The 144,179-nt window shown below is 38.6% G+C and overlaps 1 protein-coding gene across 1 annotated transcript; it reads right to left on the bottom strand.

The window, feature by feature from the left end:
• Positions 1-42,506: 42,506 nt before the first annotated feature.
• On the bottom strand, positions 42,507-105,522 carry SDHAF3 (succinate dehydrogenase complex assembly factor 3). The gene is made up of 2 exons (XM_047695793.1): positions 105,272-105,522; positions 42,507-42,761 (listed from the first exon to the last, which is right to left on the bottom strand). The coding sequence occupies exons 1-2, from the start codon at positions 105,443-105,445 to the stop codon at positions 42,558-42,560; spliced, it is 378 nt and encodes a 125-aa protein (XP_047551749.1). The 5' UTR covers positions 105,446-105,522; the 3' UTR covers positions 42,507-42,557.
• Between the last annotated feature and the right edge of the window lie 38,657 nt (positions 105,523-144,179).

The raw sequence follows: 144,179 nt of genomic DNA, 5'->3' as shown, positions 1-144,179 counted from the left end.
AGGGTTTTCTATGTATAATATTATGTCATCAGTGAACAGTGACAGTTCAAATTCTCTCCTAGCAATTTGGATGCCCTTTATTTCTTAACTGATGGCTGTGGCTGAGACTTCCAGTATTATATTGAATAAAAGTGGTAAGAATGGATATCCTTGTCTTGTGCTTGATCTTAGAGGAAAATCTCTTAGTTTTTCCCCATTGAGTGTGAGGTAACTGTGGCTTTTTCATAGATGGTGTATATCATGTTGAGGTGTATTTCCTACAAACCCATTTTGTAGAAAGTTTTTATCATGAGTGGAGGTTGAATTTTGTCAAATGCTTTTTCTACATCTATTGAGATAATCAAATGATTTTTATCCTCCCTTCCTTTTGTGTATCACAATGATTGATTTGGGAATATTGAACCATCTTTGCATCCCTGAATAAATCCTGCTTGATTGTGGTGAATGATCCTCTTAATGTATTGTCAAAACTTGTTTGCTAATATTTTGTTGAGAAATTTTACATCTATGTTCATCAGGGATATTAGTCTGTAATTTTCTCTTTTCATAGAGTCTTTATTTGGTTTTGATATTATGGTTATACTGGTCTCAAAGAATATTTTCGGAAGCTTTCCTTCCTCTCCTATTTTCTGGAATAGTTTGAGGAGAATAGGTATAAGTTCTTTTTTAAATCTTTGGCAGAATTCACCTCTGAAACCTCTGGTCCTGGACCTTTGTTTGTTGGGAGTTTTTGATTACTGGTTAGTATTGTTACTACTAATAGGTCCATTTAGATTTTCTATGTCTTGATCAGTTTTGGGAGAAAATGTATGCTTTTAGAAATGTATCCCTTTCTTCCAAGTTGTCCATTTTGATGGTATATCGTTTTTCATAGTAGTGTCTTATAATCCTTTATTTTTCTATGGTATTGGTTGTTACTTCTTTTTTCTTGTAGAGTCTGGCTAAAGGTTAATCAGTTTTCAAAGAACCAACTCTTGGTTTCACTGTTTTGTTTCTTTCTTTCTTTCTTTCTTTCTTTCTTTCTTTCTTTCTTTTTTTGTCTCTATTTCTGTTCTAACCTTTATTACTTCTTTTTATTAACCTTGGGCTTTGTTTGTTTTTTTTTCTGGCTCCTTTAGTTGTAATGTTAAATTGTTTGACATTTTTCTTATTTCTTAAGATAAGGATGTATTGTATAAATTCCCTCTCAGAACTGCTTTTGCTGTGTTCCAAAGATTTTGGACTATTATATTTTCATTTTCATTTGTTTCCATGTGTCTTCTATTTTTTCTTTGATTTCTTGGTTAACACATTCATTATTTTGTAGCATGTTGTTTAGTTTCTACATGTGGGGGTGGGGTGGTTTCCACTTTTTTCTTATATTTGATTTCTAATCTCATGCCATTGTGGTCAGAAAAGTTGCACAATATGTTTTCAATATAAGAATATTTGTTGAGGGTGCCTAGGTGGCTCAGTGGGTTAAAGCCTCTGCCTTCAGCTCAGGTCATGATCTCAGGGTCCTGGGATCGAGCCCCATGTCGGGCTCTCTGCTCAGCGGGGAGCCTGCTTCCTCCTCTCTCTCTGCCTGCCTCTCTGCCTACTTGTGATCTCTGTCAATTAAATAAATAAAATCTTTAAAAAAGAAAAAGAATATTTGTTGAGCACTTTGTGGCTCAGTTGATTAAGCATTGGACTCTGGGTTTTGGCTCAGGTCATTATCTTGGGGTTCTGGGGCCAAGCCCCTTATTGGGCTCTGTGCTCAGCATGGAGTCTTCTTGTCCCTCTCCCTGTGCCCCTACACCCGCTTGCTCTCTCTCACTCTCTCTGTCTCTGTCTCTTTCTCAAGTAAATAAATAAAGTATTTTAAAAAGTAAATAAAAACATTTGTTGAGACTTGTTTTGTGGCCTAACACGCGATCACTTCTGGAGAATGTTCTATGCACACTGAAAACAAATGTGTTCTCTTGCTTTTGGATGAAGGGTTCCATGTATAAGTCCATCTGACGTAAATCATCATTCATTCAGAATCAATGTTTCCTTCTTTGTCTCTTGTTACAGTCTTTGTTTTAAAGTTTATCTGGCTGATATAATTATTGCTATATAGATTTTTTTTTTTTGCTTCCATTTGAATATCCTTTTTTTCATCCTTTCACTTTCAGTCTGTATGTATCTTTAGGTCTGAAGTGAATCTCTTATAGGCAACATATAGATGGGCCTTGGTTTTCCTTATCCATTCAGTCACCATGGTAGGACAGCTGAAGGGGACATAAGCCAGTGTGTCCTGGGGTGTTCCACAGAGCGGGTACCTTGGTAAGGTGGTTGGAACTGAGGTAGGCATGGGCCAGGTGCTCTGGGGTTCTTCACACAGGGGACACCCTACTGGGGTGGCTAGAGTCAGAATTGGTATGAGCTCGGAGTTCTGGAGTACTTTGCATGGGAGGTGCCCTAGCAATCTGTCTAAAGCTGAAGCTGGACCTGGAGCTTCTGGGGCTGCTTTGGCCAGTGTCAGCATGGTGTGGTAGTTGGAAGTGTAGTGAGTGCTGACCAAGGGTGTCCCAGTATGCACCACACTGGGGCTGCATTGGTAGGATGGCCGAGGTTGGTGTGGGCTAGGAGCCGAGGGCTCACTGAAGAGGTGGGCCAGCTAGGGTATCCAGACCCTGCTCCCACCCACCCTGTCAAGATAGAGATGGAATGTAAACCATGGTGTTCACCAACCCCTCTAACCTGGAGAGAATTCTGGTAGCTTTCCTGACATTTGGTGCAATTCTAGGACTGGATCTTTTATATACTAACTGTTTTTTACAGGCATCCAGAGCTGGTATGGGCTTAGGGCTTCCCAAAACTCTGCTCCTGTCTATGTTAGGAAGGTGGAGGGGAATATAAACTGTGGCACTCACGGTGCTTCCAACCCAGGAAGTTCCAACCCTTGCAGTTTGCCAGGGTTCTAGGGCTAGTTCCTTCATACTCCAGGGCTTCCTTAAGCCATGACTTTCTGTGTGCCCTAGGGCAGGTGATTCTACCCCCAGTCCCTCAGTGCTTCAGTGCTATCCCTTTTCTCCTGCCCTCACCCTACCCCACTGCAGGGTACAACATCGGGAGTGGGGGTTCTCTTCATTACCATGTCTTCATCTCTCTTGCCATTCTCTATGTACTTCTCCATTTGTTGTGCAGCAGCTGCTCAGTCAGCCCTCAGTTTTTCTTCTGGACAAATTGCTCCATAGATAAGTACAGATTTGTCGTGTCCCTGGAGGAGGTGAGTTCAAGGTCTCCTACGTTGCCATTTTGGACCAGTCCTCTGATTTTTACCTTTTCTAATGGATACTTCCATAGCAATAAATTACGTGTTCAAGACCCCCTGCCTTTTTGGTGTTTTTTTTTTTTTTTTTTTTTTTTGCTTTTATAGTTATAGGCATTATTTATTGTCTCCTAACTATGAAAGATGGGAATTTATATTGCTTACATTATCCCCAAAGCCTCCCCATGCCTCTCCCAATTTTTGATAGTTATTATCTTCATTTCTTCTGATTGATGACATTTATTATTGTGCAATTTTTGGGGGATAAAAATCGATTACTCTCCCCCCACTTAGGATTTTGTAAAAATTTTTGAAAAACATTTTTTTTAATTTTTTAGAAGATTTATTTAATTAGAGAGAGATCATATACAAACAGAGAGAGGGAGGCAGAGGGAAAGAGAGAGAGAGACGCAGACTCCCCACTGAGGGAACCTAACACGGGGCTCAATCTCAGGACCTGAGCTGGAATCAAGACTCAGCCACCCAGGCGCCCCTGGAAAAACATTTTAAAAGGCGAAAGAAAGGGGAAAAGGAAGAAAAAAGAGAGGAGGGAAAGGAAGAAAGAACCTTAAATATATCACTCTAGACACTAACAAATTAATTTGGTGGGGGTGACATCCACATGATGGCAGAAGAGGCCACCCTCCCAGCAACAATGACGTGGTAGCCATCCACAGAAAAAACATGTTTTTGTGGAAGCTGTGGCATCCGGGTACCAGGTTGCAAAACCACATTGGAACCCAACAAGGAGGAAGACCCATGCAAATGGTAACCATAGAAAGCAGGAGTAGCTATACTTACATCAGACAAAATAGGCGTGTAGTCAGAATCAGTCGCCAGAGACAGAGAAGCTTACGATTATAATGATAAATAGTTCAGATCATCAAGAAGATATAATAATAGTAAATACATATGCACCCAACATTGAAATACCTAAGCGTGTAAAGCAAATATTATGAGACATAGATAACAATACAATAATAGTGGAGGACATCAATACCTAACTTTCAACAATAGATAGATCATCGGTAAGGAAACAGCAGGTTTGAATAGCACTATAGACCAAATCGACCTAACAGACATACACAGAACATTCCATCTGACAGCAGCAGCATACGCTTTCTTCCCATACACAAAATGTTCTCCAGTACAGATCATATGCTATGCCGCGACTCCTAATATGTTTACAAAAATTAAAATTACACCAAGTACCTTTACTGAACACAGTGATACGAAACTGGAAATCAAGAACAGATGAAAAACTGGAAAATTCATAAATATATGGAAACAAAACAACACACTCCTGAACAACCAATGAATTAAAGTAAAGGGGGAATCAAAAAGTATTTTGAGGCAAATAAAAACATAACATACCGAAACTTAAGGGAAGCAGGAATACCAGTTCTAAGAGAGAAGTTTATATTGATAAAACCCTATGCAAAGAAAAAAAAAAATCTTAAATTAGCAACCTAACTTTACACCTCAAGGAACTAATAAAAGAAAACCTGTGCCTGAAATTATCAGAATTAAGGCAATGATGAAGATCAGTGCAGCAAGAAATGAAATAGAAAGACCATAGAGAATATCAACGATACTAAGAGCTGGTTTTTTTTTTTTAAGATTTTATTTATTTATTTGACGGAGAGAGATCACAAGTAGGCAGAGAGGCAGGCGGGGGGGGGGGGGGAGCAGGTGCCCCACCAAGCAGAGAGCCCAATGTGGGGCTCGATCCCAGGACCCTGGGATCATGACCTGAGCTTGAAGGCAGAGGCTTTAACCCACTGAGCCCCCCAGGCGCCCAAGAGCTGGTTTTTTAAGAAGATAAAATTGACAAAGCTTTAGCTAAACTAACCAAGATATAAAGAGAATACTCAAAACCAGAAATGAAAGACGAAACGTAACTGATACCACAGAAGCACCCAGGATCCCAAGAACCTATGAACAATTATGTACCAACAAACTGGGTAGCCTGGAAGGAATGGGTAAATTCCTAGAAGCACATAGCTAAGACTGAATCATAAAGAAATAGAAACCTGAACAGACCAATAACAGGTAAGGAGTTTGAATCAATAATAAAAACCTCTCAAAAAGAAAAGTCCAGGACCAGATGGCTTCATGAGTGAATTTTACCAAACACTTAAAGAATTAACACCAATCCCTCTAATTCTCTTAAAAAAAAAAATTTGAAGAGAAGGAAACTCTTCCAAACTTACTGTAGGAGGCCAGCATGACTCTCATGCCAATGGCAGATAAGGACACTTTGAAAAAAGAAAGTTACAAACCTTTATTGTAATTTGGTCTGGGGGTTTTTGTGTGTGTGTGTGAATATAGATGCAAAAATTCTCAACAAAATACCAGCAAACTGAATTCAACAGCACATTAAAAGTATCATAAAGTATTCATAAAGTAATCAAGTGGAATTTATTCTTGAAATGGAAAAATGGTTCAATACTTGTAATCAATAAACATGATATACCACATTAACAGAATGAAAGATAAAAAATAATCATCTCAATAGATGCAGAAAAAGCATTTGACAAAACTGTTGCTTTTAGGAGCGCCTGGGTGGCTCAGTGGGTTAAGTCTCTGCCTTTGGCTCAGGTCACGATCCCAGGGTCCTGGGATCGAGCCCCGCATCGGGCTTTCTGCTCAGCAGGGAGCCTGCTTCCCCTCCTTCTCTCTCTGACTGCCTCTCTGCCACTTGTGATCTCTGTCTGTCAAGTAAATAAATAAATAAAAATCTTTAAAAAAAAAAGGTTGCTATTAATAATGAAGTAATTTCCATTTCTATCTCTGAATGATGTTTCCATAGAGAAGTTATGGATTTTTGTATATTCACCTTATGTTCAGTCACTTTAATATATATCCTTTGGTTTATGTAGTTCTTTGGTACAGTCTCTAGAACTTCACAGGAAAATAGTTTCAGTTAACAAAACAAAGCACTTATCTCTTCTTTTTCAAAAGTTAGACAAATTATTTCATCTTGTCAGCTTACTGTAGTCTCTATATCCTCCAGTGAAATGATAAATTATAATGGTGATAGTGTTTTCTTATTTTTGTGAGAATCCTGATTCGTCTTAAGAGTGTTTGGTATCTGTTGAAATATAATTTTCTGCTTTATTCATGTTGATAGATATTTTAACTTTAGTTCAATTCTACTTAGTAATGTTTTGTGGGGTTTTGCACTTATGAATGAAATTGGTCTACAATTTGCTTTTCTGAACTATTTTCATCAGTTTTTGCTCTTAAATGCTAACCTCACGAAATTGTTGAGGTTTTCATGTTTTGTCTGGAATGATCTCATTGAAATTGACTATGAAACCATATGGTTCTGGCACATTTTATAGTGAAAAATTTTTTTCTCTTTTCAATTTCTTTTATAATGATTGATCCATTCAGATTTTTTACTTATTCTTGGACCAAGTTATGCTAATATATGCTTTTTAGCAAATCATCATTTTTCTCAGGTTTTCACATTTGTTGCCACAGAGTTTCAGGTGGTACAATGGTATTTTAGTCTCATTCATTCCTGTGCTTATTTCCTTATTTTCATATTTATAAACTTGTATAGTTTTGTTTTCTCTGTGCCATTTTTTTCCTATTAGGTTCTTGAGAATATTATCTATTTAAATTTTTTTTAAAAAACAGTTTTTATATTTATTTTCCATTCTTTGTGTTCTATTCTTGAGATTGTCAGTTTTTTTTCTTGTAACCATTTTTTACATCCTTAGAATTATTTTACTGCCATTTTTTATTTTTCTAAGATGGATACAAAATTCCTTTATTTTGGTATTTTGTTTTTTAATACTAAAGGTATTTCAAGCTGCAGATTTTTTTCTCTAAACTGCTTTAGGTGAGTCCCATTGCTTTGAGTATGAGATGTTCTCCTTTTCATTGAATACCTTGTAATTTCAGTTTTAAGGTCATTTTTCATTCAAGAATTATTTAAAGGATTTTCCTTTAATTTTAAGTAAGTTCTTATTATTTTATCCTTTTTAAATTTCTAATCTCATCCTATAAGGATCAAAGTATACAGTCTGCAGAACTCTCAATTTTATGAAAAAATGTCATTAAGGACTTCTTTGTGGTCAAATGCAAATTTTATCATTGTACAAAAAAAACTGTGCTCTATCAAATTAAAAATTCTATGCCTATATATTAAACAAAACTTTTAGAATTTTCTACATCCCTGCTTATTTTTATCTGGTAGAGCTATTTTATTCTGGGGAAAAAAAAAAGTACAATAAAATCTCTCACTATTGTGCTTTCCTCAGCTTGTTCTTGCATATGTAATAATGTTTGCTTTATATGTTCCGCTTCTTTATTATTGAGTGTATACAATCCATCATTGTTAAATCATTTTCATAACTGTACTTGTCATGATGCCACAGTGTCTCACTTTTGCTGATATTAATATAACCAATCTTGTGTGGGGAGCCCATTAAATTGAGGAAGTTTGATGAAACTATGGTATATTAAAACACAAACTCTAAGACTTTGCCTTTTCCCGGAAGATTTATTTAATTCCTTGAGTAAACTTCTCATTTTTGCCCTGGCGATATATTTCTTTTATATTTCAGGAGGTTTGGAATTAGGTTATATAGGAAGATATCTTTGTTGGGAAATGTTTCTTTTGTCAATCTCACTTTTCATTTCTACTTTGTTACACCTGTTAAACCTGAACCAGAATCAATATGAAATTCTAAAGGATGGAGAGGAAGGGAGAGGAGGAGGAGGAAAATCAGTCTGAGGGCATTTATTTGCTCAGGAAAGTTCAAGATCTGTTGCATTTTGATATTCCTGAGTACACCAGATTGACAGAAGACAAGTAGTGGAAGATGGAAGGTTTATCTGAAGGGTCAGAAAAATAGACTTTCTCAGCATAGGTCCCTCATAAGAAGACATCCGTGGAGATTACTAATTGTCCTGATTCTGTTTTCTACAACATAGCTGTTCCTATGCAATATTAAGGCAATCATTAATGAGACACAAAGGCATATTAATTTCTATCAAGTTGTAACAGTGGAATGTTGGCTTCTTCTTATGATTCCATTATTGGCTATGGATTCCTATTTAGAAATAGAAACTAGGGTTTTAAAAACATGAGTTTGGACATAGACTTCTTAACTTCCAGTCCTCTTCCCATCACACAGCTGTTGTGTCCACTTAGGCAAGTTACTTAAACTTTATAAACTTCATTTCTCTATTTACAGAGAAAGATTATAATCATTCCTATCTCAGAGTTATCATGAGTAGTAAATGATATAATGTTCTCTGTTTCATACAGCACCTACCATCTAGAACCTGCTTAATAAATAGTGGCTATTATTGCTGTGTTATTAATATTGCTACCTAACATCATCACACTCCTGTTTTCTCATCTGAAAATACAATGGGTAGGAGTTAATTTAATTGCTATCTCCTTGGAAGTGTGCACATGTAGACTTTCTCCTTGGAAATGTCAGCCTTCCTGGCTTAGGTTTATTTAACTTTCTTTTAATTGTTAAGACACTATAGTTCTTGTTGTCTGACCTGGTATTAGTTTCATCCTACTACCAGCTCCTGTGGTGAGCCATGCTTAACACTTACTAATTAACCCACCTAATCCTGGAGCCCTACTTCCTCACCAGTAAGAGTATGCTACACCTTTGAGGGAAGAGTTCAGATTGAGCTTCTGGTTCTGGTTCTAATTTTTTAGAATTAAAAGTAAACTCTGAACTTTTACAGATCCCAAGCAAGCACATTAAGAAGGTGAAAAATTTAATTATTTGCAAGAGATGAACATGAAATGTTTTTTGAATACTAACAGTGAGCACTTAACAAGTTTATGAAGAAAGAATGAGATTCAAATAAGCTTAAGAAAATTATAGCAGAGGCAGCTGGGTGGCTCGTCAGTTAAACGTCTGCCTTCAGCTCAGGTCATGATCCCAGGGTCCTGAGATTGAACCCCATGTTGGGGGACCAGCTTCTCCCTTTCCGTCTGCTGCTCCCCCTGCTTGCGCATGCTCTCTCTCTCTCTTTCTCTCTCAAAAATAAATAAAATCCTTTTAAAGTATATATTTTTTAAAATTTGTAGCAAAAATTACAGAGATAAGAACTTTGCAATATACGCATGCTCTTTGTATTAACATTCAACTACCATTTATTTTTCAAAAAATAATTCATATGCATGTGAGAAATACAAATATAAAGACTGATCCAGAAAAGGTATATGTCTAATCAGAGTTTGTTGGAGTGGGCAGTAGTCCATCAGTCTTATCTATACTTGGCAGAGCCTAGGGCAAATGTTTCCATCACATGGTAAATACCAGCACCTTGTGGGAGTCCATGTGAGCGAATACAGAGAAGATTGACTTTGGCATCAGGGCTGGTTCTGAAATGTAATTCTGTGATAACTATCCTGGTGACTTTGGGCATATTTATACTTCTTCTCTCCCAGTATTCTCCTCTATAAAATATCGTAGTGCCTGAACAAATATCACTGTAGTGATTGGAAATAATGTTTGTAAATGGCCCGGAATATGTAAGATCCTTAACTGGTAGCTACGACGCCCAAAGAGTGGCTTCATGTCAAAACTGATGTGAGACAGATCTACATTTGTATTTAGATTAATGTGTTGTGGGGAATTTGACCTAGGCCAAAGAGGCCTGGAGAACGTCCTACCTAACAAGTGTCTTTGTCTACCTGTGGGCTTTGGTGCACAAAGATAGTCTAACAATGTGATTTAGATAGGGACTTCCATGGAAAGAGCTCAGATGTCCATCAACAGATGAATAGATAAAGAAAAAGTGGTGTATGTACACAATGGAATAGTACTCAGCCATCAGATAAATGAAATCTTACCGCTTGCAAAGATTTGAGTGGAACTAATACTCAGTGAAATCACTTATGCTAAGTGAAATAAGTCAGTCAGGGAAAGACAATTATCAAATGGCTTCACTCATATGTGGAATTTAAGAAACAAAGTAGAGGATCATAGGGGAAGGGAAGGAAAAATAAGAAGAAATCAGAGAGACAAACCATAAGAGACTACGAAACAGAGGGTTGCTGGAAGGGAGGTGGGTGGGGGGATGGGGTAACTGGGTGATGGACATTAAGGAGGGCACGTGATGTAAGGAGCACCAGGTATTATATGCAACTCTGATGAATAACTGAGCTCTACATCTGAAACTAATGATATACTATGTGTTAATTAATTGAATTTAAATAAAATAAGACAAAAGAATAGGGACCTTTGGCCACACAGTATTAGCTCAGCCTTCCAATGAGCTGAAGAATAAGATTAGCCATGTGGACAGCCACCAGGTCTGTGTGTTCAGTAAAACTTCTGGATACCCCAGCTCGGGTGAGCTTCCCTGGTGAGCAATTCATACACTGTTGCCCGGAGAGTTAATGCGGTTGGAGAGTTGAGGAGAGGACCAAGGGAAGCTCCTTTTTGTTTTTTGTTTTGTTTTGTTTTAAAAGATTTTATTTATTTATTTGACAGAGAGAGATCACAAGAAGGCAGAGAGGCAGGCAGAGAGAGAGGAAGGGAAGCAGGCTCCCTGCTGAGCAGAGAGCCCGACGTGGGACTCGATCCCAGGACCCTGAGATCATGACCTGAGCCGAAGGCAGCGGCTTAACCCACTGAGCCACCCAGGTGCCCGGAAGCTCCTTTTTGAACTTTGCTGGACTCTGCTCTATGAGTCTCTTCCCTCGGCTGATTTTAATCTGTTTCCTTCTTCTGAAATGAACTCTAGCTGAGAGTATGACAGATTTCAGTGAGTTTTATGTGTCCTTCTAGTGAATCATCGAAATTGACAGCGGTCTTGGGGAACCTCCGAACTTGCCGCTGGTGTAAGAAGTGAGGGTGATTTTGTTTATTGTTTCCTAACTTTGCAGCTTGTTTTGCAAATTCTCTGTAAGTCTAAAATTACTCCAAATACAGTTTATTTGAGAACAAATAACCCCAGAATCATAGAACCGACTCTGGCTAGATAAAGCAGAAAGGGTAACATCCTCTATTACCTTAGTACAGGATAGTGGGTGAGGGATTCTTAAGGCTAAGGAACAAAGCCCCAGGTCACCTCATGAAATTTTACTGACTTGATTTTACTGCAACCACCAGTAGCTCTCACTGGGGCTGCTTCTGCCTCAGAAACTCAACCTTCAAAACACTAGGAATCACCACCCCAGCTGTTCTGGGGCGTTTTGTTCTCGCAAAATAAATAAGTTAATTAATTTTTTAGAATTTTAAAAATGGAGATCCCATTTCCAGCATCCCAATCTGATATAAGTTAGCTGCAAAGGAAGCTTGGAAATTGAGTTCTGACCTCTCCTTTGGGGAGGGATGACTTCTTTTGTGAGAAAAGACAAGATGCATCACCACGGAGATGACAGAATAAAAATATCGAAGAGAAAAAAGAGACTGCAACTCTTATTTCTTCATAGTTAGAAAGTTGTGAATCCCATGGAAAGGTAGAATCAGTAGAAGTAATAAAAGTATAAAAGTAATAAATACTATTATTAGTTTAGTAGCTATTACGTGCCAGGCACAGTATATACACCAACTCTAAACTTTCTCCCAGCCCTTATATGGTAGGTATTATTATCCTCATGTTATAAATGACAAGAGTGGAGTCAGAGATGTCAGGGATGACCAATATTACAATCTGACTGACTCCTAATCCTCTCCATCTGTTGCTTTCAGAATGCCACCAGGGCACCTGAAGTTAACGGGACATTTCTACATGAATCATGTAGTAAAGTATATTTAAAGTTGAACTGTGTTCAGTGTTCCTTGAAAAATGGTTATCGTTCTGAAATCCCAGTCCATGCCGTGGTTCCAGGCATTGCAATAGAAATGTCTAAGCCCAGGTAAATGCTAGTGAACAAGGGGTCAAGAGAGATGTCCTCTCAGAGATAGTCACAGAGCAGGGAATATAAGACAGGTGACTTTAGGCATGGAAGACCCAAAGGTTCTGACTGGCTTCAGAAACACCGTAGAGGTTCCCCTTCCCGGGGATGGGATGCCTGGATCAGGCAGCCGGTCTGCTGGTAGACCCAGCCAGAGGGCCTGATGATCACACACACACACACACACAGAGCCTGCCCATTTTTTAGACTTCCCATTTTTTAAACTTCCCCCAAGATTATCATTAGGACACTGTATACTTTTTACCTTGGGAACTGCCATCGGGTTTTCTGCCAGAGGCTTAAAAGACCTACTTCTATGTTCTAGCTGAGATATTTCTGTAGGAAGGTTAGAATTTCCAATAGAAAATTCATATATAGGAGACTTGGAAGGTGGCAGGATAATTTCTTTGTCTGACTTGCCACATTCACATTTCTCTTTCTAATCATCCTTGACGATTTCAACGTTGTGGACTTATTTTTGCATAATGCGTGTGGCAGAAATGGTTCAGTACCCATGAACAATGCTTTCTTTAGTATCCAAATGAAAGCATACCCAAGTGATAGATTTAACATGCAAATTGGATCACGTAACTCGTTGTTTCAATCCCTTCAGTGGATTTTCTTTTAGAATAAAATTCCAACTCTTTACCACAACGGCAAAGAAAAATGAGCTTGCCTTTGGTATTTCTTTTGACCTTAGTCTTTGAAGCCTGAATGAATGTACCCACTCCCAGCTCTGCAGCCATGGAGCTCCTTACAGGGATTTGGGAAATACAGTTCGATTTAGTTAAACAAGAATCAGTAAGTTTCTATTCTGGGTCAACCTTGTTGGAGACGATGGAGATTTACGTTTATATAAAACATGGACAATGATGCAGTCTGGCGGGGGACACATATGTCAATTAATAGTGAGAGAAGAAGGAGATACATGCAGAAAGACGAGCATGCAAGGCAGAGGGGTGGAACCAAGCAGGAAAGGAATGTTGGGAGGTGGACAGCCAGGGAAGCCTGCCCAGAAGACAAGATGAATGGGGCTTTGAAGGATGCAGTCCATAACACTGCAGGGAGAGGAACCGCATGTTGAAAGGCCTTGGAGCATGAAACGACACAGGATTTTGTCATGCTTGTCCGTAAGGCACATGACGCCCCAGAGATAGAGGTGCCTAGATCATTAGGGACTGGAATGTCATGCTAGCGGCTTGGTTGCCAGTCTTTAAACCAATGGTTTTCTATCATTTTTGAGTCTCCAGTAGAGAACTGAATGGAAAATAACATGCTATCACATCAGGTTAAGGTATACAAAAATATCCAATACTGTGCGTATGTGTGTCTGTGTATCTACATGCCACCTACTACTAAATGAAGTACCATAGTTATTCAAAACCCATAATTGTAAAGTAAGCTACATTTTAAAGTGATCAATCTTGAGCTGTTTATAGCCAACTGGTTGGCCCCTGTCCCCTCAGGTGATTCAGGAAGTCACCATCGGATATCTCCCTCAAACCCCAACATCTTTTTTGTCATCTGAGGGCTCTTCCTGGTGGTAAAAAAATCTATATATATACATATATATATACATATACATATATATATATATATATATATATATATATATATATATATATATATATATTTATTTATTCTTCAGGTTGCACAAGGGAGAAGGCAAAAGTGCCTAAGGGAGCCAGGATACCCCTCAAACAATGAAGGAAGAGTATAGAAGATAGTCCTGCTTCTTCAATCCCCAGAGAGACAATTTTCAGGGTTTTGTTTTTGTTATTTTTTTGTTTGTTTGCTTGTTTGTTTTTATACCTTCTTCCAGAAGCCCCTGGCAGACGGAGCCCCATTGCTCACAGCAATAACCCCATAGCAACACACCTGTTCATGGCTCTCTTTCCTTCCCCATCTTCCTGCGCCGCCCCTCACCATGCTTCCTCCAATCGTCCCCCAAATAATCCTCAGGTCTAGGTCCAGGATGTTAATCTATTCTATGTATTTTAGCAAAGTTAGGAGGAAAAAATTATAAGTCTCATTTCACATTCCAGAAAACTCATTTTTCCCTTTTTCATACATCTTAAAATTACAGAAGATTGTGAGAATTGAGAACTCTAATTTGTAGAGATTTGGACAGAAAACCATAATAGAACAACCAGACCCTAACTCTGGCCATCCATCAGCATTGTGTGGTCTTGGGATAGAATTGTCTTCTGTCCTCACTCCGGAGATTTCTTCCAGGCTTCTGAGACGAGGGTACCGCAGCTCTGGGAAACAAGGACTGTTCTTTCGTCCTGGGTTGTTGTTAGTGTCAGAGGAAGATTCACTCCGGTCTGTGTGGGATCGCATAATGCTCTCAACTCCCATTCTCTCTGATCACGTTGTCTCAGTTGAGCAAAACCAGATTTTATTCACTGAAGCTTTACACTGTGATCTATGAAGGATTAGTGGTCACGGGGTCTGACCACATACTAGCTATAAGCTGCTGGGGTGTCCTTGAATGGCTTTATGCAAGGGAATGGCACCTGAGTTTATTTTACAACGGTCACTCTGGAAGCCAGAGCGGAACATGGAATGAAGGAGGGTATGAATCAGGACAATAAGCAAGGAGGCCACATGTAATGAATCAGGTTAGAAATTATTAAGGCCTGAATGCAGGGAATGAAGCTGGAGACCAGGAAATAGACTTGAGCAAAAGTATAGTACAGGATTCTCAGAACAGTCGTGGCTGGCAAACGCAGATGCTTCTGGGTACCATAGACATTCAGTTATGTCAAGGTTTTGTTTTGCACTTGACCCTGAATTCTACAAAAGAGGAAATAATCACAATACACAACACACAAGAGTCTACAACTCCTTCAAATTGTCTGTGGAGCTGGGCAAGGAAGGAGTTTTACAGAATCTGGGAACTACTAAAAACATTGATGTAATTGTATGCACTTTCATGGAGAGACCGTTGACAGTTTTACAAATATTCAAATGTTTCAAGACTCAAAAGAGAAAGCTTTAGCCTAAGAAAGGCCAAGAGAAAGGCTTCATGCCATTCCCTCTCAGAGAAGCTTGTGCACGAACTGGGAGTGAGTGTTACCAAGAGCTTGTTGAGAAGGACGAACGACTGAGCCCCAAATTGGCATGTTGCCGCGAAGGTTCTGGTCCATGCAGAAAGCAAGGCCTGGATATGAAGGCGAGGAAAGTGTTGAGCAGTAACAGACAGAGCTCAAGCGGAGGTGCAGCATAAAGCTTTCTCAGGTTCGTGTTGATGACTTCTGTCAGAGCTGATGGGGAAAACTAACACAGGCCCCAGACTTTACAGAATGAACAATTATTTCCAAACAGGAGGTAAACGGAAGATAATACATTAGAGGCCCAGGAGTCAGAAATGACCAAAGAAGGTGCTATTTGTCAGGACACCAGTCCACACGGTGCTTTGTAAATTTTACAAAGCTTTCCTGCTTTATCCAAAGGGGGTGCTATCTTGAGGTGGGACCCACAGCTTGGTGGAGTCTAAACCCCACACACACCCCAGCCAGCTTCCCTTAGAAGTGCCCCACCTGAACAACTGTACACAACAGCTTCGCCTCTGACATATTAGGACATTTAGGACAGCATGTCATCGGCCCTCCTGACACATCGTTGCAACCTTCCGTAGGCATCTCATCACCACACACCAGCTGCCTCCATAACTCTTACCCCTTTCCCACCATTCTACCCTCTCAAATCCACCTAAATATTCCCCACTCCCTTCCCATCTTCTGGGGAAAAAAGTTTATTCACCCATCTTTCCCTCTGTTTGACATGCTTCTTAGAAAGTCTCCAGACGTCTTCCGAGCCTCATCCTTTCTCCAGACCATCCCTGGGACTCTCTACCCTGTTGTTCAGATCATCCCTGATGAATCAGGAGGACATCGTGATCTCACTGGGGGCTTCTCCTTCTGTTTCTCAGTCCGTCTTCCTCCCTTATATCACCTCTGTCTCTTGCCCTCACAAGGTTCACTTTCTTGCTCCCTCAGACCTTCTGGCTGATCTTTATCCCTTTGTAGAATCAGGCGCGTAAAGTCGGGCAAGACTGCAGGTAAAGAAATGTCGCTGTGAATATCACCACTGAAGAGCTGTCCAGCTCTGCCTCACAGTATTCTGCCAGAACTACAGAATGGCTGCTCTAATTCTTCCCCAAGGATCCTGGGACCTGGAGGGAGCTTCTGCTGTGTGTCACGTCAAGGCCTCTTTGTTACCTATCGGAACCTGCCATTTTCTTCCTCAGCCGTCCAAACTTAGCATGGTGTTGTTTTCTACCACTGCTGGGACCCCTGCGGCAGGGTCTGCACGATGCCCCCACCACCCACATTGCTCCTACCCAGGGCAAGGCTGCCAATGGCTAAATGTCAAAGGTAGTTAAGGCCCCCCCAGGGGATGCCATCTGCCATCAGTGCCAATACCAACGCTGCTGACATCTTACACTTTCAAAGTCTTACCACCCTTTCCATTATATTCCCAAAGTGTCCTCAAGAATTAATTATCCCACTTTTCTCTTGTTATTTACTGAAGTTATTAGAATGCAAGCTGCCAACATTTTAGTAATTCATCCAGCAAATTTTAGTTAACATGAAATAACAGTGACTATTTATTATTCTAATATCTGGATCAGACTTGTGTAAAGAGTAAATGGTATTTCATTCCACTGGCAAATATAAAGACATCTGTTCATTAATTTTCATTCATTTAGTGAATGTTAGAGAGTTCTAGGTCAGAGGTATTTTTATATCATTTGAGAGAATGAATTTCCAGCTATAGTTTTTTCACTTTGTTTCTCTAACGTTCAATTTCTAGCTATTTATTAAAGTCCTATGTGATCTTAATTCTCTGCCCGAATTCTCCTATAAAAAGATGGCATGGAAGGACAGACCACACCTTCTGTGGGACTTCCTGTAAGATCCTTACTATTTGTTAGGGGTTGAATTGTGTCCCCCACAAAAGATGCGTTGAAGTCCTCACCCCTGGTCCTCAGAATGTGACCTTATTTAGGAATGGGCTTGCTGCAGATGTAATTACTTCAGATGTGGTCATACTGAAGTAGGGTGGCTGCTTAATCCAGCATGACTGGTGTCCTTCTATCAAGAGAGAAATTTGGACACAGACACAGAAGGACATTGGCCATGTGGACACTGACACAGGGATGGAGTTTCGCTATCACAGACAAGGAATGCTTGGGGCTACCAGAAGCTGCAAGAGGCAAGAATGGCTTTTTCCCTAGAGGTTTTGGAGCAAGTGGGGAACTAGTGACACCTTGATGTCAGACTTCTAGCCTCCAGAGCAGAGATACATCTCTGCCATTGGAAGGACTTCCTGACAGCAGCCCTAGCACACCAGTACACTGAGACTAGCTCTCCTGCTCACTGCTGCAGTCAAAAACCATGACTTAGGAGTTGGCTACCGTCTCTCTCCGCTGAGTGCCAGGAATACGGAGATGAATGGCATGACCCCCACTTTCCAGGAACTCCTAATTCCAGGGGAGCAGGGCCAGGGGAGGCAGACCCACCAACAACCAGCACGAACCAGGGAGATACATGGAATGCGATAGAAGGACCAAACAGAGAGTGAACTATGGCTATGGTAACTACAGTGGGAAGGTGGTTTTGAGTCTGGATCTGAGGCACAAGTAGGAATTCGATAGAAATGGGAAAAACAAACTTTTGAAATGGAACAAACAGCTTTAGGAAAGGATCACATCATCCTATTTTAACTGGCATGGAGAGTTGAATAATTTTCTGTACTCAGATCCGCAGGAATCTATCCATGACAACAAACTGTATATCCTTTCACTTTTGATACTATGGGCACTTACCCTAAGGTGTCCATTTGTATGCTCCAAACCGACTGCTCTGTTGTCAAATAGAGTCCTCTGTAAAACACATTTCAAAACGCTGTTTTAAAATGTAGGCGTTGGGGTGCCTGGGTGGCTCAGTGGGTTAAAGCCTCTGCCTTCGGCTCGGGTCATGTTCCCAGGGTCCTGGGGTCGAGCCCCACACTGGGCTCTCTGCTTGGCAGGGAGCCTGCTTCCCCCTCTCTCTCTCTCTGCCTGCCTCTCTGCCTATTTGTGATCTCTGTCTGTCAAATAAATAAATAAAATCTTTAAAAATAAATAAATAAAATCTTTAAAAATAAATAAATAAAACATAGGCATTATTATGCAGGTCTGGTGAAGCCCACAGATCAGGAGGTGGATGCCACCAGATACAGAGTGTCTTACACATCTCGAGAGCGGGGGCCACACTATGCCACATGGGCCACCTGCTGAACAACCAACGTTCGTCAAGAGGCTGAGGGAGCAGGAGAGAAACATGGGCAAGGGCCTTTGTGGTGCTGTCTAGGGGAAGAAACAAGCAAAGCCAGGGAAGCAGACTTAGGATTGGTGGTTTTAGTAATTTCAGTGGGCTCCAGGTGTAGGGACAGCCCCTGGTCCTCTGGTACCTGGCCCTGGGATGAGGCGGGCAGGTGGCCAAGGGTCCAGAGAGAGGAGACAGGGTAAGGGCAGGCTCTGGGTTGGTCAGCTGGCATGTGACAGGTATGCTCCTGGGTTTACTTCCTCTACTGTCTATAGGAACTGGCCAGCCCTAAAAGGGACAGACTCTCCAGGTCAACAAGGCCGCAAGACATCAAAGCATCAGAAACACAGGAAATGAAAAGGAATGATTAATACAAAGACCTTTCTTTAGGAAGACTTGTTTAGGAAGAATAAGTCTTCCTAAACTGCCTACCTTAAGGAAACCATTTTAGCCTTACCTATCTTCCAGAAAAAATAGGATATCAAAGAGACACCAGTGCCAGGTTACCGGATCCAGTGCTGAGACACAATGGGACTTCGGCTGCTAATAGGACTGAAGGGGACTCTTGTGTTTCCTTCCATGGAGCAGGGAAGTCAGGATGAGTAGCTAACGAGTCACTTGGACTAAATGAGAACTAAATGAGTTCATTTATGTCGTGTCAGTCTAGCAGATTGATTCATTTGGGTTTCATGCAGAGTTCCAAGAGAACAGTGCCAATTATTTCCACAAATAGAACGGAACAATCCTGCTCTCTGAGGACTGACTTTAGCATGCATAGTCCTTTAAGGAATGAGACATTTCTTCCTTCTTTATTCCTCTCCCTTCCCTCCTTCCTTCAATAGAAAAAAAGGCATCTTGGAAGTTAAGAAGACAAAACTCTAAGAAGTTCGAATTCTTCCTGGGTGTTGGCTACCATTCCAACCATTGTTAGGAATAAGCAACCCTTAACCTTTACTGATTACTTTTTATTTGCCAAGCACCATGCCAGGAGCTTTCTAAGCACGACCTCATTTCTTCCTCTTAATAACTCTTTGAGCTAGGTATTCTCACTGCCCTGTGTCAGAAATTTAAAAACAAAACAAAACAAAACAAAACACCATGAGGTTTGAAGATGTTCAGTAACTTGCCCACAGGGGCCTCATTAGAAAAAAAGATAGGATAGATGGAAGTGAAAAACCAGTCCATCAGACATGGTAACCCGAGTTTCTGATGGCTGTGCTAGTTAGTGCTTCTTCAACTGAACAGGCATGGAGACCCCACAAAGAGCTTCCTAAAATGCAGATGCCAATTCAGGATGCTTCCATAGGCTGTGATTCTGCATTTCCAAGAAACTCCAGGTGATCTCCAGCATAATAATCAATTTTTGAAATTAATATACTCCACATTTTAGAACAGTTTTTCAGTTAACAGAGAAATTTCACAAAAAAGTACAGAGTCCCATATATACCCTCTCCTCACACACCTGGTTTTCCCCCTATTATTAATATTTTGCATTAGTGTGGTACATTTGTTACAACTGAGAAGCCAATATTGACTATTGTTAAGTAAAAGTCGGTAGTCTGCATTAGGCTTACTCTTTGGATGGTACATTCTACGTATTTTGATATGGTCACCTTCAGACGAGACTTATTAGCTGGAGATCGCCATTGCCCTCACCAGATCCTTCTCTCTCCCCAGCATCTGCCATTTATCATCACGTGAGCTCTGTTGTGCTTCATGTTTCCAGAAAAGTGGATGAGAGTAATAATTTAGTTTGATAATGTATTTTTTGACTGGCCGGTCCCAATTACTATTTTAGTTTGAGATGCTTCATATAGATCTCCTTTCTCCTGAAGCTTTGTCCTTTATGCCTCCAGCCAGGTGGGACAGCTACCATAAAGGAGGACAGGACACCTCAGGATTGCAGGAAACCCAGTGTTTTCCAAAGGCACCCAATTCTGGTTTCTCCTCTTACCTCCCTCTAGCTGCCGCTCCCCTCCTTGTCAAAAATAGTACCAGTGTCCAGGTCTTCCTATAACCATCCAGTTCTGCCTCCACACTCTCCTAGGAGCTATCCTGGCTTTCTCTGATGTCAAATACAGCATACCCAGTAAAATTCAAATTATATGTATTCGTTGGATTCATTTAGTATGTTCTTTGGGGTTAACTAAAAATACGACAACACACAGAACTTTCCTTCTTCCATGAAAATTAAATTTAATGGTCCCGTGTTTGTTATTGTACTATATGTTGTTTTGTTACTAAATCTGGCAACCCTACCTCTAAGATATCTTTCTCCCTGTTCAAATATCACCCCAGAGACCAAGTGTTTCATCTTTTGATAGGACCTGTCTAGTGTTTCTTCCCAAATGGACCCACTCTCTTGAGTTACTATCACTATTTTCACTGTAATTCCGTAGTGGACACATGAAAGATTCTGTCATTTTTCTTTCTGATATAATAGAAAAATAAGTCTCTCTACTAATTTTTACCCCTGTCTTTCTCCTATCACCAAGGTAAACTTCAGGACAGTCCTTAAACATGAATTACTTAATGAAGGAAGGCTATTCTTGTGAATCCTTCCTCAACACCATCATCTTCTGGGGCACAACCTTGTCTTTTTTACTGCTGTGCTTGGAAGTCTTTCCCCAACTTTGTTTTGCTGCTTTTATTTGCTGCAACTCACCGCACTCTTTTATGTGATTCAATCCTCAAGCATCCTTTTTCAGTCCTTCTCTTCATTCATTAGAAGCAAGACACTACATGACAACACGCTCGCCATCTTTTCTGCATTCGAATTTTTGTGACCACATTTTTAAAGCCAAAATCATAAAATAAATATTTGCTCGGCCCCGGGCTTGATGAGGCCATTGCATCCAACCTCTGGGCTCTCTCTGAGTGTAATAGGAATAGACCTGTGGACCTCTGGAAGGTTTGGTGATTTGTTTTTATGTCACAGAGGTTGACACATTAAGGGACGATTTTTGTAATTGTTTTCCCCAGAGGTTGCTAAGGTTTCACGTGGCTCTTCCAGCCTCCCATCTCCCTGCCAATAACGGCTCTCAGACTTTTTCAGGTAAAAGCATGTGCTGACCTCTTCTATCATCACATTGTTATAAAACCAAAAGAGCTGGTGGGGTCATATTGAGAAGTAAATAATTCAAGGCCTATAACCTGTATTGGTATCAAAACTGAGAGGGCTGGGAATTAGGGTGGCACGTGAAGAGCTGTGAAAGCAAGAACTGGAACAAAAACTCTCAACATGCTTTGTCAACCGTGTGTCCGGCTCCTCGACAGAACTGGGTCTCAGCCACACGGAAATCTGTCAATTTACCGTTGTCTCTTTGTAGAGTCCGTGCATACCGTCAGACTAGGCGTCCCCAGGATTTGCTGCATCTGCCTCTTTCCCAAAATCAATCCCGCCCTTAGAGGCAGGAGATAAACTGCCCCTGAGAAACATGCTAAAGAAATGGCCAAATTAGTTTGATGTTTTTAATCTCTTCTTAGTTATCCTCTAATCGGGACTAAATGACTTGACCCAATAAGACCGCAATTCATTAAGGTTGTAAAAATACACTTCAACTTGGGGGGTGTTTTGGTGACGACAGCAGTGAGGTGAATATCATTTGTCAGAGGATTTTTCGTTTCTAAATTAATTTGATCATAGAACCTCTATCAATTCTGCTTCTGTAAACCATTATGCCCGTTCAATGTCTTTCTGAAGTTCAGATCATTCAAAAGAGGTAATGAAGTGCATAGAGCTTTTACCATTTCTCTGGGAAGGATTTAAACAAATCTGAGAGGAAAGCCAAGTCAGATAGAGAGGTCCCCAGGTAATATTTCCTTTAGGGGTTTTGACTTAGCAGGTAATAAACTGACACTTCTCTGTACTCGGATGTTAGGTCCCACTGAGGTGGTTTTATTTTCACCTCACAAGCTGATGAATACCACCCGACACAATATTTTATGTGTGTAAAATCCATACACAATAGCACGCAGTGCTACTTTCTTTACAAAAATGGTTTTTCCCAGAAATCAAATGTGTCCAAAATAATTAAAAACATCCTTACAGATGCTAACCTTATAAAATTGAATATTATGAATGTGAATTGAAGCCAATTGACTTTTAAACAAGTCCCATTAGCATAAGAGCAGGAAAAATACTTTAAAAATCTAAAAATAGCACGATGATGCATAAGAGCAAAGGTTCTGACGCAGGATAGATTTTTCATTTGAAGGCATTAACGCAGAGCCTATCTATTTATGTGTCCTCTGTGATGCTAAAGCTCAGTGAATCCAGAATAGACTTGGCCCAGATTATGGGATTGTATAATGCTACAGCAAGACTAATTGCTAAAGCAATATGGTCTGAAAGTCTCTTGTGGCAATAAAGAAGATGAAAACCCAAGTGAGTATGTGATTTTTTTAAATTTATTTTCAGCATAACAGTATTCATTGTTTTTGCACCACACCCAGTGCTCCATGCAATCCGTGCCCTCTCTAATACCCACCACCTGGTGCCCCCAACCTCCCACCCCCTGCCCCTTCAAAACCCTCAGATTGTTTTTCAGAGTCCATAGTCTCTCATGGTTCACCTCCCCTTCCGATTTCCCTCAACTCCCTTCTCCTAACTCCCCTTGTCCTCCATGCTATTTGTTATGCTCCACAAATAAGTGAAACCATATGATAATTGACTCTCTCTGCTTGACTTATTTCACTCAGCATAATCTCTTCCAGTCCCGTCCATGTTGCTACAAAAGTTGGGTATTCATCCTTTCTGATGGAGGCATGATACTCCATAGTGTATATGGACCACATCTTCCTTATCCATTCGTCCGTTGAAGGGCATCTTGGTTCTTTCCACAGTTTGGCGACCGTGGCCATTAGCAAGACAGGAAACAAAATGTGTTGGAGGGGAAGTGGAGAAAGGGGAACCCTCTTACACTGTTGGTGGGAATGCAAGTTGGTGCAGCCACTTTGGAGAAGAGTGTGGAGATTCCTCGAGAAATTAAAAATAGAGCTTCCCTATGACCCTGCAATTGCACTACTGGGTATTTACCCTAAAGATACAGATGTAGTGAAACGAAGGGCCATCTGTACCCCAATGTTTATGTGATTTTTTTTTTTTTAAAGATTCACTTAAGAGAGCTAAGGAGCACGTGCACGAGAGCAGGGGGAAGGGCAGAGGAAGAGGGAGAAGAGCAGACTCCCTGCTCAGTGGGGAGCCTGACGTGGACCTGGATCCCAGGACAGCTCCTGAGATCACGACCTGAGCCAAAATCCAGAAGCAGATAGTTAACGAGGGGAGCTACCCAGGTGCCCCAGTGATTATGTGATTTGTCCAAAGTCACAGCTTAGGGCAGATGGCTTAGAGGCCTATCAGGCCATTAGCCAGTTAGGCAGCAGGCCCTACTGTGCTCTGGTCAATATGTCTGCCCCAACATTCTTCTCGTTTGGCTCCCTAGGCCACAGATGATAGGAGAGCTATTTCCCACAGTCCCTTTCATCAGGATTCCATACATGACCTGGTGAAAAGAAAGAATTAACAGCTGGACTCTAAATCTTCCTCCAGCCTCAGACATGTTCGGGCACAGCTAGGTCTAAGGTCAAATTTGTTGACATATCCGTTGTGGTCCATCGAGAGCACCAAAAGTACTCCTAAGCATGTTGTAGGTCACTATCCGAGATTGTTTGCTGTATAACTTGTCATTTATGGACGGACTGTGGCTCTAAGAAAGGGTGGGAGCTCGGCACATGACCTCTGGGGTGCCAGGTGATTAGCAAAGTGTCTCAGTTCAGGGATTCTGAACTCAGCAGATTCCCTGTGCCGATGCGATCCATGTTCATGCAGCATATTTTCCTTTCCTGTGGCCGGAACATAAGCAGTGCGTGAGACTGGCAACGTGAAGAGCTGCAGCCAAGCTCTCTCTGATGCTCTTGCTCTGGATGCCCTCTCTTCTGGCTCCTTTCTTAAAGATAAGTAGACATTGTCCTGGGGAAGCCTGTTGCACCTTGAAGGTCTGAATGTTCATCCAGAGTGGAAACCCACCTGGTGATCTTGCACTGAGGTTGCACCAAGTGGAACCACCAACGTGCTTGCTGTAGGCAGACGTGAGCACCAGGTGATGTGGACACGTGCAAGGCCATCGAAGCTTCTAGGAGGCACAGTGGCAGATGTATTTGGCTTTTCTGAGGCAATGTCCCCGTCTTTCTACAGCCCAGACTGCAAGAGGGTGCTAGCTATGGCCCCAGGGATTTTTCCAAAATAAGTAAGAGACGGTGGGATGCATTTTCAGATATTGCTCCTGAATGGGTCGGTTATATGGCCTAACCGAACCATTTCAATAAGCATCTTTTCACCACGTAGAATGGATTCTTTTTCTGCTCTCAAGAATCTTGATCAGTGGAATTAGGGGTTTCTTGTCTTTCACATTGAAGGGATTGTTCTGAGCATTTTACTTCAGTTGGCTTCTCTGTAAAACCCAGATCAGAGATAGACCAATCCTACCTATGGGCTCTGAGGGGCAAGATTTGTTTTTGTAGCCTTTTGCCTAAAATTCAGAAGCCCCACAAAGCTGCCTATGATGTGTTTAGAAAACCTTGACCACCAACCCAAGTCTTTCAGTCAGTGAGATACCATCACTCAGAGAGGAAGGGAAACTGGGCCTGTGGTTAACTCTGCTTGGGTCCCTGTTACCACGAAAGTTTGGGATAATTAGGCCTGTCTGGCCTTAGGAATATGAAACAGCCAAGGGAAAGGAAGCTTTGGAACAAAAAGCTTCAGTAAGAGGAGGCAGGAGACCCAGTGCAACAGGAGATCTCATCCACCTTGCCAAGGTGACGATATCTCCCTCTGACCCTCATCAACCTTCACCCATCACAGCAGCAAGGCCCAGGCTTCACCATGGTCAATGGCGCAATTGACCAAAATATGTTTATGAACCATCTAATGGATATTGGGACATTGTAAAAGCTGCAAAGGGAAAAAAAAAAAAACGAGAAAGACACAATTCTTGCTCACAGGAAGCTAACATACAGGAAGAAAAATCAAGCCTGTTATAATGCATTTCGGCAGTGTTAGAGGAATCCAGGGAGGAAGTTAGAGATCAGGGCGGAAGGTGGATAGCAAGAGATGGAGGAATGGTTGGTCCAGGGAAGGTAGGGACCCTGAAGCTGAAAGTCTCTAAAAATGAAGAGGCATCATTTGGGGCGGGTGGATAGGGAGGGAGACAACTTTCTAAGTGGGGAGGGAACCAGGTGAACAAAGCAGAGAGGAAGTAGGGAATGGCGAGGGAACTGCCAGTGGGTGGCCTTACTTGCTGAAAGAGAGATGGTTACATGAACAAGGCAGAAAGAAGGTGCTCCTTGAGAACATACAGGAAGGAGGCTTAAACAGCGTCCTAAACTTTGAGTGCTGCTGTTGCTCCGGTGTCCTCAAATGGAGAAAGGCAAAAAGAGCAAAAGGTTTAAGGCTGTTGCCTCCTGTATGTCTCAGAACTTAGGGTTCACATTGGGTGACTATAGATAAACAGGCACAGGCTATGTGCTGTGAAATGAGGAGAATAAATACGGGGTAGGTGTCATTCTTCCTCTTGTGGATATGGGAATTTTTCCATCCGTACGTTCATTCAATAAGCATTAAGTACCCAATAATAACTAATTACTAAGTACACCTGAGTGCTTACATGTATCCGACTGAAATCATTCACATGTGGGGCAGAGACACATAATTGCCTCCCATTTTTCTCACTAATAGAACCCCTCTGCTCCTGGGGGCTACAAGGCTATGTGTCCCTGCCTCCTTTGCAGATGTGGATGTGGACCAGTTCTGGCCCGGAGTATCTGGGAAAACTGTGAGTGAGTGAGTGGACCTGCTTGCTCGAAGGGAGAAGAATAACATGGCAGAAGGAGGGAAAAATCTGAACATAAGGAAAAGGGCTGGCGTAGAATCCAGAAATGCTGAAAGTACAGGGATCGGCCTGAAAGGAAGAAGTCAGCCCTTATGAGTCAGTTTGAGGATAAAATACTCCAAGATAAAGTCTTTGCATTCTAAGAATAACCCCCTTTTCATATAATCTACTGCATTATTTGGCTAACAGAATAGTTGTCCTTCTCTCTGTATTAACAAAGGCACCTCTATTACCTTCATCTGGCATGGGCCAGAGACCCAGAGGGGGTATGAGTGTACACTCCACCTTAGAAAGGAGATGTTCACTCCTTTGAGGTAGTTAATGTTACTAATCTCATTTATCATACGATAAAATGGAGACCTAGGAAGTCAAATAATTAGCCAAAGATGACAGCCAGTCAGAGGCAAAGGGAGAACTCACACACATGGATATGCTTCTGCTGTTTCCTTTAATGTCTGATAGCATGTGAGGGGCAGGCAACACAAGATGGAGGAAAAAAATAGTCCTTGGTGAGGGGAATTTCCAGGTGATCTGGGAGACTGACATATAGAAAAACACAGAAAAGAAAAGCGAAGGGAGTACAGAGGAAGAAGAAATTGAATATGCAGCAGTTTGTAGAAAATTCTCTCATGGTCCTGGAATCCGTTTAGGGAAGTCACCCCCCACCCTCTTTCTTGACCCATTCCTGAGGGCTTAACTGAAAGCAACTGTTGCTTTCAGACAGGACTTAAGTTTCTTAGTTTATTTCCAACACTTGAATAACTAGTCATTGACTATCTTCTTGTGCAAAACACCATGCACCATCTTTCTAGAAAGAGTCAATGAATGGATAAGGAATGGTCCTGGCCTTCAAGAAAATTACAATTTGGAAAGAAAAATATTAAAAAATTATAATCAAGGAGAAAAAAACATAGCCCAGCAAATTCTGTAAGAGTAAATCAAAGGGGAAAGACAGTAGGAATACCACTCTGCTTTGATCTCAGATCTTTGATGTCCTTTGTAGGTTGTATCGGTCATCGTTACAAAATACTGAGTCTTCACTACATACCAAGTACCATGCCAGGCTCTGGTAATTCAGAAAAGAACAAGACGGCTTTTGCCTTGGTGAGGGCTGGTGCCATAGACCAGGCATTCTCTAGAAGGAGGATGGGGGAGGGGAGAGGTAATATCGCCTAGAAGTGAGGTGAAAATTGGCTCTTGTGAGGGTGAACAACTATTTTAAAGTGTATAAGGCACAGCTATACGTGCAGCAGATGAACAGATATGACTATGTATGTGGTGTTAAAATTTTATGGGGGGTATAGGAATTAGATAAAGATATCTAGAATGGTTATTTTGAGGTGACGATATTAAAAATGGGTTCAGAAACACTGATACAGATGATTTAACAAGCAGTTCCAACACAATGTGATAAGCCAAGTGGACGGTGAGAACACAAAATAGAGACACCTAACCTGGGCTTGAGGGGACAGGAAGACTGCCCTGCAGTCTCTCAGCATTGCCCCCCTGCAACTGAGGCCAAAATGGCAAGGAAGGGCCAGGAAAGGTGTAGGAAGGCTTGCCCGAGCAATGGAGCATTGCGTGTAAAGTCGTAGCGTTGAGAAAGCCAGCCTGCCACACTAATGAGACTGCACGACGTTCACAGCTTTCACCAGAAAGTCCAAGCTGGAAGGGGGAAAGGCTGAGATGAGGTTTCCACCCTTACCAGGTAACCCATACAATTGCCACTTCTGAGTGAGGTCCAAAGCGACAGACGTTTCTTTAGCAAGTCAGTACTGCAATGCACCTGCTCTTGGGCCTTCTGACTCTGCAGATCTGATGAGACACAAAATGTCTGTGACAAGCTGGGGTGAGGTGGCAGGCTCTGGGAAGCCATGAAAAAAGAAACAGCATTGAACTAGGGGGTTTTGAAGCAGACTCATGCCCTCTTCCACAGAAAGGTCTCCTTTTGAGAAATGGGTTTTGGCTTGCTACAAGGTAATGATAAAGATTGAATGCCTAACTATGAGGTATCAGGGGACCATGCGATCTGAGCTACCAGTGAAACCTGGGTGCTGAGTGTATCTGATAGCAACCTGTCAGCAGCTTCCATGAGTAGATGGTTCAGACTTCTTTGGCGCCCACTTGGGTTGCGTCACCCCTTTCCTCCTCCATACTTAAGTCTGCATGGGAATTCCTATGATGGTTGATTGAAGTGAGAAAAACTCAGGCCTGGTTTACCTGTGTCTCCACGCGATATTCTAGCAGCAACCAGAGGTGGATGGTGGCAGCATTAAAATCTTTCTCAGGGCTGGCGGCGAAGGGTAGCCGTAAAGGAAACAGTGGTGGTTTATTTGATTGTTCACTTTGCACCAAAAGACCTGTGTATCTACATGGATTTATGAGCAGTTGTTAACAGTTGATCTCAATGATCAAGGACTTGGAAAGAACAATATTGGAAAATACCCTCCAGTGAGGTCTGGGGAAGAAGTATAAGGATGAAACTTTCAGGAAGGGCACAGGGTGTGAAAATATTTGTATGCTATGTTATTGGTCATCAAAAAGCATCTATTGCAGAGAAGGTTCTCAGTAATCAGGTGTGGTGATGAGTTGTGTAGATGCCAATCTCTCCCCAGTCATCCCAGTGCTTACTCAATGGGCCCCTGTACAAAGTGGCCGAGGTGACAGGAATGGAGGCTGTCGGTGGGCTCCCTACACACTGACTTCTCACCAAATCTGACCTGACTCCCACTGTTGTTGGGTGCCTAACCTGCCAGCATCCGAGATTGAGCCCTGGTATACCCGTATTCCTCAGGGATGAATCCCATGGGTTACATGGGGGAGGCAGGAATTTATCTTCATCAAATAGACCCGATTCTTGCTGTGAATGGACTACCCCTATTTATAACGCCCTGCCAGCGCCACAATTTGTGAACCTCTGAAATGCTTCATTCATCATCATAGCATTATGCAACTACCATGTCTAATCAGGGAACTCATTCCAGAACAAAGAAGGCATACATACGTTGGGCTCATGCCAAGGGGGTTCCCTAGTTTTCCAATAGCCATCACCTAGCAGCAGTTTGCCCAGGAGAGTGGGGAAGCAGCTTCCTGAAGACAGTTAGGGTGCCAATTAGAAAATGATATCCTGAAAGGACAGGATTCTATTTTACAGGATCCAGTTCATATTTTGAATCAGCGACCAGTCAGTAAAACAGCCTCTCCCACAGTTAGAATACATGGGTCCAGGAATCAACATAAGGAATTGCATGTGGTTCCCGCATCATTCATACTCCACATGCAGAATTCCTGCTTTCTCTCCCTACACCTCTGAGCTTTGCTGGTTTAGAAGGCGGAAATGTTTCCATCAAGAGTCTCAAGGATGGTTCTATTGAATTAGAAACAGAGACTACCACCTGACCATCGAGAGTCCCTCAGGCTACTGATTCAGTAAGTGAAGGGGGACTTGATCTGCTGGTTGAGAGGATAATCCCTGGTTACTAGAAGGAAATTGGTTTGAAACAGGGAGGATGACCTGTGGAATCTAGGGATTTCTCTGCCCAAAAAATGGCAGGTCCGCTGAAGAATCAGACCCCTTACGAATGAAGATTTAGAACCTTCACCAATTAAAATACCTTGACCTGCTGAAGTTATGGCTGTCAGTAAAGGAAACATGGGATGGGCAGAGGAAGAAGGAGGTATAAATATAAACAGTGGCCCTGTGACTAGTTGTAGAAACAATGACTAATGGCTATCAGTTTTTTCTTCTTTGCTGATTAGATGAATGGGTATATGTTTGCGTATTTGTAAGTACAAATTTATTTTCCTCTTACATCCTATCCTTTATTATTTTATGCAAGTTGTTTTAGCAGGTTATGATTTAGCCTTTAGGCAATTAAATACTCAAATGGAACTGTGACCGAATTTCAGGAACAGGTACTATAGCCCAGAGATAAATGGTAGGGTTACTAATGAAGGTAGACGTGTTTATTGAGTCTCTGGGTTCCTCATTTTGAAAAAAGGATGAGAACGTCTTTGTGCAAAGGATGGTTACCTTGCTCAATGAAAACACAGACTTGTTTCTGTCGTTGTTTGGAAAACCCGTAGGCACAGAAAGGATGTGTGTGCGCGCTGACCAGCTGAAGGGACAGATCCAGCCTGTTATTAAGTCATTCTTGGTTAGCTTCGAACCCAGCCCTCTCTACCTGGTTTGAGATGTTGGGGCCAGGACTCTACAAATCACATGTCTGCTCTGCCAAAAGGCTTTGTTCGGCTCTGCTAATAGGGGATGCCGGGTAAACCAGACCAGAGCGGGGAGGGGTAGCTCCGTCCCGATACGTATCGTTTGCTCCTTACTTGCTCTCGTTCTGTAAGTGTCACCCTGGCCTCACTTCTCCCCTCAGGAAGCAGCAGCCCCTTCTCCCCCAGCTGCAAATAACTAACCTCCTCAGGCTTCGTCTCAGAGCCACCAGCACCCGCTGCTCACTGCCCTGTCTGCATGGGGTGTTGGGGAGCTTGAGCAGCTCAGGGCAGCACCTCTAACCTTTTCAAGTTGAGTCACTTCCCCTTCTTCCCTCATTCCTCCAGCCCTCCCGCAGAGTAAGAGCCCTTTCTTGCAATCCCTGCTTCTGCACCCTCTCAGCGTTCTCTTTTGGCCTTGTCAGTTCTTCAGTAATGAGGATTTTTTTTTTTAAGATTTTATTTATTTAACAGAGAGAGAGAGAGATCACAAGTAGGCCGAGAGGCAGGCAGAGGGGGAGGGGGAAGCACGCTCCCTGCTGAGCAGAGAGCCCGATGTGGGGCTCGATCCCAGGACCCTGAGATCATGACCTGAGCCGAAGGCAGAGGCTTAACCCACTGAGCCACCCAGGTGCCCTTCAGTAACGAGTTAATAGTTCTTTATATTCGGTTCTCCCAGTGGCAGTGACTGTGGTGTGGTTTCTGTGCCTGACTAACCCCCAACTGATACCAAAAAAATCCACACAGGCTGGATCATAAAGCGTCTTAGAACAACCGTTAAGAAGTTTGGACTTAGGGGGCACCTGGGTGGCTCAGTGGGTTAAAGCCTCTGCCTTCGGCTCAGGTCATGATCCCAGTGTTCTTGAGATCGAGCCCCGCATTGGGGTCTCTGCTCAGCAGGGAGCCTGCTTCCCCCCTCTCTCTGCCTCCTTCTCTGCCTACTTGTGATCTCTGTCTATTAAATAAATACATAAAAATCTTAAAAAAAAAAAAAAAAAGAAGTTTGGACTTAGTCTCAATAAAATGGCACTGCAGGGTTTTTAAATCAAGAAAGTAACAATGAGATTTCGAATGAGGAAAAAGTACCCCAGCTGCATTCTAGAGAATACATTCCAGGAGGCAGTCCTGGAGGCATTTAAGAAGGGAAATCCAGATGAGAGAATGCCTTGAGCTGAAGAAATGAAAGTGCTGATTTAAAAAACAAAACAAAACAAAAAAACGAAGTTGGAGCTACAGAGTAGTTAGGACCATCAGGACCTGGGGCTGGATTGGATAAAGTAGGGAAGGAGGGAAGGAAATGAATTCTTTTGGAAGTGACGAAGAGGAAACTATCAAGGTTGACAGTCTCTGGTGATGACAGCTGGGTAAGCAATTCAATTCATAGAAAAGAAGCCCAAACACTGAGGGGTAAGCAAGTTTCAGGCGATGAAATGAATTTGGTTTTGAACTGTGGGCTTTGGCTTTTAGGACATCTGGGGGTGGTTGAATTCGGAGATCTGGAGACCAAGAGGAAGAGATGTGATCTGGAGACAGAGATTTGGGGATTATCAAAATACAAGGTACCGAGAGCCAAAGGAGTTGACAGACTACCCAGGGAGAGAGTAGAGTGAAGAGATCTAAGGCTAAAATCCTAAGAACAAAAATGGGAGGGTGTTTCGTGTGGTTCTGAGTGAACAGGTGTATTTCTTTCCATTCCTGAATGTTAAAGATACTAAGGGCTCTGTTGTGTTTTAGAGGCCATTTGTGTGACATCAGAACTTTGTGAAACTTACTACACAGTCTCCTACTTTTGAGAGAGGTGTCATGTAGTGTTTCCTGCCACGCCATCAGTGTCTCCCTGCATAGGGGACTCCAGTGAGGACTGTCCTGTGTGTTGGCCTGACCACTAGGTGCCCAGCACAGGGCACTCATCTAGGAGGAATTGATGCAGGGGTGCACGCTGAGAACCTGGGACTCTCTGGGAGGGTAAGGCCACCGGAAAGCAAGTGTCTGATGTGTCACTTGATGAGGACATGACCCATAAGTGCTGACCCAACAGCAGGCCCGTCTATCACCTTTACCAATTCAGTCTCATTTTCCTTTGGGAGGAAGTGTGACAGTGCAGCGGTGAAGGGCACAGGCACTAGCAAACTCCTAAACGTTGATCCCAGCTCTTGTGCTTACCAGCTCTCTCAGCTCTAGCTGGTTATTTCACTCCTGTAAATTCCAGATTATTCATCTATAGAACAGAAAATAACAGCAACCCAAACCATGAGAGAGCTGATGTTTACGTGAGAGGCTCCATCTGAAGCCCGGCTGGCATGAAATGAGCATCTCTGTTAGCTGGATGTGCCGGATGCCAGTTTACTGCCTCTCCTTTCCGAAGTCGTCCTGCGTCACCAGTTCTGTGCTAATACGGACTTAAATCCTCGCTTGCAGTGAGCACAGTACTGAGCTTTGTCGATGGAGGGTTACTGCAGGGAGGGGGACTTTTCTCCCTGATGACGGTGTACTGCCATCTTTGCTTCTGGCTCCCGCAGCATGGGGGTCAGTGGCACAGGTCTGGGATATCCAGGGGTGCTCTGCCCCGGGTGCACACCCAGGATTTAGTCTCTTGTCAAGCTTGTAGCCTGGCCTGGCGAACACTTCACATGGCCCTCCCAGGCCTCCCAGCACCTAATTCTCTCTGTGCCTGCTGCCCGCCTCAGCCTGCCCGCACTCCCAAAGTTCTTACACCAGGTCCTCCAGAAATGTACACCGCGTACCCCGGGCTGCACACTGCCCTGCGATGAGCAGGATCCAACCACCCCAGCTCCCTCTGCAAACCCACCTGCCGGCTTCCTGTTTGCCCAGAAAGACCACCTCTAACCTGGGAAAAACAGCCATCATCTCTGCTGGCCCGCGGGCTGCAACAGCATCTTTTCCAGCAAGCTCTGGAGGGAACCCCATCCCAACTCAGTCCCTCCTTGGATAGTGCATCCTTTAGAGTTCTCCCTAGATCTTCTTAGTTGCTTCTCTATTATAGTTAATACTTTTTTATAGCAAACCTTCTATATTCAAATTAATGGTGATTTCTGTTTCCAGAATGATCTTGACCAATGCGCTATTTTTGATATCATTATTTTATTGAACAAATATTTATTGAGTGCTTGCGGTGTGGTTGGCACTGTTGTGCATACTGACAAAACTGCAACAAACAAGACAAAATTCCTGCCCTTATGGAACTTGCGTTCTCTAGGAAGACAGATGGGGACACCAGTTAAACAACGTGAGATGCCTGTCTCTAGAAGGCAGAACATTTCATAAAGCTTTGAGATCCAATTCACATCTCCTTAACATTAGAATAGTTGGTGTAAAAGGTCAACTAATTCAAATCTAGTTCATTCAAATGTTTTTACCATAATGTTTTCTTTTAATCATTGAAAAATCACATTGCTGGGGGTGCCGGGATGGCTCAGTTGGTTGAGCGTCTGCCTACAGCTCAGGTCACAATGGCAGGGTCCTGGGGAGGAGCCTCACATTGGGCTCCCTGCTAGGTTGGGAGCCTGCTTCTCCCTCTTCCTCCCACTCCCCCAGCTTTTCTCTCTCTCTCTCTCTCTGCCAAATAAATAAACAAAATCTTTACGAAAATAAAAATAAAAATCACATTGCTTTTGAGTGAGCTTGTCTTACAAGTTCGTTGTGATACACATTTTAAATTTACAATTTTACTCTTCTTATCCTGGTGCTTGATTCTCTTTCCAGTCATCTCATGTGAGTGGCGGCATTCACCAGATAGGCCGCTCCTCTGCAGATAGTTATTATTTTAAAGTTGCTTAGCAACAATTATTTAACATTCAGCTTCTATCAGCTTCTGCACTGAGATGTGTTGAAACCCTGAAAAGGGTGTACTATGTCAGGTATTTAGCATTGAACTCCATTATTTCTTTGCTAACATAGCACAGAGTCTTAGAGCTTGTCTAGAAATCACCCATTTGTTGAAGCCCATAATAATTGCTGCTTGAGCCCAGCATTTCTACGTTTCTATCACAGTTAGAGATATTCAGACCACAAAACTAGTTGAAACAAGCAAATGTGTGTTTCAAATTCGCTCATCTTTGAAAGTGAAGATGCATTTCTTGACCAAATAAATTCTAAAAATGAAAAGGTGAAAAATGTGGTTAGACCAGATAAACTTACCCGCCTCTTCAGATTAAACAGCTTTATATGAATCTAATTGACATTATAAAGGTCCTAGAGTCTTTTGTCTGTCGGGTCTCATACAAACCTCACCTGCCATTCACTGCAAAACCAAGTTCACCTGAAACACATCAACATAAAATCGTGCCAAGGGCTAGAAAGCAAAGAGCTTTATTAAAAAAACAAAAAAACAAAAAAACAAAAAACATGAGTAAACAGAAAACTAACCCTTATCTTTATTTTCCTTCTCAAGCCAGTGCATTCCTGCAGTACATACTGAACACATTCATGAAATGCTATGAATAAATCAAAACTGTAGACAGTTGGATTACAGTAAAAAAGGGGGAACTAATTATATTAAAGAAAATCTGTAGTTGATTCTTAATAAAATAATTATTTTCCTACTTTATTGAATATTGAGTATGGGTACCTGGGGTTTTTTTGTTTGTTTTTAATCCAACATCATACTCAATACTGCAATGCTCCTTTTTTTAAACAAGGTCCAGTCTGCCATATGTTGGGAGAGGAGAGGCCAAGAATAATGGTAAACATTCATGGAAACCTTTAAAATATGAAACACCATCACCCAGGAACCCTAAAAAGCTCCATGTATCATTCTCAGCCCTAGCTTTGTTTGCTCCCTTAGAGGTAACCATCCTCCTAATTTTTGTGACTGTTATTTTCTTGCTTTTCTTTATAGTTTTACAACTAATATCTGCATCCCTTACACTATCGTTTCACTTTGCCTGGTTTTGAACTTTGTACCAATGGATTCATATGTGTGTGCTTAGATAGGACTTCTTTCTTTCCATCAGTATTGTAGTTAGGAGAGGCTATAGTGCATTCTGTTTCATTGCTCTCTGACTATGTACCATAACTTTTTATCCAGTCTGTTTGAGGGACATTAGGATCGGTTCTGGCTTGGAGCTGCTAAAAATCATTCTTCTATGAGCATTCTTGTATAGTATCCTAATCTTCTACAAATGCACAAGATTATCTCGTGTACATGTCAGAGTGATTTTGTGGGTTGTAAAGTAATATTGATAATAATGATAGCAATAACAATGATAGAAAGCTCTTTATAGTATTTATGATGTTCTGGATACTGTTATGAGCATTTCACATAGATGAACTCATTTAATCTTCACCAAAAAATCCCATGAGGGCAAAACTTAGTTCCTAGGACAGTAATTGGGAGTAAGAGAGAAAAATATCTTCCTCTTATATATGAAGTCACATACTCAAGGTCATAGAAGTAAAAAGATGGGATTCAAATCCATGGAGTTGGCAACAGAGTCTGTACTCAACCACATCATAATGCAGTAGTGTTTAGACAGTTTAACATCTTCAAATTTGTTAGAGAATGTCAAACTGTTTTCTAAAAGAAGTTATGCTAATTAACACTCATTAGCAAGACAGGAGAGTTTCCATTATTTTCTATCATTCTCAATGAGATGTTATTGTCAGTTTCCTTATTTTAGGCAATTTGAGTTGTGTAATACAATCTCATTGTGATTTATACTTGGCATTTCTCTGTTACAAATGAAACAAAGGCTTTTGTTTTGTTTACTGACCATCTGAATTTGTGAATCTCTTGTTCAAGGTTTTCCTCCATTTTGTTTTGGATCTTACATCTTTCTTATTGATCTATAGTTCTTTAGATGTTGTATTATTTCTTTGAGCGTTATTGATGTGATACAACTACCTCTTCATAATCTGAGGCATGCATTTGCACTGCTTATTGCTCTTGATGGAAAAAATAACTTGCTAATTGTTTAGATATGTTCACTTTTTTCCTTTACAGCTAGAGCTGATTGTGTCTTTAAAAAATCCTCTCCCAGGGCACATGGGTGGCTCAGTTGGTTAAGCATCTGACTCTTGATTTCAGCTCAGGTCAGGATCTCAGAATGGTGGGATCAAGTCTGCATTGGGCTCCACGATGGATGTGGAGCCTGCTTGAGATTCTCTCTCTCCTTCTCCCTTTGCCCCTCCACTCCCACCCCTACTTGTTCTCTCTCTCACTCACTTTTGCGCTAAAAACACATAAAACAAAAAACCCTCCTGGGGGACCTGGGTGGCTCAGTGGATTAAGCATCTGACTCTTGATCTTGGCTCAGGTCTTGATCTCAGGGATGTGAGTTCAAGCCCTGCATAGGGCTCCATGATGGATGTGGAGCCTATTTTTAAAAAATCCATTCCTATCTCAGTATTTTGAAGATACTCTTTACATTGTATTCTTAAAGTGTCATAATTTTGCCTTCTACCTTTTGATCTTTAAGAAATCTACAACCAACTCTAGGTACCCAAGAATTTTTTTCCAGAAGAATACCTAAATTTCCCAGAACCATTTGTTGAAAAGCAGTCCCTTCTGCCCTGTAGGATGGTACCACCATTGCCATAAGCTACGCCTCCATATAATAAAACGTTGCACTCTCTTCATAACTAGTTATAATGTGTTTCAATATCTGACAGGCAGAGAAAATTCTATTACATTCTTCTTCTTAGTCTATTGGCTGTTTTTGGTCCTTTCCACTTTGATATAAATCTTAAAGTGTGCTTTTTAATTAAAAAACCATTTGGAATTTTGATGAAGATTACTTAGAAACTATAAAGCGTTCGGGAATAATTTTATTTACAATTCTAAATCTCCCACTCCTTGAGCATGGAGTAACACTTTAATGTTTCTTTTTTTAATGGTTTTAATTTTTTAATGTTTCTTTATTCATAAACTTGATACAAGTTAACAAAATTTACTGGACGTTGACAAATCTGCAATGAGAAACTAAATCCAAAAAAATGAAGCATGCCAAATGTGCAGATGCCGATCTGCTAGCCCTCAGGATATGAATGGATTCAATAATATATTCAAGGTGTAGCCTTAGGTATAAGGACCTTTAACGCTTTAAAGAATTTTGCTTTGTCCCATGTTACCTGAGCACCTGGCAATCAGAACTGTATACAAATATAACAAAGTGAACAAAAGAATAGCACATTTTCAGTTTTCTTTCGTGTCTTTAAGTAGAATTTCAAATTTTTCTCCAGTTGAATACCCTTTGTGAAATTGCTTTCTGTTTATTATTTTAATATTTTTATAAATTTTCACATTGGTGCTGTTTATATAAAAATGCAATTGATATTTAGGGATGCCTGGGTGGCTCAGTTGGTTAAGCTGCTGCCTTCGGTTCAGGTCATGATCCCAGGGTCCTGTGACCCAGTCCCGCATTGGGCACCTTGCTCGGCAGGTAGCCTGCTTCTCTCTCTGCCTGCTGCTCTACTTGCTTGTGCGAACTCTCTCTGACAAATAAATAAAATCTTTAAAAAAAACCTTAAAAGAAAAAAATGCAATTGATTTTTATACAGCAATTTTTGCATCTAACAAACTTGTTAAATTTCTTATTCTAATAATTTGTAGATTCTTGGGGATGTTCAACATATAGATTAAAATTATTTCAGACTTACAGTTTTGATTTGAAAGGCAGCGATGACAGACATTCTTGTCTTTTCCCCAATCTCAAAGAGAAAGCTTTCAAGGATTCATTATGTTTGTTGCAGATGTTTGATAGAAACCCTTTAATTAGACTGATGAAGTGCCCTTTATATCTAGTTTGCTAGGAGGATTTTTATCATGAATAGATGTTGAATGCTTAGCAAATATAAAAAGCAAATTAGCTTTTTATAGCTCTAATGAGATCACAATTAAATCTTTAATTTGATTATGTGGTGGATCATAGTAACTGATTTTCTAATGTGAAAACAACCTTGGATTTCTAACATAAACGTGACCAAGTCATGATGAGTCATCTTTTACTGTATTTGTTTTACTAATATTTAGAATTATGCATCTATATCATAAGTGAAATTGGCCTGTAATTTTCCTTACCGATACCATTATTTGGTATCAGATATTTGACTGTCTCACAAAATGAGTTAGGAAGAAGTATACCTCTTTTTCTATTCTCTGGAAAAACTTGTTTAAGTTCTTAAATATTTAGCTGTACTCACCAAAGAAGTTGTTTAAGCCTTAAATTTTCTTTCTATTAATATTGATAAAATTAATGGAAGAGCTATGGAACCTTTTTTGGGGGGGGTCTACTTTGCTAAGCTATATAATTTCTAAAAATTAGCTCTTATATGCTGCAAATTTTCTGGCTTTGAGTTGTTCATAGTATATCTATTAAATGTCAGAAAAGAAATGGTTATGTCCTCTTTTCCCTCCTGATACCTTTTTTTCTTATCCAACTTTACCAGAGATTTGTCACTGAAAAAAAGTCTTTTTCTAAGAATAAACTTCATTTTTTTATTACTTTCTGCTCTAATTTTTATTTCCTTTGGGATTATTTTGTGCTGTTTTTCTAATTTATTAAGATAGATACTTCTCATTAATATTCAGTCTTTCCTTTTGCTAGATACATTCAAAGCTATGAATTTCCTCCAGCTACTGTTTTAAGCTACAGCCCATAAATTTTACAGAGTATTTCACCAGTGTTCATTTCCACTTATATTTTAGGATCCATTAGTATTTCTTGATTGATTCGTTGGTGATTTACGACTGTGTTAACTCCCTAAAATATGGGGCTGCTTAATCATTTACTTCTAGGTAAACCAATTTAAAAATTACCCTCTCAGTGAATTAAACCTTTCATTATATGAAGTTTGCTTTCTTTAATGGTATTTCTGGCTTTACAGTTGTTTTCAGATATAAATATATCTATATCAGATTACTTTTCACTGGTATAACTTTCACCAAAATTTTACTTTCAAACTTTATTTTATGCTGTAGGTGTGTATATAAGCACATATAAATGGTTTTATTTGTCAATCAATTTATTCTGCCTCCAGCTGGATAACTTAGTCCACATATTTGATGTGTTACTAACAAATTTTATTTATAATCTCAAATTTTTTCTGTTCATCATTCTGTTTTTTTTTTTTACTTTCCTTATTTTATAAAATTTTTTTCTACCTAATTTTTCCTCAATTACTAGCTTGAAAGTTACACAATCATTTCTATAAAACAATAATTTTAGTGGTTGGTTTTACATTCAAAAATTCTATATAACATGTAACCACTAAAGTGGTTGTTATATAAAAATGAGTTAAACATTAGAAATCACATTTATACTTAAAATACCTTTATTCTCTTCTTATATAACTTATGCTTTACCTTTTCTATTTTTAATTGAAGTATATAGTCGATGTATACTATTACACTGGTTTCAAGTGAACAACATAGTAATTCAACAATTACATACATTACACAGTGTTCACAACAGTAAGTGTAGTTACCCTCTGTCACTACACAAAGTTATTACAATAATATAGACTATTTTAGAATACTGTCATATTCTCTATACTGTATTTTTCAGTGAAAATATGAAAAATATTTTTCAGTATGACTTATTTACTTATTTGACAGAGATCACAAGTAGGCAGAGAGGCAGGCAGAGAGAGAGAGGAGAAAGCAGGCTCCCCGCAGAGCAGAGAGCCCGATGCGGGGCTTGATCCCAGGACCCTGGGATCATGACCCGAGCCGAAGGCAGAGGCTTTAACCCACTGAGCCACCCAGGCGCCCCAAGTATGACTTATTTTATAATCGAAAGTTTATGCCTCTCAATTCCCTTCATTTATTTTGCATTCCCCATCCTGCTCCCCTTTGGCAACTAACAGTTCTCAGTATTTATGAGGCTGTTTCGATTTTTGCTTGTTTGTTCATTTATGTTTTAGTTCCACATATAAGTGAAATCATATGCCATTGGTCCTTCTCTGTCTGACTTACTTTACTTAGAATAATACCCTCTAAATCCATCCATTTTGTTGCAAATTACAAGATCTCATTCTTTTTTTTATGGCCGAGTAATATTTCATTTTATATATACACATACACACACTGTGTCTTCTTTATTCATTCACCTATCAATGGACACTTAGGACCATATCTTGACTATTGTAAATAATGCTGCAGTACACATAGGGGTGCATACATCTTTTTGAATTAGTGTTTTTGAATTCTTGGGTAAATACCCAGTAGTGCAATTACTAGATCATATGGTATTTCTATTTTTTATTTTCTGAGGAACCTCCATACTCTTTTCCACAGTGGTTGTATCAATTTACATTAAGGGCTGTAGACTCAATGAGGACTGCTAAATGGAGTGAGGAGTCTGGCAGCTGTTCACAGAGAAGAAGCCCAATATGGCAAGAGAGTAAATATGGATCAATTTTTAAAGATCTGAATAAATGCAATAGCATCTGAAAAATGATCACTTCAGAATCTCAAAGTAGACATACATAATTAAAGTTACAAGTCGTTTTAGTAATTTTTAAAAATTAAACATTTTAGGATGTGCATGGGATTACCACTTAACTCTTTTGTTTATAATCAACAAAAAATTTTATGAAAGTGTTTTATATCTCTATATAATTTAATGGGTCATCTGTTATTGATAAACACTGTAAATACATTACACTATCATTTATATGATGGGTTATACAATGTATGATACCGAATCTTAAAGCTTCTTTTTAATCTTTCATTGTATCTGAATAATCAGGGAGAAGGGCTGTTTACAAAAATAATCATACATTATTAAAGTAGAAATGATGAAACTTTCAGGTTGACAATGCATGTAAATAACAACCTTGTTAGAATTCCACATCTGTTATTATCACAATATACTTACCTGTTGAAGCTAAAACCATGAGGCAAATAATGCTTGAACAGGAACAGCATTAAATTTATATATAAAAAAACTTCTGGGGGGCGCCTGGGTGGATCAGTGGTTTGGGCCGCTGCCTTCGGCTCGGGTCGTGATCTCGGGGTCCTGGGATCGAGTTCCACATTGGGCTCTCTGCTCAGCGGGGAGCCTGCTTCCCTCTCTCTCTGCCTAACTCTCTACTTGTGATCTCTCTCTGTCAAATAAATAAATAGAATCTTTAAAAAAAAAAAAAAAAACTTCTGGCAAAATTCCACAACTTTTCCAAGAAAGAGTCACTTTCTTGTTTAGTCCAAAAATCAAATCCTATCCAGCAAGTAGTATTACTTCAATAATATGAAGTCTTGTCTACTACTCATATTAATCTATATATTACAGACAGCATTAATAACGTCCCCAAATAAAATATTTCATTAATACCAGGCATTCTTAAAGCCTAAAAGCTTAAGAAATAAAGTGTAAAAAAAACCAGGGGAGTTAAAATAAGGGCTTCTGAACTTAAAATAGTTATTTTTTCTTTAATTTTTTTTTCAGTGTTCCAAGATTCATTGTTTATGCACCACACCCAGTGTTCCATGCAATACCTGCTCTCTTTAATACCCCCACAAGGCTCACCCATCCCCCCATTCCCTTCCTTTCCAAAACCCTCAGTTTGTTTCTCAGAGTCCACAGTCTCTCATGGTTTGTCTCCCCCTCCGATTTTCCCCAACTCACTTCTCTCCATCTCCCAATACTCTCCACATTATTCCTTATGCTCCACAAGTAAGTGAAACCATCTGATAATTGACTCTCTCTGCTTGACTTATTTCACTCAGCATAATCTCTTCCAGTCCCGTCCATGTTGCTACAAAAGTTGGGGATTCATCCTTTCTGATGGAGGCATGATACTCCATAGTGTACATGGACCACATCTTCCTTATCCATTCGTCCGGTGAAGGGCATCTTGGTTCTTTCCACAGTTTGGTGACCGTGGCCACTGCCGCTATGAACACTGGGGTACAGATGGCCCTTCTTTTCACTCCATCTGTATCTTTGGGGTAATTAACCAGTAGTGCAACTTAAAATACTCGTTGAGCTCTGTTGTATAGTCTAACATTTTGGTTTCCTGGGTTCAGTCATACTGAATTGTCTACCGGGTTTAGTGGCTTCTTGCATCAGCTCCTGCAACTGTCCGATCTGTTCATCACGAAAGTCATTAAGTCTTTCTTCTGGGAGGGCAGCTCCAAAACATACTTTTTCTGTTGAATTTTGTCTGTTTTCATTAGTTTGTTGCCATAACACTGCTGCATACACCTAATAAAAAGACCCCCCAAAAAAAAGGTTTTTATATATATATATATAATTATATATGTATGTATATATATACACACGCATATATGTGTACGTTTATATATATATATAATTAAGTACTCATCCATTTAATGTTAGAGGACTTGAAAAATTCTAATTCCAAGTCACCTATTTCTCTCCATCACTGAAGATACAAACAGTATAGTTGTGTCTTTACTACTCACTGACAATTTCAAATATACCTTTTTAGCAAAGTTTTTAACCTAGAAATCTGTGGGCTGGGTGTGACCCATGAACAGACTCAAAGAACATGCATAAACCACCCAACAGTCATGTGCTAAATTGTATGCACACAAGCATTGCCGATAGTTCTGGGGCTGTAGCTTTCCTTGGGTTTTTATGGGGATGGAGGGGTCTTAAAGACTTAAAAGTGGGTTGCAAAATTCATGATTAATTCCCTTGCTTACAATTAAAGCATTAATTTAAATCACACTAGAGAGAATGTTTTCAAACCTTTAACCCTTCTATATTTAATAATAATTTCTGTCAGGAAAAAATTCGACATTTTTCATGCTGTCACTTTTTTCTTATTTAATCATCATCTTCAGCCTAATATTCCAACTACTATTGTCTTATACAAGGGATACTTTTTTGAAGCAGACTCTCCTGTGCAGTCAATCTTTCTTTCATCAGACAGGAGGCAACCATGTGTTTTAGTTCATGAAGTTAAAAGATTATATGCACCCTCTATGTAAGTAAATTTATCAGTTAACTCTATGTAATGCCACTAACTCCATCTGGTTTAATTAAATTGCTTATAACTGCTGGGTTGCCATTATCACCAAAGAAACTTTAATTCAAGACATTCCGAACCTTTACCTGTATTGAAAATATTTGTTTTACAGAAATCTGTTTCATAAAATAACTGGAAAAGAGTTGCACATACCCCAAGCTTTAGCAATCCCACCTCAAAGTATATGCCCCACAGCAGGGTTTCTCAACCTTCGAACTATTAACAAATTGGATAATTTGGATACTTTGTGGTGGGGTGGATGGGAGTCTGTTCTTACACGGTAGGATGTTTTAGCAGTATCTCTTGTCTCTATCCATTAGATGCCAGGAGCATACCTCCCTGAGGTATGCCTGACAATCTTGATAATCCAAAATGTCTGCAAACATTGCCAAATGTTCCCTGGCAGGCAAAACTGACCCAGGTTGAGAACTATGGCCCTAAAGAGACTTTCAAACATGTGAATGAGTAGCACAAGAAGCTTGGTATTACTTGTCAAAGCAAAAATGGAAGCGATCTCATGGTAGTTTTCAGTAGGAGGAAAGACAAATACACTAAGGTTTATTCAGATACTTCATCTCTTCAAAGAGCCAGCTTTTGGTTTCATTGATCTTTTCCCATTGTTGTTTTCATCTCCATTTCATTTATTTCTGTTGTGATCTTTATTATTTCCTAACTTCTACTGGATTTGGGCTTTGTGTGTTCTTTTTCTAGCTAGCTCCTGCAGGTGTAAGCTTAGGTTGTTGGAGATTTATCTCATTTCTTGAGGTAGGCCTGTACCACTGTAAGTTTCTCCTGAAATGGCTTTCACTGCATCACAAAGATTTTGGGCTGTCATGTTTCATTTTCATTTGTCTCCATGTTTTGTTCATTTCCACTTGATTTCTTTGTTGACTCACTGCTTGTTCAGTAGCACGTTGTTTAGCCTCCATGGGTTTTCTCCACCTTTTCCTTGTGACTGGTTTCTGGTTTCATTCCCTTGTGGCCACAAAAGATGGATGATAGGATTTCAATCTTAAATTTACTGACACTTGTTTTGTGGCCTAACATGTGATCTATCCTGGAGAATTGCCAAGTGCACTTGAAGAGAATGTATATTCTGTTGTTTCAGATGGAATGTTATATATGTAAGTCCATCTGGTCTTAAAAAAATGTAAAGCTGCTGTTGCCTTATTAATTTTCTGCCTGAATAATCTACCCATTGATGTAAGTGGGATGTTAAAGTCCCTTACTATTACTGTATTACTCCCAATGTCTCCCTTTCTATCTGTTGGGTGTATAGATATTTGGATATTGGATGATCCCTCTATCATTATGTGGTGCCCTTCTTTGTCTCATTACTGTCTTTATTTTAAAGTCTATTTTGTCTGATGTGAGTATTGCTTCTCCGTTTTTTTTTTTTCCTCACTTTTAAATGGAGTATCTTTTCCCATTCTTTCACTTTCAGTCTATATGTGTCTTCAGCTCTAAAGTGAGTCTCTTGTAGATAGCATATAGATGGGTCTTTGTTTTTTTTTTTTTTTTTTATCCATTCAGTAATCCAATATCTTTGGAGCATATAAACCATTTACATTTGAAGTAATGACTGACAGGTATGTTTTTGTCATTTTGTTAAACTGTTTTCCAGTTGCTTTTGTAGTTCTCTGCTCATTTCTTCCTTTCTTACTCTTTTCCCTTGTGATTAGTGACTCTGTGATGTTATGCTTGGCTTCTCTTTATTTTTTGGTGTACCTACTATAAGTTTTCAGTTTGTGATTAACATGAGATTTATATGTAACATTCCAAGTTATATTAAAATGGTGGCCACTTAGGTTTGAAAACATTCTAAAGGAACTTTTTAACTCCCACTTCCACAGTTCATATAAATGTTGGCATATTATACATCTTTTTTTCATATTTCCCTACTTCCAGTTAGGGCCTTTTCCACTTAAAGATGTCCCTTTAACTAATTTCTTGTAAGCTTGGTTTAGTTTAACTTTTCTTTGGAAAACTCTATCACTCTTTGCCAAATAGGGAAAAAACAAAAAACAAAAAACAAAAAACCCTACAACCAAGAATATTCTTTCAGCTCTTTACAGGCCAAAAGGGAGTAATAAGATACATTCAAAGTTGCTGCTGTTTCCCTCTATTGCTGCTTTAAAATTTTCTATTTATCTCTAATGTTTGAGATTTCAATTACTATGTGTTGAGTGATGTGGACCTCCTTGGGTTCATCTTGTTTAGAATTCTGTGTGATTCCTTGACCAAGACGCCTATTTCCTTCTGCTCTCTCTTCACCTTCTGGGACCTCTATAATGTGAATGTGCATTTGATATTGTTCAAGACATCTTTTAGCCTCTCGTTTTTTAAACTCTTTTTGCTGTCCAGCTTGGGTGCTTTCCATGACCTTGTCTTCTAGATCACTGATCAGTTCCCCTGCATCCACTAATCTACTGTTGATTCCCTCTAGTGTATTTCTTGTTTCAGTTATTGTATTCTTCAACTCTGACTGGTTCTGTTTTGTATTTTCTGAGTTCTCTCCAGTCCAGTGAGCACCTTCATGATCATTACTTTAAATTCTATCACACATATTGCTTATCTCCATTTCATTTGGAGTATATTCCTCTGTCTCACTTTGACATCTGGTGTTTCTTTCTATGAATTAGAATTCTCCTAAACTTGAAGGAATGGTCTTTTATATGGTCATCCCCAGTGGAAGCTATGTGTGCCAGGTTGGCTGCCTGGAGCTATGGCTGGCATGGGCTGAGGGTCCCAAATCTCTCTGTGCAGAAGGCACCCTGGCAGGACAGCCAAAGTGAAAGAAAAGTGGGGTGTTCTCGGGCACTCAATGCAGAAGGTGCCCTGGTGGGGGAGGTGCTGAGAGTCCCAGGGTGCTCAGTACACTTAAGATAGGAGGTTCCAGAGCACTCTGAGGTTAAGAGGGCCCTAGCAAAGCCATCTGGAGCCAGAGTGGTATGGGTCTAGAGTGTTCCAGGGTGGTTGGTACCTATGTCACCTTTGATGATGGCTGGAACTGCAGTAAGTGCTGACCATGAGAGTCCTGGTTTATGTTGCTCTGAGGCTGCCTTGGTGGGATGGCTGGGGCTGGTGTGGCCTAGGGTCCCGGGGCTCACTGGGGTGATAGGTCAGCTAGCACACCCATATCCTTCTCCTGTCCATGCTATCGAGGTGAAGGGGAAATGTAAAGCAAGGCTCTTACCAGCCCCTTTCTGTTAATTCCCAGAAAGAATTTCAACAGCTCCCTTCTTGTTTGGCAGATTTTCCCTTCTTGTTCAGATCCTTTATACTGTAGTTGTTCTTTGGTTTTTGTTTTATTTAGATCATGACAGGTGCACTCCTTAATCCTCATCACCTATTTCACCCATTCTCCCACCCACCTCCCCTCTGGTAACCATCAGTTTGTTCTCGTAGTCTGTTTCTTGGTGTCTCTCTTCTCCCTCACCCCCCATGAGTAAAATCATATGGTATTTGTCTTTCTCTGACTTATTTCACATAGTATTATTTTCTCTAGCTCTACCCATGTTGTTGTAAATAGCAAGATTCCATTTTTTATGGCTCAGCTATAGTCCACTGTATATACATACCATACTTTCTTTATCCATTTGTACATCAGTGGACACTTGGCCTCCTTCCATAGTTTATTACAGCATTACTGGATTATAGAATCTATTTTGAACTTTTTGAGGATACTCCATACTGTTTTCCACAGTAGCTGCACCAGCTTGCATTCCTACCAACAGTGCATGGAAGTTCCTTTTTCTCCACATCCTTGACAACACTTGTTTCTTGCGGTTTGGTTTTAGCCATTCTGATGGGTATGAAGTGATATCTCCTTGTAGTTTTGATTTGCATTTCCCTGATGGTGAGTGATACTGGGCATCTTTTCATGTGTCAGCCACTTGCATGGCTTCTTTGGAAAAATGTCTGTTCATGTCTTCTGCACATTTTTTAACTGGATTGTTTTTTGGGGTGTTGAGTTTGTTAAGTCCTTTATATATTTTAGATACTAGCCCTTTATCTGATAGGTCATTTGCAAATATCTTCTTTCATTCAGTACGTTGTCTTTTCATGTGGTTGGTTGTATCCTTCACTGTGCAGAAGCTTCTTATTTAGCTGTAGTCCCAATAGTTTATTTTTGCTTTTATTTCCTTTGCCTCAGGAGACATACCTAAGAAGATGTTGGTATGGCCAATGTCAGAGAAATTACTGCCTGTCCTCTCCTCTAGGATATTTATGGTTTCAAGTCTTACATTTAGGCCCTTAAGAGTTTATTTTTGCATATAGCAAAAAAAAAAAAAAAAGGTCTAATTTTCATTTTTTTGCATATGGCTGTCCAGTTTTCCCAGCAGCATTTGTTGAAGAGACGGTCTTTTTCCCACTGTATATTCTTTCCTCCTTTCTTACAGATTGACTATATAATCATGTTTATTTCTGGGTTTTCTGTTTTGTCACATTGATCTATAGGTCTATTTTTATGCCAATATTATACAATTTTAATTATTCCCACTTTGTAATAAAATTTGAAGTCTGGAATTGTGATGCCTCCAGTTTTTCTTGTAGTTGCTCTTTTTAAATGGCAGCCTTTTTTACTGTGCCCCAAGGCATCTGGTGTTGGTATGCACTAGATGGCCTAGGGCTCCCTGAGGCAGCAGGCCTGTCAAGGCACCCAGCCTCTTCTCCCAGCTGTACTTCCAAGATGGAGGAGGAACACAAAGCCTAGTGCTTACCAACAGCTCTCCTGCTGTTTGGCAGGGCTCTAGAGCTGGTTCCTTTACATTCTAGTTGCCATTTTAAACCACAGTTTTTTTTTCTTTTGTCTAGAGCAAACATATCTGCTTAGCATCCCTCAGTACTATCGTCCCTCCCCACTATAGTCTGCAATGGTTCGGGTTTCATATGTTATCACGTAGAGAACAACAAAAGAAACAAATATAGTATATCTATCTTTTGTTGTGAAGAAGCTATTCAGTCACCTGTCAGCTTTTTTCAGGAGGACCTGCTCTAACAATAGTTATGGATTTGGTGTGTGAATGTTGGAGGTAAGGTCTTCTATGTTGCCATCTTGGACTAGAATTTCAGATACTACTTTATAATCCATTAACAGGTAAATTAAGTAAATCCCTATTAGCATGGACAAATGTCCAAAACAGAATCGAAAAGTGAATTTTAAAAAAATTATTCATTTGTAGAAAATGGGAAAATTCATTCTCAAATTCACATGGAAAGGTAAGAGGCTCTGAATAGCCAAAACATCCTTGAAAAGGCAGAACAAATTTGGAGCACTCACAGCATACAACTTAAAAACTGGCAAAGTTACATTAAATAATCAAAATATAAACATACAGACCAACAGAATAAAACTAAGAGTCCAGAAATAAACCCTCCACATATCACCAATTGTTTTTCCACGAGGGTGTCAAGTTCACTCAGTGGGGGAAAGAATAGTCTCTTCAAGAGATACTTCTGGGAAAACGGGATCCCTAACTCCCATAATAAACAAAACTTAACACAAAAATCCATGAAATTTCAGACCTAAATATAAGAGATAAAATCATAAAACTCCTAGAAGAAAACAGATAAATCCGCATGACCCTGAATTTGGCAACACATTCTGAAATATGACCCCAAAACATGACCAACAAAAGAATAAACTGGGCTTCATCAAAAGCTTCTATGTAGCAGAAAACATTATTAAGAAAGTGAAAAAACAAACTACAGAATGGGAAAAAATATTCACAATCTATTTATTTGATGAAAAAACTCAGACTCACATAAAAAGAACTACATTTCAACAAAAAGACAACTCTATTTAAAAATGGACAAAGAGGGACGCCTGGGTGGCTCAGCTGGTTAAGCAGCTGCCTTCGGCTCAGGTCGTGATCCCAGCCTCCTGGGATCGAGTCCCACATCGGGCTCCTTGCTCAGCAGGGAGCCTGCTTCTCCCTCTCCCTCTGCCTCTGCCTGCCACTCTATCTGCCTCTGCTCACTCTCTCTGTCAAATAAATAAATAGAAAATTAAAAAAAAAAAAAAATGGACAAAGACTTAAGTAGACATTTCTCTAATGAGGATATACATATGATCAACAAACACATTAGAAGATATTCAACATCATTAGGGAAATGCAAATCAAAGCCCTGTTGTGTTGGCAAGAATCTGAAGAAAATGGAACCCTTGGGGAATGCTGATAAGAATATGAAATGGTATTGCCACTGTGGAAAACAATTTGGCAGTTCCTCACAAGGTGAGAGAATTACCTTATGACCCAGCAATTCCACTCATAGGTATATACCCAAAATAAATAAAAGCAGGAACTCAGCTGCTTTCACACCACTGTTCATAACAGCCTACTCACAACAGCTAATATACTCACTCTTTGCAGATGATATGATACTTGTGGAAAACCCAAAAGACTCCACCCCAAAACTGCTAGAACTCATACATGAACTCAGTAAAGTGTAGGGATATAAAATCAGTACACAGAAATCAGTTACATTTCTATACACCAACAATGAGACAGAAGAAAGAGAAATTAGGAATCAATCCCATTTAAAACTTCACCCAAAACCATAAGATATCTAGGAATAAATCTAACCAAAGAGGCAAAGAATCTGTACTCAGAAAACTATAAAGTACTCATGAAAAAAACTGAGGAAGACAAAAAGAAATGGAAAAACATTCCATGTGCATGGATTGGAAGAACAAATATTGCAAAAATGTCTATGCTACCTATAGCAATCTACACATTTAATGCAATCCCTATCAAAATACCATCAACTTTTTCAAAGAAATGGAACAAATAATCCTAAAATTTGCATGGGACCAGAAAAGACCCCAAATAGCCAGAGGAATGTTGAAAAAGAAAACCAAAGCTGGTGGCATCACAATTCCAGACTTCAAGCTCTATTACAAAGCTGTCATCATCAAGACAGTATGGTACTGACACAAAAACAGACACATAGATCAATGGAACAGAATAGAGAACCCAGAAATGGGCCTCAACTGTGTGGTCAACTAATCTTCAACAAAGCAGGAAAGAATATCCAACAGAAAAAATGTCTCTTCAACAAATGGTATTGGGAAAATTGGACAGCCACATGCAGAAGAATGAAACTAGACCACTTTCTTACACCACACACAAAAATAAACTCAAAATGAAGACCTCAATGTGAGACAGGAATCCATTAAAATCCTTGAGAATACAGGCAGCAACCTCTTCGACCTCAACTGCAGCAAGTTCTTCCTAGAAACATCATCAAAGCCAAGGGAAGCAAGGACAAAATGAACTACTGGGACTTCATCAAGATCAAAAGCTTTTGCACAGCAAAGGAAACAGTCAACAAAACCAAAGACAACAGAATGGGAGAAGATATTTGCAACTGACCTATCAGATAAAGGGCTCGTATCCAAAATCTATAAAGAACTTACCAAAGTCAACACCCAAAGAACAAATAATCCAATCAAGAAATGGGCAGAAGACATCCAAATGGCCAACAGACACATGAAAAAGTGCTCAACATCACTTCGCATGGGGGAAATACAAATCAAAACCATGGTGAGATACCACCTCACACCAGTCAGAATGGCTAAAATTTACAAGTCAGGAAATGACAGATGCTGGCGAGGATATGGAGAAAGGGGAACCCTCCTACACTGTTGGTGGGAATGCAAGCTGGTGCAGCCACTCTGGAAAACAGAATGGACATTCCTCAAAGAGTTGAAAATAGAGCTACCCTACAACCCAGCAACTGCACTATGGGGTATTTACCCTAAAGATATAAATGTAGTGATCTGAAGGGGCACATGCTCCCCAATGTTTATAGCAGCAATGTTCACAATAGCCAAACTATGGAAAGAGCCTAGGTGTCCATCAACAGATGAATGGATAAAGAAAATGTCATATATATATACATGTGACATATATATGACATCATATATATATATGATACACACATATACACACATGTATACAATGGAATACTATGCAGTCATCAAAAACCAGAAATTTTGCCATTTGCAACAACAAATGGTGGATGGAACTGGAGGGTATTATGCTAACTGAAATAAGTCAATCAGAGAAAGACAATTATCACATGTCTTCATATCATACCTCACTGATATGAGGAATTTGAGAAACAAAACAGGATCATAGGGGAAGGGAGGGAAAAATGAAACAAGAAGAAACTAGAGAGGGAGACAAACCATAAGAGACTCTTAATCTCAGGAAACAAACTAAGGGTTGCTGGAGGGAAGGGGGATGGGAGGGATAGGGTAGCCTGGTGATGGACACTGGGGAGGTTATGTGCTATGGTGAGTGCTGTGAATTGTGTAAGACTGATGGATCACAGACCTGTACCCCTGAAACAAACAATATACTGTATGTTAATAAATAAATAATCCCCCCCCCCCAAAAAAAAAGTGAACTATAGATTTTTTTATTTTTGGCCAGCTTTGGAAATTAATAAAACTAAAAAGGATAACCTAACAAGAGAAACAACCAGACAGGAGTACCCCCCGATACTTATCACCTATACCAAAAATCAACCTATACCTAAGAACCCTATACATCTAACCCAGTTTACATAATCACATGTTAAACATCACTATGGGAATGTAATCAGCAAAATCCAGGCTACAAAAAAAAACTACAAAAACAACCTTAATCTAAGAACAAATAAAGGAAAAATAACCTTACAGTGAGAAACCACTAAGACACCACCTTAACGTGATCAAGGTTAACATCACCAGTAATAAGTGATACTGACAGCATGCAACCCCTGATAATGCTGCACTGAGAAGGGTATGTCATCTCCATAATATTTCTCTAATGTACAACCTCAATGCAATCATAAGAAAACATCAAACTGCAACTAAGGGACTCTTCATCAAATAACTACCAGTAGTTTTCAAATGTTTTAATGTCATGAAAGCAAAGACTAAAGAACTGTCACAGATCAGAGGATACAATGGCAACATGACAACCACATGCAATGTAGAACATTGGATTAGACCCTGGAACAGAAAAAGAACATTAACATAAGAACTGGTGAGACTGAATATACTAAGTAGTTAATAATATTATACTCATGTTAATTTCTTAGTTCTGATCATTGTACTATAATTATGCCAGATGTTAACAAGTAGGGGAGCTATACTATTTTTGCCACTGTAGATCTAAAGTTAATTCAAATTAAGAAGCTAAAATATTTTTAAATTTCAAGAAAAGGGAGATTTAACAGACATCAATTATGATATATCAATTTATTTTGATTCTTATTCAAACAAAAATGCTAATTTAAAAAACTGGATGTTTGATTATACTAAGAATTACCGTTAATTTTGGAGATATGGTAATGGTATTATCAAAATTTTAGAGTTCCTTTTAGAGATAAATATTAAAGTATTTGTGAATAAAATTAGGCTTGTGATTTGCTTTAAAATAATCTGAGGATGAGGGAACAAAGTAGATGAAGGTACAAATGAAACAAGATTGGCCATAGTTGAAAAATACTAAAGCCAAGTGATAGGGACATGGTGGTTTGTTATATTCTCTCTACATTTGTGTATGCTTGAAATTTTTTCTATTCACTGAAAAATGTACACACACACACATAATACAATTTAAACAGAATTAGCCATGTACAAATACCATTCAACTAAAACTATTATTTCAATCAGTCCTTTAAATATACCTACAAAGTTTCCCAAAGCACTGGAAAGCTCCCTTGGCCTAATCTAAGCACAGGCCTGTGACTCTAGACTAGTCTGCTCTCATACTAAATTCTCTAACCAAAAACCATAGCTCTCAATTCTTTTTGTTTCAACGAATGAAGGATAGTAAGTGTTTTTACTGCTAAATTTATTTTTTGTTAAGTCAAAAAAAAACTTTTTCAGATTAAGTATTAACTGTTCTTTGCCATGTCAACTTCTAAAATAACTTTTTTTTACTTACAGAGTCATCAGGATTCAAAGAAGAAAACCAGTTTGCTCTGAGGCTATCCTCAAAAAATTTTTTTAAAGACTTAATTTTCTGGGCTTAAGGCTTTATTTGTTGTTGCAAGACTCTAGTACTTTTCCTGCCTCAGTCATGGAAGCCCACACAGAAAAAGGGGCCCGAAACTCAAAGTAGTTTGGAATGCTGAGCCCCCTACATGGAGAGCGCAGCTGTAGAGTCCACAGTCCTATGGGAAAGAGACTTTATGGGAATGAGAAATAAACTTCTGTTAAACTATACACACACACACACACACGCTATTGAGTAATCTCTATACCCAACATGGGGCTCGAACTCACATCCCCAAGATCAAGAGTGCATGCTCCACCTACTAAGCCAGCCAGGTACCGCCCCCCACCCCACATGGAGATCTTTATTTCTAATTAGGTCCTAACGATTACCCGGGTAACAAAGTTTTGTTTCTTTTATTTCCTGCTAATTACTATTGTTTGATCCTCACTCTCCTGCCAATTAGCCACTTCTTTAAGTTTCTCCTTCCTCTGTAGTAAATGTTCATTAGAGAACACACTTAGGTTCTTTAATGAAAAAAACCCTACTGTTACTAGCAGTTTTTCTTCTTTCTGTTTCTGGAACTATTTCTTAAATACCTTATCACTGCCATAATTTTTAAGCCATACATATTTTTTTAAATCTAAGTAAGACGTAACAAACTTTTTAAATAGGTTTCACAGCAGTTTCCTTACCAAAAGAATAAATAGGATTTCAACTTGATACTGTAGCATATGCTTGTGAACCCTGATTAAATTCACTTTATATACCATTAAATTACCACTTGGATTTATAATCTGAATCACTGGATTTGCACCATCTGCCCCACAAGCCAGCATCAAAGTAGAGTAAGACTCCATATAAACCTGGCATAGAAAAAACGGAGACAAATGTGGGCCACAATTTTTTAAGATGCCAATAATGAACACTGTTGGTAAGAGAAAAACATTTGAACATGGGACAGTGATAGAGTCACAAAAAGCCAGGAGTCAAGTAAATAAATCTATGGACTTCAGGCAGTTCAGACTATAATTGTGAATAATAGGGCTATCAGAGCAGAAAAGGTACTAGACCCATTCGTATCTTTAAAAAAAAGTCTTATGGGGCGCCTGGGTGGCTCAGTGGGTTAAGCCGCTGCCTTCGGCTCAGGTCATGATCTCAGGGTCCTGGGATCGAGTCCCGCATCGGGCTCTCTGCTCAGCAGGGAGCCTGCTTCCCTTCCTCTCTCTCTGCCTGCCTCTCTACCTACTTGTGATCTCTGTCTGTCAAATAAATAAATAAAATCTTTAAAAAAAAAAAAGTCTTATATGTATATAGAAACAGATATAAGGTTTGGTCAAATTAAATATAGTACACATAAACTATGCAACAGTTAAAAAGAGGCCCCTAAGTGAAAAAAGCAGCTTGCAGATTGTTTTTTAAAAAAAATTTTTGAAAAAAAAAGTCATTTTATATGTTTTTAAAATTCATACACATTTATATAGGTAATAGAATACTTATATATTTATACATGTAAATGAAGAAGCTGAAAGGATGCCCACAAAAGTTTGGGGGGGTGGTCTTTCATATTTTGTTCATATTTTGATGTTCAAATTTTCATATTTTGAACATCAAGTGATGTTCAAAACATCACTTTTTTTTTTTTTAAAGATTTTATTTATTTATTTGACAGAGAGAAATCACAAGTAAGCAGAGAGGCAGGCAGAGAGAGAGGAGGAAGCAGGCTCCCTGCTGAGCAGAAAGCCCGATGCGGGGCTCGAACCCAGGACCTGGGATCATGACCTGAGCCGAAGGCAGCGGCTTAACCCACTGAGCCACCCAGGCGCCCCCCCCCTTTTTTTTTTTTTTTTTTATTCGACAGAGAGAGAGAGATCACAAGTAGGCAGAGAGGCAGGCAGAGAGAGGAGGAAGCAGGCTCACCGCTGAGCTGAGAGCCCGATGCGGGGCTCGATCCCAGGACCCTGAGATCATGACCTGATCCGAAGGCAGAGGCTTAACCCACTGAGCCACCCAGGTGCCCCCAAAACATCACTTCTGTAATGTTTTGATCTTTTATAATATTAAATATTATTTAAGTAATTAAATGGAAGGAAAACAAAGCAAAAAGCTTTTTTTGACAAATTTTGGAATGGAGGAAGTTAGAGCTCTGGTTTTCATGATTTGCCCCAAGAGCAGAGACCAAATCAATTTGCCATAAAGACGAACAAAAGAAAACTCAAATTCTCATTTTGTTTAATCACATATCTGTTACTTGCCCTTTGTTCTTTTTTTTTTTTTAAGATTTTATTTATTTGACAGACAAAGATCACAAGTAGGCAGAGAGGCAGGCAGAGAGAGAGAGAGGGAAGCAGGCTCCCCGCTGAGCAGAGAGCCCTATGCAGCTCAATCCCAGGACCCTGGGATCATGACCTGAGCTGAAGGCAGAGGCTTTAACCCACTGAGCCACCCAGGCGCCCCTGCCCTTTGTTCTTTAAAACAAAATTACAACTGAACAGCCCCAAATTCATGACATGATAATGCAAATTGTCAAACCCTAAATCGCTTCACAAAAGGATATTCATATTTAGAAAAGCATTTATCATAGGCCCCTTTGAAAAGTGAAAACAAATGGTTTAAGAAGCTTAATCTTTCTTTTGAACTATGTATTATATGTATTATTATTAATCATATCAATACCCCTTGTAGGCATATATGGTGCTGCCATGCCCACAATCTCCTGGAAAGCTAAAATAAGAGTACTCTTTCAGAGTTCTGCTAAATTAAATTATTTGTACTCCTTCAATGTAAACTCCCAAAGAGAAAGACAACTAGTAGATCCAGAAGGAAAGTTACCTTTCTCCCCAAAATTAATTACTGGAAGATTTTATTTAGCAACATTGAACCAACAAAGTTTGGAACATTCAGTCAAGCTTTCCCTGGAGAACGGATTAAAAATGCCATGCCTTCTGGAGGAACAAAAACAACAAGACACCCACCTCCATAAGAAACCTGAAAGTTACCTGAATTACAATAACTAAATTCAAAGACACCTTAGGGATTTGAAGCACAGCTGCCCAAGTTGTTAATACAGAATATGTTATATTATAGAAAAAAAGGAATCTATGTTAATAATCTGATTTTTTTTTTTTTTTTGCTGACAGGTTTTATAATTTTCACGTCAGTGAGAGGAGATCTATTGTTATAGCACAAAACATCAAATGCCTCTTACACTATTTCTCAGCACCCGAATAGTTATAAAACATCACACTGATTCACAGAACACAAACAACAAGAATAGAAAGTAGTTTTTCTTTCTATTTCTCAGGTGGCCATGAGCTGGGCCTCTCTGGAATCAAGTTCCCCAGGTTCCTCTGCCCAGGGAAGGGAGGCAGACTCAGGACTCACCTGTGACTCCAGGGATAAGCAAAAAAGGTGTTAGCTGCTACTCAAAGCAGAGCAAAAAAAGAGACTAAAAGCATGAACATGGAAGGTTCCTGGGAGGGATGTAGTAAGGAAATGTAGAGGAGATCTGGTTCACAAACACTCTTTATACTTGTTTACTCTGAATTCTATTTGTCCTTGACATTAGTCCCATACAAATCAAGTATTTTGTAATGGCAGAAATGAAAAATCAGTACAAGTAAGTACATTTCTGTTTATGAAATTCATCCAAAAGTTCCTAGAAGCTTGCTATTAGCATTGTACTTAAGGTAAATATTATTACATAAGATATCTTACTTAAAGGCAACTCTTCATCACCCAAAAACAATATTAAAAAAAAAAAATTTCCTGGTCATTTTTAAAACTATGAAGTTAAGGGGCGCCTGGGTGGCTCAGTGGGTTAAAGCCTCAGAGGAAGGGTCCTGGGATCGAGCGCTGCATCAGGCTCTTTGCTCATAGGGAAGCATGCTTCCTCCTCTCTCCCTCTCTGCCTGCCTCTGCCTGCTTGTGATCTCTGTCAAATAAATAAAATCTTTAAAAATAAATAAAACTATGAAGGCAAATGCATTATATGTACATTTTATGATTTAGCAACTTTATTCTTTTGTAATATAATCTGCTTCAATAAGTTTTATAATACTTCATTATGTTCTAGATATAGAATTAAATGTATAATACTATGAACAATTAACACAGGATATTTTAACATGATAAAAACTATTGTCAAGCTCTCTAACTGGATATCTTTATTAATTAGAACTACCCTACATGTATAGTATAGGATTATTGTGAGAATTAAATTATAAACAGTTAATATTTTTAAAAGAGCTTTGCATTCAGTCTGTAAAATACCGTAGAATTCTCTTTGTGGCTATGTGTGTTTGTAAGTACTCTTGCCTAGAATGCTCTTTTCATGCCTGGCCCTACCATCAAGTCACAGCTTAAATGTCTCTTCCTTAGGCCTTCCGGATTCCTTCCTATATAACTGTTACTCCAGTTCTCAGTATCCTAAATTTCTGCTCAGTTCTAATCCTAATCTGGTACTTTTATTTTCCCCACTAGAATGAAAAGTCCATGAACATAGGGACACATCTTTCTTTCTCACTACTGATTCCCTTCATCTAACATGGTGCCTAGAGCAAAGAAAGTACTCCATAATTATTACCATCTTAATGGTGAATTAAATGAGTGTTGTCCACACATCTACCAGAAACCATTCTCCCAGGGTATTATAGGCACAAAGTTAATGCATAATCTCCAAATATGCCTGCTTTATCTAGTTTTTTTTTTTAAGATTCATAATTTCAGACATTTGAGGGGAGTATGGATATTTTCATAAAGTGAAAATACAAAATCTTACTTCTTACTGATGACACTGTCAAAGGTTATCTTTGCTCATGGTTGTCAAATATTTTAGTCTCAGAATTTCCTATTCTTAAATACAAAGAGGTTTTTATGTGAATTATATCAATATTCACCATATTAAGAATTAAAACATTTTAAAATTCATTAAAAATTACCAATAAACTCAAAGTAACAGCACATTTTTTATGAAAAATAACTTCAAAAATGAAAACATCTTAAAAGAATGGTACTGTTTTATAGGTCTGCAAATCTAACGACTGGTTCACTACAAAGACATCTGGATTCTCTTTTCTATTGCGATATTTAATTTTGAAGTACATAAAATCTAACCTCAAACTGATTAACAGCCGTAAAAGGGAAGCATTTTTAGTAACTTTTCTGATAATTGTGTTTATTATTCTTTGATACTACACCAAAACTAAACAAGTAGGAGTTTCTGGAAAGTTGCAATGTACCATATCAATAAACCTTTCTTACTTGCTCCACTTTACTCTCTGAATGAAATTTTTATTTCTACATGGCTTTGTAATACCATGCACTGGTCATTTGTAAAATCACTACTTTCACTAAGTTATACTGATCTCCCAAATGTTGATGTTTTACTATACAATATTTAAAAACTACATTTACTAATATCTCCACTGAAAAAATGAGAAAAGTCTTTGTCTTGGGAACTGTCTACCAATTGGGAGTAGAGGGAGGACAGTTTTCCAAAATCCAAAATTTGAGCTTCTGAGCAAAAATTTATCTTTGGCCTTCAATGTCAATTTTCCATGAAGTGACAGGCTCACTCCATTCATTTTTGAGAAAATATCTGCAAATACCCACATCTGAGAAATAATTACTTGTTGTCGTTCTTTTCAGTAAAAACTGTAAACTTTAAAAAGTGAGTATCTTAACTTTCAACGCAAATATCTTTATAAGTGCTTTTATTCAAGACAATCACATACTTTGGTATGAGGCCAAACTGTTTCATGAGTACTTCTTATTTCTTCACACAGAATATTTAAAGAACATACTCAAAGGTAAAGATTGAATAAAATTAATAACATTTGCTGTTTCATTAAGGATATTCTTAAACAAAATTGGCTTTCAAAAAGAGAGAGAGGCAGGGGAGTTCAGGAAAGATCCAGAAGAGGATCCTGAGTTTCCTTCATCCCACAGACACAGACATAACAAAATAACCACTACATATATGCAACTGGCTCTGAAAATGACCTGAAGACTAGCAGAAAAGACCTTCCACATTACTCACAGAGAGGAGGTCACACTGAAAAGGCAGGAGAGGCAGAAACTCCAAAAAGACTAAACACAAATTGGAGGGCCACCCCAAGCACAGAGAAGCCAGAAAATCAGACACCACACCAGGCAATGGAGACCCACATTGGGAGGATGAGTCCCCACAACAAACATCTGGCTTTGAAAACAAGTGGGACTTAACTTCATGAGATTTTCAAATAAGCAGGACTTAACTCCAGGTACTTTAAACCTCACTGGGGGGGCGCCTGGGTGGCTCAGTGGGTTAAGCCGCTGCCTTCGGCTCAGGTCATGATCTCAGGGTCCTGGGATCGAGTCCCGCATCGGGCTCTCTGCTCAGCAGGGAGCCTGCTTCCCTCTCTCCCTCTATCTCTCTCTCTCTGCCTGCCTCTCTGTCTACTTGTGATCTCTCTCTCTCAAATAAATAAATAAAATCTTTAAAAAAAAAAAAAAAAAACAACCTCACTGGGCTTAATACCAGGGAGGGCCAAGGTTGACAGGAAACCTAGTCCCTGCCCTTTAAGAGCCAGCATAATGAACTGGGCCAGAGACACAGCACAGAAGCAGCAGTTTGAAAGTGCCTGGATATACATGAAGGAGATTTATTTACTAATCTCAGAACCTATGTGGGCAGGGCAGGGATCTTCAGGAAATTTCTCCAGGAACAAAATGCTGGCATTTTGTTGTTTCCTTTCCCCAACCTGGAAAGCCAGAACTAAGAGTATCTATCTTGCTAGTACAACATGCCTGGCCCCTGCATTCTCCTAAGGACCCACCCATCTATCCACCTGCCTTGGCTGACTTCCCTCCAAAGCACCTCCAGCTCTACCACAAGCTGCAAGCAGCCTCTGCAGAGACCACCACTCCAAAGTGACGACTGTCCTGAGGAGAGGGGAAGATAACCCCACGCACCAGCATGCCTGCGGTTCTTGTATAGCTGAGCCTCTTAGCTGGTTGCACAGAGAGCAAGCCCTTCCATTCAATGCACCTGCAACTGTGGCAGGGAGGTTAACTGCAGACACCTCGTCTGGCTGCTGGCCCCACCCACCTAAAGCTTGTGGTGGCCTCAGTAAAGCCTCCTAATAGCACAGGGACAAAACCCTGACCGGTGCACTCACAGCAGGCAGATCAGGTCATTGCAGCTAAATGGGCTGAAAACAAGCATGGCTCAGCCGCAAGAGTAGGGTGCATGCAGTCCACACAGAAGACACCCCTGGAGTGCCTGGTTCTGATGACTAAATGGGATTGAGCGACAGGGCACCACAGGACCTGCTGTACACAAGGCCACTACTTTCAAGACCAGGAGAATGGATCCAGCTTCTCTAATACATAGTAACAAACACAAGAATTAGACAAAATGAAGAGAAAGGAGAGTGTGTCCTAAATGAAAGAACAGGACAAAAGGACGGAAAATGAATTAAATGAAATGGAGATAAGCAAAATGCCTGATAATTCAAAGTAATGATCATAGATATTCACTGCACTAGAGAAAAGAGTGGAAGAACTCAGTGAGAACTTAAAGAGATGGATAATATAAGAATCCGTAGAGCTCAAGAATTCAAGCAGTGAAAAAATGCACTAAAGGGAATCCACAGAATAGAGGATGCAGAAGAATGGATCAGCAATGTGGAAGACAGGATAATGGAAAGCAACTGAGTTGAACAGCAGAAAGAAAAAAATATAGTAATAAAAATTGAGAATACATTAAGCGAACTCAGTGACACTATTAAGTGTAATAACATTTATATTATAAAAATCCCTAAAAAAAGAAGTTAGAAGGGGACAGAAAACATGTTTGAAGAAATAGCTGAAAATTTCGTAATCGGTGGGGAGGGATTTGACTTCCAAATCTAGGAAGTACAGAAAGCCCCTAAAATAAGATTAACCCCAGAAGTTCCACACCAAAACATATAATAATTAAAATGGCAAAAAGTAATGATAAAGAGATTTTTAAAAGCAGCAAAAGCTACATATAAGAGAAACCCTGTAAGACTATCGCTTGATTTTTCAGCAGAAACTTTGCGGACCAAAAGACAGATAAAGACAGAAAAAAGTTAAAGGAGCACATCACCACTAAACCAGCCTTACAAGAAATGTTAAAGGGACTTGAAGTGTATTATAAAAGCAAACATATAGTAAAGGTAGTAGATATATCACTTATAAAGCCAGTATAGAGGTTAAAATACAAAGGTAGTAAAGTGAATTAGGTCTATAAAATTAGTCCAGAGACACTAAATAAAAACATGCAAAATATGTAATCATATACATAAAATGTGGAGGGGGAGGTAAAAATGTAGCAGTTTCAGAATGTGTTCAATTTATAATATGTTCAAACTCAAGTGACCATCAAATTAATACAAATATACATATGTGCATTACCATAATGTAAAAAACCTATAGATACACACAAAACCATCAAACATAAGACAAGAGAGCAAGAAAAGAGAAACTACAGAACAACCAGAAAACAATTAACAAAATGGCAATAAATGCATAGCTATCAAAAAATTAAATGTAAATGGACTAAATGCTCCAACTATAAAATATATGTAACTGAACAGATTTTAAAAACAACAAGACCCACCTATATACTGCCTACCAGAGACTTCTTTCAGACCTAAAGACTCATACAGGCTAAAAATGAAAAAAAATGGAAAAACATAAACCATGCAAATGGAAATTTAAAAAAAAAAAAACTGGGGCAGTAGTAATTATATCAGACACAACAGATTTTAAAAACCAAGATTGTAGCAAGACAAAGAAATACACTACATAATTGAGGGATCAATCCAACAAAAGGATATAACAAGTATAAATATCTAAGAACCCAACATTGGAGCATCTAGATAGATAAAGCAAACACTAATGGACAAAAAGGGAGAAATTTGACAGCAATATAGTAATAGGGAATTTTAACATCTACTTATATCAATGGATAGATCATCTGGACTCAAAAACAAAGAGTAGATTTGAAAAACACAATAGACCAAACATATATACAGAATATTCCATCCAAAAATACACATTATTTTCAAGTCCACATGGACCATTCTCCAGGAGAGATCACATGTTAGGCCACAAAATAAGTCTCAATAAATTATTCAAGAGACATAAAAAGATGTAAGATAGGAGATCATATATTTAAAATGTGGAAGAGAAAGTGGAGTTATGATTGAAATGTCACATATCTTTTCCAACCACAACGATATGAAATCAAATTTTAAAAATCTGGAAAGAACACAAATGCATGGAGGCTAAACAACATGCTACTAAGCAATGAATGAGTTAACCAATAAATCAAAGAGGACATCAAAAAACACATGGACACAAAAAGGGAAACACACAATCCAAAATCATTGGGACAGAGCAGAAGCAGTTCTAAGAAAGTTTATAGCAATACAGAACTACTTCAACAAAACAAAAAATCTCAAACGAACTAACTTTACAGAAAAAGAAAAAGCCTAACCCAATAGAAGGAAGGAAATTATGTGTATAGATGGATATATAGATACACATACACATAAAATTTTAAAAAGATTAATGAAACCAAGAAGACAAAATCCAAAATGAAGAGAAATAACTGACACCATAGAAATGCAAATAATTTTAAGTGATTATTATGAAAACGTATATGCCAACAAATTGCACAATCTAGAAGAAATGGATAAATTCCTAAAAATATACAATTTTTGAAAACTGAATAAGGGGGGGGAGAAAATCTGAACAAACCTACTAGCAACAAAATTAAATCAGCAATCAAAAAAGTCTGAGCAAATGTCTAGGACCAGATGGTTTCACATATGAATTCTACCAAACCAAACTCTTCTAAAAAGTGAGAAAGGAAAACTTCCACAAGACCAACATTACCCTAACATCAAAACCAGACAAACACACTACAAAAAAAAGAAAACTTCAGGTCAATATCCCTGGTGTGCATAGATGCAAAAATCCTCAACTAAATATTAGCAAACCAAAATAAGAAATACATTTTTAAAAATCATAGGTTTTTCAATCAATAGGTTAAGCGTCTGACTTGGGCTCAGGTCATGATTTCAGGGTCTTGGATCAAGCTCTCCATTGGGCTCCACACTCAGTGAAAAGAGTCTACTGTTCCCTCTCCCTGTGGCCTTCCCCCTGCTTGTGCTCTCTCTCAAATAAAATCTGTAAAAATATAAAAAATAACTATTGAAACTACACAAAAATAAAAAGCTTTTGCACAGCAAAGGAAACCATCAACAAAACAAAAAGGCAATCCAGTGAATGGGAGAAGATATTTGCAAATGATATATCTGCTAAGGGGCTAATATCCAAAGTATACAAAAAACTCCTACAACTCAACACCAAAAAAAAAAAAAATCAAGCAATCCAATTTTAAAAATGGGCAGAGGACCTGAGTAAACATTTTTCCAAAGACGACACTGACGGCCAACAGGCACATGAAAAAATGCTCAACATCACTAATCATTAGGGAAATGCAAATCAAAACTACAGTGAAATATCACCTCACATCAGTCAGAATAGCTAGCATAAAAAAGAAAAAAGTGTAGATGAAGATGTAGAGAAGGAGGAATCTGTGTGCACTGTTGGTAGGAATGTAAGCTGGTACAACCACTGTGGAACACAGTATGGAGGTTCCTCAAAAAATTAAAAATAGAAATACCATGTGATTCACTTAACTCCACTACTGGGTATTTACCCAAACAAAATGAAAATACTAATTCAAAAACATACACACTCCTATGTTAACTGCAGCATTATTTACAATAGCCAAGATATGGAAACCCAAGTGCTCATTAATAAATGAAAGGATAAAGAAGATATGCTATATATAGATAAATATGAATGTATGTATGTATGTATATACACATGCGCACACAATGGAATATTACTGGGCCATGAAAATGAACAAGATCTTGCCATTTGCAACAACATGAATGGGCAGAAGGGGTATTATGCTAAGTGAAATAAGTCAGAGAAAGATAAATATAATATGATTTAATTTATATTTGGAATCTAAAAAACAAAATGAACAAGGGAAAAAAAAAAAACACTTTTAAATACAAAGAACAAACTTGTGGCTGCCAGAAGGGAGATGGGTAGAGGATGAGTGGAACTGATAAAGGGGATTAAGAGGTACAAATTTCCAGTTATAAAATAGGTCATGGATATTAAAGGTACAGCATAGGGAATATAGTCAATAGTACTGTAGTAATGTTGCATGGTAACTACACATATTGTGGTAAGCACTAAGTAATGTACAGAATTATAAAATTCATGTGGTACACTGGAAACCAGTATAACACTGTATATTAATTATACTTCAGTAAAAAAGAAAACTGCAAGTGCAAAGCAGTGATGAATACAATTCTACCTGTGCTGTGGCCTCAATTTGTGCTTAAGTGCTATCAGTTTGACCATCATTGGTTCTGAGCCATCAGCTGCACTTTTAGAGTACAGTCTTTCACAAAGTATTTTTCACTGACTATATGCTCTTCCTTAGAAAATTCTCTGCTTAGATTTGGAAAATGCTGCATACTATATGCCCTCTTAGAAATTAACTCTATTTGTCAGCATTTTAGGGTTTGAAAAGTACCGAAGTAAAAAAAAAAAAAAAAAAAAAAAAAAAAAAAACAAGAAAAAGAAAAACTGTAAAACTCTGTTTAACAAATGTTCCAAAAAAAAAAAAAAAATCTACAGAACCTCTTTAATGAAGAAATTAAACAGATCTCAAAGCACATACTTGAGAAAACATTAGTAGAACTATAAAACCTCATCTTTAATATGAAGATTCCAACTTGCCTTCTAGAAGAGTTACTCTCCTTTTTGACTTTGCATTTTTCTTTAAGTCCTTACTCTAGTTATCAATTATCTGACTGACAGGATTTAACAAAAATACAATCTATAAAAACATGATTAATATCTCTATAATTTCTGTTTGGGAGAAAACGTGTCAAAATGTGAAGAAATCGATCAACTCAGTAAGATATGAAACAAATAAGATAAAACTACAGAAAAACAGGCAAAATGATTTGCATATAATACAGTTACCAATCAAGAAAACTTTAAAAGACTAAAAACATTAGAATTAGTAAGGGTGCTCAGTAAAATGAGTTAGTACCTAAATTAACAGCATCACCCACACATAAAAATCAAAGATAATTTAGAGAAATAAAACATGTCAATTCTCCCTGAACTGATTTATAGACTCAATGTAATCCCAATCAAAATTCCAACAGCGTTTTTGTAGAAATTGACACGCTGATTCTAAAACATATATGAAAAGTCAAAGGAATTAGAATAGTCAAAATGGTTTTGAGAAACAAGAACAAAGTTGGAAGATTTACACTACCTGATTTCCAGACTAGCTATAAAGCTACAATACTCCAGGATAAATGTGGTATTACTTAGCAAAAAAGACAAAGAATAACAGAATAGAGAATCTAGAAATAGCCCCCACAGCCAAATGATTATTTACAAAAGTGCAAAGGCAACCGACTGGAAAACAGATTATCTTTTCAACAAAACAAGCTGTAGTAATTGTAAAATGCAAAAAAGTGAAACTCAACCCATACCTCACGCCATATACAAAAATTTATACAACTAGAAAAAATCATAAGGAAATATTTTTGTGACCTTGGGGTATGTAAAAATTTATTATATACAACAATAAAAACAATCTGTTTAAGAAAAAGTTCATAAAGTAGATTTAATTGTTAGAAAAATGAAAAGATAAGCCACAAACTGAGCAAATATATTTGCAAAACATGGATCTGACAAACAACCTGAATAGGATATAAAAAGATTTCTTATAACTCGATAATAAAGAGACCAACAATAAAAGGGAGGGGCAAAAGATCTGAACAGAGAATAGGGGCTGCAATAAGAACATGGAAAAATGCTCAACATCATTAATAAGGAAATCCAAATTAAAATCACAGTGAGCTATACTACATACCCACTAGAATGGCTAACCATACATACTAGTACTAACCAGATGAAGTGTTGACAAGGATGCAGAGCAGCCAGAACTCTCAACTGTTGGCAATGGAAGATGGTACAACCACTTTAGAAAAGAGTTGGGTAGTTTCTTAAAATGTTAAAGAAATGCCTGCTGTTTCAATCATAGATATTTGCCCAAGAGAAATCAAAGTATATGTCCACACAAAGACTTGTACCTATATGTTCAAAACAGCTTTGTAATAACCAAAACTGGAAACTCAAATTGTTCAACAAGAGATAAATAGATATAAAAATTCTGGTATGGCCATACAATGTAATACTACCTATCCATTACACAGCTACAACATTGAAGAATCCCAAAAATAATTATGCTGAGTAAAAGAAGCCAGGCAAAAACAAGTTCTTACTGTATAATACCATTTATATAAAATTCTAGAAAATATAAACTGATCCACAGTGACACAAATAATCACTGTTGACATGGGCCCAAGGAGGAAGGGAAAAAGCAATAAAAGGATTAGATTAGAAGGAGGCATAAGAAAACTTTTTGGAGTGATGGGTATTTTGTCACCTTGATAGTGGTGATAGATTCACAGGTCAAAATTCATCCAATGTACACTTTAATATATGCAAATCACTGCAGATCAATAGCACGACAGTAAAGCTGGTAAAAACAAAACAAAACAAAAACTAGCCAACCCCCTCCTTACTTACTCCCTCTTCAAAACCCAATGCCTCTGGAGGAGGGGGAGTCCAAGAAATCAGCAAGGAGATAAAATTAATTATAATATCTAAAGATGGCAAGAATACAGTGAGAATATAATACATAACTGAATATAATACATAACTGATGTAATAATTCACAGGAAACAGAAACAGCTTATGTGGGTGATACTCTGGTATCATTATGACAAGACTCAAAAAGCATTTTAATAAACCCTCTTTTCACATTGGGAGATGGAGAGGAGAAGTGAGTTGGGGAAAATTGGAGAGGGAGACAAACCATGAGAGACTGAGGGTTTTGGAGAGGGGTGGGGGATGGGGTGACCCTGTTGGTGGGTTTTGTGGAGGGTGCATATTGCATGGAGCACTGGGTGTGGTGCATAAACAATGAATTTTGGAACACTGAAAAAAAAATAAAATTAAAAAAATTAATTACAAATTTTTTTTAAAAAACTCTTTTCTTTACCAAATACTTTACCATTAAAATTTTTAGGCATCAAGACTACTTTCAGTTTCATAATTAACAAGAAAATAGAAAAAAAGCAGGCTTTTAGAAAGATAAAGTACAGAGGTCAACTTCATGCCTTTTTTTTTTTTTATAAAAAATAAATATACATTTTTGTAATTATTTTACTTTCTTATTCTGCAGATTTACATTTGGTAAATAAGCTGTATAAAGTCTATACATTTTTCTAAAAATTTTTTAGTATTTTTACCATTCATCTACAGGGCAGGATAATCCATTTTTAAAAATAGATGAAATGAACAATTACATAAACTAACTTAGAAAGAACATGATGCATTCAAATTATACTTTGATGTAATCTTTTTAGAAAATGAGCAGTGCTTTCTAATTACTAATTTATATTTTGGCTTGCATCCAAAAAAATCCAAAATAATTTACACAATTCTCGGATATTCTCCAAAGCAATCTATCAAAAGATCAGGTGAGTTACTCTTGATCAAACTAAGATTTTTTTTTTTTAAAGATTTTATTTATTTATTTGACAGAGAGATCACAAGCAGGCAGAGAGGCAGGCAGAGAGAGGAGGAAGCAAGCTCCCTGCTGAGCAGAGAGCCCAATGCGGGGCTCGATCTCAGGACTCTGAGATCATGACCTGAGCCGAAGGCAGCGGCTTAACCCACTGAGCCACCCAGGTGCCCCACTAAGATATTTTTTAAATCACACATGAAATTGACAGCAATTTTACATTTAAATTTGGGGTCATGTGATGTGATCCAAAGCAGGTTAAATACTACTTTATTTCCAGAAGACAAATATAACAGAAAATTAGAATATACTGGGTCTTAAAAAGTTATTTTCTGTGTTTAAACATTATTCTAATGAACCAAATAAGAGAGTGTTGCATTATCACTGTCACAGTGATATACTATATGAGTTACCCAGAAAACATTTACCTGTAACAAACCAAAAAAAGAAAAAATAAACACAAATAAAAGAGACTATATGATTAGGCGTATGAAAAATGAACTTAGGATATTTACTGATAAATTCAAAAAGAGAAAAAACAAGAAGAGAGAACAGAAATTAGTTTATAAACAACACAGTTTTCTTAAAAAAAGTAAAAAGCATGAGGAAAACACAAAGCCAAAGTGTAAATCCATCCTCAACACTCCTCTTTTAAGTGCCTTGGCGTGAAAAGGGCACTGAATTTTTTAAAACTTTATCAAGCATTTTCAAGTGTCCAACTGCCTGGATCAGTCAAATGAGTATTTTGATCCCCTAAGCATGACCGTATGGTGGAGAAAGTTATACCACTATAAAAGCCCTTTTATATCACTCTTAGTATGCTTAATAACTTTAAGACATGCAATTTCTTCAAACTGCAAGGATGGTTACCATTATTTCTACTGTTCTACAAGATGCTCCATCATCTGCTTACGTCACCTGCTTACGTCACCAGACTCATTACAAACTACTTAGAGTTCCCAAACAGATCCCATTCTCATTCACGCATCAACAACAGGCATATATTCCCTCTATTTGAAATGTCCTTATTCATTCCACAGCATACGACTTCAAGACTCGGCTCATGTGTCACTTTCTTCTCCATTACATCTGTATCCCTAACCCATTTGCCTGCGGTGCTCCCCTGGCACTCTGTACATATTTCTGCTAGCATACATCTTACAGCAATTACTTATGTTATTATGTTCTTTATGTTAGACTTTGAAGTCAAAAACCTGCCGGCAAAGGAGCAGGGCTGGCCACTCATGCCTTCAGAGTTTAGCATCACCAACTTCAATATATAGTTATTAAAGAAAACAGGCAGGGAAAAGGAATAAAATGTGCTGACCTACCAAAACCCATGTTCTCAATTCGCCTGACAAATTTTGTCTTATGAGGGAAATAGCCAATTTAGCCATCTGTATATTACCCCTTACATCTCACAAAACATACAGAACTTGACGAATTTGAATGGATGAGCTTGTAAATCTAAATATCAGAATTCAGACCCTAATTTATCCCAATAAAAATGAAGATATTCAGTGAGGATTAATAAAAATGTGATTATCTCTGCACAGCAAAGGAAACAGTTAAAAAAACCAAAAGACAACTGACAGAATGGGAGAAGATATTTGCAAATGACATATCAGATAAAGGGCTAGTGTCCAAAATCTATAAAGAACTTAGCAAACTCAACACCCAAAGAACAAATAATCCAATCAAGAAATGGGCAGAGGACATGAACAGACATTTCTGCAAAGAAGACATCCAGATGGCCAACAGACACATGAAAAAGTGCTCCATATCACTCGGCATCAGGGAAATACAAATCAAAACCACCATGAGATATCACCTCACACCAGTCAGAATGGCTAAAATTAACAAGTCAGGAAATGACAGATGCTGGCGAGGATGCGGAGAAAGGGGAACCCTCCTACACTGTTGACGGGAATGCAAGCTGGTGCAACCACTCTGGAAAACAGCATGGAGGTTCCTCAAAATGTTGAAAATAGAACTACCCTATGACCCTGCAATTGCACTGCTGGGTATTTACCCTAAAGATACAAACGTAGTGATCCGAAGGGGCACGTGCACCCGAATGTTTATAGCAGCAATGTCTACAATAGCCAAACTATGGAAAGAACCTAGATGTCCATCTACAGACGAATGGATAAAGAAGATGTGGTATATATACACAATGGAATACTATGCAGCCATCAAAAGAAATGAAATCTTGCCATTTGCGACGACGTGGATGGAACTAGAGGGTATCATGCTTAGCGAAATAAGTCAATCGGAGAAAGACAACTATCATATGATCTCCCTGATATGAGGGAGAGGAGATGCAACATGGGGGGTCGAGGGGGTAGGAGAAGAGTAAATGAAACAAGATGGGATTGGGAGGGAGACAAACCATAAGTGACTCTTAATCTCACAAAACAAACTGAGGGTTGATGGGGGGAGGGGGTTGGGAGAGGGGGTGGGGTTATGGATATCGGGGAGGGTATGTGCTATGGTGAGTGTTGTGAAGTGTGTAAACCTGGCGATTCGCAGACCTGTACCCCTGGGGATAAAAATATATGTTTATAAAGCTGTAAAAAAAAAAAAAAAAAAAAAAAAAAAAGAAAGAAAGAAAAAAAAAATGTGATTATCTCGGGGTGGTTTTCATGTCTCCTTCATACTGTTTCACAGAATCTGCCCTAAGATCTTAATTTTTTCATCAAAAAATATTTAAAAGGAAAAGTCTCTTTAACCCTATACTTAAGAGTCAAATGTTAATCTTCAAATCAATAAACTACTTTAAAAACCACCCAAATAAATACTAAACAGTAACCAAAATGAAGAAAAACAAGCAACAGAACAAAAACAGGAAAATTTCTTTCAGATAACCTAATTTGAAGTCAAGAAATGTATTTTGCCAATATATAAAATACAAGTATAACCCGGTATCCTAAATTAAACTTAAAAGCAGTTCTAAGGACATCGCTTCCTCTCTATGTAAGGACATCCATACTTTCCTCACTTCCTCTGTATGTAAAACCTATATCCTAAAAGAATAGTCTCAGTAGTAAACAATCACATCAGTTTCCTTTAGCTTTTCATTTTTATGTAAATGATAAAATATAGCTATTTTATGTATGTGTAAACTTTGTCAAACAATGATTAAAATTTAAAGACTGCTTAACAGAAACTATTATTTTCAGAGGATGATTCTCATTGAGATACCACCTCTCTCCTTTTCAACCAACTACAGTTTAATCTTTTTTTTTTTAAAGAGAAATTTTTTTTAAACCATAATCTTTTTTTTTTTAAGATTTTATTTATTTATTTGACAGGCAGAGATCACCAGTAGGCAGAGAGGCAGGCAGAGAGAGAGAGAGGAGGAAGCAGGCTCCCTGTGGTGCAGAAAGCCTGACGTGGGGCTCGATCCCAGGACCCTGAGATCATGACCTGAGCTGAAGGCAGAGGATTTAACCCTCTGAGCCACCCAGGCGCCCCCAGTTTAATCTTTTTAAAAGTGAGTTACTCCATCACTGATCAAAGAACTCCAAGCTACTGTTTTCCAGTAGAGTTTCCTCATAGCCACGGTAACAACTTTTTAACTATGTTCCCTAATATATTTATTTTGCCATCTTTCTTACAGTTTTAAGTTCACTATTCAATTATTTATATAATAGTATATGGCTTCAGTGTACAGCAAATTATGAGAAATTATGTTAGTCTGTCCTCCTCCATCCCCAAATTGGTAGATAGGTTTTACTCCACAACTTCACTCCTGGTTATTCAAACAATTCATCAAGAGGACCAGCAGTACAACTGTCATAGATATATAAAAGAACCATGAATCAACACACCATAAGTTTAGTTTGGGGATAATTATTACCTTGCCAGTATACATTCAGAAACAATGACATTAAAAATAGTCATTCTCTTATGTTAGAAACCACAATGGTGTCTGTCCTATTTCCCACTGGATCAAATTTAAATTTTATCTATGAGCCAACCCCCAAATTATTTTCAACTTAAACAAGTATTCCCTACTCCCACAATAATATATATTACTGTGTGTGTGTGTGTGTGTGTGTGTGTGTATCTGACTCTATGCTGGCATGTACCACCACAGTTTTATTATTTTACTTATGTATCTATCACGGCCACTAGAAGCTGCTAGGGAAGATATTTAGCAGGGAAGATATTTTATTCAAATAGACAAGGAAAGATCAATGAATTACGAAAATAAATACCAAATCACCTTTCTCATTAGATCCATCTCTACTTCTGCTTTTTCCTGCTTCTAAACTTCTACACCAGCTATTCTTCCCATCTGAAATGCCCTCCTTTTTCTTATTTATCAATCTAAAACCTTGTAGGGAAGATTTGGTAGACCAACATTGAAACTATAGCTATCAGAGCTCTTCATATTTTAAGATTCACATTTTAAAAAATACTAGACAGTAAATTAATATAATTTGTCCAATTCTACTTATTTGCACATTAGAAATGTTTATGCTTTCCCTTCTCTGTATTTCAACTAGATGCTTACAAATTTATTTTGCTTTGTACAGGCGATGTGCATACACTATAAAGGCATTCTGTGTGTGCGCACTCATGAGAGAGAGATCAAGTGAACATCAGATCACCTGACTTAATTAAAAGTGACTGCCTTTAGGAAGCAAAAAAACACAGGAATGGGGAGGAAGGGGATAGGACAGTAATGTTTATTATAAATGTCTTGGTGCTACTAACTTTTAAAGCTATGTAAACTTACAGCTTTGAAAAAATAAAAAGAATGTTTGATAATTACGTCTTTCTGGCAGGTGACCATATACCCTAACTGCCTCTTAGATTTCTAATCCACATTCATTTCCTAAAGTGAAGTCTGTCTTCAGATTTTTCTGTCAGCTTTATCAGTCTTAAATCTCTAAGACAAGAAGAGTCAGCATTAGCATCACCAGGAACTTACAAATATGCAAATTTCTAGTCTTATCTTAGATCTACAGAATCAGAAACTTCAAGTGGGATCCAATAATCTGTGGTTTAAGAAGCAAATGATTCTTCTATACCCTGAAGTTTGAGAACCACTACTATAATAGTTTAACAGTCTCTTTTCGTGACTCCTTCCTTCACAAAGGTTGCATCCTAACAATATCCATATAAACAAAGATATACATTCACAGCCCATGCAAAAAAATTGGTGCTACTTAACATAAATACCTGGGAAAGGGGGCCAATTATCACCAACCCTGCTCTTAATTCCACCCTCTAATATCCAGAAACTGATAATGTTTAATAATAAAATTGCAATGTTTTAAGTGCTGCACAAAAAGAAACAGTATGAAAGGGATGCCCTGAAGAGCTTTTCATCAAATAAAAATATCTTTCATGGGACGCCTGGGTGGCTTAGTGGTTTAAGCCACTGCCTTCCGCTCAGGTCATGATCTCAGGGTCCTGGGATCGATCCCACATCAGGCTCTCTGCTCAGTGGGGAGTCTGCTTCCCCCTCCCTCTGCCTCTCTGCCTACTTGTGATCCCTCTTTCTGTCAAATAAATAAAATCTTTAAAAAAAAATCTTTCATAACTATAAATGACAATAAAAACAACTACTATAACACTAAAAAAAAAAATAGATGTACTTACAATATCACTTTTTATCACTTTGACTCATCCTCTCTTAATTCTGCATCAAATAACACCATAGATTGTGTTCTATAACACATGCCCCTAAATGCTAATAAACCAAAATGAAGCTTCTAAGGATTATTAATTCTTCACAGCAATAAGTATTTGGAAAAACCAATTGTCACTCATTCTAACAATGAAAAGCTAATATGGACCCTGGAACAAAACTGAAATCAACTGTTAGAGAAGAAAACAATATAGTTAAATGGAGCTTAGCTTAGTACTAAAGTAAATTTTAATTGCAGGAATCATAATATGTAGCTAGTTTTAGTATCTAAAAACTAATCAGTATTAAAATTAAAGTGGCTATACAGGTCAGAGTCTTAGCAAGATTTTTTGTAATTTTAGCCTACTTTGGTATATCTTAAATTGCAAACACTTTCAAGCAAACACAAATATATTAATATACTCAGTGGTATGGATTTGCAGGAAGGTTACTTTCCTTAATAAAACTTTTATTCATTATATTAAAATAGAATTTTTTTTAAAAGATTTATTTATTTTAGGGAGAGAGAGAACATGCCCAAGGAGGGAAGGGGCAGAGTGAGAGAGAGAATCCTCAAGCAGACTCCCTGCTGAGCACAGAGACCGACCCAGGCCTCAATCCCAGGACGCTGAGATCATGACCCAAGCCAAAATCAAGAGTCAGAGCCTTAACCCACTGAGTCACACATTCACCCCAAAGTGGAAATTTAATGTATTCAGTATGATCTCAGGATTAAAATAACAGACTTATAAATGATTATTAAGAAAAATATTATGCAAAAAAGTTTTATATATATATTTAGCAAAGTAATGTTTCTGGGAAATTTTTTCAACCAAAACATGTTAGCCTAGATTTACTAGAAACAAGAGGTCCATATTGTGTTTCATATAGCAAATAATTTCACCTTAAAAATTCTAGGCTTTAATCAAAATAAAGAAAAACTGGACAAATTTCTATGATGGCCAATCCATAAAATGACTCAAGGTGAAAACTATGAAGACATAATTTCTAATCATTTATAATGCACCTGGCTACACAGTACATCCAACTATAAGCTCTGTCTTATTTCTCATAAATATTATACCATATAGTAGTAAGACCAACTGTAAACTCTGGCTTATTTCTCAATGTTATACCATACTGTAGTAGAATCAATTTAAGAAAAATAATTCTCTTTTACAAAACAAATTTATAATTTCACATACAGTCTTAACTATTCTTCTTTAAAAAAGTAACTTCTCAAACAGAAATAGGACCCTGTTTTTAAAAGGCTCTTAAACACAATTTAACCACAAAATCTCAAAATGTAAATATTATTAATTCCCACAACAAATAGTTCTGAACTGCCATAATAACAAAGAGATACAATAGTGAGTATAATACAAGTCACATACGGTTACATTTGATGTATACTCTGCTCAGCTGAACTAGACCTTAGACTATTTTTCCAAAAACCGTATGACCTGCTATACTATAGTTTTAACAAGCTGAGCTCAGAACCACTGCTGCTACTAAGAATCTTAATCACTACAGGTTCCAAGAAAAATGAGACAATGACTGAGTATGTTGGACCTGTCCCCCATGCCACCTACTGAGTCAAGGGGAACTGAGCCAGCATGCTCGAATTCTCATCTTTTTCACTTCCCACTTTGGGAAGGTCATATTCAGACAGTAAGAAAATGCAGAGAAATGGAGATGCTGCATTCCACAGAATTTATGCTCCCATCTCTCTTAATAAGTTTCCCCATTTCACTGAGTTAGGCCCTGACCTTGAAATGATACCAGCTTCCAAAACATATACATAATCTCCAGTGTAAAGAGGTAAGTTTTTATACTAATCCTCATACAATGATAGAACAATAGTATTTTTTAAAAATACATTTTCACATAATTGAATATTCAGCCCTAAATAGAATTTCCTTAAAATCTCTACACTTCATTAGTACATATACAAATTGTTAACATTAACTAGACCACTATGGTAGGGAAAATGCTTTTGGTGTTTCTGATTTCAATAACACAATCTAATACTATACAGTCCTCCTTTTCCAATTAAAAAAAATGCTATTACTTTAGTAAAATACACTCAGGGAGCAATTAAAACTTTCATGATAGATCCTTCCCTTTCCAGTCTAATTATGGATTGATTTTTAAAAGACAAATAACTTACAAGTCACTAGAGAAAAATTATTTTGAAATTCCCAAAGGGCTATGATTCAGTCTATATTATATTTATGAACTACACTTTTGAAATTTAATGGGATTTTTTTTTTCAGTTCCAAATAATTAGAGCCTCTGGTATTCCACCCTGGAAATTGGCAAAGTATATTGGAATTTTTTATAAATTTCATCTCATTGCTTTTTCTTAAATGCCTGCAGGCTTGCAACAAACTGTTAAATATGAAGAAGTAAATATGGGAAGGAGAAGAAATGGAGAACTGGATAAGATCAGTTTGATTACTTGAAGGACAGGATAGCAGAAAGTATTTGTTAAAATGGTTGTTCAAGTTGATTCAGCAGAGATTTAAAAGTTCTGGTATTAATGGTAACTTGAAATAAGCTACCTGAGTTTTGGAAGGAAGAAAGAATTGGCAAAGTGAGGGGAAAAGAGTAACAAAAATAAAGAAGACTCTGAGCATTTAGGTCTTTCTTATTTAGTACAAATTAGTGATTCTCTGATTTAAAACTAAGAAACACTGCTATTGTAATCATTCCTTCTTCCAATCCCAACAGCAGCTAATTATTAAGTACAGTCTCACAGACTACATGCTAGTTATTTTTTTTAAGAGATGACAAAGACCCTAGATTCACTGCAGCATTATTTACAGTAGCCAAGATATGGAAGCAACTTAAGTGTACAATGATAAATATATGTGTAAAGATGTGTGTGTGTGTGAACTATTATTCAGCCATTAAAAAAGAATGAAATATTGCCATTTGTGACAACACAGATGGCTCCAGAAGGTATTGTACTAGATGAAATAAGTCAAAGACATACTTTATGATTTCACTTATATGTGGTATCTAAAAAACAGAACAAACAAACAATAGAAACAGACTCATAGATACAAGAAACAAACTGCTGGTTACCAGAGTGGGGAGGGGATAGGTAGGACTAAGTCAGTAAAGAGGATTAAGAAGTACAAACTTTTGGGTGCCTGGGTGGCTCAGTTGGTTAAGCAACTGCTTTTGGCTCAGGTCATGATCCTGGAATTCTGGGATCCAGTCCCGCATTGGGCTCCCTGCTTGGCAGGGAGTCTGCGTCTCCCTCTGACCTTCCCCCTTCTCATACTCTCTCTCATTCTCTCTCCCTCTCAAAAAATAAATAAAATCTTAAAAAAATAAGAGAGAAGTACAAACTTCCAGTTACAAAATAAATAAATCATGGAGATGTAAAGCATAGGAAATATAGTCAATAATATTATAATAATTTTGTACAGTGACAGATGGTAACTAGGCCTATTGTGGGGATTTCATAATGTAAAAAAATACTGCATCACTATGATGTGCACCTGAAACTAATAGGATAATGTATTCAATCACATTTCAATAAATACATAAATTTCAGAAATAAAAAAGGGGTGACAAAGAAACTGACACATGTGTTAGTCTATACCAAATCCCCCAAATTTTCTCATTAAAAAAAAAAAAATCTACTACACCAGTTTCACAGGTTTCCTTTTACACAATGACTATATATTGTTATCCAAACTAAAGGCCTTAGCAGCCCTTTGCTATTTTCACAAATCTACTTCTAAATTCCCAAGTTTCAACATTACCAAGTCCAAAGCCTAATCTCAAATCTTGACATCTCTGCCTTTCATTATAATCTTGTATTGACAACTGCCTACAGTTCTCCATTTGGATACTTTCTCATCAGCATCCAGTAGGTAACATGTCCTTGTCTTTCCCAATGTCCTCAGAATAGAATCATTCTCAAACATTAAAAATCATACAAACAGATGTCACCAAAAATAACAGAGTAGGAAACTCCAATAGTTTATCCCTCCATAAAAGCAACAAATACACTGGCAAAAACTGTCAAAACCAACTTTTTCAGAACTCTGGAAACTAATGGAAAGCTCGTAGCAAACAAGTAAACGTTTAGCCATGAAAAAATAGTCAAATCTTGGTCAGGGAGCTCTGTAATATTTGAACTCACTTTGGTCCTGTCCCATGCTCTCCAGCTGGACAGTGGTGAAGGACAACAGGTCACTTTCCCAGTACAGGTATCCAATATCAGAGGGAACAGAACAGACCTTATTCTCAAACAATTAGGATTTTTTTGTTGAGACCTGTTTGGTGACTCCTTAGAGGAGCAGCTCAAAGGGCTTGCTTTTATTTGTCCTCTCGGAACTCTCCCAGTGCTGGGGGGAATCCACAGGGACATCTGTCAAAAATACATCAGGCAAACATACAAGTTACTGATGCCTGGGGCAAGAGATAACAGTTGAGGCAAAAAAACCAGACTAACCAAAAAACTTGGAATAAAAGGCTAATGAATGAGATGCTTTGCAAAATAAAGGTTTTGGAAAGCACCCACATATTTCTGGGAATTTAAAGGTCATATACAATGGCCACATGTCTAAAATGTGGAAGGAGTTTAGATTCTGTGTCACTGCTTTGAGGAAAGCCTTCCAGGAGGGCTGCCTGAATAGGAACATACACACACACTTTTCAAGAGGAAGACACAAATTTTTACTATAAACCACTGAGACTTTGGGATTGTTACAGAAGTTGGCATTAATTATATGAATATTACAGACCTAGAATCTAAGGAACCTAGAAAATATGCATGCTATTTTGCTGTAAAATGAAGAATTTGTCTAAAGAAAATGAGTGACTTTTTTATACTATGTTCTGTTCACTCAGGCTCTCAGCAAATATATTTTATGTTGTTGAATCATCAACAAACATTGAAAAGAAAACATAAAAATAGGCTGTTTTTCGTATGTGTATATAGGTATATTTTTCTCTAAGTTATTTAGAGCAGTACATGTTAGCCCCCCATCTTATATTTCATAATACATATTGTTAAGTAAATAGAATTTCACGTACTCAAATTTAACTTTGCTAGAATACATCTTTCTTATAAAGGTCGGTTTCACCTGAGTCAGACAGTTTTAGCATTAACACCTGGGAGCAATAACTGAAAATAACAACTATGAACTAGTTTCAAGCTAAAAATGAACAACAAGACAATCGATACAAATAAATTCATATGTATTCAAATCCATGCAATTATTCTTCTAAATGGTAATGCTTCAGATGAGAACTATATGACAAAGAATAACTGTGAATAATAAAAAGAGAATCTTTTGAAACAATGGGAAGGCAAAGTAACAAATGAAAAATGTGCAACTGTTAACAGTTCACCTGGAATGACCAAAGCCCTAAGCCTGCATTCATCTTGAATTCATACTTTTAAACAAAAAAAATTAATACTTTTACAAAATGCCCTAAAAAATATACAGAAAAAAAAACTGGAAGCATCTCAAAAAATGTCGAATAAACATAAAATATTAATTTCCTTGAGCATGTTGCCACACACCTTATTTAAAAGTATCATGAGTTTCTTTTTCTTACAGCAGCATCATAATGCCAGTTACTGAGTTTTCCAATTTACCACTCCTATTTGGAGTTTTAATAGTTGGTATTATTTAGTTAATGTACATTCAATTTTCTGATTATATAGCCCATAAATGCTAAAGTAAAAGTAACAAAATTATATTAATATGCATAGAATATATAGTATTATATAAGGTAAAATAGATTATAGACTAAATGCATAAAGTAAATGTTTTCCTTAAAAAGATTATAGATGCCCACCCAAATTGCCCCCCACCAAAAATATGGCTCATTATTATATTTGTAATCTATGGCAGCACAGATTGTCCAAATATTGCTTTATACAGAATCTATTAACTGGAATCTCTTAACAATAGGAATCTGTCAAAAATGCCTAAAGATATATACCTTAGTTTATAATGGACAATTTTGAAAAAGTCACACGCACCTAATTTTATAAGTTGAATTATTAAATGAACTACAGACTGAAAGGGTTTATTCTTAAAACTCTGTTAATGTTTAAAAAATCCCTTTGGAAATAAAATCATCAGTCCTAATTAATCACAGCTTAAGTTCATATTCTGTACACTAGGTTTCCTTAAAATGATTTTGTTCTATATTATTTTCTAATTACTTTTTTCTAGCATTACAGCACATGTATCTTCCCATTTCAAAGAAGTATTTATAAATAAACTAGGAAAGTGGTTATGAAGTTTAAAAGAAATGCAAATTTAAAAAGGAAAAACAATGACAGCATTCAAATTCTATATTCCTAAAGAAATAAATGTCAGTCTCCTAGAAATAAATCTCCTCATTAACCCACCCTGAAAAGGAAACCAAGGTACCTAACAATGGCTGTGATTTCTTTAAGGGTGCCCCTTCTAACTAACTGGAATGCAGAAACCAAAACATTCAGTCTTGTTATCTGGAAACAGAAGGAAATTGTCCTAACAAGGGTATCATGCACAAAGGAATAATAACTTGAAAAAGTCTGGAGAATATAGAGAAGAATCAATTTAGGGAGACAAATGATCTTCGAAATTCTTTGAGTTCACTAGCCCATTGTCTCCAGGGTGAGATGTGAGCTCCTGAGAGATACAGGATTCCAGCAAGGCAACCCACCAGAGCAAGGGAAGAAAAGAATCAGAATCTCCACATAAGTTTCTTATTTAAAAAAATAAGGGAAATTTTGTTTTATTGGTATTTAAGTTACAGGTTGTCACTGGCACCCTCCAAACTGTGTAACACAATCATGTAGGATTCACACAGTACATGAGGTTAGTGTTCTCCAGGTCCTCCGTGACACCGAAGATGACAGAGACCGCTCCCTCTTACCTCTCTGTCTGCTTCTGGTGTATGGTATTTGGGTGTGCTAATTTGATAAACCAGTTAAAGAGATTTTTAATTTATATTATCTAATTTAACTGATTCATAAAATGGTGAGGTGGCTTTAAAAGATGCCTATGAAGAATCTTTTGGTTGAACACAGCATTAATAACACAAGTGCCAGGGCGCCTTGGAGGCTCAGTCGTTCAGCTCAAGTCATGGTCTTGGGGTCCTGGGATCAAGGCCCACATCGGGCTCCCTGCTAGCAGGGAAGCCTGCTTCTCCCTCTCCCTCTCCCCCTGCTTGTGTTCCCTCTCTGTGTCTCTGTCAAATAAATAAATAAAATCTTTAAAAATAAATAAATAACACAAGCACCAGCAAAGAAGATACAGCAAATACAACAGTCACTTTTCCAACTACTAGCACTAGTACATCACACTAATAGTACCTGTACTGCTAGTACATCGACCAGATTCATGAAGTAAAAATAATGGCAAAAATGTCCCCTGGATATGTGATGAGAATAGAATTTACTTCTATGGTCTCCCTTCCCAAAACTCAGAACCCAGTTTATTAATGAGGAAAACGTCAAAACAGTCCCGGTTGAAGCACATTCTACATAATACCCAACTTGCACTCCTCAAAACTGTTAAAGGTCATCAAGAACTGGGAAAGTCTGAGAAACTCTCCCAGTCCAGAAGAGGCTACAGAAACAGGACAGCTAAATGTAATATGGTCTCCTAGACAAGTTCCTAGAACAGAAAAAAGGTCATTAGGTTAAAACTAAACAAATATGAATACAGAATGAACTTCATTGGTTGTGATAAATATGCTTTACTTTTTGAAAAATGGCAACATATTCAGGTTTAAAAAACTCAGCCCCAAATTTTCAAAATCATCAAGACTATGTGCAATACAAAGTTATATTCACTGCTGTTAATGATGAACATTCGACCTGAAGTGTATATTGTGCTTCAGATACTAGCTAATGATAAGACATGCTCACAAGTTATAAAAAAGTATATATAAATCTATGCCCCCAAAGCATGGAGACCACAATTCTAAAAACTGGTGAGTAGGTTAATTAGATGTGATACTACTGTTAATATATCACCAATTATTTATTGAATACACATTAAATGTCAGGTGCTAGAGATACGAGGATAATCATACTTTCATAATTTCTGATTCAAAGCAGCTTATAATTTAGTGATCAAACAGAGAAGTAAAAAGGTAATTAATACACAATGTAATCATAAAAAGCAGTGAGAGAATAACTGCCACAAATAGAAATGAATTTAGAGTTCAATGGGAGCCCTTGGGCTGAGAAATGAGACATGAGGCAGAGAAGAGGCCTGGAACAAGGTGCCATCTAGACTGACTCTCAAGGTATAGGAAGTTGGTCAAACTAAATAGGAGGAAGATGTTCCAGAAAAAAGGGACCAGCACGTATAAGAGTCTAGAGCTATGTTGTCCAAGGGCATAGCCACTAACCAACGTGACTCCTGAACTCTTGAAATAATGATTACTGAGAAACTGTATTCTTTTTTTTTTAATTTTATTTATTTATTTGACACAGAGAGAGAGAGAGATCATAAGTAGGCAGAGAGGCAGGTAGGGGGGGGGGGGAAACAGGCTCCTTGCCAAAGAGAGAGCGTGACGCAGGGCTCAATCCCAGGACCCCGAGACCATGACCTAAGCTGAAGGCAGAGGCTTTAACCTACTGAGCCACTGAGGCACCACTGAGAACCTGTATTCTTTTTTTTTTTTTTTTTTAAAGATTTTATTTATTTATTTGACAGAGAGAGATCACAAGTAGATGGAGAGGAAGGCAGAGAGAGAGAGAGGGAAGCAGGCTTCCCGCTGAGCAGAGAGCCCGATGTGGGACTCGATCCCAGGACCCTGAGATCATGACCTGAGCCGAAGGCAGCGGCTTAACCCACTGAGCCACCCAGGCGCCCGAGAACCTGTATTCTTAATTTTATTTCATTTAAAGAGTGAAGCAGTTCAGCACACTCAAGATAAAAAAATTCACCCCCAAGTTTAACACAATTTCTATCAAAATCCCAGAAATGCTTTTGTAGGCATAGATAAGCTTATCCTCAAACATATATGGAGGGGGAAAGGTCTTAGAATAGTCAAAACAATTTTGGAAAAGAATAAAGTGTAAGGAATCACTCTTCTCGATGTGAGGACTTACTATATAGTTAGAGCAAACAAGACAGTGTGGTAGAGGAATAGCCACACATCAATGGAACAGAATGGAGAACCAAGAAACACACCCACACAAACACGCCTAATTGATTTAAGGTGCAAAAACAATTCAATGGAAGAGAAATAGTCTTTTCAACAAATGGTGCCGAAGCAATTGAACATCCATTGCCTAAAAAAAAAAAAAAAAAAAAAAAAAAAAAAAAAAAAAAAGAACCTTGAACTAAACCTTACACTATGCATGTGTTAATTCAAATGGCTCACTGGCTTAAATGTTAAAAATATAAAACTCCAAGGGGAGAAAAAACATAGGAGCAAATCTTCAGGACATGGGAGTTCTTTGTCTTAACACCAAAAATATGATCCATAAAAAGAAAAAATGATAAACTGGACTTCATCAAGATCTAAAACCTTTGCTCTGAAAAAGACATAATATTAATAAGAGAATGAAAAAAAAATTAGTCTAGAAGAAATTTGTGCAAACCACATATCTGACAAAAGCCTAAAATCTAGAATACATATAAAGAATTCTAAAAACTCAACAGAAAAAAAATTAAAAAATGGACAAAAGGCATGAACTGACATTTCAAAGACAACATACCTGAGATGAGAAGCATATGAAAAGATGTTCACCATCATCAGTCATTGGGAAAGCACAAATTAAAACATAATGAGATATCACTACACAACTACCAAAATGGCCACCAAAATAGTGACAGTAAGTGCTGGCAAGGATGTAGAGAAACTGGTTATATATTACAGACAGTTATGTAAAATGGTGCAGTCACTCTGGAATATAGTTTGGCAATTCCTTTCAAAATAGACTTGAGCTGAATAAGATATTTTCCCCAATAAACATAACCTTCCTGTTTTGATAGGAAACATTTTACTTTAACAACTGCATTGTGTAGGGGCGCCTGGGTGGCTCAGTGGGTTAAGCCCCTGCCTTCGGCTGTCAGGTCATGATCTCAGGGTCCTGGGATTGAGCCCCACATTGGGCTCTCTGCTCAGCAGGAAGCCTGCTTCCCTCTCTCTCTCTCTGCCTGCCTCTCTGCCTACTTATGATCTCTCTCTGTCAAATAAATAAAATCTTAAAAAAAAAAAAAACCTGCATTGTGTAAAGACATTGTCTTGTGTTGTACTAAGGGAAGAAAGTGTAAGCATAACTTTAGTGCTACACACAGGCATACAACCAACCCAGTCAGTGTCCACAAACTGTTTCAGCTCAACTGATGTTCTTCTAGGCACCAGTGTCAGGCATATTAGAATATGCAAGACAGCATGACTTACAGTGATACCTATTAAATGGTAATTAAATCAAAATACCTGTTTTTTAAATAACATATAATTAAATTTGTTTCGTGTTAAAAATATACTATGGACAACTTTAAATTTTTTTTTTTTTTAAGATTTTATTTGTCAGAGAGAGAGGAGAGCGAGCGAGCACAGGCAGACAGAATGGCAGGCAGAGGCAGAGGGAGAAGCAGGCTCCCCGCCAAGCAAGGAGCCCGATGTGGGACTCGATCCCAGGATGCTGGGATCATGAACTGAGCCGAAGGCAGCTGCTTAACCAACTGAGCCACCCAGGCGTCCCTTAAATTTTAAAGAAAGATAGTATTGATGCAGAAATGAGTACATTCAAACTAGGACCAAAATATTAAAAAAAGAGAGAAAGAGAGAGAAAGAGAAAGAAAGGAAGAAAAGAAAGAGAAAGAAAAGGAAAAAAACCTTGGAAGAAGTAATTACAAATTTCACAATGGCAACTGTAATTTACCAGAGCAGAGCAAAATGAGGAAGCTGCTTGGTTTTGTGCCAATTATTAATTTATAGCTCCAAATTCACCCAAAGACTGCTCTGTGAAACAGACCTGGGCCCTTTAAATATTTTTCTTTCCAGCTGGCACAGTGTTCATCTTTGTCAGTAGAGGGCATAGGAGGGCCTCCGTAGGAGTAAATGACTTCCCCCTCCTCAGACTTGCTCCCTCAGAGCTCCTCTACAACACTCAACTCAGGCAGTGCCCAGTGGCCAAACCAACCAGTGGCTAACAGCGCCCCTCTTCAGTGAGACACTGCCCTGTACACAGCTTGGATGCTAATTTCTGGCAAACTTCAAAAGGCAGATTTCTAGCACATTCTGCCAGCATGGCACCACAGCAATTTCTCTGTCATCCAGTAAGTTATAGCTATGCCCCCTCCAGCAAGGTCTGGATTTAAGCCCATAAGCTTAGTGGAACGTTTTCATTGGTATTTCTTATTATCGGAAGCCCTAACTTTCCACCTTATGCGGTCAATAATTCTTTTAGGTTTAGACTTGCTTAAGATCCAAATGTCTTGCCAGGTCTAATTTGTTCATGTAATACTTTCTAGCAAAATGGATGAGGCAAATATTCTTTTAATTTGGAAGATGGAGAAATTAAAGAACAAATAAACTATGAAATATGACAAAGGTGATAGAGCAAATCAGTGCAGTCAAGAACTAAGAAGTCTTGACTAAATTCAGTATTTTATTCCCAAAACTATAGTACACTACTTAGCTACCAAAACTATTGCCTGATAAACTTTAAGTGGATAAAAATATAACAACCACACATTCTGGATGGTAAAGGATCATCCTGGTTTTTTACCATGGTTTTCACATTTCATCCTGTTTAAAATTTGTCCTGAAATTTTTTCACTCTTTACCAAAGTATTAGCAGTTGCATTAAGATAGCCTTCATTTGTACCTCCAACTTCCGCCGGTCTGGTCTAGTAATGTAAGAGATGCAACAAAGACAAGCTTTCAATTTAATGCGCTGTTAAATCTAGAAGATGACTATTAATAACCCACATCTCTTTCCTGACCCTTTCCTGATGCAGTGTAACTAACATGTTCTTTTTGAAGACAGCAAGCAACACCTGACTGATAAGCAAGGGCACTCACACACAGTGGCTGCAGATTCTTAATTTTCCAGTCTAGAGTAGACAGAAATTCACTCTCTTAAAGGTGAAATATCTGACATTTGAGTGCTACTGTAAATTCTGCTAGGGGGTGGGGGGGGGGGGGAGTTCAACATCATTTTTACAGTGATAATATGAACATATTTTGGTGGAGTGCCAAAGAAACAGTTATTATTAAATCTAGAGACCCTCAGAGAAGGAATGTACTTGGAATTAGTTGTGGTGCATACATAATTTATAACTGTGCCCAAACTGTGATATTCTAATCAAAACATTAATTTGTTGTCAAAATTGACACTTGTAAAAAAGCCATAGTTTACACAGCATGGCTGCATGAATTTTCTCTTTGTGCTCTCTCTCATCTACAGATTTAAAAAATACTGGAGCTTTAAAAAAAAAAACTAATTTGTAAATCAATCTAAGTATTCTACAATAATATTGAGCTTTTTTGTAAACGAGTCTTTAAATTTGCATTTTGTTCAAATCAGTAGGAATTCTTAACATATGAGACGAAGAGGCAAAAAGCTTAAGCTTTTAACTTTCAACAAATGGCATTTTTTTAAAAAAACAAAGCTTGTAAGCAGGAAGACTGAAATTTACTGCTACTAAAACAAGAAATCAAATTTTAAGGGCACAAAGAGTATACAAAATTAATTCTCAAGTTCTATCATTACATATCTATCACAATTTCTGACAGCAATCTTTTAAAAAGGCTATTTATAATTGGAAGTATTTATATTCATACTAAAATGATAACAATTGAAAAGTCCTGTTATTTTAGAGCATCTGAATTTGGCAAAAACATTCAAAATAATCATAAAGACAACTTCTCTGTTGTTGTCTGTCAAGTTCTGTCTTATAAAAATATTTAAGAAAACTGGGGCATCTGGGTGGCTCAGTGGATTAAGCCTCTGCCTTAGGCTCAGGTCATGATCTCAGGGTCCTGGGATTGAGCCCCACATTGGGCTCTCTGCTCAGCAGGAAGCCTGCTTCCCTCTCTCTCTCTCTCTGCCTGCCTCTCTGCCTACTTGTGATCTCTCTCTCTCTCTCTCTCTCTGTGTCAAATAAATAAATAAAATATTTTTTAAAAATACTTAAGAAAACTATTCTGAATGGAGACTAAAAAATAGTACCTATTAAAATATTTGGGCTTAAATACTGATACATTTAAATGTCACAAAATATTGATCTGAAAAGTATCCTCCGTTAAGCAGAATTTACCTGTAACTCCTTTGATATCTCAACACCTACAGAAAAGTGGTTTTCTCAATTAAAGAAGTCAATAATTGAAATCTGTTAATCATAAAACATAACTTTGAAAAAGCTTACAGCAAGCAATTTTAAGGGAAAACTTTCAATAACAAAACCATATTGCCAAAACTATATTCTTCACAAAAAAGGGACCCAGAATTACAGAGAGAAACAGCTAAAAAGAAAGGTCTAATATTAATGTATCCTGAGAGTTAAATGTTCTTTTTGTATTGTTCATATAATCACTATGGGAGGGAGGGGTCTGCCTTAAAGTAAACAGATACATATATAATTTTTATATTTTGACAATTTATTTTTGGAAAGTTTTCATAAAGAGCCATTATTTTTAAAGATCTTATTTATTTGTCAGAGAGAGCGAGAGTAGCACACAAACAGGGCAAGGGGCAGGCAAAGGGAGAAGCAGGCTCCCCGCAAGCAGGAAGCCTGATATGGGGCTCAATCCCAGGACCCTGAGATCAGGACCTCTTCCGAAGGCAGACACCTAATCGACTGAACCTCCCAGGAACCCCCATAAAGAGCTATTTTACAGGTCTACCAATATAAACCAAATATATAAGTTAATAAATATACATTTTATGTATGTTGCACAATTTTATGTTAGTGCTTTTACTCTCAAGCATTTAAGTTTTGACAAATGATACAGATAATATTTAAGATAAAACACTTGCACACTGAAAAAGGCCAGAATGTTACTAGCTACAAGTAAAAAATGTCATGTTATTCCCCTTTTTTTTAAACCAGATAATCATCTAGTGTTCAAAACAAACAAAACAATTGGCCTATTTAAGTTTCTACGAAATTTCCAAAGCTTTATTTTGATCTTTTTCAAGTATTCATTTGAGTAATTCATAATTTTACAGTTAATCTGCTGTACCTACATAAAACTTGCAGGGTGTTTAAGATTTTAGTAGAAGTATACTGTTTTAGTGAGAATCACAAACATTAACTCAAACACAACAATGTATCTGGGTAGCTATCTGCTTGCAAGACTGAACTCCAGAAAACAGATTATATCTGGTGAAATTTTTTACCACTATGAATTATCGTCTGTCTATAGTGGTAGATGAAACACAGTAAGCATTTAATAAATAATTATAGAATGAATGAATTTCTTAAATTAAGACAAGGGTGATTCCAGAGAAGACCTGACAATGATAGGGAAAACAGTAAAGAGAGCAAGAAACAAGAAACAGCCATTCAAAATTCTAAGCAAGTTAACATTAAAAAAATGCATGTTATGTCAATTCCTCAATTTCTAAAATAAAGTCAAATACGATTCTACCTATCGAGTTTCATACTTTCATAGATAGTAAATAACCATATTAAATTTCTCCTACACTAATAAGAAAAAAAGACACCAAAACAATTATTTTAAACACTATTCTAGGGAAACCCATGAAATCTTCAAAAATGGATTTAAACTGTATACAAGAAAATGGGGGGGGAACCCACTTTAAAATTAGTGAAAATATTTAAAATAGCAATAACATATCCATATCAGACAATACAAACATGAAAATTACTAGTTGCAATATGAAAGATAAATACTATTTCAGATAAAATTGAAACCAACTTTTCTGAATTTCAGTGACTAGCCTTTCCAGATAAAAGGATCTTCTGCCATCATGTGGAAAATTTTGAAATTACACTTGCACAAAAAAAATGCCAGCATCTCATTAGAGTATTTGTTTCCCAATATTAGAATCCAGTTATAAGCTAGATCCATATTCTCAGAAGAATTTAGTGAAAGTGATCATGCACAGGAACTCTTCGCTCCTGTCTTCTTCCTAAGAAAAGACAGTGTTCCTTGCAGCTTAAGGAAACTGCAAGACAGACATCCAACCTCTTTTTTGTTTCCAAGACTCTTAGTAGTTATGGCTATCCTAGGTCTCTCCCAGTTCATGATCTCAAATTCCTTAAATATTTACTCCTCATCTCTTTCCCACTTTAGGTATTTACAAGACTATTTTCAGTGGAAAAGGAGACAGGAATATAAAGCTACACTAACTTGTCCTGAGTAATTAGGAACCACAGGTGTTGAATATAAATTTTATAAAGACCAAAAGCTTATTAACACTTACATAGCAAAAAATAAATAAAAAATAAAAACTGAGCCTGCTTTTCATACATTCAGATGCCTGCTGACTTATCAATATCTAGATAAAAACATGAATTCATAGTACCCTATGAAATACAGCACTGAATTCTTATGTAGGGGTGCCTAGGTGGCTTACATGGTTAAGCCTCTGCCTCTGGGTCCTGGGATCAACCCCATGTCAGGCTCCCAGCTCAGCGGGGAGTCTGCTTCTTCCCCTTCCTCTGCCTCTCCTTGTACTCTCTCTCTCTCTCTCAAATGAGTAAATAAAATCTTTAATAATAATAAATATATAATAATATATCAATATTATATAATATAATAAATAAATATAATAAATAAATAATAAAATTTCTTATGTATTTATAAAATACAATGTAAGAATTCTCATATCAGAGTAAAAGCCTTTGCTTAAACTATTGATCTTTACAAAAACTACAATTCACACATTCAAATGATTGGTTAACTTTTTATTTATTTTTTTTTTTTTAAGATTTTTATTTATTTATTTGTCATAGAGAGAGAAGCGAGAGTGAGCACAGGCAGACAGAGTGGCAGGCAGAGGCAGAGGGAGAAGCAGGCTCGCTGCCAAGCAAGGAGCCCGATGTGGGACTCGATCCCAGGACGCTGGGATCATGACCTGAGCCGAAGGCAGCTGCTTAACCAACTGAGCCACCCAGGCGTCCCATGATTGGTTAACTTTTTAATCTAACTATGGACATCAATATGTTTGGTCTTCATCTGAAATATAATCACAAATTTTTTCTTTGGGTGGGGAGATTTACTGAGCCTTTATTATAAGCAAAATACCGTCCTAAGAGCTTTAAAGTACACAAAGATAGGTAAAACATAATTTTTGTCCTCAAGAAACTTAACACCAACAGTACCAAAAGGATGTACACAAATAACTATAATACAATGTTGAAAGCATTAAGTACCAAAACAAAAATACCAAAAAAATACTGTTCAGGAAATTGGAAAATAGAATTTTGCTTTTTACTGGAAGAATTAATTAAGAAAGAGTGGATAGGAAAGTACCACGGCTGTTGTGAAAGTCATTTTAGGATTTGGTCATACAGAAATAGGAAAATATTTAGGCCAAATGAACAGTGAAAGCCAAATAACTTACGACCACATCCAGAGAACAGCACGCAAGTAGAAGCGGAACGTAGGATACACAGCAGACAATACGGAGATGAACGATAAGAAAAATATATTCGAGCCAGATTTTGCAGTTGTAAACTCTAGGTTAAGGAGAGGTCAATGGGAAAACAGTGATGATTTTGACAGAGGCAATAATATGGTCAAAGTTGTGTTTTATAAGCTGACAATTAAGAGACTAACAGCAAGATTATTCATGAAATTACTACAAACATCTAGAGGTAATGAGAATGGAGGCAGTAAGTCAGGGTTCTGGCATGGTAAAAGGAAACAGAATCAATAGGATTTAGCAACTAACTGGATATATAAGATAAGAGAGAAGGAAGAATTAAAAATAATGAAATCACAAAGTTTTCAGCACCCTCAAAGGTCTTCCCTGGAAATCTTGCCTCTTTGCTTTTAATCTCCATCGTACCCCACACTAGAGGTAAAATAGCTAGCATTTCTAGAGTACTACCATAGAAGGCAACTGTTATGAATCTATTATCTTACTGACTCCTTAACCTTAAGGGGTAACTACTGCTGGTATTCCCATTTTACTGATGAAGAAACAGACTTGGAGTGGTTCATCAAATTACCCAAGGTCACAAGGTAAGTGACTGGATGTTAGCCAATGTCAGATAATCATTTAAGTGTTAACTGATGAAAGTTTACAATGCAATCTCCCGTATGGGTAAACCATATTTTTAAAACAAGCTCAAAGATAAAAAGATCTTCAAATCCAACAGAATGGATCCATATCAAGGAACAAGTGACAAGATAGATACACTGAGTAGAAAACTGCCTAATCATGAATTCAATTGGCTAAAAAGTTTTCCTCCCAATGAACTCATAGTACCCATTGTTTGCTCTGACAAAAGACCAACATTTTCAACCACTTTACTTTTTTTTTTTTTTTAAGATTTTATTTATTTATTTGAGAGCAAGAACACGAGCAGGGGCAGAAGGAAAGGGAAAAGCAGACTCCCGGGCTGAGCAGAGAACCCAAGCGGGGTTTAATCCCAGGACCCTGGGATCATGACCCAAGCCAAAGACAGATGCTTAGCTGGCTGAGCCACCCAGGCACCCCTCTACCGCAATTCTTTAAGCTAAATTGATTTCATACTATCTTATACAGACTTGTAGCAAACTTAATAAACTCCTTAAAGATACTGACCATGTATTAATCTCTGAATCCCCTGAAAAACCGTATACACTGAATGAATGAGTGAGCACTGAATGAGGCAATGAATGAAATCAACTCAGGTGGGCTGCTTCTGTTTGGTCCTCCCTGGCACAGTGTGACCAACATCTTTACAAAATTCAAGGCCTACATTTGGAGCAATCTTTTGGATTGTTCTCTTGGATGTGATGAAAACTCTCTCCTGATTGGATGTGATGAAAACTCTCTCCTGATTCTTTGCTTCCTTTCCAGTTTTCGACCTTATTAATGTCCCCTGGATTACCCATCAACACCCTCAATTTGTAAAGACCATGGAAAAACAAATAGCTAGCTCTATTTATGTTGAAAGAGGTGTTTCTCCTAAATCCCAGGACATTTCCAAAGGTTCCCTAATCCACTGACTCCCTCCTCAGTTATCAAAGAAAGGCTTTACTTTCCATGGGATCCAACAGTACCCATGTTCAATTTTGAGAAGATTCTCCTTTGATAGACTATCCACTAGGCTGTGCAGAGGATCTGAAAGATGGGGCCAAGTTCCCAATGCTCTCAGCTTTGATTTGTATATCCTTTCCCAGAGAAATAACGTAACAAATAGTAGTTAGGCTCCTAGACTGTCCTGCAGAAAAAGTCTATTTAACCACAGAACAGTTAGAATATTACACAATAGCTATTACATTTCATGTTTTCATTATAAATATACCGTATTTATGCTATATTATGGACTAAATAGCTGTTTATGGTTAATTCTGGTTAAAAGCATTTCAGTATCCATAAAAGGAGGATGAATTATCATTAGTATCTTCCAAGTATTAAGCAAGGCAGTAAGCTGCTGGGAATCAAACTAAATTAGAAAGCTAACAAACATGTTGTAATTAAAAGCAACATACACTTCTGTAATTAAAAAGATAAAAAAAAAATCATTAGGATTTGGGATCCAGTTTGCTTTTAAGAAAGATAAAACTACTAAATAACTTTTTAAACTTTGGAGAACTTCATACTAACCCTGTTACTATTTAAGAAAATATAGTTTAAAATATACTGTAGTTTAATCTTAATATATGAACACTTGCCACCTCCTTAATTTAGGGTGTAGAGCACATTTTGATAGCATTTAGTTGAAAAGAATAGAACTAAAATGATCTGTTATGTCTCACTCATCAAAAGTGCCAAATCTGAATTTGTTCTTCACATCAAACAGAAATTAAATTTTATTCTTTTTAGACACACGCCATCGACATTTGTAGACACACCCTATTTAAAACAAATTTGATGTATGCAAATGCAGGTTTACACAAAGAAACAAATTATGGGCTGATTATTCACTTCACAAAAGGATTCTCAAAAGAATTCCCTGTAATAGTAAGTTTGCCAGGATGCTTAAAATATAGTTAAATTTCAAAAGCAATCAATTTATAAACAACTTCTCGGAAATATAGCATTAAAGTAGTTAAAAAGTATCAAGCTTCAGAAACTTCTATTATTACAAACTCTGTCCCAAAAGCTTGTCCAATCTAGGTGAAACTAACAAATTAAATAGCCAAAAATGGCATAGGAATGTCTATCTTAAATGGTCCTTAAATATATAGTATATAAATATATACTTTTAAAACTGACCTAATAATAATCATTAAATTACCAATTCTTCTTTAAAATTATATGTACAGATTAGCAAACAATATTCAATATGGCTAACAGTGACCCATGAAACCAAAGAACAAAGAGTCTGTACTGCCTTGTTCAGGCAAGTAAGCCAGAAGTACAAAAGAAGAAAAATCCAGAGATTCCCAAACAACATTGCAGTTTTTGCTTTGTTTTTCCTTTGCAGTGCTCCAAGTGCTCTGAAATGTAGAAGACAGTATCTGGGAAATCCAAACACGATGGCCCAAAAATGGAGCATTTGGAGCCAACTAAGAGAAGAAAGAAAGATCCTAATGCCCCCAAATGGTCATTACTGGCTAATTTTTTCCTGTTTGTTCAGAGTTCTAGCTTACGATCGAATCCAAAAACCCTGGCATATCCACTGATGACCAAACAGATGTGGAATAATCTGACAGCAAAAGAGCAGCCCCTCATCAGATTTAATTACAAAGTTAGAATATGATCATGCGCAGTTTCTAAAAAAATCTTAGAAATATTAAGTGATTTACATGAATGAAGTAGCCAAGGGAGTCAGCACACTCAGACACTTTATCAAAGTTATACATATTTCCAAATATTTTAAAGTAAGAAGTTTTGGGGCGCCTCGGTGGCTCAGTGGGTTAAAGCCCCTGCCTTTGGCTCGGGGTCATGATCCCAGGGTGCTGGGATCGAGCCCCGCATCAAGCTCTCTGCTCAGCAGGGAGCCTGCTTTCTCCTCTCTCTGCCTGCCTCTCTGCCTGCTTGTAATCTCTGTCAAATAAATGAATGGAATCTTTAAAAAAAATAAAAAATAAAATAAAATAAGAAGTTTTTCTCACTGTGTACATCTTGCTCTTGGCCTTGTAAAAGCATCCAAAGATGTTCATGGCCTTTTTTACGAGCTAAAAAAGGTTATTAACTAAGGTGGTTAACTAAGGTTATTGGCCAGAAATCCTGAGTTATCAATTGCACATATCTATTGCTTATAAAATGTAAAAGTAACATGCACAAATCATTGAGGCCCATGCTGGGAAGTGGGAGGCACTAGAACAAGATGCCTCTCGGAGGAGTCACGGTTTAGAACGTGTGCTGTGAAGCTACACCTGCTGATACTACACATCGGTGTCATCATAGCTGATTTTGCATATGTGTACATGTGTGTCTGCCATGCCACCTCCGGCCGTTCTTAGTTTGGAAGGGGTAAGCTTTCTATGAGAAGTGTATGCATTTTTTTATTCAATGGAATAATTTTCAAACAAACTGTAGACCTCTTCACCTTCAGCAAAGAGTCACTGCATCAAAGTCCAGAAACCTTCAGAAACCAATTTAAACATACAATAAGCAACATTTTACAATTTTTATTTGTTTATAATAATGATACCTTTCCAAAGGAAAATAAACCATGTGGGTGTATATATTTAAAATCTGTTCAAATAAAACATAAATATTTTAATGTTTGAGAGCACAAAAGTCAAAATGCAGTTTATTTTGGAAATGCTTCCAAGTTCTAATGATTTAGGAGTTGAGAAGAGCAAAACCTTGTAAATAAGATAAATATGATCCTCCCTTTGGAATTAAGCTAATTAAATCCACATACCATGGGAAGTATCTGAATTCTCTAGGGCCCAGATGAGAAATTTGCTAGCTTAATCTATTAACACATTAATGGCAATAACAATAATGCTTTGACAGAAAGAAAGTGCTTACAATGAAAATAATAAAATAATAAACTATTACAAGGGGGCAAACTTGCTAGTATGTGTTCAGCACTGTCCAAATAAAAAGAACAGGGAAGCAGCAGAACCCACGATGTTCTCTGCTGTAGATATAGTGAGGCCTGATGAAAAATCTCTCATGCCTACCCACTTCCCATTATTTTAATTCCAAGTTTACTCAGCAACCTTCTAAACACTAATTCAGTTTCCAAGAAAGCTTAATAGAGGTCCACAATCCCTTACTTAAAGTTCTGAAGTCAAAAAAGTTTCGACAAACAAAAGCTTTTTCAGAACTTACCTGGCAGCAAATCCTGATCTAAATGGACATAAACCCTTTATTTACTTCACTTAATATTAAAAGTCAAATATTTTAGTGTGGAGTATTAATGTATTTGATTACAGGGTGCCACCCCAGTTATTTCTTAAAATTCAGTCACAGTCCTTATTACCTTTCTAAAAATCTAAAATATTCTGAATTCTGAGACACATCCGAAAAAGAGTTCCCTGGATCTAGATATAAATATTCTGACTCCTGGAAAAGAAGAGCCCCACCCAACCCCACTTCACCAGTCCCCATAACCAACCGACAAAAATGAATACTCTAGTTTATACTTCAATCATCATTCTGGTTTATACTTCAAAATTTATAAATTTAGTTAGTGTGAGTCTGATGCCAACATCTGATCATCTCTGGGTATACTGGTATATAAAGTCTAATTCCAGACCTACAAAGTCAATTACCAGGAATTATAACCACAATGTTAAGTGACACATACCCACCTGGAATCTTTCTTAACCTACTAGCTTCCAAGCCACCAATTCAGCCTATTTACAGGTCTTCCATCTTCTCTGACTAACCTACCAGAAGACTAACCAATAGTTAACCAATCTCCCTCCCAGTCCCACCTGTCAGCCTGACAAGTCTTCTAGAATACTTAGAAAAAGAAAATGTGAACAATTAAACTACTACAGATTTTTTAAAGTTATTAAGTAGCAATTTAATTTTGATCAAATATTCATTTGATATTTAAGTTTGATCTCTAGGAAATTAAGCAAGAGAAGATTCTTCATGTTGTTTTAAAAAAAACTTAAGATGGGGCACCTTGGTGTCTCAGTCAGTTAAGCAGCTGCCTTCAGCTCAGGTCACGATCCCAGGACCCTGAGATCCAGCCCACATTGGGCTCCCTGCTCAGTGGGGAGCCTGCTTCTCCTTTCCCCTCTGCCCCACCCCGCTTGTGTGCATACATGCACTCTCTTTCAAAATCTTTTAAAAATAAACAAATAAACTTAATACTATACCAGAAAATAGTCCTGATGATTCTTTTTAGATATCAGTTTATAGCACTAAAGATTCTAAAATATGTCTTCCAGTGGTTAGGTAAAAGAGAATAACTCTGAGGAACTGAGAGTTTTTGAGGGGAGTGGGGTGGGAGGTTGGGTGAGCCTGGTGGTGGGTATCGTGAAAGGCATGTATTGCATGGAGCACTGAGTGTGGTGCATAAACAATGAATTCTGGAACACTGAAAAGAAATTTAAAAAATAAATAAAATTTTTTTTTTAATTTAAAAATTAAAAAATTAGAAAAAGAATAACTAGGTAAGTTTTATTTTGAGTCTACACATCTTTTTTCCAGCAGTGCTTTATAGTTTTCAGTGTACAGGTTTGTACATCCTTTGTTTACATCATCCCTAAGTATTTAATATTTTTTGATGGTAGGTAGTATTTTTAAGTTTTAAGTTCCAAGTTTGCGTTGCTAGTACATAAAAATAGTTAATTTTTGTATAATGATCATTTATCATACAAACTTGCTAAACTGACTTACTAATTTTAGATTTTTCTTGTAGATTCCATCAGATTTTCTACATAATCCCATTGTGAATAAAATGAGTTTTATTTCTTTCTTTCCAATCTGGATACCTTTCATTTCTTTTGTCTCATTGAAGTGGCCATTTACATTGTTGAATACATGTTTAGATTTTTCTTTTTCATTTCATTTACAAAACTCAGCAAGAATCATAAAATATATAGCGGACATTATTTATTAATCATGAAGTAGTTTAAGTTAACCTACAAAATTTATTTTTTCTAAAGATTTTATTTATTTAGTTGAGACAGAGAGAGAGCACACACATGCACAAGGTTGGGGGGGAAGGGTCAGAGAGAGACAGAGAAACAGGCATCCCACTGAGCAGGGACCCCCGAGTCCAGTTAGATCCCAGACCCTGGAATCATGACCTGAGCCAAAGGCAGAGGCTTAACCGACTGAGCCACTCAGGCGCCCCTAACTTACAAAATTTAAATGGCAAAATTAGGAAATGTATTTATAAGGTGCTGGTATTTGACTCTTAACGTGTTTGCCTCAAGTGCTTTATGACATGAGACTGGTAACAAAAATATTGAGTATATCCAGCTGCATTTTTAAAAATAACATTTATTGGCTTTTCTTATAATTACTAAAGTAGCACTCATCTTTGCAAAGAATCTGGAAAATAGGTGGTTCAAGGAAGAAAATTACAATCATCCTTTACCATATGACCCAAAGATAAACACCATTTACATTTAATTATAACATGAACAGTTTTCCCAGTCATTAATTCTTCTGAAACACTATTTCTAGCTGCATAGTGACCCACCCATCATATGGCTATGCTATCATTTCATTCTTCTGCCATCATTGGATATCTATACTGTTTTTGATTTGTCATTATTACCATATATATACAGCACAATTAATATCCTTGTAAATAAATCATAGAATGGTCTTTTACTGGGGTCCCTTTTGCCCATTCTTTTTAAAAGCTGTGTTTTCCCAATCCAAGCTAACCAACTTTTTATATTAATTAAGCATGTATCACATTAATTCAAAATATATTTCATTTGCTTTTTTAACTTTTTAAAATTCAGGGGTTATTAACTTTATGTTAATTATAACTGTATTACAAAAAACAAAAAAATTTTTAACCATTCTATTACTATAAAAACATATTACCCTAAAACTAACAGAGAAGATGAAAGAGAAAAAAATCTGTGTTACCAATGAAAAGTGTAAAATAGGTTAAGCCATTTGATACAGTTTTAACTCATCTAATATAACCATATCTTAGAGGTAAAAGAACTTATCGGTGCATCCTTATCTTCAAGGATAAAACATTATTTTTCCAACTGAGACCACTGAGACCTAAATAAAGCTTCCAAAATTTTCACAGAAAACACATGTGCCTGACTAACTACAGTTTAACAGTTATATCACAGCAACTTCTATTCTCATTTCATTACCGAAAAGAATTTTGATAACCACACCTTGGGCTAATAAACTTAAATCACTCTTTAAACAATAATTAAACATTTTATTATGCTAGAGGTATACAGGATAAAAACATGATTAAGAAGCTTCTCGGGGCACCTGGGTGGCTCAGTGGGTTAAGCCACTGCCTTCGGCTTAGGTCATGATCTCAAGGTCCTGGGATCAAGCCCCACATGGGGCTCTCTGCTCAGCGGGGAGCCTGCTTCTCCCTCTCTCTCTGCCTGCCTCTCTGCCTACTTGTGATCTCTGTCTGTCAAATGAATAAATAAAATCTTAAAAAAAAAAATTTTTTTTTTAAAAGAAAGAAGAAGAAGCAGCTTCTCTTTCCAAGGGCGTCTGGGTGGCTCAGTTGTTAAGCAGCTGCTTTGGGCTCAGGTCATGATCCCAGAGTCCTGGGAGAGGGCCCCACACTGGGCCCCCTGCTCAGCAGGGAGTCCTACTTCTCCCTCTCCCACTCCCCCTGCCTGTGTTCCCTCTCTGTCTCTCTCTGCCAAATAAAAAAATAAAATATTTTTTTAAAAAAAGAAAAGCAGCTTCTCTTTCCCTTAGGAAAAATACAAAAAATGGAGAAGCAAATACACAAATTATAGCAAGCAAACAAGAAAAATTCAAAAGAAAAATATTGACAGCATTTTATACTGCAAAAGTTTAATAGTTTTTTTGGAAACATTAATTTCATGAAATAAGAACACAAGACTTTGGTCCTGTCTAGCTGTGTGATACCAAACAAGTTATTTTACTTCTATAAGCCTCAGTTACTTTCTCTTTAAAATGGTAGAACTGGGGTTTCAGTTTAAGAGGACATACTGGAGAAATAGCAGCATATTTGTTATTTCCTCTCCTCCCAAAACCCCTTTGAACTGATAGTAAAGGATTTTCAAAAGGAGTAATCCATAATGACTGAGAACAAAAATGGAGGCATTAGCCACCAACAGATTTCAGTGAATTTCTCAAGACAGGAAGCAGGTAGAGGAGTGAACTCATGAAAGAGTGCAGATTTAGGATCTACAGCTTAGAACAGAAAAGAGAGAACAGAGCTGAAGAAAAAGCCAAACTGCCAGAACCAACTGAACACAGATACCATGTAGGTAAGGAAATCAGGAGTGAGAAGCAAATCTAAGGCAGATAATGAAAACTCTGTAAGCCTAAAAGTAACTTTCCAATCAACAAGGCCTATATGTAGGCAGAGTTCTCTTTCTTATTGCTTTCTTGTAAATAAGGACAAAAAACCAAAATTCAAAAGATATTTGAAACATAAAAGACATCAAAATAAAAAGAAAAATGTCACCTTAAAAAGAGGTAAGGAATAGAAAATACTGCTCTTTATTATAAACCCTCCCACACTAATTTTTTAATCACATAACATTACTTTGATTTTTTTAAATTTAAGTACATTAACTGAAAAAAATGAGTTTACTACAGCAATCTGAAGCTCCCTTTAAATTTGAATACTCTTTATGTAAAATTTCAGACATTTGTTCTTATTAAGCAACTGTAAAATATATTTTAAAAAAACAGGTAAAACCAGTAAAACTATGTGCATACAATCCTTTATCTTCTCAAATTCTATGCAAAAACTTATTTCAGATCTTTAAGACTATGTGTTATGTGTACACATGAACAGATCTATTTTATTTTATTTTTTTTAGGGCTCCTGGCTGGCTCAGTCAGTAGAGCATGCAAGTCTTGATCTCAGGATTTTGAGTTCAAGCCCTACAGTGGGTGTAGAGATCTATTTTAGAACCATAACCACTAGTATATTATTATTATATTATCACCAGTATTTTAAATCTGTAAGTTCAAATAAATTTTAAATCATTTAAATAAAACAGACCTCTATGTTTTGGTAACAACATCAATATAGACAATATTGATCAAATTAGAATTTTTAAAATACCTTTATAACAAAAGTACTATTAGAACACATCTCATGACACCAATAAAAGTTAAATATTCCTAAATAAAAACAGTATCTTAAAAGTATCACTGAAAAGCCAAATGCTAAGAAATGGGAAAAAAATGTTTTATGTTCCAATGATTGAGTTTCATATCCCCTCCTTTATCCCTTTTTCAACCACTAGATAAGGACCAGAATATGGTTGAAAAATTTTTAAGAGGTAAAGCTTAATGTTGAAAACATACATCACTCTTCAGTAAACCATCACATCCAACAAACTATCACAAAAACACTACACTGAGTAACATGCTGAATAAACGTACAACTGAGAGGTTCACTCATACTTGGTAGATGCATCCCGGACATATATGATCTGTCTACTGAACAGAGAGGTAATTCATTCCTTTTCTTTTGCAAGCTAAAATACAAACTACAAATCAGAATGTTCAAAAGCAACAAAATGAGGTCCCCAAATCAGGCAAGAAAGGCATACAATTTTAAGAACTGCAGAATACCCATCCAAGCCTAATTATCCTAAGTTAAGGAAACTTTAAATATAGGCAACAGGCAACTTAATCATACATGTTTTATCTGATGATCTACTTCAAAGTCCTAAATAAGACAAAGATATCCCATGTGAGTTACAAATGGATGGTTATAGGAAATATGAAGCACTTCCTCTTCTCCAACAAATACAACAAAACAAAACATCAAATGTTACATATGATATCTAGACCACCATACAAATCTAAAGAACTAAACACAAGAAGGACACAAGTATGCTCCTTTGCAGAAGTAGCCAGAAACAACCAGATACAGAAGAAAAGAACAGAACAGTGCCAGCACCATACTACTACCTTCATTCTCTTAACTCCTGAATGTTAGTGGTCTACCTTTGAATACCTTCCCCCACAGTTTACCCAACCTGGGCACTTTCAGCCACAACTTTGAACCAGCAACTAACTAGAGATAAGGAATTTCAGTTCTCTACCTCCAGCTACAATCTCTCTTCTGAGTATGAGACTAATATATACCTTAGAACATCTCCACTTGACTGTCCCACCAGAATGCTTACCACAAAATGTACTATACCATACTCATTCTTCACCAGGCTCCTTCTAAATACATAGTCTGGTTACTGGTATCATGATCTTAAACCTGAGAGTTTTCCATTCTCTTTCCTTCCCTTTCACTAATCCTATGTGGGTCCTCAAGTTAAGTCCCATTTTTGCCTTATGAAAGATAACACACACAGCCATACCCTACATTCTCAACAAATATAAAGACAGATAGATACCATCTCTAATACAACTCTCCTAACAGTTCTTCCTACCTTCAATCTGACTCATTCTTCAATCATTCCTTTATATTGCTGCTAAAGTGATCTTTCTAGAATATAATTTGAATCATTTCACCACTGCTTAAAATCTTTCAGTAATTCCAAATAAAAATCTAAAGTCCTTAGCAGAATATCCTGTCTCCGGCCACCTCTCTAGCTTTATTTCTTCCTAATTGCTCACTTTAGACACTAAATTTTAAACACATTACTGAAGATCCTGGAAAAAGTCATACTATTTCTTACTTCAGTACCTCGCCATATGTTACTTCCTCTGCCTAGAAAGTCTTTTTCATGACATGGTAATTTTGACTTACTCAAGACTTAGCTCAGACATTGTATGTGGCCCTCAACTTCCTCCATTCTCTACCTGCTCCCATCACATTTAACAGACACACATTCATACTGTATTATAATTGTATAATACACACAACTAAACCTTGGACATGTCAAAGTAAAATACAACTGTTGTTCATTTTTGTGCCCCACAATGCCTAGCACTTTGCCCCGCAATAATAAGCGATCAATATCTACTTCTAGAATGTATAAGCCATTTGGCTTTTTCCAGAAACAAGTTCTACTGTAAACATCTATAAACTATAGACACAGAGCAAAACAGTTCCTTGAGCAAAGCAAAAGAAACCAAGCAAGAAAGCAGGAGACATAACCAAATAGGGCAGAAAAGGAAAAATTAAACGTAGGGCTCCCGAGAGCTCACTCTTTTTTACCCTTCATCTCACATTCTATCACAAACATGTTTTATTTGCCAGTTAATCTTCAGCACTTATTCTAATTTCCCAGAAAATAAGTGGTAAGAAGTTCTCTCCACAACTGGACAGACACCAGAGAAAAAAATGGAAAGTATTACCTAAATCAGCTTCTCTTCAAAACTGAGCAGCCAGAACTTTAAAAATGCAATAATAAAAAAATAATAATAAAAAAAAATGCAATAATAAATAAGACCCCTCCCTGATCCACCCAGACCCAATTCCACTTCTAACAGTTGCCTCCTAAAAGACTTAAGATTACAATAAATATTTTACCAACCAGATATCAAACATTCTCCTTCAAATATTTCCAACAGCTCTTCTGAACCTCCATTTTTTTTCTCTTGTGGTAAAATACTATATAAATTCACTATTCACTCTGTAAATAAGCATATACATTTTTATCCTTAAGATAAAATGAAATACTTTCTCCTACGTTCCCCTAAGTGGTCCTGGAATAGAAACTTCCCCAGCTGAATTCCCTCTATCATTTGCCATGGTTTTCCGTGATTACAGATGAAAGGAACAGAGAAACTTCCTCCTAATGCTGGGGCCTCTAAGATACCTGAGCTTTCCCTTCTCTTTTCTCCAATGGGACCCATACCTAAGTTTGCCCCGTAAAGTACAAAAAATTCAGAATCCATTCAAGTTCGTAAGTAATTTTAGAAGTGAGAGAGTATCAAAACCCAAAGAACACAAAGCACAGGAAGTCCACAACTGTGTTACTCTCAATTAGCTTGACAGAAACATAGGCATCAAGCTAGTAATACTCATGTGTGCCAAATATGTAATCATCATTAACCAAAACAGAAATCCAGGTCATAACTAGTCACAACAGGTATAACATAATCATAAATTAGATGTTTTGAAGAGCTCATAGGAGGGAAAAGCCCAGAAGACTGAAGGATATCACTTTCCAATATCACTGCCCTAGCCAATATTTTCTCCCCTCCAAGTCATTAGAATCTTCTTTATCCTTCATCCTTGAAAAAAAGAGAAACTAGCTCTCTTGGCAGAGCCCACATCACCCCTTCCAACTCCCAGGCTTAGACTGAACTGCCTTACAACTGTGAGAATTACTACTCTATCCAAACAGTTAGATTACTAGGTTTAAACTGAACTTTACCCAGCTGTTAACTCATTAACTACAGAGCCCTACCCCCATGGAATACACTTTTCTTCATTCCAAAAAATAAGTGGAAATGTCAGATCAATAATGGAGAAGAAGGGACATGGCTTACCTACTGAAACTTCCCAATAAATAAGTTCAAAAGGAATGAGAGAAATAGAAAATCAGCAAGATTTTTAGCATCAATGATGCTAAACTAGTTGGCAAAATCAGAGAAACAGAATATTTGTACAGTTTCAGAGTTTCTCCCCAAAATGCATATTAATTTCAAAAAGGAAAATAGTCACTTAACAGTGGAGAAACTTAACCAAGTGATCACAGTTGACATCACAAGTAGTAAGTTGTACTGATAACATGTGCCCTCTGATATAGTATGTTGAGAAAAACTCCTCACCTTTGTTATCCCTCCCACTAATGCACAACATCAAAATCTAATCATGAGAACAACAACAACAACAAAAACCAGACAAATCCAAATTGAGAGATAGTCAAAAAGTGTCAAACACATGAAAGATAAGAAAAGACTGAAGAACTGTCAGACTAGAGAAAACTAAGGAGACAGGATAACTAAATGCAGTGTGGGATCCTGGATTGGATCCTGCAACAGAGTAAGAACATTACTGGATATACTGGCAAAATGTGAATAAAGCCTGTAGTTACCCAATGCTAATTTCTTTATGTCAATTTCTTATTTTTGATGCACCATGGTTTTGATGCACCATGCAACCTGCACCATGGTTACATACATGTTTATATACATGGAAGGTGGATGTAGGATGTATGGAGGAAAACTCAGTACTGTCTCTGTAATTCTTCTGTAAGTATAAAATTATTAAAAAAAAAAAAAAGCTGAATTCCTGATACCAAACCTCCCCTCAGTCAATCAACACATTCACCCATACTCTCTCATCCAGCCTATTATCAATTTATTCTGAGTTTCTACTCTTTTCCGTTCACCCTAACCAAAAACTTTATAATAAAAAAAAAAAAAAAAAGACAGTCTAGCCACCAACTTTGGGGGCTTTCCAATAATCGCTTACCTGCTGTTTTACCGACACTGCTTCCTGCTTTCAAATACCTGAGATGTCGCTCTAATTTCCAATTCCATTCATTTCTTGGTATTTGCAAATCATATCTAAGAGCAATGCTGCTAGGCCCATAACCCCACGAAATACTCTTTTAACCTCACTCAAAAAGGGGGTGGGGAGTAGTCAAAGAGTTAATCGCTAATGCAGGTGTCTAAGATTTAGGGCAAGGAGGGCAATGCAACAAAGTAACGCAATGTGAGACTCCGGAGAAATCAAACTTTCGCCTGACTTAACTCTGAGCATTTTTCTCCTCCACCGCTTATGGTCATATCCGATACCTGTCTCAGTCAACTGAGAACATTAAGACCTAAGAAAGAGCACGGAAATTTAAAAAAAAAATAGTAATTACGGAAACAATCCTGTAAATCTGAAAACTAGATAATGAGAAAACCATTCCCTTATTAACAGGAGCTTGCTATGTGCAAGGCATTGGAGGGGCAAAAGCTACTTGACGTGATTTATTCAGTTTCGTAAGCTGCCATTCTCATCCCTCTGGTGCCTGGCACGCGCAGGAGCTTAAAAGGAGGAACTGTATTGGGGACGCCGAGGTAACGGGATCAGCTGCAGCCAGGAACCCATGGAGAAAGACGGGCTCGGGATGTAACTTTGGGAAGTACTGTTTGAACAGCTTTGCGCTGTTTAATTCAAACGGAACAGGCTGCCGCTGCTAGATCCTGCGCGGCGCCCGGGGAAACCAGCAGGGACGGGCTGTCTCTCACAGGAACAAACAGGGGCACCTTTTAGGGTCTGGGACGAAGAAAAGTTGGCATTCACTTGCCTCCCATTCCTGCAAGAAACGCTGGGCCTCGTCAGAACCAACGGTCTTATGTCTCCTAAATTCGTCCTTCACATATTGGTCGCCAAGGGCTTTGAGGTCTGGGGGCAGAGCCCGGTGCAACAGCAAGATGCGCCGGTACAAGGCCCGGACCCGCGAGACGTGCCCTGCCGGCATAGCCCCGCGCGTGGACCGCACACCGCGCCTGCGCAAAGGAACGAAGCGCGCTTACCGCACTTTTAAGCCGGGTATTAGCGGAAGAGGGCGCGCGACCTTCATCCGGTTTGGTCCGCTCTAAAATCAGAACCTTCCGGAAACCAAGCTGCTTCGGCTGACGTGGAAGTGGGCGGGTTCTTGCCTGGAGGGGGCGTGGCCTCTGTGGATTTGTACCTGCAGTCTGGCCGGATTGCTAAAGCCCAACTTGTCCCAACGAGAGAGGCAGCCGGCCAGAGGACTGGCGTGGGCCTTTTGTCACCCCCTCAGTCACGCCTCATCCTCTTTTCCATTCATCTCACCCTTCTCTGCTGATAAAGGCCTGAGAAAGCCTTCATCAAATCCTCTTCTTGGAAAAGGAAGTCTTCCATGGTTAACTAGACCCACTTCAGTTATCTTACAAATTCCTGTGTTGTCCGAGAGGAATCAGAGTGGGATTAGGATTAATCTCTCCATTCAGGAGCCCATCAACCCACGTACTTTGCACAGTGCTGTGCTCCTAAATGGTACCCAGAAGGTGCAGCCTCTTTCATTTAACTCAAGTGAGCCGTGAGCCAGCAGGTTTCATCAGCTCAAGTCAGATTGGTTGCAGAAGAATCATAGAGAAACATTTTTTTTAAAGATTTATTTATTTGACAAAGAGAAACAAAGTGAGAGGGGAACACAAGCAAGAGGAGCAGGAGAGGAAAAATCAGGCTTCCCGCTAAGCAGGGAGCCCGGTGCAGGGCTCAATCCCAGTGTCCTGGGATCATGACCTGAGAGGAAGGCAGGTGTTTAAGAACTGAGCCACCCAGGCGCCCCAACATTTATTTTTTTTTTAATTTGAGAGGGGGGTGGGAGGGAGGGCAGAGGGAGTGGGAGAAAGAATCTCAAGCCGACTCTCTGAGTGCAGAGCCCGACACCCGGGGCTTGATCTTACACCCTGAAAGCAAGACCTGAGTGGAAATCCGGCTGAGCCAACCTGGTGCCCCTAGAAACATTTTAAATGTATTGTTTCCAGGGCTGCTATCCTGGAGAGGCTGATTAAATTGCCTAGCTGATGGGCGCCTGGGTGGCTCAGTGGGTTAAGCCACTGCCTTCGGCTCAGGTCATGATCTCAGGGTCCTGGGATCGAGTCCCACATCGGGCTCTCTGCTCAGCAAGAAGCCTGCTTCTCTCTCTCTCTGCCTGCCTCTCCGTCTACTTGTGATCTCTCTCTGTCAAATAAATAAATAAAGTCTTTTAAAAAATAAATAAATAAATTGCCTAGCTGAAAACATAAAATCTCCACCTTTTTCAAAGGTGATACTGAGAGTACCGCTACTCTATAGAAAGCTGGTGGCAACTCGGCCTCCTTCCTTCCCTCCCATCACACATTTGGTCCTTCAGCAAATCCTGATGGTTCCACCAACAAAATATATGCAGAACTCGACCATTTCTCCCCATGCCCTCAACCACAACCATCTCTCTCTCTCTCTCCAGTCAACACCTCCTGATACTGTGGTAGCTTCTTGGGTACCCACTTCTGGCCAGGATCAGCTTTGGTCATGATGCACCTAAACTGTGAATTAGATCATGTTACTCCTCTGCTCAACAAAATCTTTAAGGAAAACCCACTCTTGACTTCTTAGCTCTCTAAATTTTCTCCTACTGCTTTCTCCCTAGTTGGCCAGTTCCAGACATACTGGTCATCTTTGAACAGGCCAGGCACACTCCCAAGGCCTTGGCACTGGCTGTTTCCTATGCTTCAAATTCTCCACCACATATATCTCATCCTGTCTAACACCTTCATTTCACCCAGCTCCTTACTTCACTTCCCCTTCTGAGACCTTCCCTTCAAAGACCTCTTCAAAATTACATCACCATGCCAAGAACTCCTTATGCTCCCCCCTGCTTTATTTTCCTCTAAAACACAAATTTTACTTACTTGCTGATTGTCTGCACCCCCCCACACACACACACCCTAGAATACAGATTCCATGAGGACAGACATCTCGTTATTTTGAGGGTGTCAAATAACTCATATGACCTGCTAGTGATGAAGGGGCAAGAGAATAGGAATTTATATGATTCCCTCAAAGACTTTTTTCTGTGCACTGACTTTTTGAAAGACAAGGAAGGCCCACACCCTGCTAGCAAAGGCAGGGACTTACTCATTTTGGTGTCCTTTTCAGGGCCCACCACAGTGCCTGACAAATAGTAAGTACTCTAATATTGATTACCTTGAATGGACTTTTTCCTTCAGCTTAAAATATGGAAAAATATTTGTTTAAAAGAGCACAGAACATTTTTTAAAAAATGGATTTAATTTGGTATTATGACAAACCACATTAATGGAAAGAACTCATGGCAGTGTGGTTATTTTACTTCAGGAATTTTTTTTTAACCACCCTTCATCTGTTAATATCCTTATAAATTGAAAATTAATTTCTTGTTCCAGTTTACTTTTTTTCTGGTTTCCTTTAGGGCTAAATTACATGTATAATAAATACTTCTTTCAGAGCCAAAGCTCTTATAAAAATGTGGGAAAAACATTCTGCCAATGAATTAATAAAAAATAACAATAAAAGACTTAATTCAGTCTAAAGGGAGCAGAAAAGGGCCACAGAACATTGGGCAATCAATACTCAGAAATGGCAAATGATGGGTGAGAGAGAAGCCAAGATGTAGCGGTTAGGCCTTGGGAAGAGGAATCAAGTAATAACATCTATAATGACAGATGGCCTTTATTTATTTATTTATTTATTTATTTATTACAATGATCTGGACAGTGAGGTATGTTTTGAAGATAAAATTTTCTCTTATTCCTTGAGCTTCCAGTTTAGGCTGACCAGTTTTCCTCTGTGGTGAAAATAGCCATGAACTGAAAATAAGATCTGAGTTTTATTCCTGGCCACTAATCTGGATCAGTACACTTCATGTAGGCCTTTCCTGTATCCTTCTTCCATGTGTTTCTTTTTTCTGTGTGTTATTAAGCAAGTCACTCGACCACTCTGTGCTGGATTGTCTTACATGCCAAATGCTGGGTTAGGTAATTTTCAGTATCTCCCACTTCTACTAATCTAATCATGATTTCTCCCAGATTTCCTCCAAAATGTTTTGTAAACGTAGAAGCAGACACATATCCATTCTGAAATCACTGCTTTGAAAGATCTTTTTTTTTTTTAATGGGCTCCACGCCCAGCTAGAGCCCAGTGCAGGGCTCAGACTCATGAGATCAAGACCTGAGCTGAGATCAGAGTCAGTTCCAGAGCACCTGGAGGGCTCAGTCCGTTAAGTGACTGCTCAGGTCATAATCCCAGGGTGCTGGGATTGACACCACCCCCCACCCTCCTCACCCAACCCCACCCGGCTCCCTGCTCAGCAGGGAGTCTGCTTCTCTCTGTGCCTCTCCCCTACCCCGCTCCTTCTATCTCTCTCTCTCTCTCTCTCTAACAAATAAATAAAATCTTAAAAAAAAAAAAAAAAAAAAAGAGCCAGTCACTTAACTGGCTGCACCACCCAGGCACCCCTGCTCTGAAAGGACTTTTAAGAGAAAGGGAAAACTCCTCCAGACTCTGTGTTGAACACATCATGTAAGCCTTTCAGGGCACACAAAACATAACCAGCACGATATACCCATACCCATAAAGAAGATCAGCGCAGCAGGTGCTCTCTGCAGTGTGGTACTTGTGCAGACCAACTCCCGCACAAACATAGAAAAGGCTGCTAGAGAAGTTTCTGGACAAGCAGATAGAGAACTTTGAGGTCAAAGGAGACAGAGAAAAAACAGTGAATAAGAAAAAATAAATTTGGGGGGGGAGGGAAGATTCTACTTTTAAGTAACTTCTACACCAAGTGTGGGGTTTGAACCTACAACCTCAAGAGCAAGAGTCACATGCTTTTCTGACTGAGCCAGCCAGGCGCCCTGTACATTTATATTTCCTATTTCTTTTTATTAGGCTATAGCTTTATATTACTTGTGTCACTGGGTTTGTTTGTTTGTTTTAGCTTTTAATTGTGTACTTCTATGCATCAGAAAAAGCTATTCAGTTTTTTCTTGTGATCAATAAAAAATGCAATGAAAAAAATTTTTTTAATTTAATTTAGAAAAAGAAAAAGTAAACTGAAAGAAGAGAGGAAACACCTGTGTGGAGCATACTGCACTGTTACTTTGTATTATTCTCTAGTGTTTACATGAGTATGTTGAAAAATAATTCTTACTAGGGAATAAGGTTACAGCAGAATAAGAGAGGGTTGGTGAATGGGAGAGTAGTGAAAGATCTGGAAACTGTTTTATGTCATTAGGTATGGAAACACACCTGCAGACTTGGATTTGTTGCAGAAGTGGCTCATTTTTGAACTTACTTCTACTAAATTCTACATGTTCAGTCTTTGAGAATAATGAAAAATTAAATGCCTGGAACAAGATACATCTTTGACTCAAACAACCTTCACATGCTTAGAAGCCTGGAGAGATGAATAAGTTGGATTTAACTACAGTCACTACCTATAGTCCCCCAAACAGCACCACAAATGGTCTTTCATTTTCCGCTTTACCCTGGAGTCCTAAATAGGAACATCACTACGTGAAGGTGAAAATGTTAAGAGGAAGGACTACTTTAAACCCTTTTACTTGGTGTCTGAGTATCTCTTAACTACGGAAATGCAATTTCTTGAAAGCCAAAATTTCAAGCTTAAACATAACAGTTCAAAGAATGGAAGAAGCAAATATATTCATGGAGAGGCTATTCTTTGAAAGTCAGTTTAGAAAATATATTAGTCTTCATTTAGTATATTCCAAAGTTTCTGAAGTATGTTACATAAGAAATATCAAAGAGGCACTAAATTTGTTTACACCAGTACAGAAATATCTAACTCTAAGGAATGCTTTAAATGTTTACAATTGCTGATAAATGAGGATGGAAAATTAACCAACTTGAGATACACTGTCATATGTAATAATTTAAAATACTAATGATACTAGTATTTCCTAAGAGGAAAAAAATGACCATTGCCCCAGAAGCTGAAAACAAATTCAATACCCATTTCTGATTTTAAAATAATAATAAAATCAATAGATTTCCTTTGTTTGTTTGTTTGTTTTAACTTTTTAGAGAAGTGGGGAGGGGCAGAGGGAGAGAGAGAGAGAGAATCCTAAGGAGGCTCCATGCCTAGCATGGAGCCTAACATGGGACTCGATCTCATGACCCTAAGCTGAAACCAAGAGTCGGATGCTTAACTGACTGAGCCACCCAGTCACCCCAGAGATCAATGGATTTCTCAACACAAAATCCATCATCTTGTTAATAGGAAAATGTCTAATAGAGTAGGCAAGCTTTTGCATAAACGGGAATTGAAAAAGAAAATACATGATATATCCCTCATACAAAAAAGTAAACCAAAAATTATTTTTTAAAGTTACCTATGGGGATGAGTTTCAGTGAGAGGCAAGGCAGAGAGGCTAGGAATTAAAGTGAGATGCTCCTAGGTTTACATTTTTATATAGTTTCAACTTTTGAGCAATGAAAATATGCTCCTAGGTTTACATTTTTATATAGTTTCAACTTTTGAGCAATGAAAATATCTTACATAGGGAAAAAAAAACACATTAAATTTTTTAGAAGTTAACACTAATATAGAAAACAAACCTTAAGGGACGCCTGGGTAGCTCACTCAGTTAAGTGGCTGCCTTCAGCTTGGGTCATGATCCCAGCGTCCTGGGACTGAGTCCCACATTTGGCTCCTTGCTTGTCAGGGAGCCTGCTTCTCCCTCTGCCTCTGCCTGCCACTCTGTCTGCTTGCGCCCTCTCTCTCTCTGACAAATAAATAAATAAAATCTTAAAAAAAAAAAAAAAAGCAAACCTTAAGAATGATTGCTGAACACTGCTTTGGCCATTCAATGTGAATTTTGTTCAAAATAGTTCATCGCTTACACCTATATCCTCCTTTCCCAAAAGTTATTTAGTTGATGTAAAAAATGATGTTTACTTCTCTTTCATAACTGTTCTCTAATTTTACTGCATTACAATCAACAGAAAATTGTAATTTATCAACTTGTTGGGAAAAGGAATTCTTCAAATTTCTTTTGAGCCTGTTTACACAGTTTTTTGAGGCTCTAAGTATGCTTAAAAGAATATGTTGTTTCACAATAACCAGTAAGTGTTGAAGAAGATGTGGAGAAAAAAGAACCATCTTGCCCTGTTGGTGGGAATGCAAACTGGTGCAGCCACTGGGGCAGTATGGAGTTTCCTCACAAAGTTAAAAACAGATCTACCTTATGATACAGTAGTTCTACTACTGGGTATTTGCCAAAAGAATACAAAAACACTAATTCAAAGGGATATATGCCCTCCTATGTTCATAGCAGCACTATCAACAATAGCCAAACTATGGAAGCAGCCCAAGTGTCCATCAGTAAGTGAATGGATAAAGAAGATATAGTACATATATACAATAGAACATTACGTACCCATTAAAAAAGAATGAAATCTTGGGATGCCTGGGTGGCTCAGTTGGTTAAGCCTCAGACTTGGGCTCAGGTCGTGATCTCAGGGTCCTGGGATAGAGGCCCGCATTGGGCTTTCTGCTCAACAGGGAGTCTGCTTCTTCCTCTTCCTCTGCTCCCACCCCCACTGTGTGCTCTCACTCTCTCTCTCTCTCTCTCAAATAAATCAATATAATCTTTAAAAAAAAAAAAAGGTGGGCGCCTGGGTGGCTCAGTGGGTTAAGCCACTGCCTTCGGCTCAGGTCATGATCTCAGAGTCCTGGGATCGAGTCCCGCATCGGGCTCTCTGCTCAGCAGGGAGCCTGCTTCCTCCTGTCTCTCTGCCTGCCTCTCTGCCTGCTTGTGATCTCTCTCTGTCAAATAAATAAATAAAATCTTTAAAAAAAAAAAAGGTATGTAATCTTGCCATTCCAACAACATGGATGAATCTAGAGAGTACAGTGCTAAGTGAAATAACTCAGAAAAACATAAATACCATATACTTTCACTCATATGTGGAATTTAAGAAACAAAACAAATAAGCAAATGGGGGAAAGAGAGAGAGACACAGACTCTTAACTATAGAGAACAAACTGGTGGTTACAGAGGGGAGGGAGTAGGGGATGGGTGAGATACGTGATGAGCACTGGCTGTTGGATGGAAGTGTCGAATTGCTATATTGCACACCTAAAACTAATATTACACTATATGGAAACTTTACTGTCTCTATTTTGCAGGTACAAAATATATATGTGAAACATATCTTAGATCAAGCTAAATTATTTAAATTTTCTGTTTTTTAAGTTTTTGTCTACTTGATTTTCAGTTTCAGAAAGTAGAGCATTAGAGTTGCCCAGTATGACTGTAGGTTTGTCCGTTTCTCTATTTGGTTATATCTGGTTTTGCTTTCTATGTTTCGGAAGTTAAATTAAACAAAAAAGTTAGTTTGAAAGTCAGTTATGTTAGATTATTAAGATTTGTGATTGTTGGGACACCTGGGTGGCTCAGTCGGTTAAGCGTCTGCCTTCGGCTCGGGTCATGATCCCAGGGTCCTAGGATTGAGTCCTACATCGGGCTCCTTGCTCAGCGGGGAGCCTGCTTCTCCCTCCCCTTGCCTCTCTCTCTACCTACTGCTCCCTACTGCTTGTGCTCTCTCTCTCTCTGACAAATAAACAAATAACAATCTTTTTAAAAAAGATTTATGATTGTTATATCTTGTACCTTTTAACAATGAGTTACTCTGGACCCTTAAAATAGTTTGTCTTAAATTCTATTTTGTCTAATATTAATACATAGTTACAATTACTCTCCTTTTATTAGTTTTTGTTTCTGGTACCTTTTTATTGTCAGCCATCATCTATCATTCTCTTTCATCCCCTGTTCATTATTTATAGCTAGATTTACTTTTATTAACTCTCTCCGTAAATGAGTTTAGCCTATTCATGTTGATTGTGCCTTTTTGAACTAGTCCCTGCTGTCATATTTTATATTCTGCTTACCACAAAGTCCAGATTATTTCTACTGTATTTCCTTTTATTGAACTACTAATTGGAAAGATTTATATTCTATTTCGGTATTTCTGGTTATAACTCTTGCATTTTAAAGGTATGTCTATACTCTTACATTGTTCAAATAATATTTAAAGTTAAGCAGTAGCCACCTCCTCCCTTGAAATTAAAAACGTTGCCTGCCTACCTTCAGCCAAGTCCCCTGTGGTTATCAGTTGGAATTATGTGTTGCTTAAAAGTACTCTTCCTCAATAATCAATACATATTTAAGTTTAACATTAATTTTTATGAATTTCTTGCCTCACCACAACTTCTGTACCCCATTTCTTCTTCCTCAGTTTATTTTCGAACCTAGGACTAGGCTTCTGGTGCTTTGGGTTTATTAGGTTTGCTTTGGTTGGGTTTAATTCTGAGCCACTTCAAACTGAGGGTATGTGACCTTCAAATCTGAGACATGCTGGTCTATTATATTTCTTTAAAATTTATCTTCCCTCTCTTATCTCCATTGTTGCCTTCTGGAATTTATGCAGGATGAATGCTGAGACTTTACATTAGTCACTTATATCTCTACTTTACATAATTGTATCCCCTGGTAGTCTGCTCTGGAAGAATTCCTTGACTCTCCCAGTGTGTTCCTCTGCCCTTCAGCTCACCCATTAAGCTTTCTGTCTCATTCACTGTTCTTAGTTAACAATGCACTCTCTTCTCTTCTCTTCTTGGATACTCTTATGCAAAAGTCCTTGTCTACTTCCTCTAAAGCCCTGTTCTGCTTGTCTGTAACTATTTCCTGAGGTGTGGGTTCCTCGGTTTAAGTTCAGTTCGTTATCTTTCCTGATATTGGTTCTCCTCAAATGTGGGTGATTCTCACTGGGGACTTACTGTTGGGTTCAGATGCTGTATTAGTGCTTCTATCCTCTTTGCTTTATTCAAGGGAAAGGCAAAGTGAGCTCGAAGGATTGTCTGCCCATCTATTTTCAGTGAGAGTAGCAGCACGGAAAGGCTGAGCCAGTAGGCTGTCATGCGGGTATGGGTATCTCAGTGGGAAGTCTTCCACTTCTAAAAATTCCTTTCCCCTTGTCAAGCCACCAAAGGGCACTCACCTCTCTGAGCCAGGCTCCTGTACTCACCGCAGTCACCTGCTTACAGACATACCTGGCTGCTCCTGCTGTAAGCACCGGACCAGTCACCTTCTTAGCTGCCAGGACCCTCCCTGCTCCTAGTTCCATCTCCCCAAACGTGGCCTTTTCTTTGAATCACTCTCATCTGCTGCTAGCACTACTCTTCTACTCACCTTTTGAGCTTAATTTCCTTTTCAAAGGAAATTAAAGGAGGTTCCATCCACTCTCCTTTTCTCAGGGATTCTTCCTAGAACATGATGAATTTCCTTTATTTTTCCAATCCAGTTGCAGCTTTTGAAAATATACGTTTAATTGCATTTTTAAGAATTAGCAGAAAGGAGTGACTATACTATTTTTCCTGCTTATTACCTTAACATTTGAAATACAAAACATTATTTATTGTTGTAAAAATCAGAATCAAACTGAAATGTCTGACATCAGGGACCTGATTAAGTAAATTATGAGATATATATGCAATGGAATATCTAATATGCTTTTAAAAATGATGCCTATGATGATATTTAGTGTGAGAAAGTGCATCTGAATAATTGTTAAGCACCAGCACCAAAAGCAGAAGATGATAGATAGATAGATAGACAGACAGATAAATAGTGATTTTTTTAAGGTAAAAAGGAAATCTAGAAATAAATACTTAAAATATTAACAATACTGTTTTTTCTGGGAGGATTGTTGATGTACTTTCCAATTCCGAATAGGTTCTATCTCTTGTATTTATAAAATCCGTTTTATTTTATGTTACTATTTTTAAAAGCTGTTGAAAAAAGAGTTCATATTATTTTCAAGCTTGCATGAAATCTTTACAAAAACTAATCAAAAACTAGCTCATGGGGCACCTGAATGGCTCCGTTGGTTAAGTGTCCGACTCTTGGTTTCAGCTCAGGTCATGATCTCATGATCTCAGGCTCCTGGGATCAAGTTCTGCACCAGGCTCCTTGCTCAGTGCAGAGTCTGCTTGTCCTTCTCCCTCTCCTCTCCTCCTCCCCCTGCTTGCACTCTGTCTCTCTCAAATAAATAAAATCTTTTCAAAAACAAAGTAGATCGTATCATAAAGAAAAGCTTCAATGAATTTTTTTAAAAAGCAGGAAATACACAGACCAAATGCTCTGACCACCACACATGCAATTAGAAAATCATAACAAAAGTTTACATTAGAAAAGTACAACCATTTGGAAGTTTTCAAATACTCTCTTATGTAAATGTTACAGCAAGAGAAAGGGATATAACAATAACAGAGTATTTAGAAAATATTAAAAGGAGGTAGTAAAGGACTGGGAACTACACAAAACATGCACTTCATTTTAAGTTGTGTGACGTACACTCAGTGGCTCTTCCAGGAAGACATTAGAGATGACTGGCATTTCTGCTAGGCCTTGAATGACAGATACAGTATGGGCAGGTGAAGGAAAGACTGAGAGCTCTTCAAAAGAGAAAAACAACATAAGAAGCAACATTGCACTTGTGTCATTAAGACAGTGAAGAAGTCAAGCTAGTTAGAATTGTGAATAGGCTAGTTACTGTGAATAGTCCAGACGGTAGTAGGAAATTGTCAAAAAATACAATGTTTGGAGCTAAAAAGAATATACATATGTTTTGATATAGATATATATAGATAGGTAGGTAGATATAACACATATATTTTACACATACATATTTTTTAACATCTGATTACAGTTGGTGAAACTGAGACCAGAGAAGTGACTTTGCAATTTGAATGGGTTTAGAATATGGAGAGTTCTAAAAAGCATACAACACCGTTCACCATTTTTTTAAAGTAAGCTCTATGCCCAATGTGAGGCTTGAACCCCAAACCCGAGATCAAGAGCCACATGCTCTACTGCCTGAGCCAGCCATATGCCCCCACAGTTCACTATTTAGAGGGTAAGAATAAGGAGTTACTAGAAACTTTGAACCAGAAGGACATGGTGAGAACAGTGCTTGAAAAAGAATAATCTGGCAGCCATGAGCAAAGTGGGCTGTTAAAAGAAAAAATTAATACCTACTTTCATTCAAATGAAAGAAGGGCCTTGTAATGAACCCATGACTACAAAGAGATAGCCAGGAGGTGATGGCTGAGGTAGGCAGAGCTCTAGGAGTACAGTCATGTGACTTTGAAGGACACCGGATTCAGGGACAAACCAGATGGAGGGAAATGGGAAAACTGGCTGAATTAAAGAGTGAGTAACCCTGGTCTCCCTTGGGTGGTACAACTGACAAAGACAGAAAAGTCGGTTGGGGGGTGCTGCTTTTGGAAATGCATTATACTTTGGTCACATTGAATTTGAAGGGACAGCCCAACCCTACATCATGCATTGAAAAATTGCTTTTTGTACCAGTGGAATTTGCTATTGGCCTGTGTCAGTGCTTCTCAACTTTGGCTGTATACTACAATCACCTGGAAAACTAGTTTAAAAAAAAAATACTGATAATCAAGCCCCACCCCAAACTACTTGAATCAGAATCCCTGAGAGTGGGGTGAGGCACTGACACTGCTTAGAAGCTCCTCCAGTGATTCTAATGTGCAGGCAGGATTGGGAACCTATGGTCTAAATTTCCAACTTGGAGACACGTGGGTTCTGGGAAAAGTACCCAAGATATTAAGATATTGTGTTAAAAACTGGCTACTAAATATCCAGTACTTCAATACCAAAGAGTTTCTACGATCATGGGAATGGAGATTTTACATAGCTAACAATATTTAAACCAAAAAGGCAAAAATTATCTCTGAGGAAGAGAATGTAAAAGTGAAAAGAGATGGATAGAACTCTGGGTTGTATCCACAATGACAGAGCAGGAGGTGAAGAGCTCAGTCCAGAACTGCCCCCGCTTCCCACATGCCACATCCCCCATATGCCGGAGTATTTCTCTCCGAACATGGTGCAAGCTCTCCAAGTAACTAATCAGCACTCAGAACACAGCTTACCTATAAAAAGTGGGCCCTCTCAATAAAGATCCACAAAATCTCCATTATCCTGATCTTCCTTCCTACTCTCCTCCAACCCAAGACTTCCATTCTTGATTATATCCCAATCCTTCTGTGAAATGGCTTCATAATTATCCACTCATTCTTTCTCTCACTGGTATCTTCAATTATTCTCTTTATGAGATTATTCTATGCACCTCAGAAACACTTAAGAGAATCTTTAAAAAAATTAAAAAAAAAAAAAAAAAAGCCTCCATCTAATCTGCCTACCCCTCAAACTAACATCCTATCACTCTGCTTCCTTCACTGGCAAACTTGAAAAAAAATTACATATTTCTCTATCTCCATTCTTATTCCCCCACTTAATCCCTTTTAATATATTACTGGCCCCACTACTCTTCTAAAATCACTTACTTCAAAGTCACTTGACATTTGGTTTCGGTTTATATACCTACTGTCTCCTGACCTTCTAGAAATCTTTCTAGAAATCAAATCTTTTGGCTCCCATACTTCTGTACTGTGCAAGTGACCCCAGTTCTAGAGCCCCATTTCCTCTGTGTCCTTAGCTAGATGCAGTTCTTCTTCCCATCCCTAAATGTTAATATAAAAGTCTCAGTCCAAATATCAGCTTTCAGTCAGTGCCCCTGTCTTGTCCAGCAGCCCCCAGCGATTGGTGATGCTCTGCTGCCCCCACCTGGCCCAAGACCATTCTAACCACTTTGGAGGTTCTCAATGTACCCTTGCCTGGAAAAGTGCCAAGACACCTTATCAAATCACACACACCACTGACCTCTCTACAATTTCAGCCTTCCATTCTATCTAACCATAGGATAAGTTCAAATTGGACAATGCATCATCTCTTTAGAGTCTAGGTCCCAGTTAAACTCATCATTTTCCTCCAAAGACCTCTTTCTCTACCATTCTTCAGTATACCTAGACTCAAGACTGGAGAGACATCTATAACACTTTTCACACTCTTCCTCTATCTTGTTATTGAGGAATTCTTGTTGAAACTTCTTTTGCACATCACTTTTTTCTGATGTCATTGATCTACCTGCCGAGACTCTTTCCCTCATTTATATGATCACACAGTCAGCTAATGTCTTCAAAGTCTTCAAAGCTTTCCCGTTATCTTTATAGGGTAAAGTCTATGCCCACAGAATATAAAACTGGATTAAAACATCACATTGAAACCAAAGGCAAGACTTGCAGCTGAGCAGTTATTAATCTACTTTCTCATTATATTATATATGTATAAAAGAATTTTTATAATATACAACATAATTTTATTATATATACATTATAATGTAAAATTGTATATTATACAATTTTTTTTAAAACTGAAGAAGAAGGGGCACCTGGGTGGCTCAGTGGGTTAAAGCCTCTGCCTTCGTCTCAGGTCATGGTCCCAGGGTCCTGGGATTGAGCCCCGAACTGGGCTCTCTGCTCAGCGGGGAGCCTGCTTCCCCCTCTCTCCCTGCCTGCCTCTCTGCCTACTTGTGATCTTTGTCTGTCAAATAAATAAATAAATAAAATCTTAAAAAAAAAAAAAACTGAAGAAGAAAATTCTAAATGATAAACTCAGACAAAGATTTCAACTTCATAGTGCCATTATGGTTTTAAGCTGCAGGAAGCAAAGGTAAGCATATGTATAAACAAATACAAAAAAATAATTATCTGACAAGGGAAGTCATTCCTCTTCCTCAACCCCCAAATTGGAGTAAGTTCACAATATGTGTTGTTCATACTCACAAATTTAAAGTGACTAAATCATATTTATATTCAGTTAGACTCCAGCTCTGCCATTTTTAAATTACGTGATCTTGGACTAATGTTGAAGCTCTCTGGGTCTGTTTCCGTCTCTTAAAATGAGAATGATATTTTGTACCTCAAAAGCCTCTTCTGTGTTTTAACAATTTAATATGCAAAAAGGATTTAGACTAGCTAGTCCACAGCACATAGGGAATGCTGATTGGGGTACCTGGGTGGCTTAGTCCTTAAGCATCTGCCTTCTGCCTTCGGCTCAGGTCATGATCCCAGGGTCCTGGGATCCAACCCCGCACCGGGCTCCCTGCTCCTCAGGAAGCCTGCTTCTCCCTCTCCCACTCCCCTTGCTTGTGTTCCCTCTCTCTTTGCGTCTCTCTCCGTCAAATAAATAAATAAAATCTTTAAAAAAGAAAAGAAAGAAAAAAAGAAAAGAAAAAGAAAACTGGAGATTAGGGGCGCCTGGGTGGTGCCCAGGCTCCTTGGTTAAGCTGCCTGGGCTCAGGTCATGATCCCAGAGTCCTGGGATTGAGCCCCGCGTCTGAAGTGCCTGCCACTTCCCCTGCTTGTGTTCTCTCTCCATCTGTCAGAGATGAGTAAAATCTTTAGAAAAAAAATAAAATGCTGATTAGTGTTAGTGATGATGATGATATGAACTGATAGCCTGTAGAAAGTGCACTTCTTATTTTAAGAAGTAGGTCTTTTTAATCTTATCTCGCTTTATCTTTTATTCATGATTTTATTTATTCATTTGGGAGAGAGTGAACGAGAGAGAGAGAGAGAGAGAGACACAGAGAGAGAATGCTCACAAGCCCAGGTGGGAGGGACAGAGGGAGAGAGAGAAGCAGTCTCCCCGGACCTCAGGATCATGACCTGAGCTGTAGGCAGATACTTAACTGACTGAGCCACCCAGGTGCCCCTAAACTTACCTCACTTTAGACATAACATCAATCTTGGGTGTATGAAACTTAAATTAACTGAAATCGTACTATCCAAAAGGCCTTTTGAGATCCAATTAAATAAAGTAATTAAAAAATTTATGATTTGTTCTAAAATTGAGCCTAATTCTAAGACATCTGTGATATTTGCTGTTATATTTTTTAAAATATCCTGTGAACATTCACTGCCAAAGTCTTATTTTATGAAGAAAGAACAAATGTTACTTTGCTTAAACACTCTTAATGGAACCTTGAAAACAATTTCTAAGACATTACTGGTTCAGAATAATATAGTCCCTAGAATTATCCCAGCCTCCGCACTTCCTTCCCCAGATAAATGATCCTTCTTCATCATCATGACTATAGAATGGTAGACAGAGACTAACCACTAATTTTCACTTAATTTCATTCTCAGGTGGCATGAGTAGTAGCAATTCGAGTGATTTCACAACACAAGTCCAAGACTAAAACGTTCTGTTCCTATCATTGATGCCGAGAGTCTGTCAGATCTTGCAGTATTTATCTTGAATCAGTAAGCGTGGTGCAGATTTCCAAGAGATTATCTCTTTAAGAACAACTGTTCTTGGGGCGCCTGGATGGCTCAGTTGTTAAACATCTGCCCTCAGCTCAAGACATGATCCCAGGGTCCTGTGATTAAGCCCCACATTGGGCTCCCTTCCCAGTAGGAAGCCTGACATTATTTTAAAATGGAGATATGATGGAATTACAGCCTTTCTCAAGTATGTCACAACATATGCAACTGGTAATGAAATATACATTTCTAAGATCAAATAGGATCATATGAACAAATTTTTTTAATTTTTTAATTTTTTAATTTTTTAAAGGTTTTATTTATTTATTCGACAGAGAGAGAGAGATCACAAGTAGGCAGAGAGGCAGACAGAGAGAGAGGGGGAAGCAGGCTCCCCACCGAGCAGAGAGCCTGATACGGAGCTCGATCCCAGGACCCTGGGATCATGACCTGATCCGAAGGCAGCGGCTTAACCCACTGAGCCACCCAGGCGCCCGAACAAAATTTTTTAAAAGAAAAAGAATATAAGTCCAATCTTCCTTTATGTAATTACAGCCTCTCTTGAGTACTGTGGCAGAAGAAATAGAGAGAGTCTACTATGCTGTGTATACGTGCATGATATTAAAGAAAAGTTTGGGGGGACACCTGGCTGGCTCAGTTAGTAGAGCATGACAGTCTTGATATCGGGGTTGTAAGTTTGAGCCTCTACACATGGGGTGTAGAGATTACTTAAAATTTTTTAAAAATAAAAAGAAAGAAAAATTTATTTGTTCACAGATACCCAATTTAAACACATTCACAAATTAAAACAAATCACTTTATAAGATACCTAACTAGAGGGGTGCCTGGGTGGCTCAGTGGTTTAAAGCCCCTGCCTTCGGCTCAGGTCATGATCTCAGGGTCCTGGGATCGAGCCCCACATCAGGCTGTCTGCTCATCAGGGAGCCTGCTTCCGTGCCCCCCCGCCCTGACCCTGCCAACCTCCCTGCCTACTTGTGATCTCTGTCTGTCAAATAAATAAATAAAAACTTAAAAAAAAAAAAAAGATACCTAATTAGAGTCCGGCACCATTATAAATTCAGTTCAGACATAATTAAAGGAAGGCTTAAAAAATTATCCAGTAATGTTTCATTTTTACTCTATTGAAAAGGCTCCTAATCGGTCCATAAAAGGCCACTTGAGATGCCTAATTCCAGCACACACCATGTTTTCCATAGTCTTCTTACTGAAGAACCTAGATAATTTCGCCAGAAGGTGAGCCTGAGGGAAGAACAATTTGTGTGGAAAGAGCATTTACCCTGTGTTGTTGCTTCTCAAACTGTAACGTGCCCACGAATCATCTGGGTATCTTAATGAGATGCAGATTCCGATCCAGCTGACTGGCGGGGGGGCCTGCATCTCTAACAAGCGCCCAGGTGATGCCGATGTCGCCGGGCCATGGACCACACATGAAGAAGTGAGGTCCTAAAACATAATCCATATCTTCAGCTAACAGAGAATGACATCTCACCTCCCCAAATTGCATCTTCTTATTCAGATATGTATAATGTGGATATTTTAGATAACTTGCCATTATCTAAAATTTTTCCAAATTGAAGTCCAGTGTAAAATATTTTCATTGCTCTCAAAAAAAAAAAAAAAAAAAAAAAAGAGTGGTATGAGAAGAAAAAGAAGGGGAGCCTGGTTGGCTCAGTTGGTTAAGTCTCTGCCTTCGGCTCCGGTCATGATCCCGGGGTTCCCTGCTCAGCGGGGAGCCTGCTTCTCCCTCTCCCTCTGCCCACCGCTCCCCCTGCTTGTGCTTGCTTGTTCTCTCTGAAATAAATGAAATCTTTAAAAAAGAGAGAGAGAGAAGAAAAAGAAAAGAGGAAATAATTTTTTTAAAGAAAAACCTTATCTGAAAGAATAACATAAATAATCGAGAGCAAAAAAAAGAGCAAAAATAAGGTTCAGGTGTAAGAATCTTTGAGTTAATAAGGCCAAGGCAATAGAGAAAAGATAGTACAGAGGTGAATCAGTCCAAACAGGGAAGTTTTCTCTTCAGGTCATGGGGCTTGCCCAGCCTCAGTAGACAGCTTTTGTATGAGGTAAGGGAAGGGAAGGATTAAATCTTAAGTACTTAAGGCTAAAAGTATTCATGAAGGCCTACACTTGCCTAACCAAATTGCTTTTATGCCTTTGGATCAGCGTTACATTACCCCACAGGGAATTTAAACACAAACATAAACATGTATTTAAATGAATTTAGAAGAAAGCTTGTTGTCTGGTCTCCTGTTTTAATTAGATACGTCTTACAGAAGAAACATATAAACGCAGGCTCTGCGGTTTCCCTGGCAAGGCTATAGCACGAAGTAAATCCACTATAGTATTATTTTGTTTGCTTTTTTTCCCTTAATTAAGTTTTTAAAGTTTCCTTAGCTCTCTGTGTGGCTGCTTCAGCTTAGGCAGCCTGGGTTTGTGGTGAAGGTTTGGGAGAACACATACCAGCCTCCCCCGGGGCCCCTCCCAGGCGCCTGATCGTACCTCCTGTGCAGCTAGATAGGAAAGCAGAAGAAAAGGGAGGGGAAAACATCCCAACTGCACAATAAATGCCTTTCACAGAAGCCGCCTTATATCGTATTTAAGAAAAGCCCATTATTTTCCTGGCGTACTGATAGAGCAGAGGAGGCTCAAACATTGAACTTCAAGTGTGTGGACAGCCTTCCAGGGCTCATGGAAAACAAGGATAGCATCCAATTTACATAATGCCAATGTATTAAAATATTTTGCTGGCCTGAGTGCTATCTTCACCCTAGATCTCTGGACTGAAGGCTCCTCTGAGAAGCCAATTCTTAGAGGCTGCAATCATGTCCTAGCAAAATAACCAGTACGGGGGCAATCAGGATACACGCCTCTCACTTCCCTCTTGCTTTTATTTAAGCCTCAGCAGAGAAGGTCAAGTTTGACTAACGCACACACACTACTGAATGGTTTCAAAACCTTTCGAATTTTTAACTGCTTTTTTTTTCTTAATCTTGTTCTCTTTTAGTTTAATATCAAGTAGACCTTAATTGAATGCTGCTAAAAATCTAGAGGAAAAAGGAGCATATGCTCAACATGAAGTATGTGTTTCGATACAGTAGGCTCCAAACATGGTGGACGAATGCCTGGCTTTGGAGCACTTGAAATGTGGATACGGCGGGTCTGAATTAAACGTAAAATCAAACACAGTTGAGCCTTGAACAACACAGGGGTTGGGGTGCCAAACCCCTGCACAGTCAAAAATTCGTGTATAACTTTTGACTTTCCCCAAAACTTAACTACTACTAACCCACTTACCATTATCTCAGACCAATAACATAGTTGATTTGAACGTTATTATTTTGTACGTTACATTTAGTGTACCTGCGTTCTTAAAATAAAGCTAGAGAAAAGAAAATGTTATGAAGAAAATTATAAGGAAGAGAAAATACATTTATAATCCCATACTGTGTTTATCAAAAAGGATCTGCATATACGTAGACCCATGTCGTTCAAAACCATGTTGCTCAAGGAACAATGGCACACATCAGATATCTCAGACCTAACACAATCAAATGTAAAAAGGTTGTAAAAATATCAATCATTGTTTTAATATTAATGTTTAAGTGATTTTTTTAAATTTTATTTTTTATAAACATATAATATATTTTTATCCCCAGGGGTACAGGTCTGTGAATCACCAGGTTTACACACTTCACAGCATTTAAGTGATTTTTTGATACATAAACCTCGTTTCACAAAAAAAGCTAATGGTGATTCATATAAGATGTAGTTATCGATTTGCATTATCTTTTTTATGTCTTATAAAAAGCTTAATAAGTCCCTGCAGTATTCTGTAATATATGTCTCTGTTTTGCAGGTTATGTACTAGGCTTAAATTAGCTAAAATGTATATATGACCAAGAGATACAAAGAAAAAAGAATGGAAGAAGTACACCTAAATGTTAATAGTGATTATCTTGGAAAAGTGAAATTAGAAGTGATTTTTCATTTTTCTCTTTATGCCTTACTTCTCCCTCCCCCCTTTAACCTTTTTAAAACAAAACAAACAAAAAAGCTATTCCACAAGCAGGCACATAATTAATGATTTTTCTTGTTGATTTTTGTCCCGCAACTATTTTACATGATCACTAATTCAATCATCCAACACAATCTATTAAGAATCTCCAGTGTGCCAGACATTGTGCTTGGCATTGGGAATGTGCCAATATACACACATTACATGTTTTTATCAAACAAATGTCTAGCCAAATGCTTTTCATTGGCCTGTGGAAAGGTACAAGAAACGCAGGCACCAGGTTACTCCTGCTCCTCTACTCAATTTCTCCTTATTTTCTGCCTTTCTGTAATATTGGTAGAGTAGAATGACTTCAAGCAAGTTTTTTTTATCACTTTGTTCAGATCTTTAAGGTGATGTCCCCAGATGTTACAGGAGTACCTGACTTTGGCCATGAAAGCACACATGTATAGGCCCCGGGTCTATCTTTTCATGGCTTTGTGCCAACAACCAGTAATGCTACCGCAGCCCCCACACTCCTCTGAGGGAAAGGCAGGCCTGGGGAGGCCTCAGTGAACCCCTGCTGAAGACACTCATATTTAGGAAGCCCCAAAGGAGGCTGTGTGAGACCAGGCTCATTAAACACAATAAACAGAAACTGATCAAACACTCAAAGACTAAAGTCAGTAAAAGATGCTTAGCAAGTTAAATATAGATCTCCAAAATGGAACTTTTGTGTGTGCCCCAGGTTCCACAAGAAACCACTGTGATTAGCAACTCCCAGCTAACATTTAAATTCTAATGTAGCTAAGTCATGTGCCTTCACTGTCTAGGTGTAGCATGTTATTTAAAAACATCTGTTGCCAAGCCCACCCTGTTGCTTTCCACAACAGACAGCACATTAAAAAGATTTCTTGACGAGGCCTTTAAAATCCTTCATAAACTGATGCCAGCCCTGGTTCCTCCCAGGCTGTTTCCGTGTAACCTTTCAGTCCAGGCAACTGGCAAAACTGGTGGGTTCTAGAATATGCCTCTCCCTTTCCCATTTTTGTCTCTTTATCCTCAAAGATCCCCTTTCTTTTCTCCATTGTATCCATTCTCCAAGATAGGTGACATTTACTTCTCCAGGAAATTCCCTAAGAGAACTTCAACCCCGAGAATGCCTTTCATCCTTGGACTCCATCGTGCTACTCTGTAGAACTCACTAGACCATGAGTCGGGATAAACAGGTAGATGATTTGGATTGAACAGCACTGTCAATCCCCCGTCCATGCACTCTTGGAGTACCTTCTCTCTCTAGCTCCTTCCCATTCAGTGTTGTTGTTGTTCTGTCTTTGCTTGTCTTCTGCCTGCATAGGCAGCCCACCCAGCTGAGACCTTAGATGGCTCTTCAACAGGCCATAGGGTCCTTTTGGGTTATAGAGCACACAATGAGTCATCAAAGATGTTAAATCATTATTTATGATCTCATTCTCTTCGACTTTTCAAGATTGACCCTACCCAAGTAGATATTATACTCTGCGGAGGCAAGGATCACCTCACACTCCTTTTATCTAACAGAGCTCCCAAAACAATACTTGGCATATTTTAGGTGCTTGACAGGTATGTGTTTCTTGATTTCTCATGCAACACTATCAATGGAAAAGTGGTCCCATAGAAATACCACAAGAAAAAACTTGCCTTGTAATCGGGAGCTGATGAGGATCTGGCTCCACTCCTTTTGGACCCTCAGCCAGAACCCTGCGTATTCTCCAACAATATTCAAACTAGATATGGTGGCAGTGGTTCAGATGACAAAAATGAGAATGAGGTGAACATCATGTCTTCAGCATAATTACCTCCCGACCTAGCACTTCCATGAGGCTCTGTAACTCCAGGATAATTTTGTGGCAGAGGCTGTTCATGGTCCCCTAATACTGTTCTCCCTTCTTCCTCTTAGAGACAGAAATCTCACATTTTAACTGAACGCGCAGCTGCCAAGCCGACATCACTTCGTCCAGTGTTCCTTATATCTAGGCAGAGGCATATGACTCAATCCTAACCGGTGGGTGCAAACAAAAGTGATGTGTGCACATTCTGAGTCAGATCCACCAAAAAAGAACTGAAATTCTTTTCTATCTAAGTTATTTCCCCTTCCAGCACCCAGGTTCAAATGCAGAGCATAAAACCAATGAACCGGGATGCCTGGGTGGCTCAGTCAGTTAAGCCACTGCCTTCAGCTCAGGTCATGATCCCAGGATCCTGGGATTGAGTCCCACATCGGGCTCCTTCCTCAGCGGAGAGTCTTCTTCTCTTTCTGCTTCTGCCTGCCTCTCTGCCTACTTGTGTTCTCTCTCTCTCTCTCTCTGACAAATAAATAAATAAAATCTTAAAAAAAAAAAACCAAAAAACTAATGAACCAATTTTGAACATACCAGCACATGAGAGGGTGGCTTAACAATAAGACCGAAGGCACCCCGAGTCCCTAAGTTACGTCATGAAGCTTAACAACCCACATACTCTAAATTACCAATTAATTCTGGACCAATGTATAAAGGAAATATAACATTCTTTCTCATTTGTGCCATGGTATTTTCAAATATTTTTGTGAGAGTCACTTATCCTTTACCCTAATTAATATAGACATTTTCCAGATAAATAAGACTTGATAAGACCAACTTCTGTCCCTTGATTATACCACATAATTTACTTTCCAGAAGCTTATGCACAGGATCTGGCTTCTGGCTGGATTGATCTCAATATACAAACCTATTTAAGAATGTAATAACAATACAGACATGGCACATCTCCTTCACCAACTATTGTTTTATTTGAGTTACAGTCTGTGGTTTCTGTGGTTTCTCTAGGAGGCAGCCATTGAATTTTGGCCTTTTCTCATTTTGTCTTTCTTTTGCCAAATGCAGACTTAGGTGTCACTTTTTGTTACATGAGTGCATGCATTTGCAGTTGTTCAACAATGCCCTAGTAGTCCAAGGAAGAACTCTACCATATGGCATATTTTCCAGGAACACATTAGGTCTAAAAACTGGAGTCCTAGAAGGAGGGCTCCAATCAGAAAAGCCAGAAGCTGCATACCTCTTAACTCTCAATCTCAGATACAACTTCTACCTAATTTGCTGAAACACTTATGCTGAAGCCCTAAGATACCACATTAAGAAGTCCTATCCTGGGGCTGCCATGCTGTGAGGAAGCACAAACTAAATCTATAGGGAGAGTCCACAGGGAAAGGCCTGGGATACTATATAAAGAGAGAGATGATTGGCCAGCTCTCAGATTTCTAGCCATCTACGATTCCAGCTCCAACCACTGTCTGACTACAATCAGATGAGAAATTCTGAGCCAGAGCTACACAGCTGAGCCCTTCTTAAATTGCTATACCATTAAAAAAATGAAATACTATAAAAGATACTATTATTTTAAGCCACTAAGTTTTGGGGTGGCTTGTTACGCAGCATAGATGACTATAACAGTCACCAAAAGCAAAGAACCCACTACCTAATTTTGCTGGGACCATGAGGAAGAATTTTAGCAACCTAAGAATTTTAGCATAGAGACCACAGAGTCTGGATTCAAGAGTCTTGGTCTTTACCCTTTGTTTGAACTTGCTTATAAAGGATAACTTCAGTAATTTATTTGAGTTTTCAGAATCTGCATCTACAAAGAGCCTGTGTGGCTCTCAGGAAGGCTGTAGAGGACAACAAGACACCAGAGGAACAATCCTCCCAAGGAAAGTGTTCAGGAAATGTTACCTGATTGTTACCATGGTAACATGAAATGTTACCATGATTGCCTCATGCCTGCTCATCTTCAGGAAGATCATGTAAGAAGCCAAAGCTGCATGAAAGGGATAACAATTTCATGGGTAGGCTTCCCTCTACTGCAATGCCAACAGACTCAGTAGAGTTGACTACAATTAAATGTCAGTTATCTTCTGACTTACTCCATTACAGATGAAAGATCTTAGCCCTTCCTTGATTGTAGGGGGGAATGCTGCTTCCCATCTTAAATCTCTGTTGTTACTCCACACGGGGATGACCCCCTTGCTCTTCAGGAAGGAGAAGGAATTGAAGTCTTCTCTTGTTATGAGTTGCTCTCTCTGAGATCCCAGGGAATGTATACAGTCAGAATCATTTCTTCCAGCTCCACAGCTCTTTTCAAAATTCCTCCCCTTGGCACCCAGCAAGTCCCTTATATTCTCTCTGGAAATAGTTTTTCCCTGAGACTAATGGTCCTGGCAATGAGGCAGGGAAGAACACATAACTGTGTCCCAGGAAAGCCTTGTCTGAAGCCATTACCTGATGTGGATCTTAGCTGAGTGTGGCGCCTCCTGGAGGAAAAGATTGCTCTGGTATAGAAACCAGGCTCTGTGGCTGCTCAGAGCGGGGAAGCTAACAACCAGGGGGAAGCAACTGCAGGGACAGTTCTTAACCTTCTGATGTCCAATAGTTAAAGGAAAATAATGAAAATAAGTTATTTTGCTGTATATTCAGATAGGTATGCCTCTAACCAGACAAAAACAGAACTTGAAATAACTGCCACCTGAAAAGCTAAAATTGAGACTATTTTCTGGGGGGGAAAAATGACTATACTTTTAAATATATGTAATATGAACTGCTCAATCATTGTAATTTTTTAAAGATTTTATTTATTTGACAGAGAGAGAGATCACAAGTAGGCAGAGAAGCAGGCAGAGAGAGAGGAGGAAGCAGGCTCCCTACTGAGCAGAGAGCCTGATGCGGGGCTCAATCCCAGGACTCTGGGATCATAACCTGAGCCGAAGGCAGGTCACTGAGCCACCCAGGCGCCCCAATCATTGTAATTTTTTAATGGAAATCCTGAGCAGGTTATGCATTAATAGTAAGATCATTAATCTTAAAAGAGAAAGATGGGCACAGATCATTGATATGGCAGTTATTCAAATTTTGGAAATTCAAATAAATAAGCAGTTATTCAGACTTTGGAAATTCAATGTAGTCACACTGAATTCAGTGAAATTGATTTTGATTGTACCAAGATAAATGATAGCATCCCTTAGAAGATATAAATGTAGATGAATAGGCTATGTTTAAGGTTACATTTTGCTGATATTTTCTTCACCTTTCAATCTGTTTCCACAACCCTATTTTTGCCAGAGTAGAAACACAAAGAAAATTTGTTGCTGAATTCAATTTTTTAAAAATCCAATGCAAAACTAAACTCTATCCTAAAGGCTACGTGGCCTCATAATTTTAAAAAGTACAAAAAATACTAATTGGCAGACATGTGAAAAGTTGTATTTTTATAAGGCCCACAAATTCAAACTATTAGCAATTTTTAAATTGACGTTTCTCTTCTCCTATTACAATTTTAAGTGTCGCCAGCCTTTTAATGGAAGCTTTCAGAGCCGTATCCTGAGTCATTTAATTTCTGTTAACAGATCTGTCCTGGCTTCTTCTTGGCATTTACTCCCGTGCCACCCACGTAGAACTCCCAATGTGGACCCAAGGACTGCTGAGCTGTGAACACTCTATTTGTGTAATTCTGCCAGTGGCCGCCCTAAAGCCTCAGAAGAATCAAAGGAAAGCAAAGATATGCTGAAATGTTAAGGGAAAAAAAGCCAACCTTGAGGACGCGGACAAGAGCACGCATTCTATACTGTGTCCTGTCCAATCGGGGTCCTCAGGTCAGGACCACCAATGCACAGTTTGTAGCTGTTAGGGTTTCTGGCATGATCTGTGGCAAAGCTGCATATGCATATGTACCAGCCTGCCCAGAGCTTCATGCAGAAATCAAGACTAACCACAGCTGAAAGAGGAAACCCTCACTTGGCGCAAAGAATAGGGCCAAAATACCTTCTTTTACCTTCCTTTGCCCTGAAATAAGATGTGTGTGTGTGCACACACACACACGTGTGCACTTTGTACCTTAAAATAAAAAGACAGGACACGGTGGGGCCTCCCCCCTCAGCTGCTATGGATTAGGCAAAGGCTAAACAAAAAGAATATAATATAATCATCATTTAAACCTTCCCTGCTGACTTTCTTGCCAACATCACCAACACTAAAAAGCTCGGTTTCGTTTTCACTTCATTTTGTAACTTCGATTTTATTCGGCACTCTGAATGAGAGTGAGGGTAACATCAGTTAATCATAAGATAATTTCAGCATAATCTGGAATAAATTAGGTGATGGCTTACTTCGCATAAATATATTGTAATCATAAATTGGGATTTTAGACTTCGAAGGGCGCTTTGAAATTATTTCCCATCTAAACCTCTCATTTGAGAGATGAAAAAACAAAACTGGAGATCCAGTGTGATTAAGTGAGCTGCCCAAGTCATACAGCTAATTAAAAGCTGAGTAAGAACTAGATTCAGTGTCTCCAGCTTCCCCATCTGCTGTTTGTTTTTTTCTAGTACACCTCAACTTTTGATTAGTCATAATAACAGGTAGCAGTGACTCGGATTAAACAAAACAGCAAAGAAACCCGCTGTCTCCTGCCCTTGCTTCTGAGCTCCTTAAAAACAGGATTGTCTTGTTGTTTATTTAATTACCTTTATATCCTCCACAGTATCCAACAGCTTAGATTTGCAGCCAAGACGAGATAAATGCACCAAAAACCTGCTGGAAATCGGCGGGTGTAGCTTTAGGGGAACAGGAGACTGATGTTAATATTAGCACCCTGGACGGTGGAGGAAGGCTGCCAGCCAAGTGGAGAACGATGGGGGAGCTGGTCTGGAGGTTACATTTTCCATTTCTATACCACAAAGGATAAACTACACGGAGGCAATGGAGACTCAGCAGGAGAATACAAACAGCTGTGCTTTAAATCATGTGAAGAAGCCGTTCCCTTTTTCTCATTATTCTTCTCAAGTTGCTAACGAACCATTCTAATATTTCTCTATCAGTTCTCATTCGTTCTTACTCTTCTCATTCTCAGATATCAGCCATCTCCCCCCCATTGTGTGTCATACAGCCAGCTCTGAGGATTCAAATTAGGTTGCTAATTAAAGCTTTAGCAGGAGTTTCATGTATTACGAAGAACGTTTGACCTGAGATTTGGAGATGGGGTGTCTAGTCCTGGCTTTGTCAGGAATGAGCTGTGTGACCTTAGACCAGGAGTGCAAACCTGCTGGTGAACCGCACCACCTTCTTCCAGCTTTAAAATCATATGATTCAAGGGGCCACCTGGGTGGCTCAGTGGGTTAAAGCCTCTGCCTTCAGCTCAGGTCATGATCTCAGGGTCCTGGGATTGAGCCCTGCATCGGGCTCTCTGCTCAGCGGGGGGCCTGCTTCCTCCTCTCTCTGCCTGCCTCTCTGCCTACTTGTGATCGCTGTCTCTCAAATAAATAAAATCTTTAAAAAAAAATCATATGATTCAATATGCTTTCTTAATGAATTTGCAAATAATTTTAGAACAGTACCCAGGACTCGGCACTGGTTTATTGTTCTATAGAGAGTAAACTACCTCATTTGGAGAGAGCAACCTTATTATGCCAAGTTACCACCATCAGAAATAGAAGACTCCAGTCCCATGTTAGGCAATGAGGAGGTGATGAGAGGGGCAAGGGGTTCAAGAAGTACAGAAGAGTGTCTCTGCCCACAAGGGTTTTTGCAGACCAGCTAGGGAAACAGAACCCTCACTGTAAGAAAATAAGTAAGGTTCACATTGGTCTTGTCACACTAAGGGTCTAATTAGTGTCCAGTGGTTTTATTTGGGTAATATTTTTTTTGAAGTTTCATTTATTTATTTGAGAGAGGGGAGGGGCAGAGGGAGAGCGAGGGAATCTCAAGCTGAATGTGGAGCCCAAGGCTGGGCTCAATCCCGTTACCCTAAGATCATGACCTGAGCTGAAATCAAGAGTCCGACGCTTAACTGGGTGTTATCTGCAACTGATAAATTATTGAACACTACATCTGAAACTAACGATGGACTATACATTGGTTATTTGAATTTAAATTAAAAAAAAATAGCAATAGCCATTCCAACAAGAAAAAGAAAAAAAAAAATCTGACACTTAGCTGATTGAGCCACCCGGGCACCCATGGGTAATGTTTTTTTTTTTTTAACTTTTTTTTTTTTAAGATTTTATTTATTTGCCAGAGATAGAGAGAGTACACACAAGCAGGCAGAGAGGCAGCAGAGACAGCGAGAGAAGCAGGCTCCCTGCCGAGCAAGGAGCCCGATGGGGGACTCGATCCCAGGACCTTGGGATCATGACCTGAGCCGAAGGCAGCGGCTCAACCAAATGAACCACCCAGGCGTCCCTGGGTAATGTTTTTTAATAAGCATGGAATTCAGTTATATAATCTTAAGCTCCGTTTGCACCCAGGGAGAGAGAAATGTGACCTAGACTGGAACCACATATCCCGAAACTGTGAGACGGCAGCAAGGCGAGCAAGCCGAGGTGTGTTCTTCACCTCCTGTGAGACCAGGGCAGTCACGGGGCCAGGTGTTCAGGAGGGTCTCACACAGGGGTGTCATGCTCTGTGGTCACCGCCTTGAAATGCTTAATAATGTTATCTTTGGATTTGGATTTTGTGACTGAAGTCCAATGGAACCGTGGAGCACGCCCCTGGATCTTGGAGCCTCAGCTTTTGTGTGATCCTGCGCCTGTCCCTCTCCCCACGAAGGCTGGGCTGGCAGCAGCTGGCGGCAGCAGAGGCCAGTAACCATCAGGCCCTGCACACAAGCCACGTACGCCCTGGAACAGCAGTGAGGGTCTGCACTCCCCCCATGGCTCTGCTCTGCTCCTGCCCTTCTTCCACTCTGCCTCAGTAGGGCTCGTATTTCTCTTCCGAACCTACGAACCTACGGAGGCAGAAGATTTCCCCTTCGTTTTTATACTGTGTCCTGATATTTACACTGAAAATTGGCATTGCACAGTATAAAAATAAATGGGAAATCTCATGCAAACATTTAATATCTAAATTTTTCTTTACTTAGAATGACATAGGATACCAAATAAACACATTGACAATGTGGAGAGAGAGAGAGGCCACGGCAAAACGGAAAAGGCTTCATGCGTACATTTAACAGCACTTTTCTCCCCGCTTTTTGTTTATTTTCCCCCCTGCTTTTTAAACAAGGGCTCCAGGGACGCCCACGGGGCTCAGTTGTTAAGGTGGGGGGACTCAGTTGTTAAGCATCTGCCTTCGGCTCAGGTCATGATCCAAGGGTCCTTGGATCAGGAAGCCTGCTTCTCCCTCTCCCACTCCCCCTTCTTGTGTTCCCTCTCTGGCTATGTTTCCTCTCTCTGTATAAAATCTTTTAAACAAGGGCTCCATATTTTTACTTATGCATTTGAGACTTAAAAATTATGTAGTCGGGGGGCGCCTGGGTGGCTCAGTGGGTTAAGCCGCTGCCTTCGGCTCAGGTCATGATCTCGGAGTCCTGGGATCGAGCCCCGCATCGGGCTCTCTGCTCTCTCGGGGAGCCTGCTTCCTCCTCTCTCTCTGCCTGCCTCTCTGCCTGCTTGTGATCTCTCTGTCAAATTAAAAAAAAAAAAAAATCTTAAAAAAAAAAATTATGTAGTCGGAAAGTTTTTATTCTGCAGAGTACTATGCATGCATTACGGAGAGTCTGTATTACATTTTCCCTATGTGTTATAAATTTAGTCAGAAATGTGTTATAAAAATGTGTTACAAAAATAGTCAGAAAGAGCTGTTTTCCCATAAACAAAAAGAGAAATTCTGTTCTAAAAAGCTTACTGGGGCGCCTGGGTAGCTCAGTGGGTTAAAGCCTCTACCTTCGGCTCAGGTCATGATCTCAGGGTCCTGGGATCGAGCCCCGCATTGGGCTCTCTACTCAGCAGGGAGCCTGCTTCCCCCCTCTCTCTGCATACTTGTGATCTCTCTCTGTCAAATAAATAAATAAAATCTAAAAAAAAAAAAAAAAAGCTTACTGATTTGCAGTGATGTTTAGATGCTTCCAGAAGGTTGAAGGATTTCCCCCAATCCCTAACCTCCTGATCCTCTTTACTCATTTTATTTCACTTCTTATTTCCTCTGCCATTTCCTTGAAGACTCCTCAACCTTCCAGAAAAATTGGGCTTTAATACCCGATGCTTGGAAGTGCCGGTTCTACTACCACTTACGTACATTGTGTCCACCATTTTGAGGCAAAACCCTTCACTCAGTACAAACTGTATGAAGAGGGACCCTCCAAGTGTAAATAGCACCTGTGCCTGTTCTGCTGGCAGAGGTTAGTGACCTTTGACCCGAGGCTCCCCTAGGTCTCACCCGAGGAGAGAGCACAGCAGTCCTTGCAGCAGGAGAAAAAAGATCTTGAAAGTGGACAATAGTCATTGGTTAATGTATTTATTTCAAAGGAAAATATCATAGAGACAAATCCTATTACATATAACAACTCAATTATATTACAAATGGCATTAAGAGACTATGAAACTACAATTTTATATTCTGCTGGATTTGCTTAAAGTATCCCAAATGCATCTACTATAATTTACATAACATTTTCATGCCTTTAGATAGTAATTGTTTATGATTTTGTGCCCCAAACTCTTCTGTATTTAGAATTACTTCCTTAAAATAGATTCCCAGTTATTGCAACAAAGAATATGATATTGATAAATAATATTGATACAAGAGCGCCTGGGTGGCTCAGTCAGTTAAGCATCTGCCTTCAGCTCAGGTCATGATCTTGGGGTCCTGGGGTCGAGGCTCACATCAGGTTCCCTACTCATTGGGGACCCTTCTTCTCCCTCTCCTTCTGCTGTTCCCCCTGCTTGTGTGTGCTCTCTCTCTCTCTCAAATGAATAAATAGAATCTTTAAAAAAAAAAAAAAAGAATATTGGGGCACCTGGGTGGCTCAGTTGTTAGGTGTCTGCCTTCCGCTCAGGTCATGATCCCAGAGTCCTGGGATCAAGCTCCGCACTGGGCTCTCTGCAGGGTGGGAAGCCTGCTTCTTCCTCTCCCAATCCCCCAGCTTGTGTTCCCTATCTCGCTGTGTCTCTCTCTGTCAAATAATAAATAAAATCTTTTAAAAAATAACAATAAATAAAAAATTAAAAATTAAAAAAGAATACTGATACACATTCAAATTGCTTTCCAAAACACCACAGAAATTTCTACCCCTATAAGCTTGAGCATTTATAGCATCCTGTCCAATACTTGTCATCTAATTAATCAGTCACCTTCCAATTCAAAAAGTAAATCATGTCGGGGCGCCTGGGTGGCTCAGTGGGTTAAGGCCTCTGCCTTTGGCTCGGGTCATGGTCCCAGGGTCCTGGGATCGAGCCCCACATTGGGCTCTCTGCTCAGCAGGGAGCCTGCTTCCTCCTCTCTCTCTCTGCCTGCCTCTCTGCCTACTTGTGATCTCTACCTGTCAAATAAATAAATAAAATCTTAAAAAAAAAAAAGTAAATCATGTCTTATTGTTGTTTTAATTTGCATTGACTTAATTACTAATAAGACTGAATATTTATTACTCATTTTTACTACCTTTTTAGCAAATTGTCTTTTTATGTCCTTTTACAAGAACAAATAGGCTATGATGGCAAAGATGGGCAAGACAGCTCTGGGCTTACATCCTACCAGCAAGGCCATGCCAAAAGAACTTCTCTTTTCCAAACTATCACTGGCCTGGAGAGGCTAACACACAGAGTCCTGAACCAGTCACGAGGGGCAAGGGATAGAGTAGTACTAGCATTTGTGAAGCTAGGTCATGTGCCAACCCAAGATACCAGGGGATGGAGTCAGCCCAGCTGAGCTTGGAGCAACAAGGATTGCATGGCACAAGCCCCTGAGCCAAAACTACACAGTCCCTAACTGTAGATACACCATGGCGTATGGTGTTAGTGTATTTCCATGCTTCAACTGGGTGTAAATTCTCCTGGGCTAAAGGGAATTGAAGGACAAATAATCACAAAGTAATCATTTGTAAAAGGCAGGATGTACTTGCCGGTGACCAATTATCAAGTACTTAACTTCCCACAGACAAAACTGATGCTCTCTTTTAGAGCTAGGCATCTGCTAAAAGCAAGAATTGGACTAGAACTACTGTACACAGTATATTATGACAACATCAGGTTGTATCCTTAACGCATGTCTAAACAAACCTTCCCTTGACACATCAGTCATTATTATCTTTTCCTCCGCACAAAATTTCTCTGGAGTAAAAAAGAACAATAAAAACCTTTGTAAAAAATAATAACAGAAAAGTATATCTTTTTAGAGAAACATTTTCAGCTTGTAGGTTCAGATAGATATAAACATTAGAAGCTGGTTGAACTGAATTTTGAATCTAGAAGTTCAACAATGCGTGGAATTGTACAATGAAAGTCTTCTATAAATATGAAATACCTAGGAATAAATTTAACTAACCAAAGAAGGTGAAGGAACTATACTCTGAAAACCATAAGACAAAACAACAACAACAACAAAACCATAAGACATTGATGAAGGAGTGGAAGAAGGTGCCAATTTAGAAAAAGATATTCCATGCTCATGGATTGGAAGAATTGATATTGTTAAAATGTCCATATCACCCAAAGTAATCTATAGATTGAGTGCAATCCCTATCAAAATTCCAATGGCATTTTTCACAGAACTAGAATAAATAATTCTAAAATGTATACAGAACCGCAAAAGATTCCAAAGAACCAAACAAAACTATTCTGAGAAAGATAGAACAAAGCTGAAGGTATACTCCCTGATTTCACACCATCTACAAAGCTATCATAATCAAAACAGTATGGTATCGGCATAAAACCAGACACACAGACCACTGGAACAGACTAGAGAGCCCAAAAATAAACCCAAGTATACATGGTCAATTAATTTGCAACAAAGAAGGCAAGGATATACAGCAAGGAAAGGACAGTCTCTTCAATAAATGGTGCCAGGGACTCTGGACAGCCACATGGAGAAGAAGGTAGGGCACCTGGCTGACTCGGTCAGAAGAGCACGTGACTCTTGATCTCGGGATGGTTAAGTTCAAGCCCCATGTTGGGTGTAGAGATTACTAAAAATAAATAAATAAACAAATGCACTTTAAAAAAAAAAGAATGAAACTGGATCGTTTTCTTACACGATACACAAAAATCAACTCAAAATTGATTAAAGACCTAAATGTGAGACCTGAATCTATAAAAATCCTAGAAGAGGGGTGCCTGGGTGGCTCAGTGGGTTAAAGCCTCTGCCTTCAGCTCAAATCATGATCCCAGGGTCCTGGGATCGAGCCCCACATCAGGCTCTCTGCTGAGCAGAAAGCCTGTTCCCTTCCTCTCTCTCTGCCTGCCTCTCTGCTTAATTGTGATCTCTGTCTGTCAAATAAATAAATAAAATCTTTAAAAAAAAAATCCTAGAAGAAAACATAGGTGATAAGCTCCTTGATATCAGTCTTAGTGCTATTTTTTTGGATCTGACTCCAAAGGCAAGGGAAGCAAAACCAAAAATAAACTATTGGGGGGCGCCTGGGTGGCTCAGTGGGTTAAAGCCTCTGCCCTCGGCTCAGGTCATTATCCCAGGGTCCTGGGATCCAGACCCGCATCGGGCTATCTGCTCAGCGGGGAGCCTGCTTTCTCCTCTCTCTCTGCCTGCCTCTCTGCCTACTTGTGATCTCTGTCAAATAAATAAATAAAATATTAAAAAATGAATAAATTTTAAAAATGAATAAACTATTGGGACTACTAAAATTAAAAAGCTTCTGCAAAATGAAGGAAACCACCAACAAAAAGAGAAAGGTAAGCTACTGATTGAGACAAGGCAAATCATATATCCTATAAGGGAAACATCCAAAATATTTAAGAACTCATACAATTAAATGACCAAAAGACAAACAATCCAATTTAAAAATGGACAGAGGGACGCCTGGACATCTCAGTTGGTTAAGTGGCCGGCTCCTGATTTTAGCTCAGGTCACAATCTCAGGGTCCTGGGATTGAGCCCCAAGTTGGGCTCCACACTCAGCAGGGAGTCTGCCTGAGATTCTCTTTCTCTCTCCCTCTGCCCCTCCCCCGAAATAAATAAATAAATCCTTTTTTTAAAAAATGGACAGATATACTGAATAGACATTTTCCCGAAGATTCTGAATAGGTATTTCCCCCCAAATGGACAGAGATTCTGAATAGACATACAGGTGGCCAGTGGGCTTAGGAAAGGATGCTCAACTTAACTCATCATTGGGAGAATGCAAATGAAAACCACAGTGAGATACCAACTTACACTTCTCAGAACAGCTAGTATCAAAATAACAAGAAATAACTAATGCTAGTAAGGGTGTGGAGAAAAGAGAACCAACTATCCTACGCCATTGGTGGAAATATAATTTGGCGCAGCCACTATGGAAAACTGCTCGGAGGTTCCTCAAAAAATTAATGCTAGAGCTATCAGAGGATACAGCAATCTCACTTCTGAGTATCTATGTGAGGAAAACAAAAACACTACTTGAAAAGTACACACACACACACACACACACACACACACACACCACACACAGGGCTATAAAAAAAGAATGAAATCTATCTTGCCATTTGCAACAACATGGATGGACCTTGAGGGTATGATGCTAAATGAAATAAGCCAGACAGTGAAAGACAAATACTGCACGATTTCACTTATATGTAGAATCTAAAAGAACCAAACCAAACAAAACCCAGACACATAGATACAGAGAACAGATTAGTGGATGCCAGAGCGGAGGGGCTGAGGGGCTGAGGGAGAGAGCCAAAAGGATGAAGTACAAAGTTCCAGTTATAAAAATAAGCCAGTCATGGGGGTGTCATGTACAGCATATGGAGTATAGTCGCTAGCACTGTATCAACTTCGTATGGAGATAGATGAGACCGAGACTTACAGTGGTGACCATTTCACAAGGTATACAGTGTCAAATCACTATATTGTACCCCTGAAACTAACACAGTATGTCAAAATCAAACGAAAAAAAAAGACTTCCCCAGAAGTGTAGACCAAAGAACTGGGTTACCTAGGATCACTTGTCAGTTACTTGGTCTTCTTAATCATCCTCTTTTCCACTTAAAGAGACCGAGTATCACGAGCCCTGAGTTCAGATTTACTTAGATTGGCCTGGAAGTGTCTTCCCCTCTCTTTTTCATGGCTCCTCTCATTGCTGGGGGGAAAGAAAGGTGTCAGGTGGGGAAGGGGAGTCGCACAAAGAAGCTGAGGAACTTGTCTCAAGTCACACGGACAATCACTAACAGAGCCTGCAACCAAAATCCTGTTTCCTCTGGTCTAGTCCCTAGATCCTTCCAACAAGCATCATAACCTCAGCAATTGGATTTTTCTGGGTGAGCATTCCAAAGGCTAGAAATCAGGCAAACTGCACCGCCACCAGTAGGTGCTACATAAGAACGAGGGAGCACTAAGAGCTGAACCCAAGTCCCTGCTCTAAACACTGGCGAGTCAGTCCATTTTTCACATAGTTTCCTGAGTTCTCTTGGATATTATTATAGCTCTGGAAACAGCGTTGGTTGGAAAACTTGGCATGAACTCTGCAAATAAAATGAAATGAATAAGTTTTTCTTTTTCAAGAGTTTATTTCTTCAAAACATCGGTTCAGAAGCTGTGGAAGCAGCCGTATTTAATTAAACAAATGCTAAGAAACCTCATGTTTTCCGTGGAGCAGACATGGTTTTTGCCATCTGTCTTTTTGCAACTGTGGAGTCTCCACATAGGAGATGTGGTAAAAAGAAATCATGATTGGTTTCTGCCCTAACAAATGTTCTTCACGGAAATTGTCATCATCTGTCAGAATGAACAAAATATGACAAAATAGATATAAGAGAAGTAGAATTTCCAAGTAGGTTTCTGAAAAGGTCCTGATTTCTGTGATATGCTGTCCGTTTCCTTATTCAAAACACATAGACGGTTGTCATCCATTCCAAATGAACAACATGAAAAAAAAAAATGGGGGCTTTTAGACAGACGATATCTTGATTTTGAAGATATCAAGGTACCTGGAAGTGCCTTCTAACCCTATTGTTAAGAAAAATGAGATGCCACGTGTGCTCTAATATAATATAAAACAAGCTGGAAATCAACAAAGAGACAGGATTCATTTTTCATCTTGGATAAATCACTAAACACGTGCGGAGCTTCTTTCTGTATTTGCGGAGCTGGAAGAATAATAATGTTACTCAGATTTGGAGGAACATTTTGTGGTTATGAAAAGCAAACAGTAGTAGGCATTACAACCTTTTTGGATTCTCACTTCAGAAAGTATTTACTTGTAGAATCCTACAAGTCTCACTTCCGAAATATCTCGAGTCTCCATATTTGTCTTCCTTTCCACTGCCACTACCCTTATCTAAGAAAGACACGATCTTCTCTGAGGATGGCCTCCAACCTCTCCCAGCTCATCCCTCTGCCTCCTTTCTTGCTGAGGGCTGACCCCAAGTCCTGAGAAGACAGTGGTTCCCTCTCCTCTCCTACCCGGATACATAATTTGACTACGAGCAGGATTTATCTTTTTAAAAAGATTTTAGCATGGGACTCTGGAAAACTGTTTGCTTTTTCTGGTTTTCAAGGCAGGCCTATGACTTGCATTTATATGGGACTAATGTTTGATGCAGAAGTGTCTCTGCGTTTGGGTATCTGCATTCTGGGCCGTATTAATTGGAATCTAGAACTAAGTTCTGATGAATTAACACCACCACCGACAAAAAAGCCACGAAGACAGTAGCTTCGCATTCATGAATCCTAATCAAAATTTCAAGCTCAAGAATCACTCTGCATGGTACAACGGAAATGTTACTTATGTGGCACTTTATATTTTTGTAAAAGAAAATGCTTTTGAGAAGCACACATCTGTTGTTTTTGCCCGCTCAGCATCTACTAACTGTTCTGCTCCGGGAGACCAAGCCTCATCCATCGGCTGTGCCTCCAAGAAGACGTAAATCAAGGCCATGAGCCCGTGATCCAGGCTAGGTCCATCTGAGGTTCTCTTGCTGGAATCTGAACCATGAGCAGGTAACCAAGGCAAAAATAAATTCACGTTATTCACTCTAATGGCGGTAACCTTAAGAACAGCCCACTGATGCTTGCTACATACATCTCTAGACTATTCTAATTCCCATCCTTTGGGGGGTGGTAGGTTTTTTTCATTCTGGTAACAATATCCTTCTACTAATTTCCTTTTTTTGTTTTAATTATCCAGAGTTGATTTTGGTTTGCTACTTGCAACCAAAGCTCTACGGACATTCACATTTTTACTAGAATTTGAAGGAAATGGAGACAAACTACAGGTCAGCCTTAAATAAGAAAGAACATGAGGTGGAATTTTATAAATCTAAAATATTCTTACCCATCACAGACCTAGGGAATTTCTGAATGTAAGTTTGTTCTCCCTGGACTCCACACTCCAGCATATTTTAGAGGATCTTTTTCTCTTGGACGCATACATCTTTTTCCAATTTCTTCCTCTTTCAGGCCGATGAGGGCACCTTAGACCCTCCTTCCCAAGTTCCTAAAGGAAACTCAGTAATAGTCTTCCCTTAGCCTCCACTCCGGAACAGGCTCACAAAATCTTATTTCATACCAAAACCCAAAGCCACATATTTAATTCCAAATGACTATGACATGGTGGGGAGGAAGGGGTGCGGAGATAAACCGGACCTACGTGGATAATCACTAAAGCTAAGCAATGAATTCGTAATATAATCTCTCTACATGTATAGATGTAATAGAATAATAAAAATCTAGTTTAAAAAAATGAGCAGATGACACTCATAGAGTGAACATAACTATGAACTTGTTCTTTCTGTAGAGGAGATCTCTCTCCCGCGGAAGACCGTGTCTATGGGGCATGTCTTACAAATGGTAAGAAGCTGTGGGCAAACAGGTATCATCCAATCTCACTTTAAAAAAGGGGGGGGAGGGCATCTGGGTGGCTCAGCGGGGTAAAGCCTCTGCCTTCGGCTCAGGTCATGATCGCAGGGTCCTGGGATCGAGCCCCGAGTCCGGCTCTCTGCTCGGCGGGGAGCCTATTTCCTCCTCTCTCTCTGCCTGTGTCTCTGCCTACTTGTGATTTGTCTCTCTGTCAAATAAATAAATAAAATCTTTTTTTAAAAAATAAAAAAATAAAAAAGCTCTGTTAAGGTAGTTTCCTAAAACATATAAATTCGTGAACCCAACAGCTCGCTCATTTTCTTCTCTGAAATCTGCCACATGCTGTTCCCTATACCTGGAATACTTCCCCGCTCTTGTACCTGCTAACTCGAATTTGCGTTTCAGGTCTCATTGCCTTTGGAAGGCAGCTTTCCCTACCCAAGCTTAGGTCCCCCAGTTATTTTGCCCCACTGTTCTCTCTACTTTCCTTCTCAACACACATCATACGTTCAGCGTGTGTGTTCAAGTCAACCCTGCGTGCTCCGTGAGGCCATGAAAAACTGTCCTGCCCTCAGCTAGAGCCAGAGGGCTTATCACAGTGCCCAGGGCACGGAAGACATCCAATAAGTATTTGCTGATAAAGATTGCGTGAGTAGGGGCCCCTGGGTGGCTCAGTGGGTCAAAACCTCTGCCTTCAACTCAGGTCATGATCCTGGGGTCCTGGGATCAAGCCCCACATCAGGCTCTCTGCTCAGTGGGGAGCCTGCTTCTTCCTCTCTGCCTGTCTCTTTGCCTACTTATGATCTCCGTCTGTCAAATAAATAAATAAAATCGTAAAAAAAAAAAAATCACGTGAGTAAGTGAATGAGACTGGGTAAAAGCACCCTAGTTTCTGGCCAAACAGCAGGTAACCATAAATATGTGTCAAGAGAAGGAAGAGACAGAGAAATGGAGGTTTAGACTCAGAAATGTGCAGAAAGGAAATGTACCTACATGCAAAAGGCATAGAACATATATAAAGCACTCAAGCGGGCTAACCCTGACCTTCTTAGTGAAGCAGGAGGTTAAGAAAACAGTGAGTACATGGCAGGCAATAAAAACAAATCACATACAAATTTTGATCACTTTCAGATATATTTTATTTTCTTCCAATGTGTCAGCATTGCATTCACACTTGACTTAACATACCTAAAGATCTATCAGTCCTCTCGTCACTTTAACGTAATTATTATATTTAACCCATGAATGAAGGACATTGACAGTATATTACTTTAAGATAAAATCTATTTTGTGTGTTAATGCTGTGAAAGACTGAGCCAAGATGGTATAGAAATGGGTAATTAATTGTCTTTCTTCTTTGTGATTTATGTCTCTGTGCACCTCTGTGTGTCTATGTGTGTTTATATGACTTTGGGTGAAAAATCACTCCTTCATGGGGCTGGTGTGGTGGACATTAATGTAAATCTGAAAAGTAACATCAAAATTCCCTCCCTTTTTTTCTCTTAGAATTACTGAGTTGTCAAGGTTTTCTTTGGTAATTTTCTGATATTTCCCTACAGTCACAGCAGGACTGATTTCTTTATCCCTAACTCAGAAAAAGCATTAGGCCCAGCCTTGAAATGAAGGTTTTCATAATATTTAATCTTTTTTC

The sequence above is a fragment of the Lutra lutra genome, chromosome 11 (genome assembly GCF_902655055.1).
Source record: "Lutra lutra chromosome 11, mLutLut1.2, whole genome shotgun sequence".
Taxonomy (NCBI): domain Eukaryota; kingdom Metazoa; phylum Chordata; class Mammalia; order Carnivora; family Mustelidae; genus Lutra; species Lutra lutra.
This window is presented reverse-complemented; position numbering and strand designations above follow the sequence as displayed.

Coding starts and splice junctions, on each gene's coding strand:
- SDHAF3 (XM_047695793.1), bottom strand. CDS start 105,445: ATGCCGGCAGGGCACGTCTCGCGGGTCCGGGCCTTGTACCGGCGCATC. Junction 42,762..105,271: donor GTTTCTTGCAGGAATGGGAG/GCAAGTGAATGC, acceptor TCTTTTTATTAG/GTGTATGCAGCAGTGTTATG.